Source organism: Martes martes (assembly GCF_963455335.1).
Source record: "Martes martes genome assembly, chromosome: 9".
NCBI classification, from domain to species: domain Eukaryota; kingdom Metazoa; phylum Chordata; class Mammalia; order Carnivora; family Mustelidae; genus Martes; species Martes martes.
The window spans coordinates 9,093,764-9,237,942 of NC_137896.1; the positions used below are offsets into that span (position 1 = coordinate 9,093,764).

General features: G+C 46.0%; 1 protein-coding gene across 4 annotated transcripts; it reads left to right on the forward strand.

The window, feature by feature from the left end:
• The first annotated feature begins 14,333 nt into the window (after positions 1-14,333).
• ZFP64 (ZFP64 zinc finger protein) lies at positions 14,334-101,254 on the forward strand. 4 transcript variants are annotated; one of them, XM_080813357.1, is made up of 9 exons: positions 14,334-14,737; positions 18,325-18,564; positions 31,056-31,217; positions 32,047-32,109; positions 35,685-35,936; positions 87,597-87,746; positions 87,991-88,053; positions 96,967-97,218; positions 99,992-101,254. In XM_080813357.1, the coding sequence occupies exons 1-9, from the start codon at positions 14,692-14,694 to the stop codon at positions 100,699-100,701; spliced, it is 1,938 nt and encodes a 645-aa protein (XP_080669483.1). In that variant the 5' UTR covers positions 14,334-14,691; the 3' UTR covers positions 100,702-101,254. The 4 variants fall into 4 exon arrangements, with proteins under 4 accessions (XP_080669483.1, XP_080669481.1, XP_080669482.1 ...); XM_080813355.1 differs by lacking the exons at positions 87,597-87,746; positions 87,991-88,053; positions 96,967-97,218; positions 99,992-101,254 and adding an exon at positions 41,746-43,176; XM_080813356.1 differs by lacking the exons at positions 87,597-87,746; positions 87,991-88,053; positions 96,967-97,218; positions 99,992-101,254 and adding an exon at positions 41,746-43,176 and having other exon boundaries at positions 14,555-14,737; positions 18,331-18,564.
• The last annotated feature ends 42,925 nt before the right edge of the window (positions 101,255-144,179 follow it).

The following is a 144,179-nucleotide window of genomic DNA, read 5'->3' on the forward strand; positions in this document are numbered from 1 at the left end:
TGCCCCCATGTTGTCAAACCCTCCCCTCTCCTTTTAAACCCTGGTAAGCACTGATCTATTCTCCATCACTATCATTTTATCTTTCAGAGAATGTCACATAAATGGGATCACAGTATGTAACATTTTGACAGTGACTTCTCTCACTCAACACAACGCCTTTGGGATTCATCTAAGTTTTTACGTCTATCAGTAGTTTATTTCTTTTGACTGTTGAGTAATATTCTACCTAGCCTAGAATTTTCAACACAAATCATCAATAAGGGAGGAGGATATACAGGTTAATTCTTAAAATGTACCTCCCTTGTACTTCGCCGCAGGAATCTAGCACACCAAAAATGGGGAAAAGCCAAGAAGGAAGAGAGGTAGGAGAACAAGATGGTCTGCCATGAGAAAGCGTAAGAAATCCTGGGAGATGAGGAAGACACCATCTCGAGACCGTCAGTGCCCAGCAGCTCTTCTCCACATTGAAGAATCCTCTTCGAAAGATGAAATCCATAGAAATTGGCATGTGTTTGAATATCTTGAGAAGAGATTCACACAATGGGTAGGGACTAATTCAGATAAGTTAATACACCGAAAAGTAAGCAAACAGAGAGGGACATTTTTTTAACTCAAATGAAAACAAAAAGTTGTGCAGAACAGAGCATAATCAGAATATACTATGGTTCGGCTGCAAACTAGTATTTACACAATGTAAACATTGAATATTTGTCTAAACATAATTACACTGTAATTCCTCTGAGGCCCGGGAAATAGTGGCGGGGAGATCACTCTTCTCCATAACAAGCCTTGGAGAGTAATTTAACTCTTTAAACTGCATGCCTGTATCACACAGATAAAAATCAAAACTAAATTTTAAAACCCCACATGAAGAAATCTATTTTTTCCCTAAACCCAGGCCAAGAGAAAGACAGCTATTTCTGATAATATCAGCCTTGAAGCTAGAGTCATAAATTCTCTCCTTTGTTTAAAGCCAATGCAAACTTGGATCTCTGTCATCGCAACCAACAGAGAACTGACAACTACCAAAATAATGGATTGGTGCTTGACTTGCTGAAGGTGGCCGAGGAGCCACCTTCATGTCAGGAGCTGGACATGCCCTCCAGCCACCAGCCAAGGTGCCATGCAGCTCCTGGAGGAGCTGGTGGTATTCCAGTGCCCAAGGAACATGTTGGCCAAGCCAACCAGCATGGAGTTGATTGGTGGGGAGGGGGGCGGTCTGGCCAGAACAACACTTGATCCATTTCCAGGTAGTGGTCCCGATCTCGGTATTTTTAAAACTTGGCTACTGCTCTGCTTTCAGCTGTTCTCTTCTGGTGAATTTAGGTGAGCCACGGGGGGTTGCTCAAACCATGCTCGTGAGGTCTGCTTGTGGAAGCTACGGTGAAACACGGTATTTCCTCTACGTGTCTGGTGGGACTGGAAGGCCACAAGCAATGTCAGCCTTCATCAAGGACAGGAAAGAAGATGTTTGCTATTAGAGCCTTAAAAATATATATTAGTATTGGAAATTTCTAAAAGGTTGTTTTAAAAAATAGTTTTATATTTTTATTTAACCTTGTGCTAACAACATTTTCATTGATAGTACCTATCAAATATGTGATAAGATCATCATTAAAAATATTTGAGCAGGGGCGCCTGGGTGGCTCAGTGGGTTAAAGCCTCTGCCTTCGGCTCAGGTCGTGATCCTGGGATCAACGCCTGCATCGGGCTCTCTGCTAGGCAGGAAGCCGGCTTCCCCCCCCACCCCGCCTGCCTCTCTGCCTATTTGTGATCTCTCTCTGTCAAATAAGTAAATAAAAATCTTTAAAAAAATTAAAAATTAAAAAATATTTGAGTAGGAATTGCATATACCACTTGAATCATAAAGTCTGACACACAAACGTCGTGTCTGTGGAACAAACTCAAGTCTCTTGTATAAAAATCAGGCACTTGGGGTGCCTGTGTGGCTCAGTCAAGTAAGCAACTGCCTTTGGCTCAGGCCATGATCTCTGGGTCCTGGGATCAAGCCCCTGCAGCAAGTCCCTGTTCAAGCAGGTCCCTACTTCTCCCTCTGTCTCCGCCTCTCCCCTGCTCAGGCTTTCTCTTTATCTCAAATAAGTAAATAAAATCTTTTTTAAAAATAAATAAATAAAAATCTGACATTTTACAAGAACTTTTGGAAAATTATAATACTTAATTACTTCTGAAAACTTCCTGTTTGATTTTTTACATTTTAAGGAGTTAACATAAAGAAATATGATTCATTTTCAGGGGTGCCTGGGTGGTTCAGTCAGTTAAGCATCTGCTTTCAGCTCAGGTTATGATCCCAGGGTCCTGGGATGGAGCCCCGAGTCAGGTTCCCTGCTCAGCAGGGAACCCACTTCTCCTTCTCCCTCTACCCTTCCCGCCACTTGCACGCACACTCTCTCTATCTCTATCTCAAATAAAAAAATAAGATCTTAAAAAAAAAAAGAAATATGATTCATTTTCCCTCATCATCCATACCAAGACCTCAAAATTTCTAACAGTTTACCCCAGTGTGCTAGGTCATCGTTAGCTTTTCAGTCACGTACTCTGATGTGAAAAAAGTTGGGAAGAACTGGCTGAAACCAGAAGGACATTTATTATTGTATTAACGAAAGGTGAGAAGGGAGGCAGTGTCGAAGCCGTTTCAATGGCTCAGTAATCTCAGCAAGCGCCCAGGTTCCTTCTAACTTCGCTCCCAGCACCCCGGCTTCCACACCCGAGTTCACCAGCTGAGGTCCACAAGATGGCTGCCAGAGCTCCAGAAACCATGTCCACTCCTGAACATACGGTGGGAAACAGAATTTCCAATGGGAAGCAGAACAGAGTGGACCTGGTACAGAGCCTTGGAGGAGCTCCAGATAAGTCAGCCCGGTGGAAGGTAGTAGCTGTGTCTGGGTTCCAGGACACCTTTGTGACTCCTGGGACCGGGGACTGTGACTAACTCTTTGTGGAGCAGGGGGAACCTTTGCCAAAAAAACATGGAAAGAAGTCATCCCATTATCAGAAGATACCAGGCAGACTCCAGAACAAAACCACCAAAGTCCACTAGAATTAGCTAAATAATAATAAGCTGAAGTAAAACCTAGATTCTCCTTGGTGGTGTATCATCTGAGCCAAAGTATAGAACTTTCTGTGGAAGACAGCTGTCATTCCATCAAAATTTGCCCCACCTGCAGCCTAGAGTTGTAGTTTACAAAGGACTGCCCGTCCGGGGACGACACTTCCCAGGCTGGCCCCCTTGCAGTCACTCAAGGCTGTGTGACTAGGCTCTACCAATGGCACATTAGCCGGAAGTAGGTGTGTGTCTTTTAGAGCAAAGGATTCTAGGACATGAGTGGACTTTCTTTAGGGGCAGCTGTGGGGGATGACAGAGCCACAGGATAGAGGGGATCCAGGCCCTTGAAGGAGATTCCATCTCAGACTTGAGAAAAAGCAGTCAGTTTCTGTGACTTCGACGCTTTGTATTTGTATGGGGGGAGGGGGCTATTGATTTCAGGAGCAAACGTGGCCCTAACTAAAATACTTTCCAGGACATTATAATGAAATCTGGACTATCAGTACAATTGTGATATGACTACCTTTAGAATTGGCCGTGAGGGGCACCTGGGTGGCTCAGTGGGTTGAGCCTCTGCCTTTGGCTCAGGTCATGATCTCAGGGTCCTGGGATCAAGCCCCACATCAGGCTCTCTGCTCAGCGGGGAGCCTGCTTCCTCCTCCCCTCTCTCTGCCTGCCTCTCTGCCTACTTGGGATCTCTCTCTGTCAAATAAATAAATAAATAAATAAATAAATCTTAAAAGAAAGAAAGAAAGAAAAGAATTGGCCGTGAATGCCGATGGGTTAAAAGTAATCCACATTTCAAGATTTTTTGCAGCTCAGAAAGAGTATGATGTTATCTTTGGCGGGATCTGGGTGAAGGGTACATGAGAACTCCCTGTACTATTTTTGCAACTTCTTGTGGGTCAAACTATCTCAAAATAAAAGGGTATAAAAAGATATCCAAAACAGGCTTAATATTTTTTTCAAACTTCTGCCAATAGCTCTGGATTCCCACAAGAAAGGAAGGGTCTCAGTTTCCCCTTCTTAAAATGAGAACTAGATCAGTGCTGTTCCAAGCACAGCGCTGCTAAGGGTGTTCCAACACTCAGCAAATATCTGATTTGAATTTCACTTTTAACATATAATTAACACAACTTGAAAATACACACCCAAACTTGTTACATGCTACCTTTTCACACACTGAGGACCCCAAGAGGTTCACTTTCAGATTCCCTCTTTGACATTCAAACTTTGGAACAATGTGTCTCCTTTGCCATCTACGCATTATATTTGAACCTCCTCGGAGTCAATAATTACCTAGATTGTAACTATATCGTTTTGGTTTCTTAGAGATGGGCATTAAAAATTTGCTTTAGTTTGCTCAAATTTAGGCCTGTATCCTAATTAGAGAAATGCAAATTAAGTCTACAACCGAGCATGTTTTTACCCATCAGATTGACAAAGATCAGAAACGTGACAACACCGTGGGAGTGAGTATGACACTGGGGCTCTAACAAGTTACTGATGGGAGCTCCGCGAGGCACAACCCGGTTGGAATGCATCAAAACTTTAAATGCCCTTTGACCTAGCAGTTCTATGTTTGGAAATCATTCTACAGATATACTCTCTCCCATACAGACAAAAAGACAGACATAGATATTTGTTGCAGCTTTGTAGTAACAAAAAACTGGAAACAAACTTAATGTCCATTAACGGGAGTTGTGTGTCAGTACATTATAGTGTATGTGTGTGCACAGTGGAAAACTGAACACTTCCTGAAGCAAGGAGGGTTAGACCACCTCTAACCAATATTTTCCAAGATACATTGTTAGGCGAAAAAAGTGGGATGTAGAATGTTGTTTGCTTTATAGTGTAATTTGGACAAAAGAAATGGATGGGTAAACATATCCTTTCCTGTACAGATGTAGGGAACTTCTGAAAGACACACAAGAAACTGGTAATAGCAGTTGCTTCCTAAAAAGGAAATTGAGGGGGGGCTCAGGGGAAGTTGAAGGGTACCCCCTTTTCTCTGTATACTCTTTTATACTGTTGGGAGTATTTCCATGCTCATGCATTAACTGTGTAAAAGAGTGAAAAAAGCAAGGCCTGTGTCTACTTGTTCCCATGAAATTTTCTAAATCAATGTAACTATTAAAACACAGGTGTGCCACCCTGGGTTTGGTGCCAGGCAAGACCCAAAGCCAACTCCCATCAGAATAATTGGTTGAGTAATCAGGACTCAACGCACAACGGGTTGAGTCTTGATGATGCCCTATTACCGAGGGGTTTTGCGCTTCTTTGAGCTTGCAAGTTTTTCTTTGTTGACTTCTATGTTTATACAGGGATTGCAGGGAGTTGCTAAATATTGTTAGTGAATCAGTTTTGGAGGAAGTTTTCCCCGGTCCCCTTCAAAGACTCTGGATCAGCTTTCACGGACAAAGTCAGGAGGTGCGCGCTGGAGTCACCCAAGGCATGTCTCCGTGCTGCGTGCTGGGACCACACGCCCTGAGAGTCTGTTCCAGGGCATCTGGGTGGGGCCCGAGCGTGTGGGTTCCCAGCAAGTGCCCGTGGAGAGTCCGAGGTGCTCTCCAGTTATGATTCACCTGCAGTGTCCAGAAAAGCGAGAATAAAACCATCAGCCCTACAAACTTTATGGCCACTATGTCAGTCAGGGCTCAACCAGAAAAAGAGAAGCAACACTGAGAATTTAAGCGTAAATTGAATGCAGGGAATTTGATACACGCAGCATAAGGGGGCTGAAAAGCCAAATGGGCGTGGTCAGGCCACCGAGAGATTAGTAACAGCTGGAAGGCCCTACCCACCCCCACCCACCCCCACCCCTGTTCCCCAGGGATGCAGCTGGGACCAAAGGGAGAAGGGGTGTTTTCAGAGACAAGAGACTGGTGTCACCTGGCCAAGATGAGGCCACAGTGGTCCGGCTGGTATCTGGGGCCATAGAGCAGACACATCCACAGCCACCAAGGTAGAGAAGGCGGGGAAGAAATGTTCTGGCTTTTCCCTTCCATCTGGCTTTTCCTTAACCAAACCTGGCAGGAAGCCAAAAGCCCCCCAAAGCCTGGAAAACACAGATGGGGGCTCAGCTGCCCTGAGCCGAGCAGGGGAGGCAAGGAATGGACCAGAAACCAACAGACTCCGGGCCTGCCCCCCCCCTCTTTGGTTAAATATATGGTGGAAAGCTTGCACCACAATTTTCTGTGTAACTTTGACAAACTTTGAGTGGAGAGGTGGTTGATACGAATGCCTTTGAAAGTGCAAACTCTGGGTTAGCCATTCTTGTTAGCCTTTGTCTCGAAAAATAAGAGAGGTTTAGAAGTGTTTGCACACCAGTTACCATACAATTTCAACGGAAGGTATAATTTTTCTGGATTCAGTCACCATATCACACTTATGTCTGTATGTTTAACTAAAAAGGGGGAAAATGCTTTCTTGAAATAGCCAAAGGTTTGCTTTAACAGTGATCTTCCAAAGGAACTTTGATACCATCTCTGCATCCATCACTTTTCATATACCAGGCCCCATTATAGATGCTGGTGTACAACAAGGAAGAATATAAACAAAAGTTCCTGCCCTGAGACCTTACTTTTTAGTGCACTGTGCATGATTGCTATAGGAAGCTACATTTGTTAAAATGTTTAATATGGAAGGGGTGTCTGGGTGGCTCAATCTGACAATTGGTTTTGACTCGGGCCTTGATCTCAGGGTCATGAGTTTGAGCCCCACATTGGGCTCCACTCTGGGAATGGAGCTTACTCAAAAAAAAAAAAAAAAAGTTTACTATGGAAAAAAATTGGTTACTTGAAATTATGAACTATCTTGTTAAGAGAAGGGGATCTTTCCTCCCAAAACTTAAGACAATGAACCCAGTGATTATGATCTTGTGATTCTTGTTATGATTAATATTACCAGAATTTTAAAATGTGTATTCTAGGGGCGCCTGGGTGGCTCAGTGGGTTAAGTCTCTGCCTTCGGCTCAGGTCATGATCTCAGGGTCCTGGGATCGAGCCCCGCATCGGGCTCTCTGCTCAGCGGGGAGCCTGCTTCCTCCTCTCTCTCTGCCTACTTCTGATCTCTCTCACTGTCAAATAAATAAAACCTTTTTTAAAAAGTGTGTATTCTGGGGCACCTGGGTGGCTCAGTGGGTTAAGCCTCTGCCTTCGGCTCAGGTCATGATCCCAGGGTCCTGGGATCGAGCCCCGCATCGGGCTCTCTGCTCAGCGGGGAGCCTGCTTCTCCCTCTCTCTCTTTGCCTACCTCTCTGCCTACTTGTGATCTCTGTCTGTCAAATAAATAAATAAAAAATCTTTAAAAAAAAAAAAAAAGTGTGTATTCTGGGGACACCTGGGTGGCTCAGTTGGCTAAGCAGCTGCCTGCAGCCCGGGTCATTCTCCCAGGGTTCTGAGATCGAGTCTCACGTCAGGCTCCCCGCTCAGCGGGGAACCTGCTTCTCCTCCCTGTGCTGCTCCCCCTGCTTGTGCCCTCTCTCTCTGGCAAATGAATACATAAAATCTTTTAAAAATAAATTAATTAATTAATTAAATAAGATTTTAAACATAAGTAAAAAAAATAAAAATGTATATTCTTTTAATAATTTAAGAAAGTGTCTGAAAATCTCCTTCCAGAAATCTTAAATGAAAAAATAATTCTGATAGGTTGATTTGGAAGCGCTATGCAAATCTCTGCCCTTCTACAGTCTGTGCGACCTGTCCTTAAAGATTCTTACCTGAGATCATCCTTCATTGGCTTTCTGACCAGAGGAAATCCGTTTAACCTTTATGAGACTCCGTTTCTATGTCTGTAAAATAGTGATAATCATGCCTACCCTTCTGGAGACTGAATGGCAAAGTACAGGTAAGGCAGGTAAGTCCTTGGCAGAGATTTTTAGTCAAAAGAAGGGGGTGGGAGGGACGGGGTGGCTGGGGGATGGACAGTGGGGAGGGTATGTGCTACGGTGAGCACTGTGAATTGTGTAAGACTGATGAATCACAGACCTGTACCCCTGAAACAAATAATACATTGTGTGTTAATAAAAACAAATAAATAAATAAAAATTTAAAATTAAAAAAAGAAATATTTAAACCATAGGAAGGGACAAATCCTTTTTCTATCAGAAACAAGGTAGAAATTTTGAATAAATTCAAATGGGCAATGATCTAGGGAAGTGACTCAATCTTTTTTTTCCCCTAAGATTTTATTTCTTTGTTTGCGAGAGAGAGAGAGAGAGAGAGAGAGAGAGCAGGGAAGAGATAGATGGAGAGGGAGAGGCAGACTCCCCGCTGAGCAGGGAGCCCAGCGTGGGTGGGGCTCAATCCCATGACCCCAGGATCAGAACCTGAGCTGAAGGTAGACGCTTAACCAACTGAGCCACCCCGGTGCCCCAAAATTCAATCTTGATACCAAGAAGCAACGGGAGAAATGGGGACTGGGGTAAATTATAGAGGCTAAGAGAAGTTTCATCAGATCCAGGCAAATGCTACCATACACATATGATAATCCAGACCTGGATTTCCAGATCTTTCCATTGAAACAAAACAAAACAACACAAAACACAAAAACTTTAAATCCAAATTTTTATCAAATATAGAGATGCAGATGTGAGCTACTCACTAAAATGGAGCTTTTTTGGAATAATGTCCCAACCCTGGCATAAAACTGTGCTACCCAAGACAGTAGTAACTAACACGCAGCTCCTGAGCTCCTGAAATGGGCCTGGTCTCAGGGAAGACGTCTTGTGTCAGCTACACACCAGATCAGGAGACTTAGTTTTGGATTGTAAACTGTTAATAATAATACTAAAATATGATAATGTTTTAGGGGTGCCTGGGTGGCTCAGTCAGATAAGTGTCTGTCTTCAGCTCAGGTCATGATCCTAGGGTCCTGGGATCAAGTCCTGCATTGGTCTCCCTGCTCAGAGGGGAGTTTGCTTCTCCCTCTCTCTCTGCCTCTCCCCCTGCTCATGCGCGCTCTCTCCCTCTCTCTCTCGCTCTCTTGCTCTTGCTCGATCTCCCTCAAATAAATAAATAAGATCTTTAAAAAATAAATTAAATAAAATATACATAATGTTTTAATATTGATTGCACATTGAAATGTTAATAATTTGGATATATTGGGATACTTAAAAGGTATTAAAACTTTTAAATCCCCATTTTTATGAGAAATGTACCGTCTTTTAAGCATTGACAAGAGATTTGAATTTATTCTACAGTCTAGATTTCCAACAGGTAGTAGAATTATATTTGTAACTTATAGGAAGTTGGCCTTTGCTAAATTGTGTTCTTTCTATTAATTGAGAAGTAGTCAAAATATTTTTTTTAAGATTTTATTTATTTATTTGACAGACGGAGATCACAAGTAGGCAGAGAAGCAGGCAGAGAGAGAGGAGGAAGCAGGCTCCCTGATGAGCAGAGAGCCCGATGTGGGGCTCAATCCCAGGACCCCAGGATCATGACCCGAGCCGAAGGCAGAGGCTTTAACCCACTGAGCCACCCAGGCGCCCCGAGAAGTAGTCAAAATCTTAAGAATAAAAGGAACCATAAACATTCTAGTCAGGCAAAGCCTTTTTAAGAAATGTAATTTTGGGGGTGCCTGGGTGGTTCAGTGGGTTAAGCATCCGCCTTTGGCTCAGGTTATGATCTCAGGGTCCTGGGATCGAGCCCCACATCGGGCTCTCTGCTTAGCAGGGAGCCTGCTTCTCCCTCTGCCTCTGCCTCTGCCTCTGCCTGCCCCTCTGCCTACTTGTCCGCTCTCTCTATCTCTCTGTCAAATAAATAAATAAAATCTTTAAAAAAAAAAAAAGAAGAAGAAGAAGAAATGTAATTCTTACTGAGAAGTTCATCTGGAAGGAACCCATGTTGAGAAAACGATCTGAAAGAAAAGGAGAGGAAAAGCCCTTCCAAATGGTGTTGAAACAGGTCATCGTAGCAGTATTCTTCAGGACGGCTGGCATAGAGAGATAATGGGTTCACATGGGCTAATTAAAAAAGCCACTGAGTATATTACTTAGGATATCTATAAAAAAATTAACAACATTCAATGGCACATCAAATAAATTGTGATGCAATCTTATAATAAAATATTATGCAACCATTAAAATTAACAGTGAGGAGCAGAAGCTTGCAAACACCAAGAGCATCACAATCACCCAGGGCTCTTGTCTCATGTACGGATCCCCGGGCTTCATACCAGTGCGTCAGAAGCAGAGCGTCCGCCCATGGAGCTGGACCAACATCCCGGGTGATTCGAATGCACCAACCTAGCCGGGAAAACTCTTCAAAATCAAAGCCAATTATGAAACAGTATATATAGTATTGTGCTTGGTGAGGATCTGACTCACTGCATGAAAGAATGCATAAACACACACACACACACACACACACGTAACAGTAGCTGAAACAAAATAAAAGGCATTTCTCATGTAAATAAAGCCCAGAAGTAGGCAGTCCAGTTGACAGGTCCACAAAGAAGTTAGGGACTTGGGCTACTTCCAGCTCACCACCTGACCATACCTAGAGTATAACTTCATTCTCATAATCCAAAATGGCAGCTAGGGCTCCACCCATCACATCTTCTTTCCAAGCAAGGAAAGGAGGGAGTGGAAAAGAAGCGGCAAATGGCTATGTCAACTGTTATGTCTAGGAGATTTCCTGGAAGTTACATCGCAACATTTCATTTACATCGCAAGAATGTAGTCATATAACCATGTCCGGCAATAAAGGAGACTGGAAAAAGTCTTATTCCAGGAGGCCATGCACTCAGCTGCAAATCAGAAACTCTAAAAGAATTTAAACTACTAAGAGAATTTGAGATAACCAATATTAGGTACACAAACAGCAATCTCTACCAGAAGTATAATATTAATATGGTGGGTCATGTTGAATTGAGCCACATGAAATTAATATTTTTAAGTTAAAATAGACAAATATCAGCAATTTATTTGATTTGTTCTATTATATTTCTATGGAAAAACCTAAAAAGATATGCAGCACATTTGTGAATATTGATTATCTCTGGATGGTGGGATCTCAGGTGGCCATGTATCATTTGTATAATCTTTTAAAATAATGATCATAATATGTACCCAAAAAGGGAGATTAAAAACAGCATGTAAATTAAAATCATATTTTTAATAAAATATATGAAAACTTGTACATTTATCTATGCATATATATACACACAGACACAAAGAAAAAAAAAGACTTTCAGTATATATATCAATCAAAATATTATTTCTGGGGGTGTGTGTCTGGCTCAGTCAGTAGAACATGAAATTCTTGATCTGGGAGTTGTAAGTTCAAGCCACACATTGAGGGTAGAGCTCACTTTTTTTAAAAAATGTTATTTCTGGGTAGGCGATTATAAATGGCTCTTATTTTCTTTATATTTTTCTGTATTTCTTCCCAAATTTCTAACAGTGAACTTGTAATACTTATACAATAAGAAAAACAAATATAGGAAGATAAAAAAAAAGAAAAGAAATTTTAAGACTAAAAAAAAAAAAAAACAAAAAACCATTGCAGTGATCTACACATACCAGAGAAAGTATGGCTGCACATAGTAGCAAATGTTTAAAACGGAGTTGATGGAAACATATATAAATTCATTCAACAACAAAAACTGTATTGAAGCCTCAGTGTACCAGACCCCGTCCTAGTCTCTGGGGATACAGGGTTAATAAAGCAAGCCAGATACCCTTTCCTAGAGCTCACAGTCTGGTGGGAAAATGGATAATGACCACGTGTAAATAAAAAATAAGAATAACAGGGATTTCTTGCCCAGTTATATGAGCTAGGCACTACTGTAAGCACATTATACATAATGACTGACTTCCTCTGGAAAAAAAATGTAATGAAGTAGCTACTACCATTATCTCAACTTACAGAAAATTGAGACATAGAGCAGCTGCCCAAGGTCGCCCAAGTAGCTCAAGGATTTCTATGGTGGTGAGAACCTACAGACCTAACCACCCATTGGTAAGGTCCAGGCTCATATCTCACTAAGAATTACCCAAGGCACTTGGGAAATATATGCAAATTCCCAGGTCTTGGCCTAGGAAATTCTGCAGTAGGTCTGGGTTAGGACCTGAGAATTTGGTTTTTCCCAAGCCCTCTAAATGTTTCTTCTCTTCATGCTAATACGAAGAATTCTGCTGTCAGCACAAGGAAGTTAGAGTGGGGCTTACCTCTCCGGGCTTGGGAGCTGCGGTAGCACTGGCTGGGAAGGGTCAGGAGGCTGGAAACGTTCCGTGTCGTGATCCGGGTGGGACCTGCCCAGGTGTTCCCATCTGTGAACATGGACCAAGCATTCAAGAACAAGCATGGCCCTAAGCTGCAGTGCCTGTATGGGTCACGTTCGCGAGAGACAGGTATAATGAAGGTGATGTGGCAGAGTGCCAAGAGGAGCAGGTGCTTTAGATGTGGGACAGGAAAAATAGCCCTGGGAGAATGACATTCCATTTGGCCTTGGGTGACAGAAAGAAGCCAGGCCTGCAGAAGACCAGGGAAAAGCCAACCAGGCAGAGAGAGGAGCAGATGCGGAGCTCCTGGGGCAGCGGCAAGAAGACATGTGGAGCCGGCCTGGGTAAAAAGCAAGAGGAGAGCAAAGATACGGCCTAGGACCGGTGGGGAACAGCCGGCTCCGATCTAGTTCATTCCTGCCTCACGGCTCTTGCTCCTGCCCATCGCTCAGGCTGGAATTGTCCTCCCCACCCCCACCTGCAAATAGTGCCTGCTCTCTCATTATCACCTACTCAAATGAGCCTTCCTTGACCATTCCAGCAGTCATGATTACAACCTTGTTTTATGTCTTCCAAGACCTTATCACTAACAAGCAATCACACGGTGGGGCACCTGGGTGGCTCAATCCGTTAAGCATCTGACTTCGCTCAGGTTAAGATCTCAGGGTCCGGGGATGGAGCCCCACTTCAGATTCCCAGTTCAGCAGGGAACTCTCTCTCCCTCTGCCCCTCCCCCTGCTTCTGTGCACAGAGCACGCTCGCTCTCTCTCAAATAAATAAATAAATAAAATCTCTTAAAAAGAGAGAGAAAGAAAGAAATCACACTGCTGATTTCACTATTCAGCATTGACTGCATCACTAGCCGCTAGCCAAGTTCTATTAGAGCAGGTACCCAATCATTTAGATCACCCTTGGACCTCCAGGGCCTAGCACAGTGTCTGGAACGTTGCAGCACTTACGTATAAGTAACTGGTGGAGGCACGAACAATCCCTTAAAGGAAGCAGCAGGGAAAATCCCATTAGTTCTACAGTCCTATTCAGGGAGCGCCTACTACGTGCCAGGCACTAGGCCGAGTAGCTGGGGATAGATAGATCAGTGAAGCAAAGAGATTTTTTTTTTTTTTAATCCCACTTTCTCGGGAACTTTTGAATGTGTGGGGGGCGGGGCGGGGGGGTGGGGACAGGTAATACACAAGTAAATTATCTATCGCTAGATAGATATACTCCAGGTACATAATGTTAAATGTAATAGGTTCTAAGAAGAAAGAAAAGGCAGACCAGAGAGAGACAGGGAGCTGCTGGGTGGGGGAGGAGGGAGCGTCAATATTAGAATGGACTAGCCAGCGCCGGCCTCGCCAAGACTGTGAGTGTGACTCTACCGAAGACAGCAGAGAGGCGGGCAGGTGAACACAGAGGGAACATTAGCGCAGGCGACTTAGGCTGGAGAGGGCTTGGTGCTGAAGCCGGAGTAAAGGAGAGAGCTGTAGGAGATGAGGTCGGCCAAGGGGACACAGATCAGAGAGGACGGTGTGGGCCAACAGCTGGGTCTCCAACTGCTGGAAACTTGGAAATGCTCGTTCTTGGGCCTCGCCCCAGACTTACTGAGTCCGAAACTCTGGGGCGGACCAGCCGTCTGTGTTCTAGCGAGCCCTCCCGGTGACAGTGCACGATAAAGTGGGCAGAACCCTGGCGCAGGGGGCCTTTGGCTATTGATCCTAGCTGTTGCTCTTAGGATCCACGTGATCACTGTCCCCTTTATTTCACTAGCCGGGCAGGGGACCCGCCCAGCGCTCTGCTGATTTGCCCGCCGCTGACGCTCAACTGGGGTTTCTCTCCCCAAGCCCGCCGCGCCCGGCGCACCCAACCCCCAACCGCAGCTCGACGCGGTCCCCTCTGCTAGAGCATCCCGGCGACCCGGGAGCGACGCCTTGGGGACCAGACGCCCAGGGCGGCAGGTGCAAAGGCGCCCGAGCCGGGGAGGCCAAACGCGTCCGCCACGACCGCAGGGGTGCGGGCCCGGCGCCGGCGGCCGCGGCCGGGGGAGGGGGCGCATCCCGAGCCGCCCGCGGCTGCCCAACCCGCCGGGACGTTTGCGCGCGGTCCAGATCCCGGGGGATTCCGCGGTCCCGGGCCGCGGGGCCGGGGCATCGGGATTGGCCCGCAGCTTCCCTCGGGAGCCGCGGAGGCAAAGCCAGGCTGGGGCGGCCGGGCCCGGCCAGCGCCCTCTAGGCAGCGGAAGTGGAGCTTGCTTTACATCCGTCCTCCCCGCCTGGCGGAGTTGGGAGAAGGAAGGCTGGGGGGTGTGGAAAAATAAAAGGAAAAGTCCCTGCACCATGTAGATCAGCGCCCCCCACCCTGGCACCCCGGCCGGCCGGGGACCTCCCAGTCTGTGGCCATGAACGCGAGCAGCGAGGGCGAAAGCTTCCCGGGCTCGGTGCAAAGTAAGTGCTTTTCCGGGCGCAGTGCGCGCTCCGGGGCCCAGTGCGCGCTCCGGGGCCCGGGCCCAAGCACGTCTGCGACGCAGCGAGCAGGCCCGGGGCCCCGAAATCGGGGTGACGGCCCCGAGCCGGCGTCTCGGGCACCGCGGCGGGCGCGCTGTGCAGGGGGCGCCGGAGTGGGCTTGGGATGGGGGCACCCAACCCACTGCAAGGCGGGGGGCGCTCTCCAGCCTCGCAAGACCCCTTGTAAGGGAACGGTGGGGGAGGGCATGCCGTTCAGACAATCGCCACCCCCTCGGGGCATTGCCCGCCCCCCCCCAGGCGGAGTTTGGGGGGATTTAGGGGTAACTGCCATTACGCCGATGGGAAAACTTCTGCCTCGGTGGCTCCAAATCCTTGAAGTCTGGGGATCCGAGGGTTTCAGGAGGTCTGGCGGGCTGGGCTTGCCGGCACACTGGAAAGCCTTTTACATATTAAAGGTGAGGATCTGAATGGGGAATGGGGCGGTGGTCGCTTTGAGTTTGGGATTCATTTTAATTTTCCTGATGGGGACAGCAGCCTTATTTAAGTACCTGATTTCGCCCGCGGCATTGTTTCCCAAAGTGTGGTCCAGAGACCGAGCGCAAACCAGCCACCTGAGAGCGGGAGCGCTTCTTTAAAAAAAGAAAAAAGAAAAAAGCTCCCTGGGCCCCACCCATTAGATGGGGTCGTGGGGGAGGGGATCTGTGGCCAGACCCCGAGCGGTTGGGTTGCAGAGTTTGAGAACGACCCCCTGCCCTGGCACAGGGCTTTGCAGGCACCTAGCACATCGTAAGCGCTTAGCTTGTTAGCTGTTGTGGAGACACTGCCTCCCAAACTTGGCTGGGTATTCCTTGCATAACTTGTGAAAAGCACAGATTTCTCTAAACAGCAGCCCTCCTCCACCCTACCTCCGTTAGGACTCAGTATCTCCCAAGTGGGGCACAGATATGTCCATGTTTAACACGCGGACACACGAACACACAAAACCCAATTGTTGTGATGCTGTTACAGGTTTGGAGACCGTAGTGGAGATAAAGGAATTCTTGTTGCTGTTGAGCTCCTACCTGTACCCAGTGTTTTCTATTTGGTCTGTTAATTCTCACTGCAAATGCAGGAGGTTAGGTATATTTTATCATTCCAAATTTTCAGAGGGGGATACTGTCACTTCTAATAGGGTATCTTAGTAATAACCCCACCAGGTATCATACAGGGGCATGGGGACCCCTGGGCTGGCCCTTTACAAGCACCATCTTATTTAATCCTCTTACCTATCCTATAGAACAGAAACTTCTACCCATTTTACAGATGAGAGAGACCAAGCCCAAGTCACTGTTTGTAAATTGTAATGTCAAGATTCTAAGGAAAGTCTAGGTCATTGTTTATGTGCTTGCCACACACTGGAGACTTTGTCATTAAAACCCTTTCATACTAGGCATCAATCTTGTTCGATCATTAAGGAATCCTCATCAATGCCAGTCACCTCATCTTCTGGTTCCTTGTTTTCCTGTTAGTCTCATGGGCATCTTAGCTGCAGGGAGGTCGTGTTCCAGAGGAATAGAAAAGGCTTCATTCCTTTCATCCATTGATTCGATGTATTTAAGTGCATAGGCGCTCTGCAAAATGGTTTAGAAAATATTATGACACAGGGCACCTGGGTGGCTCAGTGGGTTAAGCCTCTGCCTTCGGCTCAGGTCATGATCTCAGGGTCCTGGGATCAAGTCCTGCATCGGGCTCTCTTGCTCAGCGGGGAGCCTGCTTCCCCCCCCCCCTCTCTGCCTACTTGTGATCTATCTCTCTCTGTCAAATAAATAAATAAATAATATTAAAAGAAATTATTATGACACAGCCCAGACCAGCTCTCCTTAGCAAGTCAACCAAATTGCATTTCCACACAGAGACTTTTTTGTCAGCTCGACTTGGGGAAATTGAACATAATATAAATATTTATAAATTTTCAGAAAGTTATGATTCATATATACCAACCGTATATACACAAAGGTAGTTCTCATATGATTTAGATTTCAGGAAATTTAGAAATAATATAAAGACCTTATAAGTACTAAGATTATGATGCATAGATAACATGGAATAGTGTGTTATTAGATGATTATACATATTTTTAAAGATTTATTTATTTGAGAGAGGGAGAGAGAAAGAGAGAGAGAGTGGGGAGGGGACAGAGGAGGGAATCTCAGGCAGGCTCCCCGCTGAGCACGGAGCCCACCGCAGGGCTCCATCCAACCACCCATGACATGACCTGAGCCGAAACCAAGAGTTGGGCGCTTAACCTACTGAGCTACCCAGGCGCCTTTTAAATAATTATACTTATAAAAATGTTAGTGATCTAGCCACAATGCTTATGTGATATTATGTGGGGAGAAGACTAATTTTATAGTACATTATAATCTTAATTTTTAAGCATAAAGGAAATAAATGGAACAAAATAATTTGTAATATTCATGGTACACATAGGTGGAAAGATTGTGACTGATTTTCCCCCTGCTTCTTCTGTTCCAAATTTTCTGTTATAAACATGAGTTTCCTTATAATAAGGCAGGAAAATTTTTAAAAATAAAAATGAGGGTAGTCATATTAGAGACTTATTGATTGATTGTATTTAACCAACTTCTACATCACACTTTCTAATATAGTAACACAAGTATTAACTCTTGGCAGCATTACTATTGAGAAACAATGTCCCTATCAGTTAGGAATGAATTTTGGCTACAAGTAACCAACTGAACTATACCAGCCTAATGAGAAGTCTGACATTAGTTGATGCAGGGGATCAAGAGATCAGCGGCTGTAGTGATCTTAGCATTTTCCTCATAGTGAAAATAGGGTTGCAGAAGCTCCTGGCATCCATCTGCACTTAAGACCAAAAGAAGAGGGAACCAGTGCCATTCATGTCTGATCCCTTTTTATCATGAAAGGCCAAACTTCCCAGAAGTTCCCAAGCATGTAAGGGACCAAGATCATTTAGTAGTTCTCTTGGCAAGGTCCGGGGTGGGAAGCAGGTAAAAGCAGAGGGACTGATTTTCATAATGACTGGGGAATAAAACTACCTTTCATTGGGATGGGACATGGCTACTGGTCCTTCAAAGTACAAGCAGTCCTGCACATCAAAGAACTAACTTTTTTTTTTTTTTTTAAGATTTTATTTATTTATTTGTCAGAGAAAGAGAGCACAAGCAGGGGGAGCAGCAGGCAGAGGGAAAAACAGGCTCCCTGCTGAGCAAGGAGCCCGATGTGGGACTCGATCCCAGGACCCTGGGATCATGACCTGAGCTGAAGGTAGATGCTTAACTGACTGGACCACCCAGGCATCCCTTAAAGAACTTTCTTGCATAAAATGCCACTAGTGCCCCTGCGGGCAACAGTCACTTGGGTCTGGAAACATTGCTACTAAGGGAGAAGAGGGGAGTAGAATGGGCATCGGGCCAGCCACTAGCCATCTCTGCCACTGTGCCCTTTTTTCTACCATGAATCTGGTGGGTGTTATAATTTCAGGCTGTTTGAAATTTGTTAATTAATTAATTAACCTGTGGCTTTCCCTTTGTCCCATGGAGTCCCAGGTGGCACGACAGTGCTGGTTGAGCTCACTCCGGACATCCACATCTGTGGCATTTGCAAGCAGCAGTTTAACAACCTGGATGCCTTTGTAGCTCACAAGCAGAGTGGCTGCCAACTGACCAGCACGTCCGGGGCAGCCCCCAGCGCAGTCCAGTTTGTATCCGAAGAAACGGTGCCTGCCACCCAAACTCAGACCACCACCAGAACCATCACCTCCGAGACCCAGACGATCACAGGTACGGCTGCGACGGTGGGAGAGACTGTTAGAGTTGGCCCGGTTATGTCCCAAACACCTCCGTGGAACTTATTAAAAATATAGATTCCCAGGGTCCACCCTGTAGGGTTGCTGATTCATTATTTTTAACAAGCTCCGCTGGGAAGCCAGCTGCCCGGCCAGGTTTGGGAACTGCTGGGTGGAAACATTAACTGTTAGCAGTTATAGATGTTGTCATATGTTAAAACAGACAAAAAACAGATTTCTAAAACAAAAACCTGTATATATCAAGAAAAAAAAATACTTGCAGGAAATGCATGAAAAAAAAAGTAGTTATTTTGGGTGGTGGGAGTGTGGGTTTGATCTTAAAATTTGCATTATTTTTATAAAGGGACAAAACACTTGTTTGTTTTTTTCTTTGTTTTGTTTTTTAATTTACCAGTAGGTTTTGATGCCTCCCCACAACCCCCTCCCTTGCTGCCAGCTAGGAAAATAGAAAAGTTCATCCTAGTTCTTGGTTGTGTTCATTTACTCCACCAAAAATAAATTACAGATGGATCTAAAATTTAAATGTGCACAGTGAAACCATAAAATTGTAGAGTAAATATACACACACACAGACACACTCGCACTAACGTGACCTGTACTTACACCTCTAGGATCTGTCTCAAGGGACTAGACAGACAAGTTTAAATATGTGAAGTTGCCCATTTATGAAATAGATAGTGGAGGTGCTGCCAGATCCTGCAGGGAAACAAGAGAATGTATTCCGTAGCTAAAGGCATTCAGATTTTTAAATTAAAGTATATGGGACTTCTGGTTGACTCAGTTGGTGGAACATGTCACTCTTGATCTCAAGGTTGTGAGTTTGAACCCCACATTGGGTGTAGAGATTACTTAAAAATAAAGTTTTTAAAAAATAATTATATATATATGTATATATCAATATTATGCCTACCAAAAGACAAGCTGGAGCCCTCTGGGAAAAGAAAAAACATCAGGTATGTGGCTACAAATAAAGTTACAATTTTCCCAAAGTAAAAACAATGTATAAAACTAAAGACCAACAACTTGGGGGGGAAAAAAACCAAACTGCAGCACAGATGACTAAGGTTTAATGTCCTTCATATATAAAGAACTCCTAAAATCAATAAGAGTAGAGAAAAAGAAGCAAATGAAAATGTCAGTAAAGGGCAGCAGATAATATACAAGAGACCACTGAACATAGAAGGATGCTCTGTCACCTTAGTAATTAAATTAATGTGAGTCAAAAGAAAGGCTGGAACAGGATACTGCTTTCATTTTCTGGGGATGTAAATTCATATAACTTGGGCAATTTTGTGATGTCTTTTAAATTTAACATCTTAAATTTAAAATCTTCCAAATTTTAGGGGCGCCTGGGTGGCTCAGTGGGTTAAGCCGCTGTCTTCGGCTCAGGTCATGATCTCAGGGTCCTGGGATCGAGTCCCGCATCGGGCTCTCTGCTCAGCAGGGAGCCTGCTTCCCTTCCTCTTTCTCTGGCTGCCTCTCTGCCTCCTTGTGATCTCTCTCTGTCAAATAAATAAATAAAATCTTTAAAAAATAAAATAAAATAAAATCTTCCAAATTTTAAAATGTACATAAACACATTTACCTAGTAAGTGCACTTATCCCCTAAAGTTTCATACACAGATATATAAGGGTGTTCATTTACCATATAGACTATAAAGAAAGTGGTACCTTTGTATGTATACATCAAGAGAAAAATCAGATAAATAAACATCAGAGATTCGGACAGTGAAATATGACTTAACCTTGAAAAGGGGAGCTAGAGCTTTGTAGAGACACAGAAAGATTCTCGGGGGGAAGTGTAAAAACACGCATATGGATGCATACATAGTATTATATTCAAGGCAAGCTTCTAGAACAGGAATGAGGCAGGTAATGTTAATGAAAGAAGCAAGCTGTGTGAAAGGTAACGGGGGCTGGTGGCGACTGTGGTAGAGTAGGTATATATGACTCATCTGAGTCATATATATGACTCATCTGAAGGGACAGCTGCCCTTTGGATCCGGTCAGTTAGATATTTGGGTTTTTCAGAGAGGCTGAAAAATGTAAAATTTCCGAAATTTTAAAACTTTGTTGGCCAAACGAAATACATCGATACGCTTGACTGAGCCCACAGGCTTTTTCTCGACTCTTCTCCAACAGTGTTTAGCAGTTAGTTCATCTGGATCGGGGGGTGAAAGAACATGGGGGCGGGAGGGGGCACCAACTTTCACCTCCTTGATTTTGTATTGGTGTGGTGGTTGGATTTTTTTGCCAATAAGCAAAGTTTGGGGGTTGTCTCCTTAATGCATCCAAAATAATGTTTCTCCTGAGTCTTTAAAACACTGAACTTAATTACCTGATCACCTCACAAGCCTTAAGAAAAGCACCTTGAGGTTGTCGCACTTTATCCCAAGTTTATCTTAATTATCATCCCAGAGGAAGTCACCCAAAGGAAGCTACAGGTGGGAGAAGACCACAAGTTCAAGACAGTCCCGGGACTTAGGCATTTTGGCTTTTACCCTTGTGGTCTTCTCCGTGTTCACCGTCCTCAGAATCAAACTCCCAGTAACCCTGCACATGGGGTATGAAACCTATAAAACGTCAGGAGGCGTCAAGGCCCACACTTTATTTTTGGCCATTGCACCTTTCCAGGTTCTGAGGCTTTGTTTATGCTGTTCCCTCTGCCCGAAATACTTTTCCCGACAGAGGATCTTGTTTCATCTCAGGACACTCCCCTTCACTCTGTACGGCAGCAGCCAAGATGAAGTTCTCTCTTTTCCAAATGAGCCACATTTCTTTGCCTCAGGGCCAGAGTATGCGTTGTACCCCCTGCCTGAAACTGACTCTTGGGCATACGTCCAAGCTGAGCTTAAAGGCATCTCGTCAGACACCCCTTCCCTGTTTCCCCCGGACCAGATTAGGTCCCTGTCATTAAACCATCCCTGAGCCGTAAGCGCCGTGAGTTCAGGGGCTGCCCTCCTCCTGCCCACCGCTGGATCCCCAGCACCGGTCCTTGCTGGGAGAATGAGCGGCTGCCCCAATCTCTCATCCATCGGTAAAGCTGACCCCACACCCATGTACTGGCTCCTCCTTCTGTCCTAGGTCTTTACTCAAAGACTCTCACCCTCCCCTTGGCATTTCCACTGCCCTGTGCCCACTCACTGGGGGCATCCCTGGGTTTCACTGGCCACCCTGTTCACTCAGGCCGGGCCTGGAGACCTCGGTGCGCCTAGCTCACGGCGGCAGCCCTGGCACGGTGGTGCGGGGAGCTACACGGTCCAGAGACAGGCTGCTGGGCCTGCATCCCTGCCTGCCCCCCTCCACCCCAGACTGCGGGCAAGTCGCCCTCTGCTCTCTTCTTAATAGTTCCCATCTGTAGAAAGGGGTTCGAGTGGCACCTAATACTATTAGGTAATAGAATTAGGTGCCTATTACCTAAGTCATTGTGTTATTGGAGGACTCTGTAGTAATCCACATAAACGGTCTGGGATGGAATAATTGGGCTCAGTAAACAACCGCTTTTATTAACGTCGAGATTAATGAACAGGTGGTGAGATTTGCAGTCTGTTCCGTCTCTGGCTGACTCAGCGGCTCTTCCTCCTCGTTCCAGCCTCTCTGCCTCAAAACAAGCAGAAGCCTGCTTTTCCCCCCCACTTTCACACTGTTTTCAGGGCCCAACTCCCCACCTGCACGGGCTTCAGTGCTCCCCACAGGGGCTGTTCCCCGCCCACCTGTGGACCCAGATCCCCTGAGAGCTTGTTAAAGATGCTGGGGCCCAGGCTCAGCTTTGTCGAAGCTCTGGGGCTGAGGCTCAGGCATCTGTTCTTTGTTTTTTTTTAAGATTTTATTTATTTGACAGAGAGACTCAGCGGAAGAGGGAACACGGGCAGGGGGAGCAGGAGAGGGAAAAGCAGGCTACCCGCCGAGCGGGGAGCCCGATGCAGGGCTCGATCTCAGCACCCTGGGATCATGACCAGAGCCGAAGGCAGACGCTTAACGAGTGAGCCACCCAGGCATCTGTGTTTCTAACAAGCTCCTCAGGGAATCCAAGTCCCAGCCAGCGTGGAGAATCTCTCACTGCCCAAGGCCAGAGTGGGACCCCCGACACTAACAGATTTCTCCAGATAGTCTCACCCAGACATTGCCCAAACTTGTCTGTGCCTCTCGGGCTGTGATTAAAGCCAAACCCTTCCTCACTCCGCTCATCTCTGTCCCCCATCACTGTCTGGTAAAAGTAAGTAATTAAATTACTTTAATTTACATTTAAGTAAAATGTATTCGCTGCCTGTTAACCTTGAAAGCTGCCTTTTGTTTGGCACTTGGTTTAAGAACTTTCTTACAGGTTCTGTAACATTGGATATTGATGCGGGTGGAAACAATTAGCCTCCCACTTGCATTTTCTAAGTTCTGCAAACCTTGAGGCATAGGAGTTAGGCCCCTGAGTTGGCATCTTGGCCACATAGGGACTTAGGAGCCTCATGACTGTGGCCAATTACAAGAGCTCCTGGTGTCTCATCTTTCAAGAGGGGACAAGATAAATGGAAAGACCACAGGGCTTGGTAGTTGAAGGGTCTAGGCCCGGTTACCTGAGCTGAGTTCCCAGCGGCAGCACTTGCTGACAAGGTAGCTAACCTTGGGCACGTAACAGGATCTCAGTGTCTGCTGCTCGAATTGATCTCTTGACCCAGAAGGGTCTTTCTCTTCCCTTCTGGTTAATTCCTACTCATTTGGTCCCGAGCTAAAAGTCACCTCCACCTAGAAGCTAGCCATGATTTCTCCTCTCCCTCCCTCCCACCGAGGTTAGGTGTTTCACCACTCCCCCCCCACCCCACCCCAGCATTTATTTATCTCACTTGTTATTAACCAGTCATTTGATGACACGCAATCTTTAGTTGACTAGAGATATGGATTCAGATGCTGTCAGAGGCCAGGCAGCAGCAGTGACTGCGGCAACATATACGCCCGCCATGGAGAATGGGAGGGCCTGTGGACACCCACCCGCGAAAGGAAAGCAGCCCGACAGCCAAGAACCATCAGCAGCTGCGTCTTGATGGGACCAGGAGCTGGCTGGCTCTCACAGGCAGGCCGTGCTGTTCTCCTGGTGAACAAACAGTTCACAGAACGTCAGCATGAGCTGGGAACCGTGGTGGAACCCCTCCTCCTGTCTAAGCCACAAGATACCAAACATCCCCTCCCCCACTGATCTGAGTGACAGTTGCTTCTCTCCCTATGCCAGATGCGCCTTCTCTGCTCAGTATTCAGATACCAAACCCTAGGGTCTTCCCCACTTCCTGACAGCTCCCAGGCCGCCCTCCACCCTCCCTGCACCTCCCTAACGTGAATCCCCAACCAGGAGTGAGACCTCTGTAGCAGCCCCGTCACGGAGATACCGTGTGACATGGTCTGAGGTTTCCCTTGTGCCACTGAGCCACAGACTTCAGCCACAGCCCTGTCCCTGGTGGTCTCTAGCCAGAGGACGTTGACCTGGGCAGACCCAGCCACCTCGTTGATTTTGAAAACCTTGAAAGAGAATCTGAAGGCTCAGTTTGGCCTGTGGGCCCCAGATGAATGGTTTGATTTCTAGTTTACTGGACTGTAAACCTCCCCGCCAGCAGGGACCTAATCCACCTTGTTTTCCGGCCCTCCCCCACCCCCAGCACTGGGCCTGGGACACCATAGACACTCGATAAACCAGTTAATGCAATGAGCTTAGGAAAGGGCAGCTGGGAGCATGAAATTAAATGAGCGTGCATGTGGCCTGTGGCGTGGGGTCGGCCCCATCAGGAGGGTCCAGCGAAGACAGCGTTGGGACTGTTGTGTGCCAGATGCTGGAACCAAGGCAGCGGGGATGCTCGCCCTTGGAGAATTCCAAGCCCATGGGGGAGGAGAATTTGGTGGCAAGAGCTGCAAGCCCAGCCATCTGTGACAAGCATAGCCTTGTGCAGAGGGTTAATGGAGTAGACTGGTCCCAGTGGGGAAAGCCAGAGGGCAGATTGTGAGTGAGATCAAAGGTATACTTACTTGACCTTGAAAGACTCCCTGGCCTTTGGGAGGAAGATGGTGGGAAGGGGGCATTTCCTAATGGTGGTTGAGAAGTGGGGATGCTCAGGGTAAGATCCGATAACAGTGGCTAGAGATGACGAAGATGACAAAGAGTATGTGGGTAGGAGCCATGCTTCAGCTCTGGCCTTCGTTCCAAAGGGGCTGGGGAGCCACCGAAGGTTGTTGAGCAGGTGAGCACTTGAGTAAGTCAAACTGATGATTGGCTTGGAGGACCTGACCGTAGGAGTAACAGCCGACTCTGATGTACTGCGTATTTGCCATCTCTTTCCTCAGCGCTCCGTATGAACCACAAGTCAGGTGTTAAGAATTATTATCCCCATTTTACCAATAACCAACTCGGGCACAAAAGGGTGAAAAGCTTGTCCAAGATGCCAGAGGCAGAAAGTAGCAAATCTGAGCTTCTTGGGGGCAGAATCTTTGCTCTTGACCAGCCCTCGGAAGAGTCTTCGTGACTGTTTCTCAAACTGGTTCATGCCTCAGAACCGCCCCCGACCCAAAGCTCTGGTGAACCGCGCAGATACCCAGAACCCCCTCCCCTTGGGGTAACATCTCCGTGGCTCTGAGCGGGATCCGGAATTCAAGGCAGCCAGTGAGGGCCTGGTTTGAAGTACTGAATCGAGTCTGCGTTATAAAGAGATCCCCAGGGGCGCCTGGGTGGCTCCGTGGGTTAAAGTCTCTGCCTTTGGCTCAGGTCATGATCCCAGGGTCTTGGGATCGAGCCCCGCATTGGGCTCTCTGCTCGGCAGGGAGCCTGCTTCCTCCTCACTCTCTGCCTGTCTCTCTGCCTACTTGTGATCTCTGTCTGTCAAATCAATCAATCAATCAATCAATCAATCCCCAGATGGATCTCAAGATCCTAAGAAGTCTGTCTGCCTAACTGCCCCCAAGCTTAATGCTGTGCCCCGCCAAACCCCACCCAAGGAAAATTCACTCCAAAGCACAGTATCTTAGTCCCAATTCCTACCTTCAGGGCAAGCAGTTCCGATTGGCTAGGCTCCTGTCAGGTATCTGCTGCTGGGCCAATCAGCTGTGGCAGAGAGAGGGCGTGGAGTCAGGGATGGGAGCCTGGAGGAGGGCTCACCCCGGGGTTGCTCTTGGCCGGTGGGGTCCCTGTGCACCACGTGTGTGAAAACCCTTTTCTCTCAGGAGATGAATTCTGAGTTTGCAGTTGGATCCAGGACCCTAAATGTGAATCCTGAGCCCAGTCAACGTAGGGAGAAAAGAGCCATAGACTTGAATATATGACAGTGTAGTAATACCCTTCATCTGTAAAGCTCATGTACAAGTCAACGAGAAAAAAAGTGAAATTCAATAGGAAAGAAAAAAAGGAGGAGCTAATAGCATAAACAGGGAGTTCAGTGTAGAAGGAATGGCGATGGATAAAAAATATTGAAAGGGATTCATCCTCACCAATTATAAAGGAAATGCACCTGAAACTAACCTGATCTCATTTTGTCCTGTCATGTATCTTATAATTATTTATCAGCAAGCAATGAAATAACCATACCATTCTGACCAGTTCTTCAACTTTTAGAAGAATGTATCCAAAGAACCTAGAAGTCAGTTAAAAAATCGGGGTAGGTGTTATTTATAAAAGTAGCACTTAGAAACCAGCTCAGTGTCAAAGACGGGGGCACAGATGAAGGAATAGTATGTGGCCCTTTGAAATTGTGTTTTGGATGAATGACAGGGTGGCAAATGGCTTCAAATGGTGAAATTTTTTAACAAAAAAAGACTATAAATGATTTAAGCCACAATGCCAGTTTTATACTTTTAAAAATCTCCATACAAAGAAATGTCTTAGCCATTAGGTTGATCATTAATTCACAAAGGTCCTTTAAGCCCCTGTCCTTTGTCAAGTTCTGCGTTAGGTGCTGGGAGACAGTGATGGAAAGGACAGGCGTGTCCTCAGGTGGTTCATCCAACCAAAGGGAGGAGGATGGCCATTAAGTAATTTCCCAAGTAGTTATTTGATCACAGTAGAGATAAGTGCTTTAGAGAAAACATACAGTATATAATGAGCGCATAATGAAGGGGTGTGTATCGTCACGTGATATATTGCCTTGGCCGCTCTGGGCAGCTTTTCTTTTCTGCTCTACACTTATTCTATACCCCCTAGATTTTCTACAGTTAGTGTTTCCTTTTATTTAAAAAAATACATAGGTAGGTAGGTAGATAGATAGATATGTATATCTATATATATAATGGCACCTGGCTGGCTCAATCTGAAGAACATGTGACTCTTCATCTCTTGATCTCAGGGTTGTGAGTTCGAGCCCCACCTTGGGTGTAGAGATGACTTAAAAATAAAATCTTAAAGATATATATATACAGTTTTTAATATAAAAAGAAAGGGAAACAAAGTGGAGTTTTTCAACGGAAGAAGAGAAGCAGACTGGGCTGGGAGATGTGATGACCGCCTTCAGCGATCCGAAGGACCGCTTTGGGGAAAGGAGCCATACCGCCGGTCCGCGTGAGCCCGGCGGGTTCACACACCGATGGGTACGACCTCAGAGAGAAAGATTTTGGTTCTCTGAGACACTCATACAACAGTCTTACATTTTAAGCAGCATCATAACCGTGTCGCTGGACCCCTGAGGGGCTCCTGCTCCAGACCAGGACTCACTGCGACACCCGGACGTGCAACACAGCAAGGGAAATCCCCAGGAGGCAAAGAAACAGAGCGAAAGCCCACAGCAGGTGTGTGAGGCCGTGAGCTCCTGGAGGGCATAGGGGGCTGATCTCACTAAACGTGGGGCCTCACATTTGCAGCCACACCGGAGGAGAAGGTGAGGCTCTGAGCTCTTGCAAAGAGTTGGCCTCAGGTCAGTGGGACTCAAGGAGTGCGACTCCAACACCCGATCCCACCCGAACCCCTAAAGGGCCTGAGGCAGCCCCCCCGGTGACCAGGGCCACTTGAAGCCTTTCCCTGGGGTATCTGTAGGCTCTGCTGTTCCCAGGGCATCCTGGAACAAAGCCAGGTGTGGGGGACCGATGGGAGAAGATGGCCCTCTGTAAAGCCAGCCAAGAGGCTCCAGCAAGACCTGGTGACCAGCTGCCCCAAGGCCCCCTTGTTGGCTGTTGATTTCTAGCCGCCTGCCACAGAAACCATTAATAATTACTTGCTTCCACATGCCGAAATGTCACCTTCTCCCTGCGGCCTTCGTGCGTCACCCTACTTAATATTGCATCCAGCACTCCCTGTGCCCCTTCTCGGCTTTATTTCTCTCCATAGTCATTAGCTCTGTATCTATAGTAGCTATATAGTGTGTGTTTAAATCATTTATTGCCTGCACCACGCCCCACTAGTGTCAGCTCCACAAACAGAGGGATCGTTGTCCCTTTGGCTCACTGGTGTGTTTCCAGTGCCTAGAACAGTGCCTGGCACACAGTAGGTACTTCGTCAGTATTTGCTGGATAAGTCCGTGAATAATGACGACAGCAACCAACAGTGTTACGTGTTTTTTTTAATCTGCACAACAGCCCTAAGAGAGAGGGATAGAAATTGTCCTCCATCCCCCAGGTGAAGAAAGTGAGGCTCAGAGAGGTTACATAGGGATGCCTGAGTGGCTCAGTCGTTTGGGCATCTGACTCTCGGTTTTGGCTCAGGGTCTCAGAGTTGTGAGATCAAGCCCTGAGTTGGGCTCTGTGCACAGTCCAAAATCTACTTAAGATTCTCTCTCTCTCTCTCTCTAAAATAAATAAATAACTCTTTCAAAAAGAGAGAGGTTAGGTACCTGGCCTACGGTCACACACCCAGTAAGTGGCCAGACCTGGACTCATACCAGTTAGAAGATGAATTTTAACACATCAGACACGGAGGTGCGCGCCAGAGTCAGTGAGATTGCTGTCAACCAAGAGTCAATCACCAGGGGAAAAGAAAGAAAGAAAGACAGCTTTGGGAGCCCGTGAACAAACCTGAACCTCGTTGAACACATTCTGTCACTTTGTCAAAGCGGGGTGCATTTTTTGGAACTCCACGTATCAAGCTCCATCGATGAAACACCTTCTAAGACTTTGGGCGAGGATTCTGGTTACAGATGAGCAGTAACCGTGTTCCTAGAAGCGCTTGCAGACGGTAGCAGGGGTCCACAGTAGTGGTTGTTGGAGGAACAGCTGCAGTTCTTGAAAAGCAACAACTGGGAAAGAGGGACTCCCTCCACTAGACAGAGTCGGGTTAAGTTTCACGGCGAGGTACGTGGAGGAGAACCGTGTACGTCGGGGGTTCTCAAACTTGACCACAAACTTGACCGGAGCAGCCTGGGTGGCGTGTGAGAACAGAGGTTGCTGGGCTGGGTCCACCCCGGAGAATCCCATTCAGCGCGCTGGGGTGGGGCCTGAGGATCTGTCTTTGTAGCGGGTTCCTCCGTAGGTCCCAGGATGCTCGCTGGGAACCCCACTTTGAGAAAGGAGCAGAGCAACAGCCAAACCCCACAGCGTGGATGAAACATTTCAGCAAGAGGCAGGTGTGGTTGACTCAGGCATCCAAGGGACTTGGCGTGAAGACAGAACATCCATTTGTCAGAATCTTCCAGCCAACTTTTAAGCAAAAGCCACTTAACTTCCCCGTGCACGTTGCAATTGAAACCCTGAAGCCATTTACTCGAATAGCAAATGCTAGTAGACCAGGTGCTCTTGGACCCCCATCAGTGATGCTGTCATTGCCTGAGGCACTCGAGAGGGGTAGATAAGGAAACAGGGTTTCCTGGCGGATGCCCAGAGAAAATGAGCATAATTCATTCCATAAATACACAATGTTTAAGGAATTTCATCAAATAAAAAATAAGGAATATAAAAGCATTGCTTCGTAATAATCAGCAGCTTTTAAATTTGTTGCACTTCAAATAACAACGCATCTGACAATCTGTAAGATCTAATATTCAAAGGAAGATGGTGTTTGTTTTAAGAGAAAATGTAACTAGCACCACCAGCCTGTTAGTGGATATTACTGCTGGAGGCAAAGCCAAAATAGGTCATGATGTTAGGCCTGCGCCAATTTCAGTAAGGATATTCTGTAAATACAGTGGCAGAAATGCCGAAAGTGGTGCCTCGGGAACTGAAGTTTGGGAAACCGAATATCCAGTGACTTTCAAAGTCATCGTTAAGGCCTCTCAGCCTGACAAACTCACCCAACGAACAGAACCCCACTAATCAGGTTGACTCCCCCTGTGAAACCAGATCTGCATGGGACAAATTATGTGTAGTAAAGGATGAAAATATTTCTAAACCCCAAACCATAAATTTAGTTATTAGCAAAGTAGTCACGAAAATTTTATAAGCAGAAAAAGAAGTTTGAGACTGCCTATTTTATCTTCTATAATGATAAATGTAAAGATAAAAATGGTAAAGATGTTTGGCCTTTGTTTTTGACCCCCTGAAAATTTCAGTAAGAATATACCTGGGGCGGGGCGCCTGGGTGGCTCAGTGGGTTAAAGCCTCTGCCTTTGGCTCAGGTCATGATCCCAGGGTCCTGCAATCGAGCCCCGCATCGGGCTCTCTGCTTTGCAGGGAGCCTGCCTCCCCCTCTCTCTCTGCCTGCCTCTCTGCCTACTTGTGATCTCTGTCTGTCAAATAAATAAAATCTTTAAAAAAAAAAAAAAAAAAGAATATACCTGGGGCACCTGGGTGGCTCAGGTGGTCAGGCATCTGCCTGTGGCTCAGGTCGTGATCTTCGAGTCCTGGAATCAAGCCCCACATCAGGCTCCTGGTTCACCCAGGAGTCAGCTTCTGCCTGTGCCTCTCCCCCTATTCATGCTCTCTCCCTCTCTCTTTTTCTCCCTGTCTCTTTCCCTAATGAATAAATAAAATATTTAAAAGAAAAAACACAAGAATTTCTTTTAGGAATATTTGTGTTTTTAGAGATTACTTGTAGTTTGGGCCACAATTCCTTTGATCAGTTTCTTTCCCGCTGTTTGTTAGGATTTTTTGATAAAGCTCATGAACACCAAATGCATTTGGCTGGAGCTAGTAGACAGCTTGCCTGGTGTAGATGACAGGGACATTTCTTGTTTATTTACTATGTCTAGATTTAGTAAGTCTGGATAGTTTCAGAGCTCTGGCTCAACATCAGATTTTCTTTTCTCCCTTATGGTTACTGAATGGCTGCCACAGATCCAGGCATCACATCCTCCTTCCAGGAAAGACAGGAAATGGGCAACCAGGACAGCAAGAATAAGTTTTTCCTCAACTGCCTCGCTTTTTTTTTTTTTTAAATTAAGGAGAGAATCTTTTTCCAGAAGCCCCCCAACAGATGTTCTCTGGTGTCTCACTGACTAAAACAGGGTTACAGGATTACCCTGAAGCAGCAAAGGAGACTGGGGAAGCGATTTAGCCTGTTCGTTCTCTAGAAAGGAAGATAGGCAAAGGGAATAGCTGTTGGGTGTTCATCTTATGAAAACTAATAATCATCTCATCTTTTAGTTTCAGCTCCAGAATTCGTTTTTGAACATGGCTATCAAACTTATCTGCCCACGGAAAGCAATGAAAACCAGACAGCCACTGTCATCTCTCTCCCTGCCAAGTCCCGTGCCAAAAAGCCCACAGCACCACCTGCTCAGAAAAGGCTTAACTGTTGCTATCCAGGTAAAAGCGGCATTGGGACTAGAGGATGTGACACGTGACAGATCTCGGGGCTCTAACTCGTGAATTCCCGACAACTGGATATAGACATGCTCTAAACTGTTTGGCCTAAAAATCAGAGCCCCCGCCCCACCCCCCCGCATTTACATCATCACATATGACCTATCTCGCTGTCTCTGGTCACCATGCACTTGGACTCTAAGATTTTTTATAGGGGCGCCTGGGTGACTCAGTTGGTTAAGCATCTGCCTTAGGCTCGGGTCATGATCCGGGGGTCCTGGGATTGAGCCCCTCACCGGGCTCCCTGCTCAGTGGGGAGTCTGCTTCTCCCTCTCTGCCTGCCACTCCCCTGCTTGTGCTCTTCCTCCCTCTCTCTCTGTCAAATAAATAAATAAAATCTTTAAAAAAAAAAAAGGCTTTTTACAAACATGGGACAAACAAAAACATTTTCCCATCATTTGGGATCCGGTTCACGATCACACGTTACTTTGAATTTTCCTGTCTCTTCGGCTTCCTTGAATCCTAAATTTTTGTCTTCCACGACCTAGATATTTTTGCCAAGTACAGGCCAGTTATTTTGTAAAGTGTTTCTCAGTTTGGGTTTGTCTGTTACTTCCTCACAATGAGACTTAGGCCCTGCAGTGTGGGCAGGAAGCACAGATGTGATGTCTGTCCTTCTGAGAGCCTCGAATCAGGAAGCACGTGATACCCCGTTGTCCCGCTCACTGTGGGGTTTACTCCTGTCGCTTGGTTAAGGACATTTCTGCCAGGGTTCTCCACCCTTAGGTTACTATGTTTCCCTTTATAATGAATCTTTTCTTGCCTTTTTAAGGTTGCCAGTTCAAGACTGCCTATGGCATGAAGGACATGGAGCGTCATTTAAAAATTCACACTGGTAAGTGGCATTTCTGTGACGTGTATGCCCGGAGCTTCTGCTCTGCGCTAGGAGCCGGGGATCCGGACAAGTCAGACATGTGACAGGCCATGGAACCTCGCTGGTTGTCACAGGAGTACACACACAAATTCAATAAAGATAAGATGCTATTTCCGTACACGATTTTGGCAGAAAGTATATAAAACAATAAAATCCAGTGCTGGGACAGATAGGAGCAAACTTAGCTAGTAGAGGTGTGAACGGCTCCAACCATTTTGACAATTTGCCAGAATTAATTAAAATTTAAATGTGCGTATTCTTATTTTGAAGTGATGGTCTTGTGAATGTGTGTATGTGTCATAATTGATAAAGGAAGAAGGGGAGGAAGAGTCCATTTTTTTAATGTATTTTTACTTTATCGCTGGATACAGAGAGTGTGTGTGTGTGTGTGTGTGTGTGTGATTTTTGCCATTTTGAAGGTAAAATTTAACAAATATTTTCTGTAAAAGGTGAAGGAAAGGGGTGCCTGGGTGGTTCTAGGCTTCTGCCTTCAGCTCAGGTCATGATCCCAGGGTCCTGGGATTGAGTCCCCTGCCGGGTTCCCTGCTGAGCAGGGAGTCTGCTACTCTCTCTCTCCCTCTGTCTTTCCCCGCCTGCTCCTGCACTCTCTCAAATAAATAAATAAAATCTTTAAAAAGAAATAAATAATAAAAGGAAAGGGAAAGATTGACGGTATGCCTGAATGGCTCAGTTGGTGGAATGTGTGACTCTTAATCTTGGGGTCATGGGTTCAAGCCCTATATGGGGTGTAGAGATTACTTAAAAATAAGAAAGAAAGAAAAAACAGTAAAAGGAGGGGAAAAGATTGATGCATGGAAAAGAAAAATGTACTTACTTCTGGTGACTTTAATTTTCTTTAATATATTATGGTTATGTCTCCCAGATTTTTTGAATGGAGAAGAAACTGCATTTAGACTATTTTTAACAAAGCATTGGATACTCATAATTCAAATGAGAGAGTGTGAATGTAGAGAGTATAAATGTGTATAAGGGAGGCATCCACTGACATTTGGCTGCGGTGTCACTAATTGCCCAAAGTCGGCCTCACCTTTGAAGATGAAATCTCAAGCTATGATTTCTGAAATTTGTTGGCCGTGGCTAGTGATGGCCTGGCCACGCTGGGGTCCCCATCCCATTCTAACCAACCTCACGGTGTCACGTCCTTTGGATTTATTCTGATTATCAGAATATTAAGTTTCAAGTGTTGGTAAGCATTCTCGATGTCGCAAAGAAAGAATCTCTCCGTAAGGGTTGGTGGTGAATCCCATCAGTCGAGTGAAGCATAGCACATACATCCTTGCCAGAGTAGAGCGTGGTCATTGTTCACGAGGTCCAGGAAACACTCGAGATGCGTAAGTGAAGCAGTGACCTTAAGTCCGTTTCTGCACATCTTCGGGAAGCACCTTATACATGCCGGTAGCCCAGCTTAGGTCCTGGGATGGTTTCTGCGTGACAGCAGCAACTCCAATAACGTCTTCCAGCTGGAGAGTTGACGAGGTGTCTTTACCTTTGTTACTTTCCGAGAGGAGGGTGTGGCCAGGAGCCGCCCTAGCGGGCTGGTCGGAAATCATCCTTCTGCTCCCGCATCTGGTGGCTGCCCAGTGTGACACGTATACAGCCTGGCGACTACAGGAGCTAATCAGCCGCTGACCATCATTGAGAAATTCTTGTTCGTGGATTTTTAAATTTGACTACTAACATTTTTTTATTAATAAAATTAGAATCTTTCAGGCACCTGGGTGGCTCAGTGGATTAAAGCCTCTGCCTTTGGCTCAGGTCATGATCCCAGGGTCCTGGGATCGAGCCCCACATCGGGCTCTCTAATCAGCGAGAAGCCTGTTTCCTCCTCTCTCTCTCTCTCTCTCTCTCTCTGCCTGCCTCTCTGCCTACTTGTGATCTCTATCTGTCAAATAAATAAATAAAATCTTTAAAAAAAAAAAAGTTAGAATCTTTCATACACTTTGAGGTATATTCTTAAATCCCAGACATTTGCTCTCTGACGGTAGTGATCAGCTTTGGCTGACCGTTCATTTTAGCACTTGGCTATTTGGGAGTTAGCCAAAAGACGTATTTAATGTGTAAAGTAAAAAGGGAAAATCCTGACTCAGAGCCCACTTCCTTATTCGGTATAAGCCCAAAGTCACAGTCTTAGTAGACTACTGTGTCTCATTCTAGAAGACCAATCTTCACCCTAAAAATACACCGAATCTACTTTTTCCATCTCTTATTAAGTTAATATTATATATACCATCCCTGCAAATTGCTGTTAATATTGGTCATCTTTCTACATCAGTAATACATGTCGGCTTCATTCTTTTCGGTGGCCAGGTAGGACACTGGTTCAATAATTGATGGTACCTCCATCCAGTGAAGTCCTTCCACTTTACACATCATGTTGCAGAGATGTAATGATGTGACAAGACAATCGGGATTATTTAATGTGCAAGGAAAGAGTCAATGGGGAGGCCTTGTTGCATTTGGACTCAGAAAAGCAAGATCGTTGTGGGTTCTAATCCCAGTGCTTAAGAGGATGGAGGAAAATCACACACAAATAATTAGAGAGATACCTATGAAAAAATCAGCAGTCATTCATGGGTATTGGGTATGTTAGTGAGTATAGATGAAGCTGCCATGACAGAGAGAGCCCCACCCCAGCTCCCACGCCGTAGGGCTTTATGTCTCTCTCACGTAACTGTCCGGAGCTAAGCAGGAGGTCTAGAGCACGTAGGCGGCTCTGTCGCACGAGATCGGCCAGGACTTACGTTGCTTCTGCGTCATTAAAGCACATCACGTCACGGGATCAGCCGTCTGCAGGCAAGCTGCCTTCACCTGCCCGATCACCCCGTGTCTTGAAAACGGCTGGGAAGGGCGGAAAGAGGAAAGTAAAAGGCAAGCAGTGTCCCTTTGCAGAAGGGACGCGTTGACCCTCTCTGCCCTTTCATTGACAAGGACCGCGCTGCAGCATGATTCCCGGCTGCGGGCCGGGCTGGGGAAGGTAGCCAGGAGCTGCTCAGCCCCGAGCTCCCTGGAAACTTAGAGTGTTTGAGCTTTAGGGTGTATCTGTGGAAAAAAAGGAAAAGGAGAGAACAGAAGGAGACAATGAACAGTTCCTTATTCTCCTTAGTTCTACTTCAGACATTTGAGTCACCTATTTTTAATTGATAAGGAATTCATATGCAGGAAACACCAAGAAATGGCAAGAGGCCAAAAAGAAGAAACTGCCCCCCACAAGATGTTAGCTCTTGGCAAATTTTTCTTTCTAGCTTTTGAAGTTACCTGAATATCCTTCAGTGACCGCGTACTCCTCTCACCATAAAGCTCAATCGCATGTGGGGCGACAGGCTGGGTGTCCACTGACCTTGGCTGGGGATCGGCTGCCTGTGGGTTAGCTGTCTGTCCACTTGCCTTAGCTGGGGTGGTCCGGCTCTGCTCCACAGGCCTCTCATCCTCCTTTTGGACCAGAGTGGGGGGGAGGGGGGTCAGCCTTTTTCTTCTTCCGTGTTGTTTTCTGATGCCTTCTGTGTGTGTGTTTGAAGGAGACAAGCCCCACAAGTGTGAGGTCTGTGGAAAGTGCTTCAGCCGGAAAGACAAGCTGAAGACCCACATGCGGTGTCACACGGGCGTGAAGCCCTACAAGTGTAAGACGTGTGACTACGCTGCGGCCGACAGCAGCAGCCTCAACAAACACCTGCGGATCCACTCGGACGAGCGGCCCTTCAAGTGCCAGATCTGCCCCTACGCCAGCCGCAACTCCAGCCAGCTCACCGTCCACCTGCGATCCCACACAGGTAGGTCCCTCCTGCTGCTCGCACGCTGGGCTCCTCACCGCCGGCTGCTGAAAAGCACCTTAAAGCACTGAGGCACCATCTCAGTACACGAACGGGGGACGTCTGCTCGTTGCACGGTTCGCGGGTTCGCTTTGCGTCCACCCGGAAGAGCCTTTCTCGATGAGGGAAAAAAAACATTGAGCTTATAACCTCATCTCTATCTTTATGCCGCTCTATAACTTATTCACTAGTTAAGCATTCAGTGAGAAGGTGAGCTCCATGAAATCGTGAGAGGAATGTCAACAACGCATTTTTTAATAAATTTCCGCATAGTGTCTGCATTCCGGTCATTTTTGAGGTATACTCAGATGAGTTCAGCCTGGGGCAACTTTGTGGGAAAACACAGCAGGGGAGGCCACTTAACGAGTCATTGACGTTTCCTTCTGGCAAGTGTATTGGTTAGCTCTGGATACGGTGGTGCTGTGTAACAACCACTACAAAACCTCAGTGGCAGATTATAATCGATTATTGCTCACATACTTCTGGTCTAGCCAGTTGGCCAGATACTCTGTTGGTCTTGACTGGGCTCAATCACATGTGGGGCGAAAAGCTGGGTGTCCACTGACCTTGGTTGGGTATCGGCTGCCTGTGGGTTAGCTGTCTGTCCACTTGCCTTAGCTGGGGTGGTCCGGCTCTGCTCCACCTGCCTCTCATCCTCCTTTTGGACCAGTGGGCTACCCGAGGCTTGTCCTTCTCGTGACAGTGGCAGGGGTACAAGCAAGCACATCCAGTGGAGAGGCCCATTTCCAGTGTCTGGTTGCATCCCCTTGGCTGAAGCAGGCTATGTGGTGGGGCCGGACATCAGGGATGGGACTGGGCTCACCTACCGTGGGAAGTCACCACGAGGTTACAGGGCAAAAGCCAGAGATAGGAGGGAGGGTAAAGAATTGGGAACATTTTTGCAAACCACCACAGTCCACCATGCTGTCACACACAACTCGGACAGGTGGATGTAATCACGCCTTCCTAAGACCCACGTAAGTCACACCCTGTCACAGGATCAGGCTCAAACACCAGGATCCCTTGATCTCCACTGGTTCTGGGTATGGCTTCTCTTGACCTAGAGTTCCTTTGAAGGAAAAAGACAAGTCGTCTGTTCCTCCCTTCCTGATGTCTGGTGGTGACACAGAGCCAGGGTAATTCCAGTAATCCCGCTGTCCGGAAAGGGAAGAATGGGAGGCATTTGGCAGTCCCAGCTCCACAGATTTCCAGAATCCCTCTGGGCACACGTCCCCTGGTTCCCGACTCTGCCCGTCGAAGCATCTTCCCATCAGCTGCCTGAGCCACTTCCGAAAAGTTGTGGAAGAAGTACCTTTGCGAAACTTTCTCAGCCTGCTTCCTGCCTACCAAAAGTAGGGCTCTTTTTAGTCAACGGGGATGACGGGTTTGCTGGTAGAGCCACATGCAAAATTTTGTGAGTTTCCTGTGTGTCTGTGTGCCGAAAGCCACGCCCACGATTCTCTCAGAAACTCTCCTTCCTTCTGAAACCCACTGCGGGCACTTTGGCAGATAACCTTCTGTGACTGAATCCCTTGACGTTCCTAGGAATCCTTGTCCAGCTGGAGAAGCTACCTGGCGACAACTTAATTCTTTTGGAGACTTTCATGAAGAACTTGACATTCACACCCCTCATTTCTCATTTGGTCTTACCCCTGAGATCACATCCCTGGATATGACCTCTGTCCCCCGGCTTCTGTCTTACGTTGAAAACCCTTTGCTGGTTGGTGGTGGGAAATGTCACCTAACCCAGCACGTCTTTGGTTTGCTCTATTCTCTCTAAATTCCATTGAGAAAAATGGCCAGTTCGTGTATGAGTTTGTCTCTTCCTTATAGGACCTCATCACATGCCACTCAAAGGCTCTTTGACTATTCTGCCCAGAATTAGTCTCTTTGATCAAGTCCCAGATTCAACAGGTGTGTTATAATCTCTATCTTCTAACTTAACTGCAGATGACAGTTGGACTAAATGTTTGCCATTAAATAGTGCACCTGCCACTTCTTTGGTCTTTTCTTGCCACCCGGTCCCAAAGCCGATGCCGCATATTTTAATTTTCTGTTATGGCAGCACTCTTGTTTCTAGATACCAATCTCTGTATTAGCTCTCTGTTGTCACACTAATGCAGCGTAACAAATTCTCCCACAAAACCTCAGTGGACCCGACGGCATGCCTTTTCTGTCGGCGTTCGGGGGATCCGCTGGGGGTCACCTTGGCAGTTCTGATCTTGGCTGGACTCACACATCTGGGAATCTGCTGGCTGTGAGCCGTCTATCCACTGGGCTCGCCTGCGGGAATCCAGTGCTGCTCCACATTTCTGTCACCCTCCTCCTGGGACCAGCACGCTAAGCCAGCCTTGATCATCTCATGGCAATGGCTGACAGAGGAGGAAGCGAGCAAAGCCCAGTGTTCAAGCCCATCTCAAGCCATTACTTGGATCAAGTCTACTGAAAATACCATCAGCCAGATCCAGTCACGTGATTGTCAAGGCTCATGGCAGGTCATCCTGCCCCTGTCCGGAGACCATGCATAATTGCACATGTGGCAGAGGACATGGCTACAGGGAGGGAGGAGAGATGGTGAGATTTGAGAACATCTTTGTAATCTGCAAAAGCAAGTTAAGACATAGACATCACCGATGGCCAACTGATTTTCTCCAGAAGTCTCCCCCACCTATGTTAGAAGGGCTGAAGCACTCATTTATCCAAGTGGTTCTGAATCATTTTGACTTACAAGGATAGACTTAACCATTGATAGTAGCACCTTCAAGTTGGTCTAGAAAAGGTGAATTTTCAAAAATTTAAACGTGTGCTTATGCGATGTCTCCGTGGACTGTTCATTTCCCTCTTAGGAATCCGTGGCACTTAGAAAATTTTACAAATCATAAAATTAATAGGATTTTGCTTTGATTCTTTCATTGCTTAGATTTTCATCATCAGTGGTTTTCATAGCAAGCTAAACTCAAGAAAGATCTGTCAGCTTACATATATCAGTTGCTTATTCATTCAACAACATTCATTAAGTCCCCACACGGTACTAGACACTGTAAGGATCACGTGGAGGGCAGGAACAGATGTAGTCATTAGCTTTGGAGAGCTCATGGTCCCAGGGAACTATTACTGACCGGTATGCCTCAGTTAAGAAATCTGTGATTTGAAAAATAAAGAAAAAAAAAGATGACAAAGGGATTTGAAACCTTTGCTTTCATATCAAAAAGTGTTGTTAACTCTGCAACTCAGCTGTGAGATTTGGTTATCCGGTGTTTCTGGGTTCCACTTCTGCTGATGGCTTAAAAGAAAAAAAAGGTAAAAAGATTGTCACTAATTTGGGCAGGGATGTAATGGGAAAACCTAGTAGGATATCCTGGAGCAGGGATTCCTCCTTCCACAGACTCCTCCACTCAGGGATCCATGAATAGACTTTAGATGGTCCATGAACTTGGATGGGAAAAAAATTACATCTTCATTTTCACTAGCCTATATTGAAATTGGGCGTGTCCTTCCATTAGGAAAATTGGCAGCTGATCTAAGAATAGTGCATATGAACTTGCCGCCAGCAGAAGTCACAGATCTTTTCATAACAGTTGTTAGAGATCGATCAATATATCATTTATGCTCTTTTCTAGTTAGAAATATTATAGTTACAGATCCTCCACTAGATCTTATTTAACACATTCATAAAGCACACCGAGGGGCACGAGGCTGCCTCAGTTAGTGGGTGGAGCATCCAACTCTTGATCTTGTGATCGTAAGTTCAAGCCCCATGTTGGGTGTAGAGATTACTTTAAAAAAAAAAAAAAGAAAAGACTTTAATAAAGCACACACATTGTTATACCATGAATTTTTTCTTTGAATTTTCTATATAATTCTTTCATTAGACTTGGTTTCTTTTGCACTCTTCATTGATTTTTATTTTAGTTTGCTTTTTGTATTTAATCATTATTCTAAGAAAGGGTCCATGGGCTTCTCTAAACTGCCAAAAAGGAGTTGCTGGCATCAAAGAGGTTAAGAAAAAGATTCCAAGGCCAAGAGTCAGCAAACTTTCTGTAAAAGGCCAAATAGCAAAGGGTTTGGCCTTTGCAAGCCATACAGTCTCTGTCACAATTGCTCACCTCCACCTTTGTAGCACAAAGCAAACATAAGCAACATGTGAACAAATGGGTGTGGCTAGATTCCAATAAAACTTTATTTATAAAACAACAGGCAGTGGGCCACATGTGGCCCACAGGCTATAGCTTACCATTCCTGGTTCTAGAACTTCCTGTGCATGATCTCGGTGGTCTTTAGTCATACAAAGCATGGTTCAAGTTTGAGCTTCTCAGTCTTCTAGAAGCTTGTCAGATTTGCTCCCTGCCTTACTTGCATTTATTAAGCAGCTTATGGTGATGTTTTAGACCTTATGCCAAAGAGCCAGAACAGGAGCCCATCTTTGAGCTTATGGCCTAAGAAAGCAAACATCAATCAGTCACTTGCACAATAATTACCCGGCATCTAAGAATACCATTTTTGGAGCCAGCCTGGGTTGGAAGGAATCCAAGCCCTGCTACGTACTACTGGGTGACCGTGAACAAGTTAATGTAGTCTCTCTAGGCCTCATTTGTACAGTAGTGTTAAGAATAATACCGACAATAGGGGCGCCTGGGTGGCTCAGTGGGTTCAAGCCTCTGCCTTCGGCTCAGGTCATGATCCCAGGGTCCTGGGATCGAGCCCCGCATCCGGCTCTCTGCTCGGCAGGGAGCCTGCTTCCCCCTCTCTCTCTGCCTGCCTCTCTGCCTACTTGCGATCTCTGTCTGTCAAACAAATAAATAAAATCTTGAAAAAAAAATTTTTTTAATTAAAAAAAAAAAGAAGAATACCGATAATCATACCCATCTCGTGGGGATATTGGGATCATCAAATGAGACCACTCTTGTGACGTGCTCAGCAGAGCGCCTACCATCTTGGAAACAACTGAAGAATGTTAGCTGCTACTTTGTTTGCTTCAGCAATACTGGAATGGGCGGGGTCACCCATTTGCTTGAACTCTCAGTGCCTTAGGTGATTCGGATTTGTCATTCATTGAGGAAACAAATTTGGAGTGTCCTGTGCATTCAGATGTTTGCAATTTCACTTTCTCTGCTCATCTTTCAGCGACCATGAATTAAAAAAAAAAAAAAAAAATCAAGCAGCTGGATTTCGTAACTTCACAAGTAAAGAACGCAGCTGGCAATGTGGGATAAATAAATTTTGCGCAATAAACACGTCTTTATTAATAAAAATCTGCATGAAGTGTAAGCTGGGCATTTCAATCGCTTTATAAAAGACTGTTCTGATGAGGGAGCATGGAGCGGACTGTTTCCAAAATGTGTCCTCGAGTCTGTTACAACATGTAACTCAATCAGCATCAATGGATTATGCAAAATTTACACAACTGGGAACCATTAACTAGCAGAGCAGGCACAGTAGCAAAATTGAACCATAGCTTGGTCGTTTTAAAGAACATAAGTGTGTTCACAAACACTATTTTATTTGGGACCACTGAATAGCTCTTTTCAATGTCCCCTTTTTCTTGTGGGTTTTTATAAGGGTGCGGGTGGTTTAGGTTTGGGGAAAGAAAAGAAGCCCCGCCCCCCACGCCACCCCCCCTTTTTTTTTCTCCCAGGGGCTGCTGGCAGCTGCGGTGGGAAAGGCTCCACTCGCCTGCCTTGGTATAAGCGATTGTCTGGTGTGTGCTTCGGGGGGATCCGCTGTGGTTGTTGCCTGCCTGTTCTTATCGAAACTCACCTTGTGTTGACAGGGGACGCCCCCTTCCAGTGCTGGCTCTGTAGCGCCAAGTTCAAAATCAGCTCGGACTTGAAAAGGCACATGCGCGTGCACTCGGGGGAGAAGCCTTTCAAGTGCGAGTTCTGCAATGTCCGCTGCACCATGAAGGGCAACCTCAAGTCGCACATCCGCATCAAGCACAGCGGGAATAACTTCAAGTGTCCGCACTGCGACTTCCTGGGTGACAGCAAAGCCACCCTTCGGAAGCACAGCCGGGCGCACCAGTCGGAGCATCCCGAGAAGTGCTCGGAGTGCAGCTACTCGTGCTCCAGCAAGGCCGCGCTGCGCGTGCACGAGCGCATCCACTGCACCGACCGCCCCTTCAAGTGTCACTACTGCAGCTTCGACACCAAGCAGCCTAGCAACCTCAGCAAGCACATGAAGAAGTTCCACGGGGACATGGTGAAGAGCGAGGCCGCGGAGAGGAAAGACGCGGGCCGACAGAGCAGCCGGCAGGTGGCCAAGCTGGACGCCAAGAAGACTTTCCACTGTGACATATGCGACGCCTCGTTCATGCGCGAGGACTCACTCCGCAGCCACAAGAGGCAGCACAGTGAGTACAATGAGAATAAGAACTCGGACGTGACGGTCCTGCAGTTCCAGATAGACCCCAGCAAGCAGCCGGCCGCGCCCCTCACCGTGGGCCACCTGCAGGTGCCCCTCCAGCCCAGCCAAGTGCCCCAGTTCAGCGAGGGCCGAGTCAAAATCATCGTGGGGCACCAAGTGCCGCAGGCCAACACCATCATCCAGGCGGCGGCCGCCGCGGTGAACATCGTACCCCCCGCCTTGGTGGCACAGAACGCCGAGGAACTCCCCGGGAACAGCCGGCTGCAGATCCTGCGCCAGGTCAATCTGATCGCCCCTCCTCAGCCCTCGGGGTGTCCCAGCGAGGCGGGCGCGATGAGCCAGCCCGCGGTCCTGCTGACCACTCACGACCAGGCCGATGGCGCCACTCTGCACCAGACTCTCATCCCCACCACCCCCGGCAGCCCCCAGGAGGGCTCCGGCAACCAGACTTTCATCACCAGCTCGGGAATTACGTGCACAGACTTTGAAGGCCTTAATGCCTTGATTCAGGAGGGGACAGCTGAAGTGACAGTGGTGAGCGACGGAGGGCAGAACATCGCGGTGGCCACCACGGCTCCGCCTATCTTCTCCTCCTCCTCCCAACAAGAGCTGCCCAAGCAGACTTACTCCATCATTCAAGGGGGAGCCCACCCAGCCTTGCTCTGTCCGGCGGATTCCATACCAGATTAGTACCTAAAAACCAAAAGAAAGGGGGAAAAGGAGTGACAAAACCACGAAGTCCTAAAAATAGAGTTCTGCGAGAGGTTTGCTCTTAATGTTTTGAAGGGTTGTTGTGAAACCCCTCCCCTCGTAATAAATTGTAATTTTATACTGCTTACTATAATTTTTTAAATGCTTGTGATAACGTTGAGACCACCTCTGAGTCGCCGTGTTCGAAGTGTTCTGACTGTTGGGTGTCGCCAAGATGATTCCAATCAGGGGTTGGAATTCAAGGCAGTGAGTAGTGAATACGTTTGTTTTGTCCGGCTTGATTTCCCAGTTCTGAGAAGGGTTTTTTCCAATCTCATTAAATTTGTGTGGGAGATGGGAGACTTCCCAACCTCTCTGAAGTTATCCTTCTGAAACATCCTCCCTCCAAGTCTGGGCTATTACTGTTTTAGTATATGGATACAAATCTATTGGCATGAGGACCATTTTCTACATAATGTTACATGGATACTTGACCCCCCCCCCCAAAAATGTCTAGTGCTAATGAGAAAAAAAAAGGAATGGTTTCCTAATAAATTGATATGTGAGTAAATATACTGAATGTTAATGATTTTTTTAGAGTCACAGTATGACTGGAGCATAGCGGGGTGTGAATTATCCTATAACTAAAGGGAATTTGAAGAAGCAAAGGCTTTTAGTCCTCCGATCGATATGATGCAAATGCCTTACCACCTTCACAGTCATCTTAAGTATGCCTCGTGCTAAAGTGACCCAGTGATACCATTTCCATTTTGAAACTTGAGATTTCTGTTTAGATGCAAATAGGATGTGAGTTCCTATTAACATTTAGGATGGCTTTCTAGGATACTGTTGTTTTAAGTATCAGTATATGTGCCATCCCAGGGACAAGACGAGCGGGATTGGAAAAGCACCTGCGTTTTTCAGAAGCCTGGGCTCTATTGAGGAAAGGGGAATTCAAATATTATTGTTTTAGAATTAAAATGCTGTTTGATCTGTAGGTGGCGCCAGAAAGCAAGCTAGAATTACCCACGCTTGTGAATTACCCAAAGCCCTGAACCAGTTATCTCTGATTTCCAGCCCCTACCAGGATCTTCAACTCACCGTGGGCTCTTAATACATATTGAATGACTGAAACATGCTCTCACAGAGTGTCAGCAAGGATAGGTGAGGAAAGCACATTTAAATGTTACAAGAAGCCTTGCATTATTTTTTAAAGATTTTATTTATTTATTTGACACCGGAGGAGAGAGCACAAGTAGAGGGAGCAGCAGGCAGAGGGAGAGGGAGAAGCAGGCTTCCCACTGAGCAAGGAGCCCCAGGGGGTGCTTAGTGCCAGGACCCTAGAATCATGACCTGAGCCCAAGGCAGTCACTTAACTAAATGAGCCACCCAGGTACCCGGAAAACCCTTACATTTTTACCAGAGCCCTCATCACTTTGACTTTCCTAGCACACAAACATTAAAATTCTCATGCAGATTAGCTCACTTTTACATAAAGATATTACCCATCCCCTCTCCCCTTTTCCTTGGTAATAACAAACTAAGGAAATACACAAAAGGCCATGATGCGGAAACCTTCAGGGTTTGCCTGTTGGAATAGGAAAATCAGCTTCCCTTAGGAAATAGCTGTAAAGTTAGAGTTGTCTCCTTTCTTTCTTTGATCCTCAGTATTTGAACACAGGGCAGGAGGATTGCCACAATTTATTTTCATATTAGTCATGGCAATAATGAGTCATTAACTGGTTTGGCAAGAAAATGAAAAAGCTTGCAGCATGCTAGGTTAATATTTTAATAATTTCACTGCTTTAGGATTATTGCTACAGCTCTTTTTTTTTTTTTTAACTGAGAAGGAGAGCACTAACTGGGGGTGCATGGAGGGGTAGAGGGTGAGGGAGAGAGAAGCTTAAGCAGGCTCCAACACCAGCGCAGAGCCTGACACGAGGCTCTGTCTCAGGACCCTGAGATCATGATCTGAGTCAAAACCAAGAGTCAGATGCTTAACTGACTGCACCACCCAGGTGTCCTGCCTACAGCTCTTAAAGAAACTATTTAGCCGTTCAGTTTTAGCCAGGAAATTTCTATTGTCATGAACCTGTTTTCTAGATCTTTCTTTCCAGAATGCCCCTTTCTTCAAATTTTAAAGGATTTTTTTCCCCCTGATTAGAAATGTAACGTGCATTCAAGGTCGAAAAGATGCAAAACACATTATATTACTTTAAAAAATTAAAGTTGGGGCACTTGGGTGGCTTAGTCAGTTAAGCATCTGACTCTCGGTTTCTGCTCAGGTCACGATCTTGGGGACAAGGGGTCAAGCCCCACCTCGGGCTCTGCACTCATTGTCAAGTCCGCTTGAGATTCTCTCTCCCCCTTGTCCTTCCCCCAACCCCCTGTACATCCTCCCTCTATAAATAAATAAAATGTTTCTTTCAAAAAATAAAATCTTTCTTTCAAAAAATAAAAATTTAAAAAATTTGAAATTAAAGTTACTAGTAATCTTACTATCCAGACATAAAAACTGTAACCATGTTGATGGATTTCCTTTTTTAATGGACTCCCTTTGTTTCTATGTTATGTACGTATGGTTTCTACTCCAGTTACAGAATTGGGTTTGAATCGAGCATACTATTTTCTGTTTATATATTTCCTTTTATATATTTGTATCTCCAGCTAGCTGCTCCCCTCCATACACACCTATACATGCATACACACACGTGCACACACACACACACACACACACACACAGAGTTGGATTTTTTTTAACAAACCACAACGGCAAAATCTGTTCCTTATAATAAACTCTATGCAGAATTGTACAAAAACCAAGCCAGTCGTCTCCAGCACCCTTCCTATTCTCCTTCTACCCAAGGTTAGTAATGTTAAGTTTTCTCCGTGTTCAGACTGACTTACACAGACTCAAAACAATAATGTAGAAAAGGTTTTTCCCTATTTTTCTAGTATTGTACCATACTGCGTCTGCTCTTACTATCCACATATGCACACGACTGCGGGTGAATACATCTATCTCTAATGTTTTTCTAAGCAAAAGGTAGTAGTGGAGACATACCGTGCATTATTCAACCCTCTCCCTACTCGTGGATATTCAGGTTGTTTTGTTTTCCTTTCGCATGAAAAACAGTAGCAATCACTCTCCTGCACAATTGCCCACATTCAGTTGTGCTTTTGGAGTTACAGTGAGTGTCTGTAGTTTATACTCGCATATGGATTCAGATTGCTTTGTTTGAAATGTTGCCTCCTCCGTGGTGCGGGCCCCAACGATCACCAGTTCTGGCTGTTAGCAGTCTTTCCAAGTTTTGTCAGTCTGACGAGTAAAATGCGCCGTCTGGGCTCTATGCATTTCCCCAGCTGGTGTTTGGATCTGCATTTCCGTGACATCTCTATATAGACTTGTTGATCATTGGCATTTTTCCGGTCTGTGAACCTAAAACGCATTCTCCCTCATGTTTCTCCTTGGGTCGTTGGTCACTGGGAACACAAACCCCGTGTCTGTCACACTTTGTCCCCTCCTGTCCTTTGTCTTCGGACCGTTCCTGTGGTGCCATCACCTCACAGAAAGAACTCTCTTTTCCTATAGTCAGCCTTCGGGTGCATCACTTAGGGCTCCTGTTTTTTCTAGGACGGTCACCTCTTCCCCTGAGATGAAAAAAACTGTTTGTTTGTTTTTTCTTTAATATATGTGTTGTTTGTTTTTAGTTAGCAACTTACTGCAGCAAAAATTCCATGCCCATATGACATGGGAATTTGGGAGCCCCCATATGCCAGGACCATTTTTTAAATAAAATATTATTTTCCTTTCTATGGAAATCCTAATTTCACCTGTAAATGGAAGTTCTCAGATACACTTAATTCTGCTTCTGGAAGCTCTGCTGTGTCTCACTGATCTTTATATCTTCTCTGGTTTGCCAGCAGCACACATTTTATTATAATAGCATTAAGGCGAGCCTTACTGTCTTTTAGAATCACAAAGCCTCCCTCTAGCTATTCTTTTCCAGAATTTTCTTAGCAATTCCTAGATATTCATTCTTTTAAATGAACTATCATTTTATCCAGTAGTTCTGAAGAGCCCCCCAAAAAAACCTTTTGAGAATTTTTATTAGAAATGGATCCATGTGATGTTGAACTTCTACAAAGAATGACTTTTTAAAATATGTTAAGTCTTATGCCCAAAAACCTTTATTCAAATCCTTTATTCAAAACCTTTATTCAAAACCATTATTCATATAGTTTTCTTCATATACAATCTGTTCTTATGACATGAGGCCTATATTTCCTTATTATTCTATCATTTTATTGTCATTATAAATGGGATTTTTCCAGGTTAAAATAGTTGCAAACATATAATGAATAGCTGTATTTGGTGTATTTGCCTATATTGAGCTCCCTTAGCAAAAATTCTTATTAATTGGGGCGCCTGGCTGGCTCAGTTGGTAGAGTGTGAGCCTCTTGATCTTGGGGTTGTAAGTTCAAGTCCCATATTGGATGAAGCAATTACTTAAAAACAAAATCTTTAAAAATTTTTTCTTATTAATTAACAATATTTATTTATTAGAAACTCCTGGTCTCTGATAAATATAACTTATAATGGTTATGATACAGTCATCTCATTTCCAGGTTGTTTTTTCTTGTAATATTTATACTATTTCAGTTGTTTCCTTGTCCCATTGTAATTAGCCTCAGCCTTCAAACAAAGCTGATACAGCTGACATCCTTTTGTGTCTCCAGTTTTAATATGAACAGCTTTAGAATTTCCTGGGTTAATATAATATGCACTGGCCCTTTGAGTGGTGGTTTTTCTAGGACCTGGGTCATTTTCTTCTACAGCCGTTTTCACTTAGAGTTTGTATCAGGGTAAGTTGCTGAGTTGTATCAATTACCTTTTCAGTATCTTTTGACAACTCCTTGGGTTTGGGACTGAAGTCTGTGGATGTAGTGAACTTGTATAGCCTGGTACGAATCACCTTGCATTCCTGAACAAGCCCTGGGTCGTGTTGGCTTATTCTTCTAACAAACACACTGCTCGGTTTGTAATTAACGGTATTTTGCTTGAAAGTTGTATGACTCTATCTGTGAGTGCAGTTGATCTCTGGGATTCTTTCTCAGGCTCTGATTTTTGCTTGTTTGTTGTAGGTGATGCTACTCTGGATATAATCTGGGGCTCTTCCCTTCTTTTTCAACCATCTAGCAATAGCTTTGCTATGTCGGGAATGATCCATTTAAGATGTAGTCTTCGTCCCTCTCTTGTGGCCCATCCTTAAAAAAAAAAACTTCCCTACTTTTTCCACAATGACCAGTCTGCGTTTTACAGCCCATGTGGCTCAATTTTGGTCATTTTTGTTTTGCAAAATGAAAAATTACTCACTTTGCTCTGGATTTCACATTCCGTTTAATATCCTCTTAAAATGAGTTTTAAATCTTTGGCATTTTGAGGGGTCTATCAGCTTTCTTATGGCTATTGGTTTCGGACGGTAGTGGTCTCAGACCCGGGCAGGGTTTCTGTTTTTGTTTTCTTGTATTGTCAGTCTTCTCCTTAGTTTGTCAAAGGGTTTATCTATTTTTCATTTGTATTAAAGTAAAAGCAAAAATACTCGTGTGGAAGCTTTTGCTGTTAGTTACTCTTTTCCCTCCTCCATTTTATTCATTTCGGCTTTTCTCTTTTTATTAATCTTCCTCCTGCTTTTCTTTCTGTTTATTTTCTTATTCTAAGTTCCTCTAAGTTCGCTGATTTTGAGCCTTTCATGATGAAAGCATTTAAAGCTACGTATTTTCCACGGTGACCTCACCCAATGTTAGAAGATCATTTTTTAAAAAGTGCAATCATGAGTGTCCTACAAATGTAAAATGTTAGTGGGTGAACTGTCATGAAGATATTAATGAGGGCGTCGGTTTCAGCAGGCTCCGACGGGCTCACAGGAGAATTCAGTGCATGTTCAGTTACATAGGCAGCCGGAAATTCACACGCATACAGAGCGGCTCAGTGTCTCCACGGCAACATCCGGGCTTTCCGCCGGGACAAAGTGCGTTCACGTTCCTGTGGATGAGTTGTTTGCCTTATTATATGTTTCTGTGCCTCAGAAGGTTGTAAAATATCTCGAAAACAATGAAAGGCACGAATGTCCAAAGAATTAGGTAACCCAGAGCAGAGAAGACATAAGACACCCAATCTTTCTTTTTTGCCTATTTTGGGGTCTTTCAATAATGTTCACAATAGGGGCTCCTGGGTGGCTCAGTGGGTTAAGCCTCTTCCTTCAGCTCAGGTCATGATCTCAGGGTCCTGGGATCGAGCCCCACGTCGGGCTCTCTGCTCAGCAGGGAGTCTGCTTCCCTCTCTCTGCCTGCCTCCCTGACTACTTGTGATCTCTCTGTGTCAAATAAATAAAATCTAAAATATTTTTTAAAAATTTTTTTAAAGTTCACAAAATCCATATTCCTGTAGATTTGTATATGAAGTATCCTTCTTTTATAAGTTTCTAGATGCTTTGCTATTTCAGTTTCAGGGTGGGTTGCTTGGTTTGGTGGGTTGTCCAGACAGAATCCAAGGGTTATAGAAAGGGACGTTTCTTATTTTTCAAGTAGTTACAGTGTGGAAAACTGTATTTGGAATTGTAGTTTCTGATATTCATGGGCCTGAGGATGTAATCTGTGAAAATACATACATTTTGTAATGTATTAGTTTATTTTTTAATAAGATTTTATTTATTTACTCGAGAGAGAGAACACGTGGTGGGGGCGGGGGCAGAAGGAGAAGGAGAAGCAGTCTCTCTGCTGAGCAGGGAGCCCGGGTGCCCCGGCCGGGCTCCATCCCAGAACCCTGGGATCATGACCTGAGCCGAAGGCAGACGCTTAACTGACTGAGCCACCCAGGTGCCCCTGTAATTTATTAGTTCTTTCTATGGCCATGCATGTGACCAGTTTTTGCTATGATTGACAGGCATCTATGAAATAAGCATGTTGAAAAGAAAAATTAACATTCTAAATAAAATCTTTAAGGGCACCTGGGTGGCTTGGGTCATGATCCCTGGGTCCTGGGATCGAGCCCCACATGGGACTTCCCTGCTTAGTGAGAATTTGCTTCTCCCTCTCCCTCTGCCCCTCCTCTACTCATTCTCTCTCTCTCGCTCTCAAATAAATAAATAAAGTATTTAATAAATAAATAAAATCTTTTTTAAAGAGGCAGTGGGGCGGGGCGCCTGGGTGGCTCAGTCCATTAAGGGCCTGCCTTCGGCTTAGGTCATGGTCTCAGTCAGGGTCCTGGGACTGAGCCCAGCACCCACACCGTCCAGCATCCATCCAGCTCCCTGCTCAGTGGGGAGTCTGCTTCTCTTTCTCGCTCTGCTCTTCCCCTCCTCCCGCCCCCACAACTCATGTGCACTCTGTCTCTCAAATAAATAAAATCTTTAAAAAAAAAAAAAAAGAAGCACATTGACTTAATTATTCAGTTCTCATCTTTTCTGCTTGATAAAGTTTAAAAGAAGTATTTGTAAACCTCTCAGCATGGTTATCTTTTTTTAAACCAAGCTTTTCTTATATCTACTAGGGTGTTTTGTCTTATTATACCTTGCCCTATGTTGTGTGAGGTGTATGAGTTCGTGGTTATTATATGTTCTTTGTCGATTTTACATTTTTTGCCTTTTTTCTATACCTATTCTTTCCATTCAGTAGCTTTTGACTTTACATTATTATGCTTTATCTCTTGATAATATTCTAAGCCCTGCTTTATATTTATTTACATTTATTTTTATACATTTTATACAGTATTTTATACATTATTTTTATATATTTATACATTATATTTATTACATTTATTTATTTACTCTTGCCTACTCTGTTAGTTAAGATCTTTCTTTTATCAGCTTCCCTTTGTCTTTGGTAGGAGAAGTCATACTGTTTGCTTTTATCATAGTCACATAGACTTCATACATTCACTTCTGTCTTATCAAATATTTACTGTTTATTAAACTTCATGATTTTTTTCTTTTTCTTTCTAGCCTTTTCCTCTTCTCTTGAAAGTTCCTGCCTATGTCTCCATTCTGCTAACAGTTACTTTCCAAACTTTACCAATTATTTGTAAGTTTACTTTTCTCTAGTGCCGTCTCAAATATAAATAGTAACCATGCCCCCACCTCCCACTAAAAATCTCATTCCCCCATGACAGGAGGCCTTTGAACCTCATCTCTTGCTGCAAGCCCCTCTCCCCAAATCCCAAATTTTGCTAAGACAGTTCATGAGCTTCTTTCCAAGCTTCCGCTAAGTTTTGTCCTGTGGTTTGTCTCGTAATTCCTGTGTTACCTTCACCCACTTAGATCTGGCCAAAGATGACGATGGTCATTGTCTGCCATCGTTTCTCACATATTCTTCCTCTTCCCTGTTTCGTGTCTTTACTCTGATCTTACCGTTACCCCGTGAGAGTGAGTTCTTGAGTGTATCACTTAGAACAGGCACCTCGGTTGGTGTTTCTTTCATCCTGGCAGATGAATGATACCTTTGGGCGTAGGATTCTTTTCTCTTCGGTAATCTTCGAATTCTGTTCTAGTGGAGATGGAAGGTGTAATCCCATCTCATCCAGTTCTGAGGTGCCTTAGATCTGGTGACCAGCCACGTTGAGACAAACTGTCAGTGTTGCTAGAAAAACAAGTGGGGACTCACCTCACTCACCTCAGCCAGCCGGAATGAGAGAACCAGATTCTGAAGCTTCCAGAATAGGGAGAGGGTCTTGAACATGGGGCTTGAATGTTAGAATGTAGAAAATTATTTTGTTGCTCATCTCCTCCTACTTCTCAGCAAAAAAGTTATGGTTCTGTAATTTGAAGTTTACATTTTTTATTCCTTATGACCATACAGCGCCAAGCTTTTTTTTTTTTCTAATTGAAGTGTAATTGACATAGAATATTATATTAGTTTCAGGTGTACAGCATAGAGATTTGTTACGTATATATATATTACAAAATGGTCACCACCGTAAGTTTAGTTACCATCGGTCACTATATATTCTCTGTGCCGCACAGTAGATCCCCATGTCTTATTTATTTTATAACCGGGAGGGGGTACCTCTGAATCCCCTCCACCTAGTTCGTCCAGTCCCCCACCCCGCTCCCATCTGGCAACCATCAGTTTGTTCTCTGTATTTGTGAGTCTATTTTGTTTGTTCATTTGTTTTTGGGGTTTAATATGTGAGATCATATGATATTTGTCTTTCCCTCCCTGGCTCATTTCATTTAGCATAATTCCCTCTAGGTCCATCCATGTTGTCACAAAAAGCAAGATTTCATTTTTTGTGGCTGAGTAACACATATACATCACCTATATATTATACCAAATCTTTATCCGTTCATCTATTGATGGACACTGAGGTTGCGTCCGTATCTTGGCTGTTGTAAATAGCTCAGTGAACACACGGGTGCCAGTGTCTTTTTGAACTCGTGTTTTCATTTTCTTTGGGTAAATACCCAGAAGTGGAACTGCTAGATAATATGATAGTTCTATTTTCAGTTTTTTTAAGGAAACTCCACAGTGTTTTCCATAGTGGTTGCAAGAATTTATATAGAGCTCCAAGCTTTAAACACTTTTTCCATACCAGCTCATCATTAGAAACCATTTCTGGGGGCGCCTGGCAGACTCAGTCAGAGAACCACGTGAGTTTCATCTTGGGGTCATGAGTTTGAGCCCCACATTGGGTGTAGAGATTAGTTAAATAAGTAAACTCTTAAAAAAAGAAGGAAACAACTTTTTTGATGGTATGCTGTAAATAACATAAATATATTATGCATTTTGATAATTATTAAATATATGGAAAATTTTACTGGCAATAAATATCTTGATGAGATAGGCCTACTTTTTAATCAGCTTATTTATATAACCTTGATGAATATTACCTTTCTAAGAACAAATTATTTTTTTTACCAACTGCTAGAAGAAGACACAAGTAATTTTTAGTTATTCTCTTTCTTCTTGATGTAAAGTCTGAGAAGTCTCTTCCATATAAATAAGGATATGGAAAGAGAAATTGTATTGTTACAGCGATGCTTCTCAACTATTTTATTTTATTTTATTTTATTTTTTTATTTTTTTTAGATTTTTGTTTATTTGTTTGACAGAGAGAGAGATCACAAGTAGGCAGAAAGGCAGACAGGGAGAGAGGGGGAAGCAGGCTCCCTGCTGAGCAGAGAGCCCGATGTGGGGCTCGATCCCAAGACCCTGGGATCGTGACCTGGGCTGAAGGCAGAGGCTTAATCCACTGAGCCACCCAGGCGCCCCTTCTCAACTATTTTAATTCCTTCCAAATGATGTGCTAGAAAATCACGTAATGATCAATCATAACTAAGTGGGTCAATTTTGTGAAAAGCAAATAACTGAAAGTCATCTGGGACTTCTCTCCCTGGGCAGGGAACGCTTTCTCCACACTGACACCATGATTTCCAACATTTTGTCTCTTTTTTTTTTTTTTTTTTGGTACCAGAGATTTTATAGTTCCATGCATTGATTTGCTGCAGATTATTCATGGGGAGCCACCTTCTGGTATGTTCTTAAATGATCAATTTTAGGAAAAAGGACATACAAAAAACAAGAATCTGATAATTGATTTCTTTAATCATGCCCTTGAAAAACCTTTGTATATGGCCAAAATACAAGAATCTTAATGGAAGTCCCTTGCCTTAGAGCAGTGGTTCAGCTTTCGGTGTAAAGAGCCAGATAGTAAATATGTTCGGCTCTGCGGGCCACATGGTCTCTGTTGCAACTATGTACTCCGCTGCGGAACACGGAAGCCATAGGTAGTATGTGAAGGAGTGGGTGTAGCCGTGTGCCAATAAAACTTTATTTATGGGCATCAAAATCTGAATCTCCTAAACTGTTCACATGTCAGGAAATATAATTTTTCTTTTGTTTTTTTTTTCAACCATTCCCCCCAAAAAATGTGAAAACCATCCTTAGCTTACAGATCGTACAAAGACAGGCACTGGGCGATAGTTTGCCAACTCTTGATCTGGACCCTGCACGTGGTAATATTTATTAAATAAATGGCAGTAATGATTTTCAGTGATAAAAGCTAGTACTTACTGGCTCCCGACGTGCCAACACAGGGCTGAGTGCTGTACACAGTAATCTCGTTTAATGACCCCCAATAGCCCATGAGGGAAGTGCTGTTATCACCCACATTGTGCTGAGAAGGATATGTTTCCCAACTTGCCTAGTGTAAGAATCACCTGGAAAGCGTGTTAAAATGCCCACAGCCACAGCCCAGCTCTGGAAATTCCAATACAGTGCCTCTGGCCGGGGTCCTGATAATCGGTGTTTGAAATCTAGTGCCTCTGGAGATTTTTCTGATCCAGGCAGTTAAGAAATACTAAGGTATTGAGCCAGAGGCTCAGAGAAGGTAAAAGACCTGCTTAGGAAAAAATTAAAAATTTAAAAATTTAAAATTTAAAAAAAAGAGAGATACGGTCAGGGTCACACAGCTATTAGCAGTAAGAGGTCTAAACCTAGAGCCAGCATCAAACCACCTGCCCTTGTTCTTTTTTTTTTTTTTTTTAAGATTTTATTCATTTATTTGATAGAGACAGAGAGAGGGGAGGAGGGACAGAGGGAGAGGGAGAAGCAGACTCTCTGCTGAGCAGGGAGTCTGATGCGGGGCTCCATCAGAGGACCCCGAGATCATGACCTGAGCCACAGGCAGACACTTAGCCTCCTGACCCACCCAGGCCCCCACCTGCCCTTCTTCTCACCAGCATGTTTTCGGGAGTCATGACCTTCAGCCAACTTGCCAAATGGCTTATGTGCAGGAATTCAAACCCAGGGATCTCGGTGGGATCCTAAGTCGGACTGGGTAGCCGTTTCTTTCTCTCCTGCGAACCCGCCCCATTGTGAATGACAGATCCAATTGTGGGGCACCTTAGTTTACAGTATAATTTGGGGAATTCAAGTTAATGTCTTTGCTGTGAGCTTGTGCACACCAGAATGCCTCCGTTCTGTGCTCACCGTTGCTCTGCCGTCCTCCATCCCGCGGAGCTGGTGTCCACAGGCCGGCTGCCATTGACTTTCCCATGGGTCCTCTTGAGGAGACCAAGAACCCAAGGGTTGTGTCCTGAATCACGGCCCCTGCCAGAATCCTCACTACTGATGCTTTTTCTTTTTCGAATTCACCCATTTTTGGTTTAGGCTTCAGAAGAATTCTCCTCCGAGCCCTGGGCCTTTCCACCAGGGGACTTCCTGACCGTACACATCAACTGCAGGTTCAAGGAGCTCAGGCCGTAGAGGGTGAACTCTTGTGGAAAGTGACCCTTCACTCTTTAAAACGCTGTTTCACTACCTAGTTCTGTGCTTTCGGCAGGCTGGGGAGGCAGGAGTCACGTGACCTGTGCAAGGTCACCCTGCTGGTGACCGGCCGGACGGCACCGGAGCCCAGCCAGCGCCCTCCACACCTTGTTACTTCCTTCCCCAGCACTGAGTGTCTCCCCGGTGGGTAGGGGTCCCTTTTGCCCTCTGTTTGGTTTAGCTTTCCAATTTTGCTCGGTGCCTCTGACTTCATCCTGCTGTGAGAGCAACAGGGCGCCCCACCCCTGCAAGTCCCCAAACCAGAGAACACAAGCTTCAAGGAAGGTTACAGTTTAATCTTGAGTTATTAGGAGCCAACAGGGTCACATTGCCATGTCCTGGACTGTGGGTGCTTTTCCGTGCATAAGTCCCCTCCCTACACACACACACACACACACACACACACACACTTAAACATTTAAAATTATATTTTACAACCATGGGGGTACAGAGATGGGTAATCCAGAATGGATCACATTCAATTGGTTTTTTTTTTAATATCGAAAGAAATGAAAGCACTTTCACGGACTCCTCACAGAGCACGATGCCTACTGAGCCTAATGGAAAATGGGGCTAGGGGATGGTTATCAGCATGAGGACTGCAAGAGAAGATTCGTTCTACAGGGAGAAGAGATAGGTTGGGTGGACAAATAATTTACTTATCTTTGTTTTGCCCTAGTTAATTTTTTTTACAAAAACTTTCCTTTTTTTATTTTTGTATTCTTTATTTAAATTCGGTTTAGGGCATGTGGGTGGCTCAGTGGGTTAGGCATCTGCCTTCAGCTCAGGTCATGATCCCGGAGTCCTGGGATCAAGGATTGAGCCCTGTGTCTGGCTCCCTGCTCAGTGGGGAGCCTGTTTCTCCCTCTCCCTTTGCCCCTCCCCACCGTTCATGCTCTCCCTCTCTCTCAAATAAATAAATAAAATCTTTTTAAAAAATAAATAAACAAGTAGGGGTGCCTGGGTGGCTTAGTGGGTTAAAGCCTCTGCCTTCAGCTCAGGTCGTGGTCCCGGGGTCCTGGGATTGAGCCCCACATTGGGCTCTCTGCTCAGCGGGGAGCCTGCTTCTCCCACTCCCCTCTCTCTGCCTGCCTCTCTGCCTACTTGTGATCTTTGTCTGTCAAATAAATAGATAAGGATCTTTAAATAAATAAATAAATAAATAAATATAAATTCAATTTAGTTAACATGCACTGTGTTATTAGTTCCAGGAGTAGAATTCAGTGATTCATCAGTTGCAAACAACACCCGGTGCTCATTCCATCAAGTGCCCTCCTTCATGCCCATCATCCAGTTATGCCATCCCTCCCCACCCCCCTCCAGCAACCCTCAGTTTGTTCCCCAGAGTTCAGCATCTCCTATGGTTGGCCCTTCCCCTATGTTCATCTGATTTGTTTCTTAAGTTCCACATATGAGTGAAATCAAATGGTATTTGTCTTTCTCTGATTTATTTCACTTAGCATAATACCCTCTAGCTCCATCCATGTCATTGCAAATAGCAAGATTTCATTCTTTTTGATAGCTGAGCAATATTCATATATATATATATATCTCACTTCTTTATCCATTCATCTGTTGATGGACATCTGAGCTCTTTCTATTGTTTGGCTATGGTAGACATTGCTGCTATAAATATTGGGGTGCACATGCCCCTTCAAATCATTATGTTTGTATCCTTTGGATAAATACCTAGTAGTGCAATTTCTGGGTCATAGGGTAGCTCTATTTTTAACTTTTTGAGGAACCACCATACTGTTTTCCAGAGTTGCTGTACCGGCTTGCATTCCCACCAGCAGTGTAAGAGGGTTCCCCTTTCTCCACATCCTGGCCAACATCTGTTGTCTCCACCGTTCAGAAGGGCTAATTTTAGTGCGAGGTGGTATCTAGTGGTTTTGATTTGTCTTTCCCCAATGCCAAGTGATGTGGAGCACTTTTTCATGTGTCTGTTGGCCATTTGTATGTCTTCTTAGAAGAAATGTCTGTTCATGTCTTCTGCCCATTTCTTGACTGGATTTTTTTTGGTTTTTGGGTGCTGAGTTTGATAAGTTCTTTATAGATTCTAGATGCTAGATGCTAGCCCTCTATCTGACATTTGCAAATAACTTTTCCCATTCTGTCCGCTGTCTTCTGGTTTTGTCTACTGTTTCCTTTGCTGTGCGAAAGCTCTTTATCTTGATAGAGTCCCCATAGTTTATTTTTGCCTTTGTATCCCTTGCCTTTGGCGATGCATCTAGCAGGAAGTTGCTGCAGCCAACGTCAAGGAGGTGGCTGCCTATGTTCTCTAGGATTTTGATGGACTCCTTCACATTTAGATCTTTCATCCATTTTGAGTCTATTTTTCTGTATGGTATAAGAATGTGGTCCAGTTTCATTCTTCAGCACGTGGCTGTCCAATTTTGTCAACACCGTTTAATGAAGAGACTGTCTTTATTCCATTGGACATTCTTTCCTGCTTTGTCAAAGATGTGTTGACCACAGAGTTGAGGGTCCATTTCTGGGCTCTCTATTCTGTTCCACTGATCTATGTGTCTGTTTTTGTGCCAGTACTGTACTGTCTTGATGATTACAGCTTTGTAATAGAGCTTGAGGTCCAGAATTGTGATGCCACCAGTTTTGGTTTTCTTTTTCAACATCACTTTGGCTATTTGGGGTCTTTTCTGGTTCCCTCCAAATTTTAGGATTGTTTGTTCTAGCTCTGTGAAAAATGTTGATGGCATTTTGATAGGGATTGCATTGAATGTGTAGATTACTTTAGGTAGCATAGATCTTTTAACAATATTTGTTTTTCCAAACCATGAGCATGGAATGTTCTATTTCTTTGTGTCTTCCTCAATTCCTTTCTTAAGTATTCTATAGTTTTCAGAGTACAGATCTTTTACCTCTTTGGTTAGGTTTATTCCTAAGTATCTTATGGGGCTTGGTGCCATTGTAAATGGGAGTGATTCTTTGATTTCTCTTTCTCCTACCTCATCGTTAGTGTATAGGGATGCAACAGACTTCTGTGTATTGATTTTATATCCTGAAACTTTGCTGAATTCCTGTATCAGTTCTAACAATTTTTTGTTGAAGTCTTTTGGGTTTTCATGTTGTCTGAAAAGAGTGAGAGTTTGACTTCTTCTTTACCAATACAGATGCCTTTTATTTTTTTCTGTTGTCTGATTGCCGAGGCTAGAACTTCCAGTTACTATGTTGGACAACAGTGGTGAGAGTGAACATCTCTGTCCTGCTCCTGACCTTAGGGCGAAAGCTGTTTCCCCCCGTTAAAAATGATATTTGCTGTGGGTTTTTTGTATATGGCTTTTATGATATTGAGGTATGTTCCCTCTCTCCCTATACAGCAGAAAGTTTTTACCAAGAAAGAATGCTGTATTTTGTCAAATGCTTTTTCTGCATCTGTTGAGAGGATCATATGGTTCTTATCCTTTCTTTTATTAATGTGGTGTAGCACATTGATTTGTGGGTGATAAACCCCCCTTGCAGCCCAGGAGTAAATCCCACTTGATCGTGGTGAATAATCCTTTTAATGTACTGTTGGATCCTATTAGCTAATATCTTGGTAAGAATTTTTGCATCCATGTTCATCAGGGATATTGGTCTTTAATTCTCCTTTTTAAGTGGGGTCTTTGTCTGGTTTTGGGATCAAGGTAATGCTGGCCTCAGAATAAGTCTGGAAGTTTCCGTCCATTTCTATTTTTTTAAACAGTTTCAGAAAAATAGGTATTATTTCTTCTTAAATGTTTGGCAGAATTCCACTGGGAAGCCATGTGGCCCTGGACCCTTATTTGTTGGGAGATATTTTTCATTTTTTTAAGAGATTTTATTTATTTATTCATGAGAGACAGAGAGAGAGGCAGAGGCAGAGGGAGAAGCACTCTGCAGGGAGCTCAATGTGGGACTTGATCCCAAGACCCTGAGATGACGACCTGAGCTAAGGATAGACACTTAATCAACTGAGCCACCCCAGCACTCAAGATGAGAGATTCTTGAATCCTGATTCAATTTGTTTGCTGGTTATTGGTCTGTTCATGTTTTCTATTTCTTCCTCTTTCAGTTTTGGTAGTTTATATATTTCTAGGAATGCATCCATTTCTTCCAGATTGCTAATTTGTTGGCATATAATTGCTCATAATATTCTCTTATAATTGCTTGTATTTCTTCGGTGTTGATTGTCATCTCTTCTCTTCCATTCATGATTTTATTTATTTGGGTACTTTTGCTTTTCTTTTTGATTAGTCTGGCCAGGGGTGTATCAATCTTGTTAATTCTTTCAAAGAACCAGCTCCTAGTTTTGTTGATCTGTTCTACTGTGTTTTTTTAATTTCTGTGTCATTGATTTCTGCTCTAGTCTTTATTATTTCTCTTCTCCTTCTGTATTTAAGCTTTATTTGCTGTTCTTTTTCTGCCCCTTGAGGTGTAAGGTTAGGATGTGTATTTGAGACTTTTCTTGCTTCTTGCAGAAGGCCTATTTTGCTATATACTTCCCTCGTAGGACCACCTTTGCTGCATCCCAAAAGTTCTGAACTGTCATGTTTTCATTTTCTTCTGCTTCCATGTATATTTTTAATTCTTCTTTAATTTTCTGGTTTGCCCACTCGTTCTTTAGTAGGATGCTCTTTAACCTCCATGTACACGTGGTCCTTCCAAATTTTTTCTTACAGTTGACTTCAAGTTTTATAGGATTGTGGTCTAAAAATATACAGGGCATAATCTCAGTCTTTTTGTACCTGTTGAGACCGGATTTGTGACCCAGTATATGATCTGTTCTGGAGAATGTTCCATGTGCACTCGAGAAAAATGTGTGTTCTATTGCTTTAGGAGGAAATGCTCTAAATATATCTGTTAATTCCATCTGGTCCAGTGTGTCAGTCAAAGCCCTTGCTTCCTTCTTGATCTTCTGCTTAGATGATCTGTTTACAAAAGTTCTTAGGATATCATTTATATAGGGGCACCTGAGTGGCTCAATGGGTTAAGCCTCTGCCTTCAGCTCAGGTCATGATCTCAGGGTCCTGGGATCAAGGCCCATATCAGGCTCTCTGCTCAGCGAGGAGCCTCCTTCCCCCCCTCTCTCTGCCTGCCTCTATGCCTACTTGTGATCTCTGTCAAATAAATAAAATCCTTTTTGAAAAAAGATATCAGGGGCGCCTGGGTGGCTCAGTGGGTTAAAGCCTCTGCCTTCGGCTCAGGTCATGATCCCAGGGTCCTGGGATCGAGCCCCGCGGCGGGCTCTCTGCTCGGCAGGGAGCCTGCTTCCCTTCCTCTCTGCCTGCTTCTCTGCCTACTTGTGATCTCTGTCTGTCAAATAAATAAATAAAATCTTAAAAAAAAAGATTTAAAAAAATAATGAAAAAATAAAAATAAAAAAGATATCATTCATATACTATAAAAATTCACCCTTTCAACTGTATAATTTAATAATTTTTAGTACATTCACTAAGTTGTGCAACCGTTAACAGCATCTAATTGCAGAACATTGTCAGCACCCCAGGAAGAAACCCTGTCCCCATTGGCAAACACTCCCTATTCCTCCATCTTCCCAGCCTCTGGCAACCACAAATCTATTTTCTGTCTCTAGCTTTTGCCTATTCTGGGCATTTCGTATTCAAACCATATGGGATCTTTTATGACTGATTTCTCTTACTCAACGTAATGTTTTCGAGGTTCGTCCACATTGTTGCATGTGTAGTACTCCATTCCTTTTCATGGCCGTATAGTATTTCCCTGAATGGACAGGCCACATTTTTGTTTATCTGTTCACCAGTTAGATGGAAATTTGGGTTGTTTTACTCTTTGTCCTAGTTTTTAAGATATCAATATGTTATAACATTGCCCAATTTTTAGAATTATTTGGGAATTTTTATGATAATACCCACTACATATTGAGCAGTTACTCTGTGTCAATCACACTGACCCACTGACCATCCCCAGCAGCGCCCCCTAAAGGAGGTATTATTACCACCACCATTTGGTGGCTGATGAGGCCGAGCAATGGAATGGGTAAGTAGCTGACCCTGGGTCACACAGCTAGTTGATTTGACTTGATTTGATTTGATTTGATTTGATTTGATTTAAATCATACGGTGATTAAGATCTTATTCCGGAGCCAGAATCCCATGTTGGAAATCCAGTAAAGAGCAGGGCACATCCATCCATCTCTGCATGAATAAAGACAAAGCAGTAGATTCTAGCCCAGTGGCCAACATGAGAATAGTAGGACATGGCAGGGAAATGGCACATTTTTCTTTCAGGTGAGGAGGAAGGGTAGAGGTGCCTGGCCAAGGAGCTACTCGGTTCTCTTACTAAGCTAACGTCCTTTGAGCACTTACCATGAGCTGGGTGCTTGCTAAGCATTTAACTGCTGCCTCCTACAACCAACTCCCAAAAAAGTCAAGAATGGACCAGAGGAAAGTCCTGACATTTCTTCCAGCACAAATCAGCATCACTTAGGTCCCAGGAAATGCATCCATCTGTACGTGTATCAAATTTACTTGTTTTAACAAAGATCTACTTATTTGTATTTTTAAAACATGGTTTCTTAGGAGAGTTAAGACTTTCTGGACAGAAAAATTATAAGCAAAATGGTACTTGTGATTCTTCTTCCTTAAATCAATCTCTTTGCTTTTTAAAAATTAACTATAACATTTTATAAGAATTAATTTAGGAAGCGGTTTTTTGGTTTTTGTTTTTTAAGGATTTGTTTGTTTATTTTTGTGAGAGAAAGAGAGTGAGGGCAGGGGCAGAGGGAGATAGAGGCAGATTCTGCACTGATCAGTGCAGCGCAGAGCCCGCCACAGGACTCAAACTCACGACTCTGAGATCATGACCTGAGCTGAAACCAAGAGTCAGATGCTTAACTGACTGTGCTGCCCCAGGTGCCTCCAGTAGTTAAGTTTTTAATGCTGATTTTGTGGTTCTTGAGCAATGGTGACGGTTGTTTCCCTTGGGCTATATTTTTCCAGTACTATCCTTCCCCTGAGACTTAATTCACTGATTTCCGAAGGTGGAACTGGGTGTTATTTAGTTATTGGATCGAGGGAGACTACAGAGCGAATGTTCTGGAACCATCAACTGTTATGATACTGGCAGTTCATTGGTAGAATCGTTCCGGGCACATGTGTAGAACTAGTAACAGGCCCGAGGGGCTAGGAGGATACCAGGTCATATGACTGAGCCCCTGCCTTGAAGTGGTTTATTATCCAGTGTGCCATTGTTTCCTCTACCAAAATTGTGGGTTTGGGGGTCTGAGACTGATTCTGACCCTTCTGGCCCCCCAGAAGAAAGTGCTCAGTAAATGTTCATTGAACTCATTCACTTGTTCGATATGTGTTTTTTGAGCACCTACTATGTGCCGCCTGCATTTTTGGAAACATGGGGGTAATCACTGAGCAGAGAATGATCCTTGCCCTTGTGGAATCTGCCTTCCAGAATGAGGAAACAGACAACACACAGTAAACAGAGCACATAAGTGTGTTATACAGTGTCAGGAGGTAACGAGTGCTCTGGGGGCCATTTGGTATGGGAAGAGGGCTTAAGGTTTTAAATAGGGTGGTCAGAGAAGGCCTCCCTGATGAGTTAAGAGTGGAACAAAGCCTATAATGAGGGAGAGAGCAAGGAAGGGAGCCATGTGGATATCAAGAGGAAGAGAATTCCAGAGGGAAAAGCCAGTGGGAAAACCCTAAAAGAGAAATGTGCCTGTGGTGTTTGAGGTTGATGTGAGGTTGATGGGAGAATTATTCTCTACGTTTTGTGCGTATCTGATATATATTGTAACCCTCATTAAACCAATGACAGCAGTTGCATTCATTCAGCAAATACCAATGGCCAAAGGGGCGTACATAGGGTGTTGGTGTCACGAGGCTGTCAGGGTCCTTGCCCTCTGGGAGCTCACAGTCAAGTAAGGCAGACAGGCAAATACATATTTACCACAGCACCTGAGGGCTCTAGGGGGGGACACAGAAGCACGACGAGGAAGCCGTGTGACCCAGATTTGGACCACCCAGGGGAGGCTGCCTGTGCAAAGTCAGCGATGCGTAGGAGGCATGGCTGAAAAGCAGGAACTGAGGAATGGGGGATGAGCATTCCAAGGTGGACGGCAACATAAGCAGGTCTGGAGGGAGAGAGGTCATTTGTAACTGGAGCGTTTTTCCAGAAGGGAAGAGGAGGGGGAAAAGAGAAAAAAGATTGGTGCTCCTCGGGGTGTGTTAGGCTCCTGGGAAGTTGATTTCAGGAGAAAAGAGTGCCCCATTTATAACATAAGATGATCGTATAGTTCCTCATCCAAACTAGGACACCTCTGGGAGCGAAAAGGCACTATTGGTAACAATGCTGGGAAAGCAGGTGTGAATCAGCTTCTACCTGCTGTTGTTACTGACAAGTGGAAGCCAGAAACTGGAAAATAATGACTAGTGCTTCGCCCTCGCGGTGGGATGCAGCATTACAACCCAAGGCAAAGAGGAGAGTGCCACATCCCCGGGATAGTTTTCCATGAAAAAGAACAAGTCCCGAGCCACAATGCTTCTCAATGTTTGGGTTTTCAGCCTAGCGCTTTAGATATGAGTAGTGTAAATGTATCTGTCAGTCTTCATCAATATTCACCTCGTGACTGGATTCCTGTTTTCAATGTGAACAGCTGTGCTAGATTGTCGTTTCCAACTCGACACTCCCTCCCTGGTCCGGAACTACAGGGATCTTCCCTTGCCCATTGGCATCATGGTGGGTGGAACGCGTTTCCCCACCCCACTGATTCTGGGCAAAGCCATGTTTTTTGCTTTGGCTAATGGAATTCTCGTGGACCTGATGGGAAGAGGGGCTTTCAATGTGCCTGTATGGTGTGCCTTATCCTATTATCCTTCTCAAGGGGCCTTGAGACCTGGTCATGAGACGAACATGCCCGTGTGGCTGATAACCCAAGGGGAAATGAACAGACCAATGGAACTGACCTCAAGCCAACCCTCAGCCTAGAGCCAAACCCAGCAGAGCCACAGTGAACTCCCAGACCTATAAAAAAGAAAATAGATATTCGTTGTAGAAAGCCACTGAGATTTTGAGGTTGGTTGTTACACGGCAAAAGCTGACCATTACAGCAGACTATGAGTGATCCCTTCTGCCTACTATTGCCTATGGAATTGCTGTATCCTGTATTTGGTATTTATTTGGATGAATGAAATGATGTTTCCCCTACAATACTACTTGAAAATCCCTTTCAACACAAGCGTGTTGAGAAAGTACAATACGGAAGCAAATTGTTTGAGGCGGCGAGTCAGGAAGTCATTCCGAGACCTCTCCTGCCTGGCTAGCTTGGCAGGCCCATGGAGGACCGGAACAGCTGGCAGTAGAGGGTACCGGTTAGGAACAAGGGCCCTGGAATCAGAAAGAATTGGGTTTGAATCCCAGTTCTGCGTCTTCTCGGAGATATGACCCAGCAAGTGACCTTACCTCTCTGAACCTCAGTTTCTTTTGCTTTAGCGTGAACAATAATGGTACCCCTATCTTAGAATCTTGTAAAGTAGGATTAAATAAAATAATACACGTTAAGTAGCTGGCACATAGTAGGCAGTCACTTGGTGTAGCCACACGCAGTAGCAAAACTAATGATCCGCCTTCTCGGTGCGCACGCATCCTTGGTGAACCGTCACGGGCTCACACTCATCATTGGTAGGGCTGCTCGGGAGCCGACTCCTTCCTGTGCGGAGGGCATGTCATTGTGTTCACCTGGGTGGAAGGCGGTGTCCCGCCTGCCATTGTACAAGCTGGTGGACATCAGCTACTCCCACCACTTCCTTGCGGCTGGAGGGCAAGCACATGACCTGGGCTTGGCCATTCAGATGCTCCAGCCCAAGCGTGAGCAAGAAGCACAAACCACGGGTCAGATCCAAGTTCATTCACAGTGAGAGCATTTCAGCAGAGGCCTGAGCAGTGTGTGATGGTGGCAGCAAGGGGTGTGGGGAGAATGGGGTGCAGCTTAGAGGTTCCCGGCATCAGTACCAGAGTTGTCCCCCTGCACCATCCATACCCCCAGTACGGGTATGCCCTTCATGGTGACACCTGGCTGGCCGGCCTCCCTCTCTGCCCATTACCTGAGCCGGGCTCTCCGTGCTCCTTGAGGCACTTGGCTGACTCACGTGCTGCCCATAAGTTCCTGTTCTGATTCAAATGGCCAATGGTTTCTGTTAGGTATCCCCAACAAATCCCAACCTTCCCAGAGAGAGAAGCTTTGATTGGGTCTCTTGTCACTGAACAAGACGGAGGGCTCCAGTGGAGAATTTGAGGCCGTACCAACATAGAAGTCCTTGCTGTAGACTCAGCCCTTGCCCTAATCCAACTCAGATGTTTTTACTCTACTAGTGTAAACCTTGGTGTTTTTATGCAGAAAGAGCCCTCCACCCACTGCCAAGGGAACTGTCCTCCCTTCTGAGAGCTGCGTGGGAACCAGCTTCAGGGCTGGCCTTTGATTTCATCATAAGGGAGAACTTTTTAAAGTAAACAAGTCCCAATAATTTTTTGGTAAAAATTTTCAAACATACAGCAAAGTTGAAAGAGTTTTCTGGTAAACACCCATATTCTTTGCATGAAGATTCAATCACCATGCCACTATATTTGCTTTATCGAAGATCTTTCCATTACAGTAAATTTTTCACTGAAAAATTAATCATGCACAGAGTAGAAAAATTCAAACATTTCAATGTGGTATCTAATGGAAAATTCTTCTCTTTCCCACACCAGATTCTCAACTCCCTTCCCCAAAAGCAATTACGTGCTTATCCACGCTTGTATATATAGATTTTGTTTCTTTTCTTTGTTAATTAACTAAAATGGCCCTTTAATCTACATAGTGTCTTCTCTTTTCTCTTTTTCTTCCATTTAACGATATATCTTTCAGGACTTTTTCCACAAAGTTTATTAAGGACCTACTATGTGCCAGGCACTTTCTCTACACAGCAAGCACCCTGACAGTTTGGAATAGTTTCACGCCACCATCCAGGGCTTAAGATTCAGAAATCATTCCATATCAGCTCATGTGTGACTAGTTCATTCCCTTTTTTTTTTTTAAGTCTTTGTTTTAAAGTCACCTCTACCCCCAATGTGGGGCTGGAACCCACAACCCCAAGATCAGGAATCATAGCCTCTACCAACTGAGCGAGCCAGGCACCTCTAAACTAGTTCTTTCTTTTCTTTTTTTTTTTTTATGTTTATTTATTTTAGAGAGAGAGCTCAAGCCCGCAAGTGGAGGGAGGCACAGAGAGAAAGGGAGAGGAAGAATCTCAAGCAGGCACTGCACAGAGCCTGATGCGGGGCTCGATCCCAGGACCCTGAGATCATGATCTGAGCTGAAGGCAGGGGCTTAACTAACTGAGCCACCCAGGCGCCCCAAAACTAGTTCCTTCTTAGAGGTACTTTTAATCCAAGGCTTAAATGCTTGTAAGACCCACGTGACAACAAAAATGTGGGAAGTATCTGCAGTGAAAGCTTGGCCACCAGACGTCAGGAGACCAGAAGCCAGAACTAGTTTATCAGTTCTGGGAATTCTTAGGTATTTTCTCTGCCATAAATGAGACTCAGATATTCCACATTTATCCCTTTGTTTTGTTTTCTTTTCTAGACTCTGTACCTCGTCCTCTATGCTGTATCTTTCACATACCCCGCAGCTTCTCCCTAGGCTTTTTGGTTTTTCCTGATTCCAGGCGAGGGGAGCCCCTCTCTGGTCTTTCTCAACGGCTTGATAAGATATTGTCGACACTTTTGGTTACGAGCAACAGGAAACACACAAAAACTAGCAGAAGTAAGAACACTTCTGGGACAGACACTAGGTAGTTTCCAGAACCTGAGAAAGAAACACAGGGGTCAGAGCTGCTCTGGGGACCTGGAGACCTGGGGACCTATGGCAGGGAGGTGGTCTTGTGTGTGTCTTCTTTCATGATCGTGCCCATCATGGCAGATCTTTGCTTGGCTTTATTCTTTGCCCCTGCAGACGGGTTTTCTGTACATGGCAGAAGGATAAGGTCACAGGCAACTCCAGCTTAACCCCATCCCAATTCAGCCAACCCAGAGGGGTTTCTCTGCTCTGGTATAGAAATAGTCCAGGAATCGTTCTCCACTGAGGCATGCGCCCAGGGCTAGAGCAGCTCTGTGGTCTGGGGAACTCAGTGAGGTAGGACTAGCCCATCCTGCCCTCGGACCATCGGTAGCTTTCTAGAACTAGCTGTTGGTGTAAGACCTCTTGGGGAGCTTCCTGGGAGTCATCTGAAACCGGCTCCATACTGGAGAAAAGAGTCAGGCCGCTCCAGACTGGCAGATGGTAGGTTTAATAAGCAAGGGAACTTACACATGACGCTTGTCTGGGGCAACAGCCGCAAGATGAACAGATCTCCGCACCTTCCTGCCAAATCTTAAAGACTTAATTTTTAAAAATTTTTTTAAAGACTGATTTATTTATGAGAGGTGGGGATGGCCAGAAGGAGAGGGAGAGACAGTCTTAAGCCAACTCCGCACTTAGCCTGGAGCCCGCCGCGGGGCTTGGTCTCCTGAGCCTGAGATCACAACCTCGGACAAAACCAAGAGTCAGACACTTAACCAACTGCACCACCTAGGCGCCCCTTAAAAATCTACATAGAGGGGCACGTGGGTGGCTCAGAGGGTCAAAGCCTCTGCCTTCAGCTCAGGTCGTGATCTTGGGGTCCTGGGATCGAGCCCCACATCCGGCTCTCTGCTCAGTGGGGAGTCTGCTTCCCCCCTCCCCCCGCCTACCTTTCTGTCTACTTGTGATCTCTTGTCTGTCAAATAAATAAATAAAATCTTTAAAAAAAAAAAATCTACGTAGAGGCCATAACTGGTTCGGTCATGTACCACCCAGACGGTCTAAGCACCACATCACTATCTCAAGGCTATGTCCTTGGGGCAGCTTCTGGGAGCCGGGAAGGCAAGCAGAACCCATATTTCAAGGATTGGGGAGAGAGTAAGGAGCCTCCAGTTGCTGGGGTCCAGCTCACAGATCAACCAGTGGTCATATCCTCTTGATGACCTCCCCCAACCCTGCCATCCCACCACAACCAGCTCCCCAAAAGAAGAAGGGTCGCGTGGTCATACAAAACCATAAAGCTTCACTGCGGAGGTCTTGAGCCTCTGCTCCCTCTAACTACCTCCTTCCCTGAGCATTTCCTGGATGATCCTTGGGGATCCACTCCATCCCCATCTCCAGCCTGTATGCTCCAAATGGGGCCGACAGACTCCCTTCATGAGAGGAGGGCATGGTCCAACGCTTGGCCAACCCGCGTACTCCCTGACCTTGGTCAAAGACACGGGGCCAATGCAAGGGTCAGCAAAATCTTTCTAAAGCAACAGAAATGGTGGCTGATTTCAACAGAAATCTTTGGTAGTAAAGATTTCAGGGGTAGGGGGCCATCCCGTCTCCGTGACGGTTCTAGCATAAAAGCAGCCCTAGACAATAAACATTGGCAAAGGAGCCTGCGTTCCCACAAAACCCGTTTTCAGAAACAGGCAGCGGCCCGATGTAGACCATAGTTTGTCATCTCCTGGTCGAGAGGATGGGCCTAGGACCCGAGACAAGGCAACCAAGCCTCCCCAGGGCTGAAGTGAGTCTCTCCGTCTCGCCGAGGGAGAGGGGATTAGTCAAGAGCAAGGAGCGGGGAGGCGCAGCTGCCCCGGAGCGGGGTCAGAGGCCACCCGGCCCCCGAGAGAGGGGCCTGAGAGCAGGCGGACGCACAACACAGCTGTGCTGACAGGAGCCCAGGAGGACCAAGCCGGCAGGATGTTGGAGCCCCTGGACGAAGCCAGAGCTGAAATGAAAACGTCCTCCTAACCTTGCATTCTTGGGCACAAATTATTATTTTTTTCCTAAGGAAAAAAAAGAAGAGGGGTGTTTTGTTACTTGCAAGCATAGAAGTCTGATTATTAGACCCTCCGTTACAGAAACTGAGTCAAAGGAAGCCTGGGGTATCACTAGTAATTGATAGAAAGAGTCATTTTTCATTGACTGCTCCGCTCCCACTCTTGCGAGCACGTGACAGCGGCCCTGAACAGTGGACAATGCAGTAATGCTCTTTTTACAAACGAGAAAACTAAGGCCCAGAAGTAGGAAATCACTTGGGGGCACCTGATGGCTCCATCGGTTAAGCGTCTGACTTCCGTGATGATCTTGGGGCCCTGGGGTCAAGCCTCGTGTGGGGCTCCCCACTCATCGGGGAGTCTGCCCCTCCCCCCACCAGGCATGTGCTCTCTCTCTCTCTCATATAAATAAAATCTAAAAAAATTAAAATTAAATTGGAACCATTTGTTCCAAGCTGTAGAGCTATGACTTGACCAGTTCTGTCTTAGATATTTTTGAATATTCTCTAGGCTGTCTTATTCCTCAATGAGTGTCTCTGGTGAAAACATCACACATTTTAGTTCTTTGTACACTTTTTATAAGCCCAGCCCCTCAAGTTAAATACATTTACCATATTGATTGGTTGATTGATTGATATAGCATCCATAAGCTTGTCAGGCACGCATACTTTTTTTTTTAAAGATTTTATTTATTTATTTGACAGACAGAGATCACAAGTAGGCAGAGAGGCAGGCAGAAATGGGGGGGAAGGAGGCTCCTCGCGGAGCAGAGAGCCCGATGCGGGGCTCGATTCCAGGACCCTGGGATCATGACCTGAGCTGAAGGCAGAGACTTTAACCCACTGAGCCTCCCAGGCGCGCCAGGCATGCATACTTCTTTACCAGATCCAGTATTTTCCTTACAACTTTGAGAGGAAAGTAGCATGGATATTTACTGTGTCGACCTTTTGGACTGAGGTCCAAAGTCATAGGTTCACCACCAATCAGGCAATGCCAAGATTCACCATCCCATCCAACTTCCCTGTTCCATCTGCAACCTGGGACTCATGGCCCTAACAGAGCAGGGAGAGCAGCTGGGCGGCCTCACACCTTTCCAATATGGGAAGTGGTTTGACATCCAGCAGAAGTGAGCGCGGCAGGAGTAGGGCTCCGCCAAAACCCGTTCACTCTACCCCAGCAGCCAATGTGTTCTTTTTAAGACTAGAATCACTAATGTGTTTTCTGAGCGCTTGCATGAATAATTCATGCATTCACAATGTCCAAATAGCAAAACAAAACAATATAGGATGGTATACCTTGAGATGTCTCTCTTCCAGCCTGCAGAGTTCCCTTCCTGGTCTGTACGGGTAACTGCCTGCCTTCCTTCCTTCCTTCCCTCCTTCCTTTCTTTCATTCTTTCTTTCCTAATTCTTCTTTCTTTTTGGTTTTCTTTTGCTCCTACTGCGGTGTCCCCAGTAGCAGACCCTGAGACAAGGATTAGAGAGCAAGTAGCTTCTTTGGGAGGTGATCCCCGGAGACGACCGTAGTGGGATGGTAGAGAAGAGAGACAGGAGAGAAAGCTGATACGGAGTGTGTTACCCGCACAGTCACCACCCCGGGCATCTGGCCCTGACTCCTGCTGGGAGCCCCTGGGAGGCAGGAAGGAACTGATGCCTCGGAGGTCCGCACTGTGGGGCGAGGGAGCTGAGGTATTTATTCACCCACGCCCAGCATTTGCTGATTGAGAGCCTCTCCTGAGGTGGCAGGACGAGACGACCAGCCCACATCTTTCAGGCTCCTGCACAGGTGGGCAAAGGGGATGCTGGCCAACAGAGAAAACCCCAGGAAAATAACGCAGGTACTGAGAGCTGGAAACCAGGTGACAAGGTGACAAGGGCGAGGGGACACGGGTGGGGCGCCAGCAGCGATTGCTACGCTCTAGCCTTCCAGGGTCTCTATACAAACATAAGCAAATAGGAATATGCTCCTCCACTATCCCCCACCCTTTTGCTTCCCTTGCTTTTTTTCACTTAATATATTCAGAAAATCTTACCATAGGAGTATATAGATTCCTCAGTCTGTTTTTTTCTTTTACATAGTATGTCATTATGTGGCTTTACCACAGTTTATTCAGCAAGTGACCTGTAGACAGACACTTGGGGTGTGTCCTGGCTTTTGCACCGTCCGAGAGCTGCAGTGAGTAATCTTGCCGAGGGGTCGTTTTGTGACTGTGCCTGTGTCTCAGGAGGGTCAGTTCCCAGAAGCCCACCAGGGGTTGGTCGGGCACACAGCCACCCTGTTAGAAGCCACAGTCCCAGACTCCCTTGCAGCTACATGGGACCATGTGACTAAAGTCTGACCAAGGGGACACAACCAAGAAGTGGCACGCGCACACACACACACACACACACACACACACACTGGGTCACTCTATCAAAGGCAGCTGCTTGCCTTCCTCTCGCTCTTTGCTCCTTCCCATGGACCGGATCTCAGGTGTGGGTGCTCGCCTTGAGGGAGACGCTCCAGGGGACAGTACAGGAATAAGCTAGGAGCTGGGTTCCTGGATGATCTCTCAGAGCACCGTCCACCAGAAATAACCTCCTGTTTTATCTGTCACTTTTATTTGGTCTCTGTTAAAAAATCTCAAAGCACTAGCCTAACTAAACACAGGATCACACGAGGGCTGCATTATAGTATGGCTGAACACCGAGTGTTCCAAACACAGCCCCCTTCTGTCTGTCTCACGGATGCAGCCCCAGCATGCCCAGCACGACGTGGGTATTGAAGTCGATCACGTTTATAAATAACTGTTATTATATTTCACAGTTTTCAAAACTAGTGTAGTGTCATGGGAGTAGGTGGACGATTCAATAGTAATTATCAGTGATAGTCTTCATTATTTACTTAGTTTGTCGATCCCTTTAATACATTCCCTTTTATTATTATTTTATTTATTTATTTATTTATTTATTTTTTTAGAGAGAAGGAGCTTGCGAGCAGGGGGTTGGAGGGTCAGAGGGACAGGGAGAGAGAATCTCAAGCAGGCCCCATGCTCAGCATGGAGCCCAACACAGGGCTCAATCTCACGACCCTGAGATCGAGACTCGAGCCAAAACCAAGAGTCGGTCGCTTAACCGACTGAGCCACCCAGGTGCCCCACATTCCCTTTCAATGCTCGGGCAAACCAGCTGAGGTAGGTAGGATTATTACCCTCGTTTTACAGGTTGAGGCTCCAGAGGTTAAGAGACTTGCTCAAAGCACACGTGTGTGGCGAGCAGGATTCTGGTGAGATCCACAAAGAACGTGTTCTAACCCAGCCCCCAGCATGGGGCGAGCGTCTGTGAGTGTCCACTGTTCTCACTGTCAGAGTCATTACCTGGCCAGTGTTGCTGTTTCTCGGGGGAGGAGAGGGGAAGTAACCTTCACCTTTGTCAGACCAAGTCTGGGATCTGCCTCTGGATGTGTCCGTGGTTGAATAGGGATAGAGGTTTGGAAAGGAGAAGCAGGAAAGGGTTAAAGGGGTCCCGCTTGCCATACAAGACCCTTGCGTCCCCTTCCCACGCCTCCCCTGCCTTCCCGCCAGCATTCCACCCACCTCCAGCCAGACCGAGGTCCTCAAAAGGGCCATCCGGTCACCTCCCGGTCTTGGCACAAGCTGTCCCTTCTGCCTGAAGCCCTCTTCGCCTCACTTCTCCAGCTGCCCAAGACCTACTCGCCCCATCCGTCCGGGGTTACGAACCCGCCTGCTGCAGGATGCTTTCCCCGACCGCCATGCGACCCTTTCCCGCACGGTGTGTTGTACCTGCCTCTTGCCTTACACTCCCTCCTCGTCCCTCTGTGACTTCCTTCAAGGCTTGCTGTCGCACTCCTAGAGGTGAGCGACCTCACAACCGGATGGAACCCCATTCATGTTTGCTAAACAGATGAACGGCCCCAGAGCAAAAGCCCTCAGACAATGTCAGAGTCAGGGAGGTTGTGTGGCCCAAGACACAGAAACCCTCAAAGCACCCGCGGGTGACCGTTGGCCTGAGTGCTTCCAGCCTTGTCATAAAGGGATCGGAAATTCACGTTTCCCGGGATGAGGGAAGACAACGGACAAGCCCGGTTCTGCCACACCCTCCCCCAGGTCTAGAAGCTTAGTTCCTTCTTCTGGGACCACATTCCTTCCGAGTTCAGGAACTACCAAACCTGTAGGAGCCAGCAGGTGGACGGGAGGCTGTTTTCTCTATAAATAAAGGGCGCTGATCCGTTCTGTGGCGCACACGGTATCCTCCAGGACTTCATCTCAGCGTTTCATATTCTAATCCGGGAAGGGGAGGGGCTGGGGTGTGGGAGCAGAAAGGAGAGAAGAGGAAGTGAAGACCTCGGTAGTGGTTATTAACATTTTCAATGAAGACCGTGCCCTAGTGACTTTTTAACGAGTTCCTTTTTTCTTTTTTTTTTTTTCCATTCTCATTTTAAAAGTCACAGACGCTGATGGGAACCTAAGTTGATATGGTCACATCAGAAAATAGTTTGGAGAGTCCCTAGGAAAGTTGGGGGTGAGCCTGGGCTATGATCCGTCTAGTCCTCCTCCCCCACGCGCTGCCCGTCTCACACTTACCCTCTCACACTTACTGCACACGAGAGTCAGGGTGGCGGCGGTGGGGGGCGGTGAGTCTTGTTAAAATGCAGATTCTGGGCATAAAGCAGCTTATACACAAGAACCACGGAAGCTGTGTAGGAATGTTCACAGCGATGTTGCTCATAATTACCAAAATGGAAACTACCCTTTGGCAGCGAAGGTATAAAACATGTGGTAAATTCGTGTGGAGCTTATGCAAGAGTGAAAATCCGAGGCAGCTACCTACCACACCAGGGTGCGTCTCACAAACTTAAAGAGGCAATGGAAGGAATATTAGCCATGCGGTTCCAAAAGTGGCAAAATAAGCAACATTATTTAGGCGACAAAACTACTGCTGTTGTTTTTTCTTAATTGAAGTATCTTTGATGCACAGTGACCGAACTGTTTTTAAGTAAGAATTACACAAAATTCAAGCTAGTGGAAGAAGGTGGCAGAAGGCAGGAGAACCTAATGGATGGGAACATGCGAAGAGTTGCTTTGGTGCGAAGAATGTTCTAGACCTTAAGTTGTTGGTAGTTACAACGGTGTTTGTTTTAGTCCATAAATTGCACATTTGCGTTTTATACACTCTTGGGGTGTGCCAAATTTTATGATTTGAAATTTTTTAACTTAAGAGAGTGCCAAAAAGTGTATATCAAGGTGTCATTCAGACAACGTCTGTCCTGTCCCCAGGAATAATTCATATTACCAGTCCCCCATCTCCTCTGCATTCAAGTGTGTCTGTATATCTGAGTGCCTGTGTGTGTTAAATTTCATAGAGAGATGCTGTTATATATGTATGTTTTTACTATGCTATTGTGTGTATGTATGTATGTATGCATGTGAAATGCATACATAACCACAATAACATAATTTGTATACCGTTCTTTCCTTTGAATATTTCGCTTAACATTTTTTTAAAATATTTTATTTATTTATTTGACAGAGAGATCACCAGTAGGCAGAGAGGCAGGCGGGGGGGGGGGGGGCAGGTTCCCCACTGAGCCAAGAGCCCAAGTTGGGACTCCATCTCAGGACCCTGAGATCATGACCTGAGGCGAAGGCAGAGGCTTAACCCACTGAGCCACCCAGGCGCCCCTCGCTTAACATATCTTGAAGAACATTCCATATCAGTGCACAAGGAAATACATTATTCTCCGTCATGGTCATATAGAATGCATTCCATTGTATGACAGAACCATAATTGAGTTATTTTAATTATTGCTTTTTTTAAACTATTTAACTTATTAACTGTCAAGCAGTGTGGGAATTCATTCCGTTTTTTTTTTAAAAAAGGAGATAACACTGAGGATCATGTCTTCTTACACAGACACTTCCAGACTCTCCAGTCCTTCCTCCCTCAAGCCACTACCTGGCCGCCATCTTGCTCAACACACAGCCAGTGTGTATCCTTCCAGCACCTCTTATTTTCTGGATTTTCACTTTCACCATTGAAAGCCTATACGGATTTGAGTAGCTCTTTAATTCTGACCGTGTGAAACTTGGTTTTTCTTCAGTGCAGTGTACCTGGAGCTCTAACCGTGCATGTGGACATAAGTCTGAATGATTGCTTTTGTTTGCTGCCTGGTAGTCCACGGTATGGCTAAACCACAGTTTAACCTGGCCAGTCCCCTGTGGTTGGGCTGTTGTTGGGCTGTTAGTCTATTTCTCAATGGTGTTTTGTTTTGTTATGTTTACTATGACAGTGCTGTCGCCACAGACATCCCTTGTGCGCATGGGCAGATGTTTCCCTAGAGCACAGGTGGAAAGCAGAATTGACAGATCACTGTCAGGGCACATTTAAGAGGGGATTGCCGAACTGCCCCCTGCCGTGGCTGTAAACACTCGCGCTCCCACCGGCAGTGCATTAGGAGACCAAACTCCCTGCGCGCTTGCGAAGGGTAGATGTTACCAGCATTCTTAATTTGTATTGATCTGATAAGAGTGGAAAGAGAGGAATTTATGGTTATTTAATATTCATTCCCTCATAGTTAGTAAGGCTGAATACCTCTTCATGGGTTGGTTGCCCAGAATCTGTTTTTAACAACATCACCGGGTCATTCTTCCACACAGGAAGGTCTGAGAGGCAGTGAAATCACAATCCGAGCCTTAACAAGGTCCCCAGGTGATCGGACGCTCATGTTAAATTTTGAGACACGCTGGAGTCAGAATCTGCATTTAACAAGGTCCCCAGGTGATTCTCAGGAGCAGTCAGTGTGAGAAGTGCGGTGTGGGGAGTAGTCGGAGCATAGCATTATGTGCTTTTTCGATAATATGGGTGTGTTTAATCTTCCCTGTTCAGACGAGATAAAAAGGGTATTTCAATTTATTTTAACTTGCATTTCTTTCATCATAAGTGAGCTCAGACTTTTTTTTTTTTCAACTTTTTACAAGGCTTTTTTTTTTTTTTCTTTCTGGGAACCAACTGGTCACTGATGCTTCTTACTTTGCTTCAAACATGCCAGAGCAGAGCTTCTTAGAGCCTTTGGGTCTTGTCTGTCTCGCATTATCAATCTGTACTGCACAGCCGGTACAGAGCCAGGCAATAGTGTGAACTCAAAAAACTACCAGTTGAACAAATAAATTCCTGGCAGAGAAAGAAGTCAGCTTTGCTCCTGTCTGCCTTGACACCCTCTTTGGGAGTCATTTATACTTGGATAAACATTTATTCATTCATTCATTCCTATATCCATAGCGGAGAAAGTTAGGAGAAAGGACAGAAGTCAGATGAGCAATGTCTTTTTCTCTTCAAAAAGAAAGCCATTACTTGAGCAATATTCAATGAGTCCCTTTGAATTCCTCATTTAATATACATATATTGGGGCTCCTGGGTGACTTAATCGGTTAAGTGTCCAGCTCTTGATTTCTGCTCGGGTCATGATCTCAAGGTTGTGAGATCGAGCCCCACGTCGGGCTCTGCACTGGGTGTGGAGCCTGCCTAAGATTCTTTCTCTTCTTCACCCCTCCCCAACCCCCCTCCCCACCCCCGGGCTGGTGCTCGCTCTCAAAAAATAATACAGGTATCCTGAAACTGGCATGAAAACATAGAAAATCTGCAACTCAGAAGGGTTGGGTGAAATCAACACGGGCTTATTTGCTTCCAATTTATTTCCATGGACAACAATATCTGTGCCTAGTTAATTGGAATCACCAATTCTGAATGAGTGTGAGCTCTTATTATACATGGTAACTATTATAGTAAACTAATACATGTGCTCTGTTATTATAAATAGTCATGGTTGACACTTAGAGAGTACAGCCTTGGCACTAGACATTGCTCTTTGTCCTTTGCATAGAGAAAATCTGTTCATCCCTGTAACCGTCCTAGCTTTATTAGCATTGCCATTTTATTGATGACAAAACAGGAGTACACAGCAGCCTTCCCAAGGCCACACGGTCACAAAGCCAGGATTCCAACTCACACTGGCCCTAGAGTGTATGTTATTTACATTTTACTGCCTCTCAATCTTTATAATGCTTTATAAAGAGATCTAGAGGGATAAAGAGAATCTCATATAATTCAGAGGTGCACCGTGTATCTCTTGGCAAAAGACTTAAATTATCAAAATTACAGAGAGTTTCCATATTTCCTTTAAAAAGGGACGGGGCGCCTGGGTGGCTCAGTGGGTTAAAGCCTCTGCCTTCGGCTCAGGTCATGGTCCCAGGGTCCTGGGATCAAGCCCCGCATCGGGCTCTCTGCTCAGCAGGGAGCCTGCTTCCTCCTCTCTCTCTGCCTGCCTCTCTGCCTACTTATGATCTCTGTCTGACTTGTGATCTCTGTCTGTGAAATAAATAAAATCTTTAAAAAAATAAAAAATAAAAAGGGACAAGCGTTGAAAATCTGACCTTCTCTTGAAAGGGACTACCTGATAAGCATTAAAAGAAAAAAAATCAGGGGTGCCTGGGTGGCTCAGTTGGTAAAGCGACTGCCTTTGGCTCAGGTCATGATCCCGGAGTCCCAGGATCAAGTCCCGCATCAGGCTCCGGGCTCTGCAGGGAGTCTGCTTTTCCCTCTGACCTTCTCCCCTCTCAAGCTCTCTCTCTCTCTCTCTCTCTCTCAAATGGATAAATAAAATCTTTTTTAAAAATCAGGATGAAGATGATATAGAAAGAATGAGAAAGTAACTCATTTCTAGAGAAACATCCTGTGGTGAAAATATCTTGAAAAGCATGTTTGGCCATGGCTTTCCTTGCTCTGTGATTTTGTTGCTGAAGGACAGTGAAAAGGAGGCACCTGGAAAAACCTCATTCTGCAGGTTTAAACTTAGCAACAGAATTTTCTGATCTGTTTAAACACTGTCCAAATACAGTGCATTTGAAATCCATCTGTTAAAGATGTTAGTGATGCCTCCTCTTCAGTTTAATTGGCAAAAGCCCCAGGTTGATTATCAGGGAAGATGAAAATTTACGATCTGGATTTCAAAAAACAGTCAACTTGTGTAATTGGTGAATGGGATTGGAGGAAAATCGTGACTTATTGTCGCCAATAAATGATACCCTTCTTTCACTTAGATCTCTAATCTATGAGTCACATATATATAATATATAAAATAATTTTATATATTATATATTTATATATATTATATATATTTATATACTTTATATATTACATGTAACATATAAAATAACTTATATATTATATATATTTCCATATATATATGTATTTTTTTAGTAAGCTCTGTGCCCAGTGTGGGGCTTGAATTCACAGCCCCTAGATCAAGAGGCTCATTCTCTACCGACTAAGCCAGCCAGGCACCCCTATATATATATATTTTTTTTAAAGATTTTATTTATTTATTTGACAGAGATCACAAGTAGGCAGAGAGGCAGGCAGAGAGAGAGAAAGGGAAGCAGGCTCCCTGCTGAGCAGAGAGCCTGATGCGGGCCTCGATCTCAGGACCCTGGGATCATGACCTGAGCCAAAGGCAGAGGCTTAACCCACTGAGCCACCCAGGCACCCCGCTGTCCTTACTTTTGTGAAAAGCAATTTTTGGTTTGTTTTTTGCTGAAGTCATACATGCAGGGAAAATGCAAATCAAGACCATAGTGAAATGTCATTGTATATTAATTGTATATTAATCATTGTATATTAATTGGACATCTGTATATTAAGACATCTGATAATACCGAGTATAAGGATGTGGCCCCCCAGTATTTCTTATTTTGCTGGTGGGAATGGAAATTGGTGCCACCACTTTGGTGTAATCTCTTAAACAGTCACCAAAAATGTGTACATTCACTTAACCTCTGACACTTTCTGGGAGGATCATAGATCATACCCACATGATTCAGAAAGACCGGGATATAATTCAGGTGCCCATTGACAGGAGGACAGATGAATAAACTACTATTTTCACACCATAGAATATAACACATGAGTCAGGCGAATGACAGTGACAGCAATTTGGATGATTTTAGCCATATAATAAATGAGGGGGGATTCATAGAAAATTACATACCCTTTTTAAGCTCTTTAAAAATTAAAATTGTGTTTTGTCTTTTGGGGTTTTTTTTAAAGATTTCATTTATTTATTTGAGACAGAGCATACAAGCCAGGGGAACAGCAGAGGAAGAGAAGCAGGTTCCCTGCAGAGCAGGGAGCCCCGTGTGGGGCTCGATCCCAGAATCCTGGGATCATGACCTGAGCCCAAGGCAGATGCTTAACTGACTGAGCCACCCAGGTGCTCCTAAAATTATGTTTTTGAAGATTACATGTAGATACAAAAGAGCTTGCTGAAAAGATGAAGCAAAGGAGTGAAGTATGTGGGGGTTTTAGGCTGATGGCTGTAGGAGAGAGACGTAGGTTATGTTTATGCCCCCAGCTTTGGGAGGTGGGTTCCCCGGTATTTATTAGATACTAAGCAGCCTGGGAACAAACAAGCAGCCAAACAGACATAGCCAGCAACAGATCAGTAATGACCAGGTGTCATGTACCAAGGGTTAATCCAACTGTGTGCACCTGAGCTGACAAAACGCTATATAACTATTAAGTATAGAGACACACGTACATACCTCAGGCGGTATGAAGGGATATCAGATATCTCCCATCCTTCTGGCTGGGTTCGCTTCCCCAGAGGCACCCATTGTTCCAGCTTATCCAGTATCCTCGTGAGACTTTCCACAAGACAGGATAAACATAAGCACAGACCTATGTTTTCAAATGGCTTTCTGTGTATGTGTCGCTTACCCGCACATCCCGAAGAAAAGTTTAAAAGTTTCTTTAAAAACAACAAGAAGAAAGGCGGGGGCTCTAAAACTTAACCTGGGGCCACTTAGCTGGCTGAGTGGGTAGAGCCTGCGGCTCTTGATCTCTGCGGGCTGAGTTCAAGCCCCACGTTGTGGGGTAGGGAGTACTCTTCTAAAAAGTCGTCAGTAAATACATAAATATATAATTAAATAATTTAACCTTAAGTGACATCACCAGGCATTACACAACCATCCCTAAAATCCATTCACCATGTGAAATGGAAGTTGGAGAAAAACAGATGAGTTTTTGGAAAAATGTAAAAATTGTCTTCTTGCAGGCCCTGCCCTAGCCTATGCTAACGGTAGCCCCGCAAAAAGCCAGTTACAGCGGCTGTTGAACCCCAAGGGGCCGCCCAAGCCACAGGTCAAAGGTCAGCAAGGACACTGTTAGATACATGGACACACAGGCCTCTGCCCCCCAAGGATTAAGCCCGGAACCCTGGTCTTTTCTAGCAAGGGCCCCCACGTGATTCGCAGGTTTGGATAAGCTTAGGGCATAGCCCCGCCTTAAGCAACTCCCCAGTTTGTAGAAAGTAAACACCTGAGGGATGTAGGTGGCTTCCTTGCTCCCTGTTGGATGTCGTTCACCTGGTGCAAGGAAGGTCCCCCTCGGGTCTCATCAAGGTACCAGCCAGTCTGAGCATGAACGCCAATTAGCTCAACCACCTCCCCCCAGGACCACGCCTCAGTCACCTGCTGGGCAGGCCCAGGCCTCTGTTGGCCGCGAGGCTTCGCGTGCGTGTGGTCCTAGACCTGGAGCGCCCGAGTCACCGCGCGCGAGGGATGGGGTGCGGTTAGGGGGTTCCTTATAGAAATACAGATTATTGGGCTCTGCCGCCTGAAGCCAAAACTTTCGGAATCTGCGTTTTTAATGGGCTCCTCAGCAAAGTGGTTCATCTGCCGTTGGAGACTCTCTGGCCTCATTTAAATTTTAAATACGAAGATGGTGGAGGTCGTGCTTCTCAACCTTGGCTGCACATCAGAATAACCTGGGAGCTTTAAAAAAAACAAAACAAAACAAAACACCACCACCACCAATGCCCAGGTTTCCGCCCAGACTAATTAAGTCAGAATCTAAAAACACGGCCTGTGCAGCAGCCACGGCAGTGGCATCGCCTGGGAGCTCGTTAGAAATACCGAAGCTCAGGCCCCACCCCAGACCCACTGAGTCAGAATCTGCATTTTAACGAGATCCCCAGTGAATCGAGCGCACATGAAAGTTGGAGGCGAGCTGTGCTTCTGAAATTTTAATGGGCAAACGAATCACCTGGGGATCTCGTTAAAATGCAGACACGGTTTCTCAAACTTTAATGTGTATGCGAATCACCTGGGGAGCTTGTTAAAATGCAGATTCTGATTCAGCGGGTCTGGGGTGGAGCCCGAGAGTCTGCATTCCTAACGAGCTCTCAGGTGGTGTGGGCTGCAGGGGCGCCGACCACTCTTCCCCCGGACCCCCGTGGTCTTGGCTCCGGGCCAATCAGCCGTCAGGGTTCTTGATAAATCGCCCCGCTCGGCAGAGGAGCAGAATTGCCAGGACATGCGCGCTCCAGCCGGGGGAGCGGGGGGGTAATTTCCGAACTCCGGGAAGCGGTAGTGGGAGGCAGGCCACTCGCAGCGACTCGCCGGGGGCCGCGCTCTGCTCGCCATGTCGCGGCGCAAGCAGGCCAAGCCTCAGCACCTCAACTCCAAGGAGCCGCAGCCCGCGCGCCGCGAGTTCGCCGAGGCTGGCCCCGGGGTGGCGGGGGTCCCGGGTGAGTAGCGCCGCGGACGCCCCGCCTGGCCGCTGCCTGCAGTTTCTCGGACGCTCGGGGGGACCCGCGCGGGTGCGGGGCTCGGGGCGTGGAAGGGCGGGGGACGCCTCCACCTCGAGTGCTGGGGCTGGGACCTCGGCGCCCTTGCCCAGCGCCTTTGTAAGTTACACCTCCTTGTAAATTCTCCCCGTTCGGATAAAACTGTGCCGCTCCCCGCAAACGCTGGTAAATCGCGGTTTTTCACCCAAACACGCTGCGAGGATGCTCCGAGACCCCTTCGGAGGGCCCTCTTCGGGGCGCGCCGGCGCCCGGGTCCCCGACCTCCTCGGTGCTGGCCTGGGGCGGCGCGCCTGGAAGGTGGGCGTTGGGAGACCCGCGTCCGGGACTGGGAGGGGGCGGGGGGAGAACGTCTGAGTTTCCGCCCGGCCCTGGAGCTAGGTGCTGGGGGAGAGGGCAACAGCAATGGACAAGCAGACAGAATTCGGGTTCTTCTCGAGTTTATGGCTGAGTGGGGTCGAGAAGGACGGCCCTGGAGACAGAAGGGGGAGGCGTAAGGTGCGTTAGGGGTGAGCGGCGGAAGCAAAACCTCACCAAGCTGGGAAGGGAGAGATGGGGCGAGGGGGGAGGGGGCATTTCGAATGCATCGTCCAGGGAGGGCCTCGCGGAGGTGGGCATCATCGAGTAAAAAACCTGAAGGTTCTAGGGGAAAGGCTTGGAGATGCCGGGGGCGGGGAGGAAGGGTCGGGTGGAGAACATTCTAGGCAGAGGGAACCGCAAGTGCCGAGGCCGGGGACGTCAGCGAGGCTGCAGCCTGGGGGAGGGGGCTAAGGGCTCCAGGTGAGGACTTCCCTTTTACTTTAAATGAGGCTATGGAGGGAGGCGTGTGCCACGGTCGGACTTGGCGGGCTGACCTGGCCGTCAGGGGGCTGGTGGAGGGGGTCCGGGTGACACGCAGAGGCCCCGGATTACCCTAAGCCCTCAGGGCAGTATTTCTCACCCCGTGGTCCGCGGAGCCTCGGTTTCTGAACAGCCTGCGGGTGAGCAGCTTCGCTCACTCGCTAAATTCCTCAGTCTACCCTGAGGCACCGCCCCCATTGGAATTTCTGGGGCGAGGTGGGGGGGGGGTCTGCATCTCTAAAGCGCTTCCCTTCTGATTATCTTGCCTTCAGATTAAGATAACTTCAGTTCCCGCTCGGTCTCCGCTCCCTCCCCCTCCCCCACCCCCGCGGTTAACTGATAACCTCCTAGTTCTGGGTGAACTTTTTTTCCCTCTCCCCTGCCTGCCCTCGGCCCAGAAAGGGAGCTGGGGGATCTCGGGTCTCTGCCAGTAAGCCTCAGATCTCCACCAGTGCAGGTGGCTGGGCTTTGATGACCACACACCCAAGGAGGTAGTGGAGGGGAGAAGTATAATGAATCTACTTTAGAAGTATGAGTACCTAAAACCAAAATTGGGCTGGATGGAACTACCATTAACCAAAGACCAGACCTACCTTTGTCCCCAAGGACTATATAACTGACACTGGTTGAAATGGGAGGGTCTCCCTGGGGGGATAGGGGGGCAGGGTCCCTGCTGATTCTCTGCAGAAGAGGAACTGGAGAGTGTAATGGGGGGTGTTGAATCGTTGGGGGACGCGATTATAAAAGACAATAGCCTGAATGACCCCTGGCTGTTGCTCAGTGCCCTGGGCTCCTTTTATTCTTGCCTACAGGGTGAAGACACCTGGAGAGGCTCCCTCTCGGTTTAGAAAGCTTAGGGTGTTCTGCATGGTGAGGTACTTGGGGTACCCCTGTGGGAGCAGGGAGCAATCAGAATTAAGCACCAGCCACCCCTGTAGAGAAAAAGCAACCCTCCATCTGATGTGGTTTTTCCTCCTGCATTTTAGGTCTGTCCCGCTGATCGAAGGCCCACCTCCTTTTGAGTTTGTCTAGGCTTCCCCCCTCCACCCCCAAGGTTAGCAGGAGTGGGCCACTGTTAATTTGCAAATGCCTTTGCAACTCAGGTTTTGGAAGAAATAAAATGGAGCAGGTCAACTGGTAGACTTCAGTCATGACCAGTCTGTATTTAAAAAAAAAAAAAAAAAAGTGAGGGTAACCTTATAAAAGGTACAGTGGTTGTTCATAGGGTTAAAGTGCCCACCCCCTCTTTCAGACTAGAAGGGTCTCTGCCCCAGCTGCCCTGTTTTCAGGGAAGAGTGGACCTCCAGACTGGCTTGGTTTCCTGGATGTTTAGAAGTAAGGAAGTCTCCTTGGGAGACTTGGGAGGTCCTCTCCTTGGGGGCCCTTCATGGCCCTCCACATTCAACCTGGGTGACCCTTTCTAGCACTGGATTGTTCTTTAGGATTTTATTTTTGAGGGCACCTGGGTGGTGCAGTGGATTAGGCCTCTGCCTTGGGCTCAGGTCATGATCTCAGGGTCCTGGGATCAAGCCCCACGTCAGGCTCTCTGCTCAGCAGGGAGCCTGCTTACCCCTCTCTCTCTCTGCCTGCCTCTCTGTCAAATAAATAAATAAAATCTTTTAAAACAATTTTTTTTAAGATTTTATTTGAGAGAGAGTATGAGAGGGGAGAAAGTCAGAGGGAGAAGCAGACCCCCCCGCGGAGCTGGGGGCCTAATGCAGGACTTGACCCCGGGATTTCGGGATCATGACCTGAGCCAAAGGCAGTCGCCTGACCAACTGAGCCACCCAGGCGCCCTAAAACAATTTTATTTTTGAGAGCAAGAGCACGAGCAGAGGGAGAAGGAGAAGCAGGCTCTCTGCTGGGCAGGGAGCCCAAGGACGTGGGGTTAGATCCCAGGATCCCGAGATCAGGAACTGAAGGCAGACGCTTAACCAACTGCCAGGAACCCCTGGATAGCTTTTTTTTATTGCTTTAACCCATCAGTCTCTTCTGCCTGGTTGCAAGTTTTCATGGCACAGTGCGTTTCCCTCCCTTGCAGAACCTGGTGGCTCACGTGCACACATCAATGAACAAAACGTTTATATAGTGTTATGTACCAGGTCCTCTTACATGTACTAAAGGACTTAACCTTCACCTAAACCTAGGGGATAAGGGCCATGATCTACATTTTTGATGTGGAAATTGAGGAACAGGGAAGTTGAGTAACTTCTCCGTGGCCTTACAACCTCTTAATTAAATTTCACTTTTCAATCCTCCTTGGTTTCTCTGGGATTAAAAATCCTTAAGAGTTTAATGGTTTTCTTTAATACAAATTGCTAAGTGTAGTGCAAGGTTTGGGGTTTTCCTCTGAGGGGCACAGTGATGGGCTTCATTCCATTCTGGCCAGTGTGGGTTCTGATCAGCTGAAAACTTCTAGCCCTGCAACCTTCATCTCTGAGCCAGTTTCCCTTCTCAGAGCCGAAGGTTTCAAAAGTGTGGTTGCCAGGTCAGCATCAGTGGGAACTTGTTAGAAACGAAAAATAACAGCTCTACTCCAGATCCACTGAATCGGGAACTCTAAAGGTGGAGCCCAAGCCACCTGAGCCTTCACAAGCCTGCCAGGTAATCCTGATGCACCTGCTGGAGAAGCATTGCCTTGGCATTGGCCTAGGAATCACCTGGGGATCTTGTTCAAGCGCAGACTGATGCTGTTGGCTGGGACCTGAGGTTCTGCATTTCTAACAAGTTTCCATGTTATGCTGATGTTAGAGCTCTGGGGACTACCCTTCAGATTGCAAGGGTTTGGGGTATATGATAGAATCACGGGGCCTCAAAAGTGCAGGTTCCTGGGATCTACCCTTAACCACCCTCACCCCAAGTTATCCAGGGGTGAGCACTGGAAAACTGCATCTAAAACCCACAATCCAAGTGACTTGGATACAGGTATAGGGCTCTCCTGGACATTGTAGGATGTTTAGCAACATCCCTGGCCTTTACCCTCTAGATGCTACGGTCACTTACGTGTGTGCACATAGGACCATCAAAAATGTCCCCAAGCATTCCCAAATGTCCCCTGGGGGCAAAATGACCCTTTATTAAGAGCCCCAGGGTTAGGTCACTTGTTCAAACCCTGTTAAGGGGCTTTGAGCACCACCACTATTCAGATGGGAACTCTGCAATCCTATATTCCTACATAGTGTTTACAAGGCACAGGCTGGCGTACTGAGAATTTACATCATTCTAACCCTGCTGCTCTGCCACATAAACTGAGGCTCAGAAAGATTGTTTCAGTTAGCAAGTAGCTAAGCAAGGCCTGTGCCTAAGAGCTAAAGCCCACGCCAGTGTGTTCACTAGCTTCTCGTAGTAAGAGGTTTACCTGGACAAAACCTCTCCCTGTAAACGGAATCCACCTTCCCTACCTGGAGCGAAAACCATCCCAGCCTTTGGCCTCTAATTTATAATTTATATACTAGTCAGTATCTTTTTTTTTTTAAGACTTTAGACATCGGGGGCGCCTGGGTGGCTCAGTGAGTTAAAGCCTCTGCCTTCGGCTCAGGTCACGATCCCAGGGTCCTGAGATCGAGCCCCAGAGCCCCACATCTGGCTCTCCACTCAGCGGGGAGCCTGCTTCCCTTCCCCTCTCTCTGCCTGCCTCTCTGCCTACTTGTGATCTCTGTCAAATAAATAAAATCTTTAAAAAAAAAAAAAGACTTTAGACATCAACAACACCTTTTTATTCCTTGGATTTAAATCTGTTTGGAGAGAAATCACTTTGTAATCTTTCAGGAACGTTTGTGTTTTATTACAGAAATTTTAAACCTCCACGTTTAATTGAACCACATGAAACTATCTGACCATTTGGCCCACAAGAACCTCAATTCCAATGATTCTACCATAGTAACAGAGCATGATGCCACGAACTCCCGTGTACCTGGGGCTGGGCTTCAACAATTAATTACACGTGGGCAGGCTTGTTTCTTCTGTCCAGCTCTTCCCATGCCCTGGATTATTTCGAAGTTTCATCTTCACACCAAAAAAAAAAAAAAACCACTTTAGTGTTCATGCTTGTTGTGGTCTTCAGTGGCTCTTACAATATGTTTAAATCAGGATCCAAGTGACCTCTGGATACTGCAAGTCATCCTTGCAAGTCTTTGAGTCTGGTTTTCAACCCCCCGCATCCTTTTTTTTTTTTTAAAGATTTATTTGTCAGCACCGCAAGCAGGCAGAGTGGCAGGAAGAGACAGAGAAGCAGGCTCCCCACTGAGCAAGGAGCCCGATGTGGGACTCGATTCCAGAACCCTAGGATCATGACCTGAGCCGAAGGCAGTGGCTTAACCCATTGAGCCACTCAGGTGTCCCTCCCCCTCCATCTTTTAAGTGATTTGCTGAAACAGTGGCATTTTGTCCAGGAGACCAGTGGTGCTTGAAGTGTGGTCTGTGACCTACTGAATGGAGACAAAACAAATTCAGAAACCTTAACCTTGCAGGACCAGCCTTCTGTCATCTCTAATGTTTGTTTGTTTTGTCTTATTTCATTTGTAATTTGTGTTATATTTTATAAAAATAGCAGCCACTGATGGATTGGAAGATCTTTTACAAACTAATCTTTTGCTACGTCACCTCAGAAGCCACTGTTGCAAAGTTTTGCAACCTGGGTCTTGCCAATTGGGTCTGTCCTGTTTCCATGTCTCTGGTTCCCTGTATTTTCTGGAAGTTGGAGTTCAAGAAAGGACTTCTTAAGGCCAGAGCATACATGGCTTTCCATTTTTAATGGATTGGGGGGGGGGGGGCTGGGGTTTTTTTTCTTTTCTTTTTTTTTTTTTTTTTTTTTTTTTTTTTTTTTTTTTTTGGAGAGGTGATGGAGGTAAAACAGTCCTGCTTCTGTTGTAAGACTTACCATGGTGGTTGTATCTGAGAAATTAACCCTTCTTTCTGTGTCCATTTCAGCTTCAGAATTAGAAGATAATGTTCCCAAACCAACGTGTCCCTCCACGGACAGCAGTGATGCCCAGAAAGCCCCTGCCTTGGCGCTTCCCTCAGAGTCCAAGGAACAAACGGTGACGCTCGGAGAAAGGACCTTCAACTGTTGTTATCCAGGTGAAACATGAACTTGAACGCGTGGACCCCTTCCCAGGCGGGCGCTGGAAGGGCGAGCTCTGCCCCGCTCGCCTGCGGAGTCCTGGCCCCGCCCCCCGCGCACTGTCCGCGCAGGCGCAAATGCATCCTAAGCATCCTGTGGCGTCCGAGCTCCCCGGAACTTCCCAGGTTTTCAGGTTTATGGGCGCTTCGTTTTTGAGGCCCTATTTTGAGAAAACCTGGATTTTTTTTTTTTTTCTTCTAGGTTGCCACTTCAAAACTGTCCACGGCATGAAAGATTTGGACCGCCATCTGAGAATCCACACGGGTAGGTATCCATTCCTTTGTTGGAAACTCGAACATTGAAGGAAGTGGCGAGGAGTTGGAGCGCGCTGGCCTGGGGTGGTGCGCAGGGCGGAAATGGTCTGCGGGGTGGGCTGCGGCCTCAAAAGTCAGAAGCTAGGGGGTGCGTCCGGGGAGAATCGGTCAGAGGAGATGGGATCAAGGCTGTTCTGAAAGGCTTTCTGAAGAAGGTTCTTGCCTTGAACTGCAAAAGGTGGCTAAGTAACCACACAAGACCAGGAACATTCCAGCAGGGGGAACAGCAGGTGCAAAGGCATGGAAGGTGTGAGCCAGTTGGGGAGGTTGGTGAGGACAGGCTACAGAGAGGCGTTGTGGCCCAAGTAATCCTCGGTAAGGTCCTATGCGTCTGGGTGGCTCCGTGGGTTAAGCGTCTGCCTTGACCCAGGTCATGATCCCAAGGTCCTGGGATCGAGCCCTGATGAGTTGGGCTCCCTGCTCACTGGGGAGTCCGCTACTCCCTCTCCCTTTGCTCCCTACACCCATTTGTGTGCACCTGCTCGCACATGCTCTTGTCTCTCACAAATCTTTTTTAAACAAGTACTAAGGTTGCTTCTTAACCGTTCTTTGAGCAGCCGGCTACTGAGAATAAGAGAAATAAGATGTGCTGTAGCAAAGGAATTTCCATGATGTATAATCAGGGTCTGCACACTACAGCCTGTGAGCCAAATCTAGCCTGTGAAGCTCATTGGTCGTCTGTGGCTGCTTTGGCCCCTACCGTGGCATCGAGTCTTGCCGGAAAAAACTGATGGACAAAGCTGAAGGCGTTTACTATATGGCTCTTCACAAAAACCTTGCCTACCTGTTGGTCTTAGGTGTAGACCCTACACGAGTGGAAGTTAAGATTGTGGTCTGTGGGGCCCCTGACTGGCTCAGTCGGGAGAGCATGCACCTCTTGATCTCGGGGGTTGTGAGTTCATGCCCTATATCGGGTATAGAGAGAACTAAAAAAAAATAAATTAAAAAAAATCAAGGGGCACCTGGGTAGCTCAGTTGGTTAAGCATCTGCCGTTGGCTCAGGTGGTGATCTCGGGGTCCTGGGATCCAGCCCAGCGTGGAGCCCTGTACTCAGCGGGGAGTCGCTTCTCCCTCTGCCCTTACCCCAACTCATCTGTGCTTGTGTGTGTACAGTCTTTCCCTCTAAAATAAAATCTTAAAAAAAAAAAATTAGGGGCGCCTGGGTGGCTCAGTTTAGTGTCTGCCTTCAGCTCAGGTCATGATCCCAGAGCCCTGGGATCAAGTCCCAGGTCGGGCACTCTGCCCAGCCGGAGTCTGCTTCCCCGTCTCCCTGTAGCCCCTCCTGCCTGTGCTCTCTCTCTCTCTGTCAAATAAAATCTTAAAAAAAAAAAAAAAAAAAAAATCGATCTGTTGGCTCTTACAGAAACCAAACCAGGTGGCTTAAACATAACCGAGTTTCTCTCGAGTACAACTTAAGGAGTACTCCAGAGCTGGCAGAATGGCTGTCGTCCTTAAACTATAGCTTCATCTCCAGGTACGAGGCAACTGCTCTGTTAACTAGTGGGAAGCAGAAGTGCGGAAGAGGGCCCCTCCCTTGGGCCATGCCCTGCCTCGCCCCCCAGCAGCATCCCTATTGGGATTGGACCCACCTTGGGCATCAAGGGGGGCTGGGAAGTGGTTTCCAAAAACCACTAAACTCAGGAGCTCCCATGGGAGGACCCCTTTCTGGGCGATTAGTAGTCTCCGCTAGAAATGGGCGTCGTGAAAAAGGTAGGCAGGTCATAAAAAAAAAGAAAGGGTAGGTCATAAAGGGCCTTCTAGCGAAGGGAATGTTGATCGTCTCCTGGAAAGACCAGGCTGCCAGGATGAGGTCAGCAGAAGCCATCTGAACAGAGGAGACCCCACCATCGTGACTGGCTAAGGCAACCTCAAAGCGGGTCGGTGGCTCAGTCCCATCCCCCCTCAGCTGGGCGATGCTACTGCCACCTAGTGGGTGGGGCCAGAGATGCTTCCAAATCCCTACGATGCACAGGTCAGGCCCTATGACAAAGAATTCCCAGATCCCCGAATCTGTGGTGGACCTAGAGAGAGAGGGGGTGGATTAATATTTTATTGGAATAATACAGTACATGACGGGGATACAGAAAGTGGGCAAGGCCCTGTCCTTGGTGGGGTCAGATTCCTGGGTACAGAAGCGGGGCGGACAGATGGCTTCTCTGGCACATACTTAGGGTGTTTTACTGTGTCCAAGGCAAATGCTCTAGCTCTGAATATTTTAACTGGTGAAAAGGGGGGGGGAGGGGAGCTTAAAGCATCTCTCCCTCAGGGCATGACCCAGGAGTGGGATCCCTTGTGATTAATAATGAGACCCAACTAATGGTGGTTTAAAGCCAAGATATTTCTGTCTTACCACAGTCCCAGTCGGGTATGGTAGCCCATGGTTTTGGGGACTCTGGCTCTTACGTTGTTGCTTAACATCTCAGGTGTGTAGCCCATGTTGGCGTGGTCTGAGCTGGCTTACTGACCCCCCTACCCCCCACTTAAGGTATGAGAAGTTACCCGTCACTTGGGTTCATGCCTCTTGGCCTAGAATGTAGTCACATGGCCATTCCAAGCTGTGGAAATTGAGGCTGGGAGAAACGTCTAGACTCTGGCCACGTGCCCAGCTTCTAGAATGAAGGTTCTGCTTACAAGAAAAAGCTCGGACGCCTGGGCTGAAGGGCATCCCGGACCGAGCTGTGAGAGGCGGGGAGGGTGCTATGTGCGGGTCATCTTTTAAGGCTTAGGCCGGACCTTTGCCAGATGGATACCACAGTGGTTCTCAAAACACTGCTGTGATCCTTTTACATCTAAAAACTGAAGATCTCCCCCACCCCAAGTTTGTGTTTTATCTAGAGTTACTGCGCCAAAAATTAAAACCGTGCTTTAAAATATGTATCCACTTAAAAATAACAATAAGCCAAGGTGGCCGGCTGGCTCAAGCGGTAGAGCTGGCAACTCTCAATCTCACGATTTTGAGTTTGAGCGCCAAACTCACTCACTTACAATTAACAATTTTTTAAAAATAAGCTCCTTGTAGCAGTACTTCATGAGAAGTAACTACTCTCCCCAAAAACGTGACCAGTGGTATTATCGAGACCTTTGCAAATCTCCTAAAGTCAGCTGGGCTCTCCCACCTGCGTACAGTCCACTGCCATGGTTTGAGTAGCTAAAGAAAATTTGGTGCCTCGCATATGGTTGGAAATGGAATATTTTGTTGAAAGCCTTCTCCGATAATTTCTAATATCCTACCAAAACACAACAGAGGGAAGTTTCTTTAACTTTTTAAAGATTTATTTTAGAAAGCGTGCAAGTGGGGGGAGGGGCAGAGGGAGAGAGAATCTTCGAGCAGACTCCCCACTGAGTGCAGGGCTGGACACAGGACTCGAGCCCACGACCCATGAGAAAACAACCTGAATGGAAACCAAGAGTCAGATGAGGACTGAGCCACCCAGGTACCCCGGGGGTAGTTTCTTAAGGCTCGGTTGCTGTATAGAATCTGGAGCCATAGCCACAAACTTTTTAAACTGATAAAATCCATTGTTCTGTTTACTTTTTGAATGGCTCTTACTCATGCTTGATTTTTTTTTTTTTTAACTTGTCCTGCATTGGCCACTTGGAAAATACTGGTTTAGCAACATACATAATCCTTCCAAATGTTGGCCCATTTTACAACAGAAAAAAAAAAAAAATCACTTGTTAATATTCCCAGTCTCATCAGAAAAATCCAAGAGGAAGCTGCACACCCAGGGTAGGGAATAGAGGTTCGGAAATCCTAACTTTTTTAGAGCTGGGATGTTACCGCTGCAGCACTGTCGGCAATCTTCCTTGAAATGACAGGCTCACGTAGCTCATTCTGAAGGAGATATTCACCAAATCCCAAATTTGAAAAACTCACCAGGGCCTGTTCGCACAACCGTGTGCTTTTGGTCTGCATACTTCCCATCTCATGACACCGTGTTTAAAAAAGAAAAAAAAAAAAAAAAAGGCTTCAGGAGGGAGAGATTTAATAGAAGTCAGGGGTTTTGCTGCCGGGAAGGCTATTCATGAAACTGGCTCTGGGTTCCCTGGGAGGGTATGGCCAGGAGGAAACTCCGTGCCACTGCCTCCTTGCGCGGGGGGGGGGGGGGGGGGGGGGGGGACGGCTGGTGGTGCATGCTCAGGCACGTGTAGTCCTGCCCAAGAGTTCGCACAGCAGAGTGAAGGTCAACAATGGAAAAGGAAAATCCCCATCTTTGTAATAGGATGAAGATCCTTCTGACTGCAGACTCGACCAGAAGAGACTGGGGTACCCCCAGTCACTCACGGACCGCACTTTGAGAACTGTGGAGGCTAATGTGGGGGCGGGGGTGCGGCCTGTGTGCCCAGAGTGAGGGCTTCCTGAAGGGTTATCTGGGGGAGAGTAAGTTAGAAAGCTGAGTGTGCTCACATTAGAGACCTGGAAAATCAGGCCTTGATTTTTGGGAGAGGAGTTAATTACCTTTATTCTAAAATTGCACTTCCTCTCTATACCCCGAAATTGCACTTCCTCTCTATACCCCGAATGCCAGTTTATGTATTCTGGATGAAAATTTTTAATCAAGAGTTGAATCATAAATATTTTAAGGTGCTCATGCATGTATTTAGCTTAGTAAAGGAGTTGGACTCACAGTATTGCTGTCTTTTATCCTCTGTCCTCATTTAGCACAGGAATCCGGATTCATTGGTCATGCACGAGTGGGGGCCTTTCTTCCGCTGTGCCATAGACCATTGCTTGAACGTGAATCACTGTTCCTGGCAGACTTAGAGCGTGCCCACACTGCTCTCTCCTTCTGACTTTTTCAGCAGATGGAGAGAGTGTAGATGATTAGGCTGTGAGGACCGTGTCCATCTCCAGGACAAATGAAGACCACTCAGTCCCTCCCAGTGTCCTCCAGAGTCCGTCACCACTCTGTGCCTCGTGCTGTCTCCTGTCTGGGACCCGGCCAGTGGAGCACCCTCTGTCTGGAACCTACCAGATAAAGGGGGTCTTGGCTTTTTTTTTCCTGAACCCTATGAGCCCTTCCCAGGATGTTTTTAAATGAAACCCCCTTAAACTGTATTTCTGTACACATCCTATCAGTGGTAAACACGTCGTATTTAATACATAAACCCCAGCTACCTTAAGTGTGGTAAAGACCCCACCCAGGGGTCAGCCTCACCCGGGGGCTTGTTAGAAACCCTGCATCTCCGGGCCAACCTGGACACACTGACACAAACTACATTTTACTTGGTTTCTGTAAGTTCAACCTGAGAGATGGGGAATGTTGGTCAGAGGGTACCAACGTCCAGCTGGAAGATGAATGAGTTCTAGGAGGCTGCTGTACGGCACGCCAGCTGTTCAGGTAGCGACTTCCAAGTCTGTCCTGACAAGAGTAGGTCTTAAGTGTTCTGACCACAAAGAAACGGTGATTGTGTGAGGTGAAGGCAGTGTTAATGAACCTTATGCTGGTAATCCTTTTTCAGCTTATACTTGTATTAAATCACCACGTTGTATACCTTAATGTCGTGTCAGTTATATCCCAAATCTGGGGGAAAAAACCCATTTTAGTGAGCCCACCCCACTCAAGCCCCCCAAATGATTGGGATGTGCAGGAACACTAAGAAAACCCCGAGTTTAATGTTAGCAGACCAGCTGTCAGATCCCCTTAATTGTGCCGTAGTGACGAACGTAAAGGACCCTTCAGAATTACAAGTATGCTTGGTGGGTGTGAACGTGGCTCCCGTGTACTGACCAGTCTCTCGTACCCTTACTGGGGTTGTTGATTACATGATGGGTAGATGCTAAATTCCAGTTAGAGGTAGTAGAAATAAAAGTGCAGTTATTTCCCATACGAGGTCTTGGATCTCCTATATCTTATCCCCAAGCCCTAAATTAAGAATCCCCTGATCTTGGTTGGGGGCAGCACCTGACTGGCTCAGTCCATTAAGCGTCTTCCTTTGGCTCAGGTCATAATCTCAGGGTTCTGGGATCAGGCCCTGGGTCTGGGTCCCTGCACAGCAGGGGGAGACTGCTTCTCCCTCTCCTCCACTCCCTGTGGGCATGCCATGTGCTGCACCCCCCCCCCCACTCCCTACCTTGCGTTCTCAAAAGCTTAAAAAGAAAAAAGGAAAAAAACAATAAGCCTGATCTGGAATGTTACGAGTCAGCTGGGCAAGAGAACCACGGTGAACCATGCACTGGCTCTTAAAAGGATTTGCCTGAGAGTGATCCCTCCATTTCAGTCCTGTTTCATTAGGCAGAATAGGTCGCATGCCCAAGCCTGTGGTCACTGGGATTAGAGGCAGAATTCTCCTGCAAAGGGGACAGTGAATACTCCAACCGTACATAGTATTCATGGGAGGGTTTACCTCTGACCTAGGAACTTAAGTTGTCGTTGATCAGTTTTCTGCTGGTTCACACTTTGTAACTGGATATATTCCTAGACCGTTATCCACTTTATCAAGTTCTCGTTTATTGGCGTAGTTCTACTTAGGCCATAATGGATTAGATCTGTGGTCCCCTTTCTCTCTTCCACTGTCTCTTGGAAGGGTTCTCAACCAGGTAGTCTCGTCCCCCTGACCGCCTCCCCTCCCCGGCCCTGGGGACATTTGTCAATGATCAGAAGACCTTTTTGACTCTTAAAACTAGGGATAGAGGTGCTACTGGTGTCCAGTGGGAAGCAGTGAGTGCTGCTGCTTGGGACAACCTAGATGAAAGGATTACTTGGCCAAAAGGGCAGTGATGCTGCGCTTGAAGACCCTAGAGTTTTGGTATCTTGAGCAAACCTCCCTTCTTAACCATTATTTTGTTTATGTGGATTAACAGCTGTGTATCTTGATTTCTTCTAATTTATTGAATTGCATAGTTCACTTCCAGCCTTTTAAAAATGAACTTAAGTCTACAAACACCCTTCTGAAAACAGGGCTAGGCTATAGGTTTTGACACACACAGCTTTCCCTGCCCGTTTCTAGAGAGTTTGTCATCTGATTTTGATTCTTAAAAATTGTTTTAAAGGGGCGCCTGGGTGGTACGGTGTGTTAAGCCTCTGCCTTCGGCTCAGGTCATGATCTCAGGGTCCTGGGATCGAGCCCTGCATCGGGCTCTCTGCTCAGCAGGGAGCCTGCTTCCCCCCACCCCACCCCCCACCCCCCGTCTCTCTGCCTGCCTCTCTGCCTACTTAGGCTCTCTCTCTCTCTCTGTCAAATAAATAAAATCTTTTTTAAAAATTGTTTTAAAATATGCTCTGACTTTTGAAAAACCTTTTGGGAAACAATATCAGATTCATAAGTTTGAGTCACATCTATTTGGTTTTATCTTTTCAGTATGTATTTTTTTTAGTGGCTCTGTATTTTGTCCAATATTCGATACTCCTTTTTAGCATTTTCCTAAAGTATTTATGTACCTTAGGAGCATTACGCTGATTTTTAAAATATGTTAAAGCTTTTACCAGGGAAACTAAATCTGTTCTTACTTATATATAGCTTGACTTTTACTTGTGTTCTGTTGCCTTTCTCTATGGTTCTCTTGTGGTTTGGAAGCAATAGTTTCCATTTGATTATATCCCACATCTTATCCACTTCCTTTTTTCTGATGTACACAGATCAAGTGTGATGCTCTGAGTCATCCGCTGGCTTTCTTTTCTCTTTCCACTGAATGCTAATTCAAGTATCGGACTCTATTTAAGTAATTTCTGTAGAACTTTGCAGACACTGCTCCCGTTGTCTGAGGAATTACATGCTGATCTGAGCATTTCTTTCTGAAATTGTAAGAGTTCATTTGTGGGCTCCTGAAATTGTATCGCCCTGCCTGCAGATAAGCCATTTGAAGACTCGGGACTGTCGTTCGTGTTGAGAAATACCTGTTTTCTCTGTCCTGGACCATCTAGAGCTGGCTCTCATGTCTTGTACTTTCCCTTTCCGGCAGCCTTCTGGAAGATTCTTGGGCTCCATCTTCAAAGTCCTTTTTTTGACATCCTTTCCGCTCATCAACTTGGAGTCTTGAGAGTCCCAGGAGAATCGGAATTACTATGGAAATGAAAACCGGGGCACCTCGGTGGCTCCGTCATTAAGCATCTGCCTTTGGCTCAAGTCATGATCCCGGGATCGAGCCCCACTTCGGGCTCCCTACTCAGCAGGAGCCCTGCTTCTCCCTCTGCCACTCCCCCTGCTTGTGTTCCCTCTCTCACCGTGTCTCTCTCTCTCTGTCAAATAAATAAATCTTTAAAAAAAAGGGAAATGAAAAGTATTTGCTTTTAGAACTTCACCTTCTTGAGTTGGGTGTGTCTTCCTGGTTCTGGCTTTCCCCAAGCATTTGGTTATTGGGTGGACTTTTTTATTTGTAAGTGATGAGTCTGGAATGGTTGTAGGGGAGGGACGGAACACTGGAGGAAATGCTCTGGCCATTGGGTTCTGTTCTCCGGAGTGTCTCCAACTACTTGAGGGCTTTGCACTGTTTCTGTGGTGTAAGCGCCCTCATTTTCTAACACCATTGCTGCTATGGTTTGGTACAACTGAGGGAGGAGGCAACCTGACCATTCGGTGCGAACCATGAAAGCTGTTCCGAGGTCCCTGCATCTGACCCTGAGTACTTCTAAAATGACTCTCCATTTCCCCAAACAGGGTTTGGCCTATGATTTTTGGCCTTCAACCTGATCTTACCTGTTCCTTACGATTCTTTGTAATTTGTGAGCCGTCCATGACTAGCACACCTTCTCGTTTCCCAATGCGCTGAACTGTGTACTTCAGTATCTTCCTATCTGGGCACTGGGACAGAAGGAAGAGGCAGACCCCTCGGCCCCGGCTCCTACCCGCTTGGTCCGATCTCTTTGCAGTCACCTTAACAGAGAAACCCTTAAAACCTTGCATCTTCCTTATGTGTTTGAAGGAGACAAACCCCACAAGTGTGAGTTCTGTGACAAGTGCTTCAGCCGGAAAGACAACCTGACCATGCACATGCGTTGCCACACCAGCGTGAAGCCCCACAAGTGTCACCTGTGTGACTATGCCGCCGTGGACAGCAGCAGCCTCAAGAAGCACCTGCGGATCCACTCGGACGAGCGGCCCTACAAATGCCAGCTCTGCCCCTACGCCAGCCGCAACTCCAGCCAGCTCACCGTCCACCTGCGGTCCCACACAGGTAGGTCCCTGGCCCGGAGACCTGTGCCTTACTCCTCGTCCAGTTTCTTCACCTCCTTCTCGCTAAAATGCAAGCAACCGAGAGGACTTGGTGGTCCAATGTAAAGGAGTTGGCATTTCTGTGGTTTTTCACCCAGACGGCCAATGTTCCGTAAAACGTTGAAAGTCTGACAGCTCGGTTTTTTCCTAACTCGACGACATAGGCCACAATAGGGAAGCAAGGGATGTCTCTCAAAAGTCTGATGTCTAAACTAGGTGTCTTGGTCATTTCGTGTCAACTGGTCACATGGCTGAATTCTGAAACGTAGCAGAATTAGCTGACTGGACCTGCAAATCACAGACTTCTAGTGTTAGAAATTAGACTCTGCCAAAAGCTTTCTCTTCCCTTGTGAGACCCCACTGAATAACAATAGAATCAACCAGTTCATCGAGGCACGGAAAAGTGGGGATCGGGGGCTCTTAAGAAGGCTCAGAAAATGAGGTTGTTCAATGAATTCGTAGAAGGCGGCAAGCAGATGGGATATGCTGACATCTGAAACTAAGTTTAAAAAAATAAAAATAAAAAACTCTTCCAGCAGACAAATGGCTCCCAACCCTCTGGCTGCCTCCCAGCCTCTCTAACCAATGTTTCACTACCCTGAGAGCTCTGGACTAGGACCTGGCATGTAGACTGCCAAGGCCACAGAGTTCAGAGGAGAAGCAAAAGCCTGTTGGCGACATGGCCCGCACTGCCCAGTAGCAGGTAAAACCTGTGGCCGCCTCTACCTAGTCCTTAAACTGGTCTGTTCTTCCTAAATCTAAATGTCACCTATGGATTATGAATCGCTGGCAGGAGATGAGTGGTCTAAAATGCCCCAAATCTAACAAATCCTGGAGATAGCAGAATACCTTGGGTCATAGACAAGAATTCTTCAGTTCTAATTGGTATCTACCCACTAGCAGAAATGCTGCATCCAAGAAGAGTTCCGTGAAAAGGTAGTGAGAACGAAGTATGAATTAAAACTGAAGTTGCTGGCTACAAAGGCAAAGAAATTTCCCAGACACTAGAAGAAAAAAAAAAACTGATTTGGAAAACTAAGAAAGAATAAGAAACTGGAAGTTTGGTCACTGGCCAGGTCTAGGGGGGAAAAAAAATAGAAGTGAGAAAATCAACTGAGAAAGAATTTCTCGATTCTAAGGAGCCATAAGAGTGGAAAGGATTCATGAGATGCCGAGCAGGACAGATGGAGTGGGTGGGCAGAGTCAAACCTAGAAAAACTTTTCCCGTAGTATTAGCTTCTAGGGGGATAGTGGAATAGTGCCCTCAAAGCTGGGAAATGATTTTGGATGAAGAACTCTATACCCAACCAAACTGAGGTATACCAGTATACTGAAGTGTACTAGTAGAAAGTAGACCAAAAACAGGCAAGAAATCAAACTTTCAGGTGTCATGCTAGTGGCAGTTACTGGAAGATAAACTCTTCTCCAGGGAGAAAACAAAATGTGGCCTATCCGATGTATATTTGAATATTACTAACAGGTTGCAGTAAAGGGAAGTATCAGGATGATTCCTGTGTTGAAGGTTTAAAAGAAAATTCAATAAATCAGAAACTCAAAATCCACAAGAAATCTCATCTACAGTGTTCCATAATTAAAAGACTGGATGACTTTTGAGATGATGGCAAGATTCTTTTTCCCCGAATGCATAGTCCCATCAAGAATTAAGCTAAACTGTGTCCCAAAATGAGCATGTAAGAAAAGAGAATATGACCTTGATGCTGACACCACTATCAAATGGCCCAGGGGTGACCGTGACCCTCTAAGGTGTGCAGAATTCTGGTGAAGTATTTGGCTCCAGTGAATGAACTATATACCCAGTCCTAAATTAGTGTTTGATTCTAACACTGAAAAACAACTCGTCAAAGCATGGGAATTCACTGGCCAGAATGCTAAGTTCAATGCTCTTGAACTTAAATGTCAAAATCCCGACAAGTAGGAAGAGGTAGTATGGTGAAGACGAGGGAATCCTCAAGAAACTTCTCGGGCTGATGGACTAAAAGTTAGGAGGCTCTTACCCAACATAGAAGGTTCATGCCAGAGGTGTATAATACACACCCAACAGTGGGGAGAGGCTGGAGGGAACGGTGGACGTGTAGGGTAAGAGAGATCATCTTTGCTTATGTTCTACTGATGACAGTCGTTAGGGTAGTGACCCCCAAAGGCAGTAAAAGTCCTTAGCAGTGCTCCAGAGTACAGAAGAGGCTGTGGATTTTCAGGAATTGGTCCCCTGCTGCCATATTCCCGTATTTTGTATATAAAATTCAGTCTTGTGTAACTATGAGACTTCAGGAATACAAGCTCATCAGTTGACCTAATAGAGCTTAACCACTAGAGTCGGCAATACGTCATGGTTTGATTTGGAACAGTTGTAACAAAATTGTTACCTCCTCCATGTCCAGTTTTGGGGTATTAGATTAAATGAGAGCTAGAGTCAAAAGTAAAGTGGCTTCATGAAAAGGCCAGGATGCCCTGGTGCCTGAGTTCAAATCCCTCCTATTTGACCTTGAAACCTCCATTTTCCCATCTGCTCAATGGGGGTCATAGGACCCACTTATGAGATTGACGTGAGCATAAAAGAAGTTAACGTACATGGTAAGTGGTGGTGTCAGGGAGTTACCCGTCACTGGAGTCCAAAGACCCGACTCTCTGCACCCGGTGTTCTGATGCATGTTTGGAGGGGGGAGGGGACTTCTTTTGCTTGTCTGCTCTAATGGAAACGTCCCTTCCGTTGTCAGGGGACACCCCCTTCCAGTGCTGGCTCTGTAGCGCCAAGTTCAAAATCAGCTCGGACTTGAAAAGGCACATGATCGTGCACTCGGGGGAGAAGCCCTTCAAGTGCGAGTTCTGTGATGTCCGCTGCACCATGAAGGCGAACCTCAAGTCTCACGTCCGCATCAAGCACACGTTCAAGTGCCTGCACTGCTCCTTCCAGGGCCGGGACCGGGCCGACCTCCTGGAGCACAGCCGGCTGCACCAGGCCGACCACCCCGAGAAGTGTCCCGAGTGCAGCTACTCGTGCTCCAGCGCCGCGGCCCTGCGCGTGCACAGCCGCGTGCACTGCAAGGACCGCCCGTTCAAGTGCGATTTCTGCAGCTTCGACACCAAGCGGCCCAGCAGCCTGGCCAAGCACATTGACAAGGTGCACAGGGACGAGACCAAAACGGAGAACCAGGCCCCGCAGGGCAGGGAAGGGCCCCGAGGGAGCAGCTCCCAGCACGTGGCCAAAATAGTGACCCAGCGGGCCTTCCGCTGCGAGACCTGTGGTGCCTCCTTCGTCAGGGACGACTCCCTGAGATGCCATAAGAAGCAGCACAATGAGCAGAGCGAGAACAAGAATTCGGACTTGGTCACGTTCCCGCCCGAAAGCAGTGCCTCGGGGCAGCTGGGCACCCTGGTCTCCGCGGGGCAGCTGGACACGTCCCTGGAGCCCGGCCAGTGCCTCTAGTTCAGCCAAAGAGGCTGGTCGGCTGGCCGGGTGCCGCCCTCCAAGTGGAGGCCATTGAGCCAGACTCGTGTCCCCAGCTCTGGGGACGGAATGCTCCAACTTTATAAAGTTGGCCTCGAGACCATGGGCTGCGGTCACCGGCCTGAGAGCTGACGCCAAAGCAGCACAGTGGAGACACCCCTCCCCGTTGCTGTCTTCCCTCCAAACGTCGGCTGCCCGGGTTGACCCAGTGGTTCCGAGGTGGGGTGGGGAGGTCCGTCGCGCACCGCTCCGACCCATAGGGATAGTTTCGTGACGGAGGCCAATCCTAAAACTGACCCACCTGCGATGGAATTACAAAACTATTTAGATCACGTGGGGGACTAAACTGATGTGTATAGTGGGGAAGGTTAGGATGGCCGCGGGGGTACGCTCCGTGGAGGACCTGGGGGCCTCCGGGAAAGTCCTGTTTCTTAACCTGGGTGGTGGTGACGAGTGTTTGCCTTACGCGTTCGTGTGGTTCCTTTTATCATTGTCTTATAATAAAAAGGCAGACTGCGCTGTAGAATGATGTAAGGGGAATGCTCCATTTTTTTTTTTTTCCTTCCTTCCATTAGAGTGGGTGTGCTGTGGGGTTCTTCATGCCCACTCGATTCGGAAACGCGTTCTAGACGCCCGCAGGATTCTCCCGGGCTGAGTGCTGCGGAGACGAGAAATGCAGTTTGACCTGAAGGTGGCGCCAAAGATCAAGCGAACAGTAGCTGAGCCCGCACGTGTGCCTTGCGAAGAAGCTGCATTTCCGTGCTTGTGTAGAAAAGACCTGGGGCACCCGTAGGCCCCGGGCTTGGTTCTGGGACATGTGATGCAGGAGACAGGTGGAGCTGAGGGTCTTTCATCCCATTCAGCATTTGGTGTTCGCCGAACCAACAAATGAAAATCCAAACTTCTTGTAGACAGACATTTTACTTTGGCCAAAACTTAGCAGGCTCTGGAGTGCCAGTGGGTATATAACTTACCCACGGCTGTTTCATTGTTCGGCATCCTTTCTTCAACTACAGTCTTTAATAGAAATTCTTATGTGCCCTCATCACATTAAACATCTGTAATTTTAAAACCGATGAAATAGATCCATTGTTTTTGGTAGACTAGGAGGAAAAGGACGGGAAAACTTTTTTAGATTGTACACAAGGGAATACATAGTTCCCTTATGGAAGGTGTGTGTAGCTTATTTCGTTATGAATTCTGTTGTTTGAACATACCTGATTGAAGGGTGGCAGCAGGTGAATGATTGATACACTTATCTCATCGTAAGGAGAAAGTGATACCTGAGACCCATGATAGAATTAATCTTTGCTTTGGAAATTTCTTTTTTAAGATTTTTATTTATTTATTTGACAGAGATCACAAGTAGGCAGAGAGGAGGAAGCAGACTCCCTGCTGAGCAGAGAGCCCGATGCGGGGCTCGATCCCAGGACCCTGGGATCATGAGCTGAGCAGAAGGCAGAGGCTTTAACCCACTGAGCCACCCAGGTGCCCCTGGAACTGTTTTCTAAGGTCCGGGAGAGTGTCCGGTGACTGAATGCCCGTACATTGTACAGATTCTATTGTCACCTCTGTTTGTCATGAGTCTTATCTGTGTTTCTGTTCTAGTAGCAAGTGGGCTGTTGACCTTTCAAGTGGGAACCCACAGATTGAAATCATATAAACGTTCCTCGAACTTTTCCTATCACAGCTCTTCGGATAAACAGGAAAAGCCTTTTTAGAAGGTTTTTTTTTTTTCTCCCTCAACTGTATGGATTTCAGAGGTCTCTGGTCCGCCCTGTGTATCACCCAGCAAATTTGGATTCCCCATAGAGCAAAGGTCCACAAAGAGTTCCAGACCACATTGTAAATATTGGAGGCATTCTAGGGCCATAAGGTCTCTCTTGTGAGAAACTCTGGCTTTAGCTCAAAAACAACCATAGGCTATAAGAGAAACAATGAACTTACCTGTTCCAATAAAACTTTATAAAACAATTGGGGAAGTGGAAGAGTAAACCCTTCTAGGATGAGACTCTAAATATACACATAATGACAGAACTGTGGGGAACAGCTGGGGTGGCTAAGGGGCTACTGACCTGGTGCAGACCAGAAAGGCCAAGTTTCTGTGCCTCTGTTTGCAAGGTCAATGTGGGTCTGAAAGGGGAAACTGAGTATGTGTGCAGTTTGACTTCACCCTGACCAGGAGTTGCTAGACTTGTTTTGGTCAAGGGCCAGATAGTAAATATTCTGGGCTTTGCTGGCATTTGCCTCTGATGAAACGATTCAACTCTGTTCATCTCTACTGTTGTAGCACAATTACTCACCTCTACCACTGTCACTCAAGTAGCCGGAAGTGATAGGTAAGCGAATGGGCATAGCCGTGTGCTGATAAAACTTTATTTACAAAAAAGGCCATGATTTGGAAGTCCTAGTTTGCGGACCCCTGACCTGGACTGTTGAGTACAAGCAACAGGGTAAATGATCGTGGGTTAAAAACGTGGGAAAGAGATACTGAGAATGCTAAATGCCCTGGTCCCTTCAAGGAGGGGGCGACTTCATGCAACAGATGAGTTCAAGGTTAGGCGTTGGGGAAAACGGGGCCCTTCTGAGCCTTATTCATTATTCCCTGGCTATAAAATCCCAGGGAAGAGTCCAGAAATCGAGATGACCTTATGTTCTTTTCTTTTTTTTTTTTTAATTTTTTTTTTTTAGTTTATTTATTTGTTAGCGAGCGAGCACAGGCAGACAGAGTGGTAGGCAGAGGCAGAGGGAGAAGCAGGCTCCCCACGGAGCAAGGAGCCCGATGTGGGACTCGATCCCAGGACGCTGGGACCATGACCTGAGCCGAAGGCAGCTGCTTAACCAACTGAGCCACCCAGGCATCCCCCTTATGTTCTTTTCTGCTTACGGTTGCTTGCTGCCTTCTAGGCACTGCAGAGCATGAGTTTTTTGTCCTTGCATTTAGTTTCTTTCTTGAACCTTTTGCTGTTGTTGTGGCAACATGAGTCCCTACTCTGAGCCAGACATTGTGCTAAGAACTTTACCTGTGTTCGCTGCTTCCTCCCAGCGCCATCCAGAGCTGGGACTAGGGCCAGGGAGGGGAGGCCTTTGCCTAGGGCACCAAAAACTCCATAACCAAGAAATACTTTAATTGGCAAACTATGGCCAACAGGTCGGTCACTTTGTGGTTGCGAAGTAGCATTAGAAGTCAGCCTGGGAACTGAGACCAGCTGTTCAGGGGCGGAATTGGATCCTCGCTTCACATAAAATTGCATTAGAATACTGACCTTGATCAGTGAGATTTGGGGAACCACTTTCTATTTGGCACCTGCGGGGACTGTCTCTTGTCCAGAAGCAGAAACCGGACGTGTAAAGGGTAAAGAGACTTCTAGAACAGACTCGGGTTTCAGCCCCTGGCAGGGTAGCTGCTAGGCTGGGTCTCAGAGAAAAAATTTTATTGAAGTAATAAATTGAGCAGGGCGGTGTGGACAGTCCCAAAGAAGACTTTTGACAGAAGTTAATGGGGTTGAGGAGGAAGGAAGTGAGGAAGCTCCAGCCTCTGGCAGTGCTCTGTGGCTGACATCCAGCCAGAGACGCGGATTCTCCGTTTGCTCCTCTAAATGTGCCGCTGCAGGCATTTGGCTTAAGGATAAAATCAGCTGCTGTAAAGCAAAACCAAGGCTGGCTTACCTGTTTGCCTGTTTCTTATTTCATCTTGGGGGAGACCGTTTGGAAAACAACCAAGAACTAGTACTGCGACCTTCTGATGTTGGGGAACCTGGCTTCAGTCTTCTCCCCCGCTCTAGATCTTCCACACGTGGCCCAAGGTGGCGCTGCCTTAAGTTCCAACCAGGTGGAAAAGGCCAAGCCCCTTCCCCTTAACACTGCCAGGAAGCTGTACGTAAACTTTCACGTGCCTCACCTGGCTAGTCCTCCAGCCTTGCTGTCGTGAAGGGGGCTGGGAGACGGTGCCTCTGGAGAGGCCTGTGCCGAGTTCAAACCTGGAAAGAGACCCTGGGTCATGAGTGTTCTCTGCCCTGAGCAGCAAGGCAAGCCTCCTAAAAGCTGGAGAGGACTTTCCTGGGAACACCTGGCTCAGATCCTGAACCCCCAGGGTGTTCTGCACACGAACTCTTTTATCAGGGCTTTGCTGGGGCTGTCTTTGCCTGCTTTTTTTAAAAGATTTTATTCATTTATTTACAGACAAGAGCTCACAAGTAGGCAGAGAGGCAGGCAGAGAGAGAGAAGGAAGCAGGCTCCCCGCTGAGCAGAGAGCCCAACGTGGGGCTCGATCCCAGGACCCTGAGATCATGACTCGAGCCAAAGGCAGAGGCTTTAACCCACTGAGCCACCCAGGCGCCCCCTTGGCCTGCTTTTGTTGGATGTTGGTCCATGGCATTTGTCCAAGGTCTTCTGTCCCTCTAGTCTGGTGGGCTCAACAGTGGCCACGGTCACCTGGGAAGCTCTTAGGTGTATGGAATCTACCTTGGGGGACAAGAGGGGGGTGGTATTTTCTGGAGTCCTGCAGGTGATTCTAACATGCAGCCGGGGACAGCTGCTCCCGTTGAAGGAGCGGAGCTGTCCTCGGGGCCACCTGCGCTGTCACAAAGAGGCCTCCACTTAATCGTATGCTCTGCTCTTGCCGTCCTGAGATTTCTTAATTTTTAAACAAAGAGTCCTGTGTTTTCATTCGGCATCAGACTGTGCAAATTATGTAGCGGGTCCTGCGGAGGAAGAAAAAGAATCTGCCTGAGAGGGACACCGGCCTGTGTGGCTGGTCCAGAAACTGTCGTAACCGTGGTTGGCCAGCAGGGCTCTGCGTCGGAGGACCGAGCCCAGGGAACCACGGTGTTCACGCTTTCCTCTGCATGATTCCGTTCAGACCTCCCGATGAATGGCATTTGCATTTGTCCTAATAAGGGACCCGATCTTCAGAAAAAGTTACTACAGCTAGTGCAGGATGGTCACACCCGTGTGTACCAGGCTCACGCCCCCGCATGGCATAGGCAGTCTGGTTCTCCACTCAAGTATTTTGGGGGGTGGGGGGGGGGTCAGAGGAGGAACCATTTGAGTTCCAAGTGTTAAGGCAGAAAAAAGATAAGCTCTTTCTGCAAGAATGGTGAGGTCTATGGTGCGATTGGGGGGGAAAAAACCCTCAGTTATGGTTATTGGATGATTACAGGAATGTCCCTAGGCTGTCCAACCTCACGCTGGGGCAAGTGTGGCAGGAATGACCAACATGACCTTCCAATGCAGGCAGGTTACATAAGGGTCGTGTCTAACTAAAGAGCGTTAGGATTTGAACCCCTGTCTGAGGCCTGCAGGTGGAAGTCCTTCTAATACCCAGTACGGCCTTGTCGGGAGACCTCCCTGCTGAAGGCCTGTGTTCATTTTTTTGAGGCCCAGACATCTTTCAGTCCAATGAAATCATGACTCCCTTGTGAGTGATGTTTAAAGATTTTATTTGAGGGGGAGGAGAGAGCAAGCCGAGAGCGCAAAAGCAGAGGGAGGGGGAAGCAGGGTATCCACTGAGCAGAGAGCCCGATGCAGGGCTCAGTCTCAAGACCCTGAGATCATGACCTGAGCCGGAGACAGACGCTTAGCCAACTGAGCCACCCAGGCGCCCCCTGAGTGATGTTTAAAAGAAAACTGTGCATCTGTTTGTAAGGGAAACCGTTATATTAAAATAGTTATCAAAAGAGTTTTTGAATTATGTACGCTTTTTAGTGCTTAAATAAGTTCTAGTAGCAGATCTAGTAACTACTCGTATTTAGAAGTGGTGATGGTATTTCAAGATAACTAGAGCCTGAAAAGTTCTATTTCACATGTTGTATGCACATAACCTGATTTCCTTTGACTTGCTAATGCCACTGTGGTTTGGTACCTATGTCCAGAATGGACAGAAATGCTCAATTTCAGTTGAAGCCTAGTGCGGTGAGTTCCTCTTCTTTCCTGTCCAAGTCCTTGGACCCTCTAACTTCCATCCATGGTCCCCTTGACCCTCTGTGGAGACCTTCAATGCTAAAGCAGTTTCTCGGATCTGGTGCCCGTGGTAAAATTTGAATTTGCACTTGCTTCCGTCACAACCAGATTGAGTAGCACCAGCATTTGAAAACTTACCCCCGGGGCACCTGGCTGGCGCAGACCGTTGGGCATCTAACTCTTGGTCTCAGCGCAGATCATGATCTCAGGGTCCTGGGATGAAGCCCCCCACCACCGAATGGGCTCTGGGAGAAGTGTGCTTGAGATTCTCTCTCTCCCTCTCCCCCTTGTGCTGTCTGTCGCTCAAATAAATCTTAAAAAAAAAACAAAAAAACTTACCCCCTCCACCCCCGCCCCAAACACCTTGCGGTAGGAGGGCTTCACCAAATGGGTCCTCTAGCACGGTGTACGGTCTTTTTCTGATGAGCTGCTCTGTAAGGGGGCTTGATCCTCACATGTTAGTTTAACGGACTTTGACTCATAGAAAACAGACCCTGTAGGTTTATCAGACAACTCTGAAGTTCTCGAGCCACTGCCCCCATTCACCTTGTACCATATATTTCTTGAAAGGTTGCAAAAGACAGATTTCAGCCTTTCACTAATAAGGGCAGGCATTTTGCCCAAAGCCGAGTGGGTAACAGGTGAATAATAACGGTTAATTCTAGTGTTCAGACCTGGTGTCCTTTGCGCTTGTTACAAGTGTCCTGGGGAGGGAACGGTGTTTCATTTGTGTTGGTGGTTACTTACAGATTTGAAACAACCTACCTTCATTTCTTTTAGTTTTTTTTTCCTTTTTTTTTTTTTAAGATTTTTATTTATTTCTTTGACAGAGATCACAAGTAGGCAGAGAGGCAGGCAGGGAGAGGGTTGGGGAAACAGGCTCCGTGCTGAGCAGAAAGCCCGATGTGGGGCTCGATCCCAGGACCCTGGGATCATGACCTGAGCCGAAGGCAGAGGCTTTAACCCGCTGAGCCACCCAGGCGCCCATTTCTTTTAGTTTTTATAATGATCCCTTTATAGGTAAGAGAAGTTGATTCCCTGTGTAGAGTTCTTTTAAAACTGACATCTCTGGGGGCACCTGGGTGCCTTAGTTAAGTGTCTGCTTTCGGCTCAGGTCATGATCCCGGAGTCCCAAGATCGAGTCCCACATCAGCTCACTGCTCAGCAAGGAGTTTACTCCCTCTGCCCCTCACCACCCCCCCAATGCTCGCTCGCTCTCACCCTCTCTAATAAATAAGTAAAATCTTAAAAAAAAAAAAAAAAAAAAAAAAGACATCTCTGGATTTTGAGAAAAATTTGCCTCTTCAATTGTCCACCCATCCCCAGTTGAAGACCTTTCTAATACCAGTATCTGAGGACGTCCATGGTACAGATGTCCTTTAGAAATGTTTAGCCTTTGAAAGAAATATCTTTATTCCAGATCCTCATTTCTTCCCTGACCCCTAGCCCAGTTTCTAGCCCAGGGGTCGGTAAGCTTTTTGTAAAACAGGTAGTAAATATCTTAGGCTTTGTGGGCCATTCCATCTCTGTTGCAACCACTCAACTCTGACCCCGTAGCAGAAAAGCGGCCATAGACAGTAAGTAAAGGAATGCATAGTTGTGTTCCAGTTAATCTTTATGGACAGTGAAAAGAGTTTCATGTGCTTTATCACGTCACAAAACACTTGGATTTTTTTTCCCAAGCATTTAAAAATCTAAAAACTACTCTTAGCTCATGGATTGTGCAAAAACGAGGGGGGGCTTACCATGGGAAAGCCGGAGTGGAATGTACAAGGGATCTCTCTCTTACTTTGTAGAACTGCATGCAGACCTACAATTCTCAGTAGAAAGGGTGTTTGTTTGTTTGTGTTTTAGGAAATAACAGGTAGTTGGCTGGATTCGGCCCCTGAGCTGTAGTTTACAACCACTGCCGGTCAGAAAAACTTATAAAAACGTGGTATTTAATTTTAAACCGCTCTCATTTTTTAGATTGTTTTTGACATGAAAAGCATGCTTGAATACGATTTCTTCTGATGTGTGCTGTTCCCAAACATTGCCTTTATATTACAATTAAAATACAAAAGGCTTTGCCGTATAGGGATCCACACGATCAAAGACTCTAGCATTTCTCCAGCATCAAAGGGATAGATGCAGTGCATTTACATTATCTAATGTTCACTGATTTAGGAAAGATGATGTGTCAAGCTTTCTAATTAGGAAAGTCATTTATTAAAAAAAAGTCTTGCATTCTTAGTGTCTTGTTTGTATTTTAAAATAGTAATCCGTACACGTGGTTTAGGGGCAAAAACATCAAGATGTGCTGTGAGATTTCTCTCATCTGGGTCCCTCTTCGTCCCTTCCAAGAGGTGGTCATCATTAGCAGTGTCTTTGTTTCCATAGAAGTTTTGATTTCAAATTTGTCGTCACGGCTGTTTTTGAGTAGGGTTAGCCACCAACAGTAATTATAGTAGCCACCAGTGGCAGCTGGTGCTCCAAACCTCAAACACCTCTGGTCCATACAACAACTTTCCAACATAGGTGATGCTGGCCCCGCTTTACAGATCGAGCTCCTGGAAAAATCCTTAGTCACTAGCAGGTGGCGCTCCCAGACATTTCCTTACGATTTTCCCCATGGCCTGCACAGGAAGCACCTGGGCATGGTGCCGAAGGCCGCCTGTCTACCCTCACGCCCCGAGCAGTGGTGATCCTGGCCTCCCATCTTGTGAATGACCTCTCTCCATTCCCTCTTCCTTTTCTACTTCTCCCGTCTGCATGGAGGCCCCACCCACGACAGACATGTACTACTTGGCTGTTGCAAAGGGCCATCTGGTCACCTTGGAAATGTATTCCCTGCAAGTCATGGCACATTTCCTGTGACCATTCTTATAAGGATCTCTGGACCAAACGTCAGCTCCTCTTCTCTACAAATATTCAAGTTTCAAAAAATTATTCTTGATTAGGCAAAAACTAATAGGACACACATCCCCTGCTGACTTCCTTGCAATTTTATATCCAGTGGGCATGGTCAACCATCAAAATAAGCCTACCTGTGTTTAGTTTAGTTAAGCTACAAATCCGTAGTCCTTCATCTGGAAAACGGAGACTATGGTGAACCAGGAAAAACCTACGCCCTGACAAAGGCCCTTCAAGCCAGAAAGCAAGGCCCCAGTACTTGGCTCAGAGCATTAGGTGGTATATTAATCAACCGTGGCTGAGATAATGTTGCATCACAAACTACCACCACCTCCAAGACACAGGGACTCTCAGCAGACACGTACTTTCTCATCTGTGGTTGTCTTGGCAGCTCAATATTAGGTTAACTGGACCAGGCTTCGGGCTGGATTCTGGTCTGTTCACTGAATATCCACATTCTCCTTGGGTCAGTGATGGTCATGATCTCCTCCTGGCCAGTCACAGGAGCGAGGCACAGGGCAAAGCAAAAATGGCAAAACTGGATAAAGTCGCGGCTCACATCCCGTCGGCTGATATCCCATTGGCTATAGCAAGCCCAACGCCGGACAGGCAGGGAGATACGTTTTCCATGCACTGGGAGGACCACAGCGTTCTCCAGCCAAGGATGGGGTGTATAATCCTGTTAGAAAAGAGCAGGGAACCTAGAAGCTAATCCAGAGATCAGTGTTCTCCAGTCCATGGGCTAAATCTGGCCTGCTGCCTCTTTTTATAGTTTTACTGGAATCTCAACATACGGGTGAGATCATTATAGAGTCACCTGTAATCGTGAGAAAGAATACAGAGCAAGCGCTTGCACAGTTCACCCAATTTCCCCCCAATGATGACCCGCAGTACAAAATGGTTGTTTTTGTACAGCCATTAAGCTAAGAATGGTTTTCAGATTTTCTTTAATGGTTGAAAGAAAAAAAAATTGTAATATGGGAAAACTACATGAAATTCAAATGTGTGTCCATAAAGATCACAGCCCATCCATTCATTGGCCTTGTCTGTGACTGCTTTTGAGCTCTGATAGTCTAGTAGAGGCAGGTAGCAGGTGTCCTGCAAAGCCTGAACCGTCTTTACGGAAGGGGCTTGCCCATCCTGCCCCAGCTCCTAACAGTAGGCCCTCACTCTACTGGCAGTAGCCTGCCTTTATTTTGGGATGTCTGCGTGCCGGATGTTCTCATAAGCTTTACCTACCGGAAGTCATGGAATCATCACAAGAACTGTATGAGGTACAGGGGGAGAAAATCCCTTTTATCCCCATTTTACACAAGTCAACTGGAGCTGCAGAACTTGCCCGAGGACACATAGGTTATGAGTGGCGGAGCCGGCTTAGAACCCCACACAACCCAAACCTGAGGTCCCACAGCATTAACCACCTCCCTGTTCTGCGTCTTTCTGCTCCGCCCAAGTGCTAGTGGGGACAGTGGATTTTAGGTGCTCTGTCCTGCTGAGCCAAAGAATGAAAACAGACAAAAGCATCGGAGGAGAGCACCAGCAACCCCTGGGCAGTGCCTACTAGCACGGTCTTCACATTCTCTATTGGAATTCTTTCCATCCTTGAAAGCCTGTTTCAGATGCCCCCTCCTAATCCCGCGGGACAGGAGGGACTTCCTCTTCCTTTTCCCTTCCCAAAGCAGACAATAGCTCTTGTCAGATTCTGCTTTTAGGGTTTGTGTGTAAGGTCGTTTTGCCCATGTCATACCCCTCCACGGGGCATACAGACACTAGGGTGCTCAAGTCAATACTAAATTGTCAGGAACCTGGGTGACTGAGTCAGTTAAGCTTCGGCCTTTGGCTCGGATCATGGTCCCACGTCCTGGAATTGAGTCCCGAATTGGGCTCCCTGCTCGGCGGGGAGCCTTCGTCTCCCTCTATCCCTTCCTCCTGCTTGTAGCTTGTGATCTCTCTCTCTCTCTCCAGGGTAAATAAGATCTTTAAAAAAAAAAAACAAAAACACTAAATTCTCTGGGTGCGCAGTATCTTCCAGATTTGTATGCCAAGTATGTGAAACACCACTGTGACATGTTATAATCAGGAATTTTGAAACTCTGCCTCTGGTGCCTGCGAGGTTTTGTGGTTTGGTGTCCTGAAACCCTCCCGATGCCAGGTGGCCGTTGGTAGGGAGGGTGGATGAGGCATTTGAAAGATGAACCACTTTCTGGTACAGAAAGTGTTCTGTCCTCAAGAACTGTCGATGTTTTTAAGCAACTTTATTTTCTTACGACCCAACCGTATGTGGTCATCAGGGAAAATGTTGAAAAGCAAAATAAAAATGAAAAACCTATATTCTAGCCATTGCTATTATCTTGATATTGGAGCACCTGCAACCCACAGGCAGGTAAGGAACTTTCCCTGTTTTAAGTGCTACAGTGAAGAGCTTTGTGGAGAACTGTCAAGTGCATCCTTATTTCTTGAATGTGAACTTCAAATATAGCATGGTGGTTTAGAGCCCAGAGGCAGAAGTCAGGATGCCTGCTTTGAATTCTGGCTTTGTCATTGTATTAGCTGCATGACCTTGCTCATCTTACTTGAGACTTCTGTGCCTCCTTTTTTTTTTTTTTAGTCTATGGAATGAAGATAATCGTAGTGCTGACCTCACAGAATTGTCACAAAGATTAAATAAATTTATGTAAAGGGCTGGAATGGTGTCTGGCACATAATAATAAGCCCCAGATCACGAGCTAGCTAATTATAATTTGTATTTGTAAACGAGTCATTAATAACTGCAGATAGCTCTTTACCCACGCCTACTATGCTGTGCAAGAGTTTCCTTAAATCATTTATGTGTGACTTTGGAATTAATCCTATTACATTTGTATTGGATCTATTTTGTCAGTAGTAATTTCCAGTGCTCAGACTTGAATAAAAGTATACACATCTTGCCCTTTATCCTCTTTTCTTTGGCCAAATGAAAGATGCCCGTCCCTTGCAAATACGGGGACGCAATAGAATGGAAATCATCTGTGTATCACAAACAAAACTCAATTCCACAGCTAGACATGGGGCAAGAGAGTCTTTTGCTCTGTGAGGGGGAGACTCACGGGAAGAGAAATGTAGCCATACTTATCAAACTAGAAAAGGCGAGGGGTGCCTGGGTGGCTCAGTGGGTTAAGGCCTCTGCCTTTGGCTCAGGTCATGATCCCAGGGTCCTGGGATCGAGCCCCACATTGGGCTCTCTGCTTAGCGGGAGGCCTGTTTCCTCCTCTGGCTCTGCCTGTCTCTCTGCCTACTTGTGATCTCTGCCTGTCAAATGAATAAACAAAATCTTAAAAAAAAAAAAAAAAAGAAAGAAAGAAAAAAGAAAAGGCGACTCTCCTTGACCCAGAGATGCTCTTTGTAGGAGTTTCTCCCATGGAATGAATTTGGTTACAGGTACAAATGAATGCTTATCAAGCCGCTGAAGTGGCATTGTCCATAGGCCCAGTTAGCAGGATCCAGCCAAAATTTCTGTGAGCACAAGCAAAATCATAACACAGCCATGCAGTGGCTGACACACGAACCCTTGTGGGTTGTTTTTTTTCCTCTTTAAAAGGTATGGTTTTGACCCTTGCGTGCTGATGTGGATAATGGTTGAAGGTCAGTTTTATTAAGTGAGCAAACAACAAGTTGCAGAGCTCTCTGTACAGTAGTCCCTGTAGGCATTCAAAAGAGAAATTCTGTGTGCGCCTGTTGCCTTGAAGGATACAAAATAACTTTAATGGTGGTTGTCTCTGGTCAGTGAAGCAGGTGTGAGGAGAGGGGAGCTTTTATTACTTTAATAGCCTTCTGTTAGGCTTTTTACAACAAGCAAGGACTACATAAATAACAAAAATGGCTTTTAAGTTTATCTCCCACATTCTCACTTATTCACTTTGAGGTCCACGTTGTAAATATATACAATACATTAATTTAAGCACGTAAAATCCTTTGGAATTTAAGAGTCCTACGAATACCTCCCTTCTCGTATTTTGCTTCTCTGCGGTGCCTCTGCACCTGTGTCTCCCCACCCCTCGCCGCCCACTTTTGAACGTTTTTAACCTCCTTTCCTGCCAGTCTCTGGAGAAACCTTGGACAACAAATGGGAAACGTTCTTTATAAGGCAGTTTGTGAATTGCGCAGAATCTCATCTCTCCAAATGTGAGCCTAGAAGAATCGATCACCTTCGTGGGTTTCTTTGTTATTCTCTGAGATTCTAACTTCAGGATAAAATAGGAGTTTACTCTGTACAGTGGCCATTTCAGCAGCTGACCTTGATTCTGTCCAAAAAAAAGAAAAAAGAAAGAAAGATTTTCAGTCACAGAGTGTGTCTGTTCACTGATTCTGTTTGTAACTTACCTCCCACTCTTGGGTTTTCCTCTGATTAAATATTTCTAAAGAATATTATCCATCTCTTAAAAACAGGGAGTATTGTACAATTTATTAGTGAGATTTCACACGAGAAGGAAATGTTAAGTTTTAAATATTTGAAAGTTAAATTTTAAATATTTAAATTTTTAACATGTTCATTTTTAATCTCTTGCAATGTGATCATTTTCATTATCTAAGTTAAATTCATGCTTGTAGAAGATTCAGAAAATGCATAATAATACAGAAAAGTAAAATCACCTTTAATCCTACATTCACAGGCAACATTTCCTGACATTTTTGCTCTATTTCTGTAGCGTCTTGATGTGCTTGGTATGTTTTTACATCATTGCTGCATGTATTACCATATGCACAATTTGAAATGCTTCTTTTTCCTTCTTTAAGATGTAACATTTCCCCCGTGTTATTATATACTGCTTACAAATATAGGTTACTTTTCATTACATCCTTATTGAACATTCAGGCTTCTAATTTTTAATAAATGGAAATGATGCTGGGGGTGCTGGGTGGCTCAGTCAGTTAAGCGTCTGCCTTCGACTCGGGTCATGATCCCAGAATCCTGGGATCGAGCCCCACATCGGGCTCCCTGCTCAGCGGGGAGCCTGCTTCTTCCTCTGCCTGCCACTCCCCCTGCTTGTGTTCTCTCTCTCTCTCTCTCTCAAATATATAAATAAAATCTTAAAAAAAAAAAAAAAAAAGAAAGAAAAAGAATGCTGTATTTATCATCTTAACGCATAAAGCTCTTTTCCGATATAGGATTATTTTCTTCAGATAAGTTTCCCAGAAGTTGAATTACTGGGTCAAAGGTTATTAACATTTTAGGGCACTTGCTAAATGTTGCCAAATTGCTTTCCACAAATGTTGGACCAGTTTATACTCATTAACAATACTGAGAGGCCAAGTTTACTTCCCCTGCTCCAAAACTGGGTATTATTTTGCTAAGTACCATACTAATTTAGATAAGCCGATTATCATTATTTCATTAGTAACTTTTAATGGCGTTAGTAGAGGAGCTTTTAAAAATCCATACATGGTCATATTTTTGCGTAAAGTGATAGGTAGTGTAGTAAATAAAAGAATGACAAAAAAGGGGCGCCTGGGAGGCTCAGTGGGTTAAAGCCTCTGTCTTCAGCTCGGGTCATGACCCCAGGGTCCTGGGATCGAGCCCCACATCTGGGCTCTCTGCTCAGCGATGAGCCTGCTTCCCCCCCCTCACTCTGCCTGCCTCTCTGCCTACTTGTGATCTCTCCCTGTCAAATAAATAAAATCTTTTTTTTTAATTAATAAAAATAAAAAATTAAAAAAAAAGATTATGAGTATCTTGATGACCAGGTATCAATACACAAATAGAAAATGTATCCATCGCTTAATCCGACAGCAGAATGAACACTGTAGAGACATATAACCTTTTGTAATTTCACCACCTTATTTAGCATATAATGATTCTAGTCACCAGCAAAAAGGGAAGTTATTAGGAACCCAGGCTTTTTGCCCCCATGTTGGGAATTTTTCCCATGTGTCTTGATTGGCTTAATCAATATGAAATATTGCTTGTATATAAGTCATGGGACTGTAACTTCTAATTGGACGGTGATGTTCATGATGACCAAAAGCTGCCAGCACGGTTGGGTTTGGGTGATGACTCGGCTGGAAAATTGTCCAGCAGGGAGCCATTTCCAATTGATTAGCTCTCATTGCTAATAGCCTCAGAGATGGTTTCCACTCCTGTATTTAAATGTAACTTTTGATAGCTGAACAAAGCATTGATCAAGGAAAGGATATGGGGGCAGGGGCTACCATAAAGTAAATGTACAGCTGTGCCGGATTTTCAGTAACTCTGAGGGCAACTTAAAAATCGGAAATGCGCCGCCGTTGACAAAGCTCCTTACGTCAGAAGATGAATGGGAGCCTTGGGGGAGGGAAGAGGGACTCTAACCCCAGCGAGTCCCTCAAGTCGGCATCTTTAAAAAGAAGGGAGGAGAAATACTTGTCTGGTCTCTCTTAGGGGCTGCTCATGCAGTCATTTCTATGACTTCGTCTAATTATTTGGGAAAAGAGTCAAGGTCGCTGCAAAGTAGCTCAGTTTAAAAAATAACTAAAAGGTGTGATGTGAATAATCCAGCGATGAAAAAGAACATAAGAGGGCCTGAAGATTATATGTGGTTTGTTGATGTCATTTTTAAAATGGAGACTCCTGGCACCCTGCATTACTGGTCTTATATCCATAGAATGGGATTCTGTATAACCTCACGGAAAAACTAAACACTAAGAAAACAAAACTTTCAAGATTATGATCTTACCCTAAAATGCCCATAATGATGCCATAGCTAACATGAAGATGGTACCACTCGTAACAATGTTAAGTAGAAAACAAAAGTGGACGCCTTCAGTTCAGCAATATTTATTAAGCACCTGCTGTGTGCCTGGCAGTTTGTGAGACAGAGAAGTGAGAGAGAGAGAGAGAACTCGATATAGGATTTTATTTCTTTCAAGTAATGCTATTTTATTATAAAATTACTGTATAATTTGTAGAAGATTTAACTCTTACATATAATTTAAAAAGAAGAAGATGAAGGACAATTCAATAAATGTGGCTGGTAGAATTGACTATTGAGTCGGGGGAGAAAGGTAAAGTTGGATTCCCTACTTTATTTTTTTTTAAAGATTTTATTTATTTATTTGACAGACAGAGACCACAAGTAGGCAGAGAGGCTGGCAAAGGGAGAGGGGGAAGCAGGCTCCCTGCTGAGCAGAGAGCCCGATGCAGGGCTCTATACCAGGACCCTGGGATCATGACCTGAGCTGAAGGCAAAGGCTTTAACCCACTGAGGCACCCAGACACCCCTGGATTCCCTACTTCAATTACAAAAGAAAATCCCCACTGATTAAATAACGAAGCCTGGGAGCATCTGAGTGCTCAGTCAGTTAAACATCTGACTCTTGGCTTCAGCTCAGGTCATGATATCAAGGATGTGAGAGCAAGTCCCTCCCCCCACCCCCAACCCCTGTTGGTCTCTGTGCTAAGCGTGGAGCCTGCTTAAGATTCTCACTCTCCCTCTGCCCCTCCGCCTCAAAAATTTTAATTACATAACAAGGCCTAAAAAATATATTTATATTTAAAAGACGCAGAAGCCATCAAAGCCCCTGGACATCTCCAGATTCGAAATACCAAGTAATAATAACAATAAGGCACGTAGCAAAGTTAAAAGACAAGCAGGATACCAGGTGAACTATTTCCCAACTGTGTTAGACAAATGACGGATCCAGAATCCACAAAGCGCCCTTTCAGATCAGTAGGAAAAAGACAACCCACTAGGGAAAAATGTGCCAAAGGCTGTGGACAGACGACCAACAGGGACAGACGTGTGGTCAGTACTGTAGGCAAGCGGCTGGTCTGAGCCTGACTCAGGAAAATGGCGTGGCAAGACAGTGTCCAACCATCAGACTGGCAAACCTTTTACAGTTGGTGATACCATGTGTTGACAAGGGCTAAAATACATGAGATCTGAGGATCCAGTCCCCATAATCTACAAACTTGCTACACTGCAGTCTCAAGGCCATGTCCATAAGGTCTGCCCACTCTAAGGTTCCCTTCTTCCCCTTTGTCCTTAGTAAGTACCTTGTGGGGAGATTCTTTGATACCATCAGTTTCCCTTCATCCCCCCACCCCAACCTGCCACACACTTTAGCGCCCATCGATGCTCTGTGGTCACCACGATTATTCCTGTGTTGTTTGCCAAATGACAATTTTTCAAATTCTGTCGTTACTTTCACATTTATTATATGGAATTTCTGTAAGGAAGCACTGCCCTTTCTCTCCCATTTATGTATTCAGTGGTTGACTTGAATCAGTTACCACTCTCATGACTTACTTGGTTGCTCATTTGGTCTAGATTTGGCCATTGGGAGATCTTCATGTTGGCTCCTGTGTCCTTTCAAAAAAAACCCCATCATTTTTTAAGCACTTCCTTCCTGGCCTCACAAGATGTTCCAGGTTCATCTTGCACATTTCCTGCCCCAGCAGTAGAATCAGTCATTTCTCAAAAAAAAAAAAAAAAAAAAAACAGGTTTCTTTTATTGGAAAAGGGTATTTGAAGTCAGTCTGGGCACTAGGTGTGCCTTTTGCTACTGGGTGTCTCCAAACTGTATCCTGCGTCTTCCCTCCATCCCTCCCACCCCCTATCCTGTCCCCCTCCCCAACCGCTATCTCTCTGGTAAGCCATCACATGTCATTGGGATAATCCCCCTTTCTGGGTCCCCTACCCCCAGCCTTGCCTTTCTCCCATTCACCCACCATGGTGTAACAAGCTTAATCTTAGAACATTATTTGGACCATATCATTCCTTTGCATAAAACCTTAGGTAGATGTCAAGGTCAGGTTGAGACAACAGAAATCACTACATATTTGAGCATGGGGAACTATGCTCATTGGCCAGCCTTGCTCATGGCCAGCCACCAACAATACTGGCCTGCCACATCTTGGTGCAGGGTTAACAAGCTTTTTTTGTAAAGGACCAGAAAGTCAATATTTTTTATTTGCCCATTATAGCACAAAAGCAGACATAAACACAGTACAAATAAGTGAACATGGCTGTGTTCCAATGAATTTACAAAATGGGCAATGAGGTGGATTTGGCCTGCCTTCAAGGGTGGTTTCAAAACCTTGTCCAAAGGCACCATGAACTCTTAGAAAGCTCTCAGTAGGTAGCTCCACAGTTAATACGAAGTTCTCCAAGAAGCTCCTCAACCTCCCCCACCCCACCCTCACCCCTGATCCCATGCCTGCAGCTGTCTTCAGCTATCCTGTCTTCCTCTGCAGGCCAAGTGGCTTACAATGCCTCCCACTGGCAGTCTCTAACCTGGAACCCATAGGGAAGAGGATTCTGGGAAATGCCCAAAGGGTAACAGACAATTTAGCCTAGTGGCTTCCAATTTCTGATGAGCAAAAATTCACTCCCCACCGCGGCTGCCTTCTCCCCTTGCTCACTACGTACTTCATCGTGTTCCTCTCAGTTCTTCAAATCTGCCAACCTCTTTTCTACCACAGGACCTTTGCACATGCTGCCCCATTTGCTTGGAATACTCTTTCCTCCCTTTGCCCAAGTCTAGCTCTTTCTGTCTATTAGATCCCAGATTAAAGGGCACACTCTTGGAGATGCCTTCCCTAATGCCTTTATTTAAGGGTCCCTCCATTTTATTAGAATTTGTCTTCTCAAAGCTTTGGAGCTCTCTTGTTCCCTGTCCCATCTTCAGGATTTAGAACTGTGCCTATCACACAAAGGTGCTCAAATACTTAAATAAGTGCAAGTAGCACTTAGCACAACCGGCTGACATTTCACTTATCTGTTGACTGTTGATTGTTTACCGATCTGCTTCCTATATCCATATATATGCTTTCAGGGAAGGGGTTAGGACTCTAGCATTTATTCCTTATACCTAAGCCCTAAAACAGTGCCTAGAAGGTATTCAGTAAACATTTGTTAAATGAATAAATGAATGACCCCCCGCTGCATTTATAAAAACTTATTATGAATTGTAAGTACTAGATAATCACAGGGATCGGGTAAAATTGCATAGCAAATATATGGTCTTTATTAAGTATATTCAAATATCCATTTAAAATCTAGACTCCTCATATTTCCACATGGCAAGGCATCCAACGACGGGATCTCTGGATTTGGAGGGTCCCCTCTGAGTTTAAGGACAGCACACCCTGTCAGTTCTTTGCCTCACCTTAAGATGTCACTAAGTGACTTGGCTCGTGGCGTCTGCGGGGCTGGTGTTGAAAGTGCCGGGAGGTCAGACCGGGAAGGGAGGAAATGACCTGGTGTTAGGAACAAATCTCCCACTTCCGCCAGCGCCTGGCAGACAAGGTGACAACGTGCTGATGTGCTCCCCTGGCTTTAGAGGACGTTCATTAGCACACCTGATATCCCAGAGCCCTGGACCCTTCTGTTTTCTTCTACAGCCAGAACCTTAATAAATCAGTCCAAACCTGATAAATCACGGCACGTCGTGACTGGCTCCATGTTGCGAGTCCGGCACTGTCCCTAGGGCCCTGGGATGGACTTAAATATTCCGTAATCATTCTCTCTCCAGAAGCAATGGGGAAGCTGAGACATACAGGAAAGAAAGAACTACGAGGAATAGAAAATCCTACAAGCAACGTGGTATTCTAGATCCCAAAACAAAAAAAAAAAGAGGGCGGATATTAGGAGGGAAACTGGTAAAATACAAATAAAATGTCTAGTTTAGTTAGTGGTGGTGTGCCAATGTGAGTCTCTTGGTTTGTTAATCAGGAGAAGCTGGGTGAGCCACGCCTACAACTCTCTGTCCTATCTCTGCAATTTCCCATGAATCTAAAGGTAGTTTTAAAAGTGTGTAAGACAACTAGAAGGTACAAGCTTCCAGTTCTAAGGTAAGACACAGAGATGCAATGTCCAGCAGAGACAATATAGTTAATAATATTGTGGGGGCACCTGGGTGGCTCAGCTCGGCTAAGCGTCTGCCTTCAGCTCAGGATCATGATGCTGGGGTCCTGGGGTGGAGCCTGTGGGGCTCCCTGCTCAGGGGGGAGTGTGCTTCTCCCCCTTCCTCTGCCTCTCCTCCCCCACGCCCCCCACCCACTGCTCATGATCTCTCACTCTCTCGCACACGAATAAATAAAAATGTTAAAAGAGTAAAATAAATAATATTGTAATAACTTGGTGTGGCAACATGGCAGCTAGATTTATCCTGGAGATGACTTCATAATGTATATAAGCATTGAATCACTACGTTGCACTGCTAAAACTAATATAATATTGTATGCCAACTGCACCTCAACAGAAAAGAAGTGTATAAGTGTTGGCTGGGTGGCATGGGTAGATGTCGTAGGACTCCAGAGACGGTGAAGGAATTCCTAAAATCAAACAGACCTGAGAAGAATCTCTTTCTCCCTCCTCCTTCCCCTACCAATTTACCAGCTGTGTGACCTTGGGCTAGTGACTTAACCTCTCAGAGCCTTCTTTTTCTTTTTCTTTCTTTCTTTCTTTTTTTCTTTTGTTGAGAGAGAGAGTGTCTGGGGGGGGGGTGGAGGGGTGGGCAGGAAGCAGAGGGAGAGAAAGAATCTTTTTTTTTTTTTTTTTAAGATTTTATTTATTTGACAGAGCACAAGCACACAGAATGCCAGGCCATGGGAGAGGGAGAAGCAGGCTCCTCGCTGAGCAGGGAGCCTGAGGTGGGGCTCAACCACCCTGGGATCATGACCTAAGCTGAAGGCAGCCACTTAACCCACTGAGCCACCCAGGAGCGCTGGGAGAGGGAGAATCGTATGCAGACTCCCTGCTGAGCGCAGAGCTCTGGATGGGCACAGGGTTCGATCTCAGGACCCTGAGACCATGACCTGAGCTGAAACCAAGAGTCGGAGGTTTAACTGACTGAGCCACCCCGGCCCCCCAGCTTTCTTATATTTAAGCAGTGTCCACACCATGGGGGTGTGGTGAGGGATCCGTGATGTATCTCAGGTAACACATCTCCTAGCATGGTGTTCCCACACCTCGTAAATCCTCAGTAGACGCTATCTTCCCTTTCCCTGTCATTTCAGAAAAAGGAGCAATCAGCTGTGCTTGTATATTTGACAAATAATGAGAAGTGAGATTTGTATTAGGTCATTGACGTTGGCTCGCTCAAATTAGAAAAGCAGGGAGGGCGTATAATGATCTCCTCTGAAAGCCAAGAGGATCACTTCTGATCACTTTTGTGTTTAGATCTACGAAAGGTATTTCGCTGGCTATCCCCAGGAGGCATTTTTCTATCAAGACGGGTCTTATGGGGCACCTGGGTGGCTCAGTGGTTTAAGCCTCTGCCTTCGGCTCAGGTCATGATCCCAGCATCCTGGGATTGAGTCCCCACATCTGGCTCCTTGCTCGGCAGGGAGCCTGCTTCTCCCTCTGCCTCTGCCTGCCACTCTGTCTGCTTGTGCTCACTCTCGCTCCTCTCTCTCTCTCTCTGACAAATAAATAAATAAAATCTTTAAAAAAAAAATAAAACTATGGAACAAGAATGTGTGTGTATATATATATTGCATGACACGCTCATATGCAAAGATACATAAGCAAAAAAAGAGGGCACAGATGTGCATATACTGTGCTACATTTACATATCAAAGGAGTATAGATGAGTACTTATGTGTTCATCCAATATCACTGGAAAGATTCACAAGAACCTGGTAATAGTGGTTTGCTACTTGACTGGCACCAAAGAGACCATCTAAGTGACAGCCATCCTATTAAAATATTATTGCTAGGGACGCCTGGGTGGCTCAGTCGGTTAAGCCACTGCCTTCAACTCGGGTCACGATCCCAGGGTTCTGGGATCGAGTCCAGCAACCGGCTCCTTGCTCGGCAGGGAGCCTGCTTCTCTCTCTGCCTCTGCCTGCCACTCTGCCTGCTTGTGCGCTCTCTCTCTCTCTCTCTCTCTCTCTCTGACAAATAAATAAAATCTTTAAAAATATATATATATTATTGCCAAAAAAATTTAAGAATTTATGACATACTTATTGTCCACCATGTTTTTAAGCATTTTATTATGAACAATTTCAAACCCACAGAGAGGAGTGGAGATCACAATGCTCCCCTCTTTACCCATGACCCAGCTCCCTCAGTTAGCAACCTTCGGTCATTCTGATTTTATAATATTCTCTCCTTGTTTTCATCAATTGCATAAAAATAATCATTTCATCAGTTACATTAAAATAATCATTGTAATAGTAACTCAGATCAACCAAAGGAAGTTAAAAAGGTTTTTTAAATTGATGTATAAATTTTTTTGCTAAGAGGTTTGAAGGGTGATCAATACAAGACATCTAAGCCAAAAAATAATTTTTTTAAAGATTTTATTTATTTATGACAGAGAGAGGTAACGAGAGAGGGAACACAAGGACAAGGGAGCTGGAGAGGGAGAAGCAGGCTTCCCGCTGAGCAGGGAGCCTGAAGCTGGCCTTGTTCCCAGGACGCTGGGATCATGACCAGAGCTGAAGGCAGATGCTTAACGACTGAGCCACCCAGGCACCCCCCAAAAAATAATTATTGCATGACTATAAAATCTCATGGCGAAATGGAGTTGAAATACAAGTTTTAGGAGAAAAACTCCTTCAGTAATAACATAGAATCTCAACTTTTAAAGAACAGCTTATTTTATTAATAAATATATATTACTTATGTATTATATTATTTATACATATTATATAATAATATCGTATATGGATGGACCATGGAGATCCAGGATATATAATATTCAGACTATTTTAAATACATTTAAATAAATCATGTAATGAATAATTACAATGCCCCAGAATCCTTTTAAACTATTTAAATATGTAAAAACATTGTAGATACCAACTTCACAACATTTATGGGAGTATATACATTTTAAAAAATTATTTTAGATGGCATAAGAGAAAAACAGTTTGAAGATCACTGCTCCAGAAGACCCGGTATTTATTTCCAAGTCTTAGGGAGCTGTTGGGTTGTTTATGCCTAAAAAGGCATGCATGCCTGAAGTCTGGAGAGAGGAAAGGGAGCATAAAACCTGAGACTGAGGGCTGATCCGTGTGTCTCTTTCCCATTATCCCTTATGACCAAGCTGGATCATTCCAGGAATGCAAGGCTGGTTTAATACATGAAGATCAACCAGTTTAATTTACCCGTGACAACCCAGGGCCACAGATATTCTAGTCTCCTTGCCATTACACATACACAGGAGAAAAAAAACCACTGCCAGTCACCATCCCTTCCTTTATTCACCAAGCAACCTGCTGAAAGCAACCCATTTTTCCTACGAGATTGTACTTTGTTCAGTGCATGGGTGGAGGAGGGTGAGCCCCATGTGCGCCCAGTTACCTGCCTTGAAAGGATGCTGGCCGCTCTGCTCCTCTCCCGGGCCGCATGCTCAGTCTTCATGCAGTGCCCTTCCGGGTATGGCTAGTCGCCTGTCTGCGGTTGGAATCCCTGTGGGTCCCCAGGCCCTAGCTCAGAACTACCCAGCCAGTCTTTCTGGGAATCTGCATTCGAAACATCTCCCCTCTCCTAGGTGATTCTTAGTTAACCTAAAGATTATGGAGCTTCTAACCCAACTGTATTCTCACTCAGGACTGATGTTGAGATAAGGTCTCTAGTTTATTTTCACACAGGGGCTTGCCCTTAACCCTCTCTTGGCCTTCGTCCTACCTGACTGTTCCTTCTGTGATCCCTCTGAGGACTCCACATCCTACCTCTACTCCCCCAGATCTGATCCCCAAGTACCTATGTCCTGTGTCTTCCAAGGTGTCCTCTGTGGATGTCAGCCATCCACCTTTCTGAGCTAACGCCCAAATTCTCATCACTAACCCCAACCATTCGCCCACATGCACTTGCTGTGGACCGTGTGCTAGATCTTGACTTTGATTCACTCATTTACAGCCCAGAGCAGCCCTCTGAGGTCAGCCATCATTATCACCCTCTTACTAACAGTGAAACAGAAGTTCAGAGGGAAAAGCAACTTTTCCAGCTTGTAAGTGCTAAAGCCAGCACTTGAACTTGGGTCAGCCTACTCCCCCTCCTTTTTTTTTTTAAAGACTTTATTTATTTATTTGACAGAGAGAGAGAGAGAGATCACAAGCAGGCAGGTGGGGGTGCGGAGAGAGCCTGATTTAGGGCTCGATCCCAGGACTCTGAGATCATGACCTGAACTGAAGGCACTGGCTTAACCCTCTGAGCCACCCAGGTGCCCCACAGTCTAACCTCTTAATCATGGGTGCTCGGCATCTCACTTGTGCTCCAAAATGCCTGAAACATACAACTTGCTACCTTCCCCTTCCCTCGCCTCCTCCCCAACTCCCGTGCCGGATGTTTTCTGTTTGCCCTCCCAGAGCCCCAGGGTGTAACCCCATGTCCCGAATCTTCGCACCTTCTGAAAATACTCTTCTCAGATCTCTCACCTTCCTTCCATGTTCCAGGCTCACATTTGGCACCACCCTCCTATTACTGAAAATGAGCTGGAAGTATAATGAAGCTCTCTCTCTCAAAAAAAAAACAAAACCCAACTCTCTTACCTTAGTGGCAGAGCCAAAAGCAGATGAACTCTTTGGGTTTCGATGGCTTCTCTTCTTAGAAGCAGGATATTGGGGGTGCCTGGGTGGCTCAGTGGGTTGAGCCTCTGCCTTTGGTTCAGGTCATGATCTCGGGGTCCTGGGATTGAGCCCCGCATTGGACTCTCTGCTCAGCAGGGAGCCTGCTTCCCGCCCCTCTCTGCCTGCCTCTCTGCCTACTTGTGGTCTCTCTGTCAAATAAATGAGTAAAATCTTAAAAAAAAAAAAAAAAGAAGCAGGACATTGCTGGGTCCATGTTCTGCTGAGTCTAGGGACTGAATACAAGGGACCCCGGGTGCCCATTACTTTCTTTCCTGACTCTGTCCTGCATCTCCTCCTCCTCCTCCACACTTTTATTTAGTATTTAATATTTAGTATTTATCCAAAATGAAGAATTAATGATCATAAATGCTTCAAAAATAAGCACAAACTATAGCAAAGTACAGGAGACCAGAGGGCAGATCACCGGCAGCTTCAGGAACAAATCTAGCTCAAAGATGGGCTTCCCCCCTCTTTTTTTTTTTTTTGGTTACTTATCAATATCTGTTCTTGCACATGAAAACCCCAGATCTGGCATTATCTTGAGAAATCCGACAGCCCAGCAAACCCCGGGGCCACCTTCCTCCAGGTTCATCATCGGTGCAGGCAGACGGTCGGCAGTTCCCCCCAGACAGGGCGTGGGCTTCCCAGATGCCCACAGTCCACTTCCCGTCATCTCCTGGTTCCGCCACCAAGTGTCAGCAGCCCTGTGTCTTCCCACTTGAGTTACTTGTTTGTTGAATCCAGCCTCGGGTCTCCCGTTAGACTTGACCGAGAGTGGGCCCTGCCCTCTCGATGCCTCACTGTGGTGGCTCTGGCTATAAACTACACAGACAAAACATTTGTTAAACATCATGGGCCAATCTGGCCCTCAGCGCTGGTCCCCAGGGGTGGCACCGGGCCATCTGTGGCACCACACATCCACTCTTGTGGCTAACACCCTTGGACCTCGGGAGGCACTTCTGCACATCTCCGGTCCTCTGCAAAGCACAGGCCCTCGCTCCTGCATGCTGCAGACACTGCAGACGTGTCCTTGCGCCCCTGCGCGCAGAAGGCAGACCCCGCCCCGAGGGGCCAGGAGGACCTGCGCAGGGTAGGGAGGACCTCAGCACTCAGAGCAACCAGGAAAGAAAAAGGACGTGGCACTCACTGTGGCGGCTCCGTAGACCCCGCGGATGGAGGTGCAGCGGGTCTCCCCTGCAGCACCAGGGCCTCCCTTGCCAAGATGTCGTGCCATGGGCTTACCCAGGCCACAGGACTGGGTAAGGAGCATCCCACAATATTAAGCAATTCATAACACTCTTCAATCCACTTAGATATTGGTCTTGATGAATATGCGTAGATTCTCTCTCTCTCTTTTTTTTTTTAAGATTTTATTCATTTGACAGAGAGTGCGCAAGCAGGGGGAGCTACAGAGAGAGGGAGAGGGAGAAACAGACTCCCTGCTGAGCGCGGAGCCCCGACCTGGGGCTGGATCCCAAGACCCGGGGATGATGACTGGAGCCCAACCCAGATGCTTAACCCACTGAGCCACCCCAGGCGCCCCTTAGATTCTCGATATCAGCATCTGGATGAAAAGTGAGTGCTGGACTTGAAAGTAGTTTTATTTTTATAACGTATTTAGGGGGATTTAGCTAAAACATATATAGGCACATTTCAGTTTTGTTTAAATAATTTTGATGTGAAGCTTGATACCAATTATCATTTGTATTTTACCTTCCCGTCTTCAATACTTTTAGCTATCTTAGGCAAAAAGTATTTTTAAATATGTATGAAGTATGTATTGTTTTTTAACATATAATGTTTCACTGAACATATGCTCAAATTTTTTATGCTTTAAGTATGGTTGTATTTGATTTTTTTTTCACCTTCTAGATCATTATTGTCAGTAGCAGGAGTCAGCAGATGAGAGGATTTTAGTTCTGAAAACCTAACAGCTCTAGTTAGCTGTATTTTGTCCATAATGTCCAAATAGCTGTATTTTGTCCATAATGTTAAAGATTTGTAAAACAAGAAAGAATATATGATACTGTTCGCAAGGACGTTGGCGGAACTAGAGGGTATGATGCTAAGTGAAATAAGTCAGAGAAAGGCAATTACATGATTTCACTCATATGTGGAATTTAAGAAACAAAACAGAGGAGCATCGGGGAAGGGAGGGAAAAATAAAATGAGACAGAACCAGAGGGGGAGACAGACCATAAGGGACTCTTCACTCTAGGGAACAAAGTGGGGGTGGCTGGAGGGGAGGTGGGCGGGGGATGGGGTCACTGGGGGATGGGCGTTAAGGAGGCACCTGACGTGATGAGCACTGGGTGTTACATGCAACTGATGAATCACTGACCTCTCCCTCTGAAACTAATAATCTGCTATATGTTAATTGAATTTAGATAAAAGTTTAAAAATATATATGAGAGACCATAAAGCCTAAAACACGCTCTGCGGACACCTGGGTGGCTCACTCAGCTCAGTGTCTTTCTTCAGCTGACTCAGGTCGTGATCTCAGGGTCCTGGGATAGAGCCCCATGTTGGGGGGGATACAGGGGGGAGGGGGGATGAGGGTGGAAATCCCTGCTCAGCAGGGAGCCTGCTTCTCCCTCTCCCTATGCCTCTCTCCCTGCTTAGGCTCACTTGGACAGTCTCTCTCCAATAAATAAGTCCTTTATAATAAACAAACAAGCAAAACTCTCTCTGGCTCTTTACAAACATTTTGCCAACCTTTGGTCAATAGAACATAAATTATGTAAAACCTTGACTACAGGGGCTCCTGGCTCACCCAGTCAGATCAACCCCTTGAGCCTCGGGGTTGTGAGTTCAAGCCCCACACTGGGTGGAGAGATGACTTAAAATTTTTTAAAAAGGGGATGCGTGGGTGGCTCAGTCAGTTAAGCAGCTAAGCACCAACTTTTGGTTTCAGGGTCCTGAAGTCTGCACTCCACAGCGAGTCGGCTTGAGATTCTCTCTCCTGCTCGTGCTCTCCTGCTCGTGCTCTCAGTCTCTCTCAAATAAGTAAATAAATCTTCAAAAAAATGTTTAAAAAAAGAACCCTTGGCTTTAACTGCATATTTCATAATTTTACCAAAATGGAAGCAACAGAAGAAATGACATATGTAATAATTATCAGACACTAACATAACCTAGGATAAATAATTGTGAGTTATTTTTGTTACTCATTTGAATACTGTCACAGGCCCAACCGCAGAACACCCAGCCATGTGCAGTCATACGGAAATTCTCGTTGTTGATGGTTTTCTGACTCTTGGTGGCTTTACACAGGCTTTGGCTTGGTCGCCAGGAATGTACTGGTCATCTCAAGGAGGATTCAATGATCTATTTAAAATTTGTTTAGGCTGATTTATGACTTTGTGGGCCGTGGCTGAGATCTGCTGGTTTGCTGGGCTCTGATCCTTGAGCGCATCTGAGGTTCAATGTTGCCTACGGATTTTGACCAGACTTAAGAGACAGAGCCTGAATGTATCGCCCTCTGTTGGCGTCGGGTAGAGTTGTCACATTTTTGCTTTCGCTCTGGAGTTTGTTCAAATCAAGAAAAGGTCTGGACTGGACCTTCATAACTAGGGGAGATTCTCTGCTGTGTATTAATACTCTGGTTACATGATCATTTAAAAATACATAAAACAGGGGTGCCTGGGTGGCTCAGTGGGTTAAAGCCTCTGCCTTCGGCTCAGGTCATGATCCCAGGGTCCTGGGATTGAGCCCCGCATCGGACTCTCTGCTCAGCAGGGAGCCTGCTTCCCACCCCACCCCACCCCCACCCCCCGCCTGCCTCTCTGCCTACTTGTGATCTCTGTCTGTCAAATAAAAAAATAATAAATATTTTTTTGAAAAATACATAAAACAACAAAGGTGCTTTAGGAGGCAACTTTTTTTTTCATCCCCACCCACCCCCCAAAAATCATCTGGTCAAATGGCATCTTTTTTTTTTAGTCCTCACCATCCTGTGTTGCAAAGGTTTGGGGCCAAGGTGTCCATTCAGTCCTTTCAACCTTTTTAGTGATTGTCGTGGAACCATTTCACCGGCAGGAATGAGATGTAGCTTACAGTGATTCCGTGGGGAAGATAACACAAAGGCAAAGAGTGGGAAGCCACTGATACTCCCAAAGACGACATACTCAATCCCCTGCAAATGGAGACAGAATAAGGGGAGAGGGGGAGCAGGGGCTGGGGGAGAGGAGGGAGAGGGAGCAGGGAAGCTGAGAAAGCTAGAGGAAAGGAGGACGGGAAGGAAGGAATGCCTCTGGGGCTCCCACCCCCACTGAGGTCTTATCAGCGCCCCCCACTTTAACCGCCTTCCTCCCCTCGGCTTTCACCTGACACCAGTTACTTTCTTTCTGGGCACAAACAAGAGTTGCTCCTTTTAAGGGTCAGTCTTGGCGCCTTGGAGCTTTCGGGCTCCTGTTCCTGCAGCCCGGCTGACGGGCCCCAGTGCTGGGGCGGGGGGGGGGGGCACACTGGCCCCTTCTCCCTCCTGAGAGCAGAGGGACCACTGTTCCCCAGAGACTCACCTGGGACCGCTGCGATCTCTTGTGCTCACTCTGATGGCGGTTCTGAGATGTTCCAGGAACGCAGCAAGCTCTAAGCGAGGACAGGTTGAGAAGAAGTTGCAAGGCACGTGCAGAAGACGATCTGGAATCCTCTTCCTTGGGGAGGATGCTGGATGGTTCCTAGAACGTGCACTGCTTTTGCCCGGGTACAGCCTTGCCTGTGCCTTTCAGCTTCATGCCTTTTGAGAATCTTGACCATAATCAGGGAACGAATTTATTTCTTTCCAGGTTATCTTACTTCTGGGTGTTCCTTTAAAGGTTTGGTCTACAAAAGCCAGAAAGGATGGGCAGGGGGTGCCAGGGAGGGGAGGAGGGGGGACAGGCAACTACATTGAGAAACATGTTCATTTTTGTTGGAGAATTAATTTAATTCTTCAGATCGCTTTTATAAAACACAATCAGGAAGGATCCAAGCACCCTTGCTACGTGCTTAAACAATCCTCAAATTGTCTGCACTCCTTCTAAAACAGGAATCACACCCTGCACGGACTCTTCTTATCACGTTGGAGTAAAAAGGTCTCAAGAGCTTTTCTGTTTTGTTTTTGAAAATATCGATTGCAAAAGGAAGGTCAGGGGTCTCCCCCCCTTCCCCCTTCCCCACAGAGGATTTTATTTTTACATTCAGACCCACTATCCTGAAATGCCAGGACAACCCAGTTTTTTCCAGCCTATGGATTTATCCCCCCTAACTCTATCATTGATATATTTTGATGTCTATAAACCTACAAGAAGGAAGCCTCCGGCGTGACCAAACCCAAGTCAGTCCAGAGAGGAGCTGTCGAGGCTCGGGGACACTCACGCTCCCTCACAACCTCCTTAAAGAGAGACTGGCCATTGACAACTTAAATCTTCAATGCTTGATCTCTTTGTTTGAGTCTTGGAATGCCATTGATACCTTCTTTGTATTTATAATTGTTTTAATTAGCCACCCAGCAGGAGCCCCTCCTCCAGCTGGATTATAGGCGGCACAGCGGGACCCACCAACCCAGTTAAAATAAAGCACAGACTTTATGGCTCCCTTAATTTCTTTTATCTGTATCAAATTTTTTCTTTCTTCTCTTTCATTTTCCCTCTCTTTTTCTCCCTTCCCCCACCTCTCCCCCCCGCCCCCAGCTTGTGTTTGGGAGGGCAGAGGCAAAAAAGCTGTGACTCTAAGAATGGTTTGGCTTTTTGAAAATTCAAAAAATTATGGGAAAAAACCCACGACGGTGGATAGTTATCGGCCGTTCACATCTCCGAGGGGAAAAATCGCACAGAGGTTCTTGTCCACTGCTCTCCGTAACATTTCGTAAACCTCAAGGTGATGGTATCTTGAGGGATTACGACGAAACTGATGTCAGTTGCTAAACTTTTGTGGGCGGAGGCCGGGGAAAGTTTGCAAAAAGGCTTCTCTGTGGCCCCTGGTGTTGTTTATTGACCACATCCTTCTTTTGCGGATGGAAATCTGGAGGATCAATTATGATGCAGATCTGACACCATTTCCATTTGTGGGAGCGCCCTGGCCAAGGATGTTTGGACTTTTGGAAATTCTTGCATTGTTAAGATTGTTTTTCCCCTACTTTGAACTGGATGCTGCTGTTGGTGTGACCGTAGGCAAACTGCCTGACCCAGAACACATCGTAAGAACCCAACAGAAAGGCCGAGCTTCTTTGTGGCCTCAGAGAAAATGCCAGGGTCTCTCTTTCTGTGTGACTCTATGAAACGACCTGTCTAGAATTAAAACAGCACCGGTCCCTGTGGAAACATTCATTATTTCCAAAAGTAAAATCCTGCCCAGCGCCACAAGTAATCTAGTTTAGGTTTTTTTTTTTTTTCCCCTAATACTCAGAAGACCTTATTTGCATTTAAAAAGAAATGATAGCTCCAGTTATCAGATATGGAAAAGACTTCAAGCTGGCTTCCGCATTTCAGGGCATTTTGAAGTCGAAAAATGTTGTTGAGCCTTTTATTTTTAGAAATTTCCAACAGTATAAACATTGAAATCAATCCTAAACCAAGCGACCTGACAAAATGGGTGGGGGGAGGGGAAGGGGAGGGTTCCGTTTGCATAGGAATATTAAGTATTTGAGTGTCTTTAAAGCCAAGTGTGGTTGTAATTAAAATTTCCTCTTGTCAACCTGAATTGTTTTGGGGTTTGTCGCCAGAGACCCAGGCATCCACTTGCTTTGTGAAACAGCCACCCACCGCAAACACCCACAGCAATTTGCCGGGTGCAGTTGTAAGACTTTGAAATTCAATGAGAAGATTGAGAAGTGGCAGGAATCCCTGTGTGAGCTAGAGTCCTACGGGCTGGAAGATCTTGCAGGAGCCTAGTGTCCTTGAGGGGCACTAAATTACTAAAGGACAGAATAACGAAGCGTCTCGTGCCCAAAGTTGTCACCTGCAGCGTATATATGTTCATAAAGATAATACACTTGGGTGGTTGCCTGACGTCAGGAATGCACGAAGAGCCTCTCAATGGTACACTTCAAATGCTTAATTCTACGTTATGTGGATTTCACTTCAAAAAATAAATAAATAAAATGAGACAATCTTAACATAATAAGCTACTCTAATACAAACACCAGCAAGACAATAAGACAGTTTTACACTTAAAAATTTCCAGGGGCACCTGGCTGGTTCAGCCGATGGAGCACGCAACTGTTGATCTTGGGGTCGTGGGTTTGAGCCCCATGTTGGTTAAAAGCTTTTAAATAAATAAATAAATAAATAAATAAATTTACAGACCTTTTTTTAAAGATTTTATTTATTTGTTTGACAGACAGAGATCACAAGTAGGCAGAGAGGCAGGCAGAGAGAGGGGGATGGGAAGCAGGCTCCCTGCCGAGCAGAGAGCCCTATGCGGGGCTCGATCCCAGGACCTTGAGATCATGACCTGAGCCGAAGGCAGAGGCTTTAACCCAACCAGACTTTTTTTTTTTTTTGTAAACGACTTACTCCTCGTAAGATAGGAACCCCTTTGGGGGTCCATATTTTGAATATTCATTTCATTTTGTAGTGCAAAGACAAATCCGACTTAGACTCACCCGTTACCATCCAGTGGCAACAAAGGAGTAGAGACTTAGAAATCCAGATCTCGACCTCTTTTCTCTAGTGGCACTTGCCCCCCCAAAGAAACACAGCGGCTGACAAATGACACCTAGCTTTCTACACATAGATTTATGGCTTTTGTGAATGCTTTTCTTTGCTTAAATGGTATTATAGTGGAAAATGCTGTACTTGGGAGCCAAGCAGATCTGTAATGGGAACTTCTAAGAACTTGCTCTGAGCTCTTCTCCACGGGGTGTTTTGAGGGTGGGGGGACAGGGGCATGAAATACCACCCCCCCCAAAAGGGTTGCTGTGTGATTTCATGAGCCAGCCTAAGTAACACACTCTGTAGGTTATCGGTCAGACAGCCAGACCTCAGTAATGGAACATTTTTGTTTCTATGATTATTGCCATTGCTGCCGTTGTTCTATACACAAATGTGACAACATTTGACCCATGAGCAAAGGCCGAAAATTCTTTTAAATATAGAATATGGTTCAGAGTCGCAGCAATTTTCAAGACAATTCTGTGTTAAGATTAAAGATAAAACAGAAATATTTTTTAAAGAAATATTTTTTAAATCCCTTGATTCTGACTCCCCTCACGGATGTTACTGAGACTATCTATGTACCTGTAGAAGTGCGTGCATATACGCACAAGAAACGCCCATTGTTGTAAAATAGTATATGCTAGCATGTGCACCGAAGGAAAAAAGTTGGAGAAATCATTGTCCCAGGAGAGGGTTGACCCAGAATCTCTCCTTCCCGTGGACTGTATTTTGTAACACTCTTATTTGTTGGTTCATCTTTGCCTTCTTTGTCCTCTATCACCGGTCCCAGAAGCAAAACCAGGCACAAAGTAGACCCTCCATAAATACTTGTTGAATTACTGGGCACAGGAAATGTGTAATCAGAAAAGCCATAAAGGGAATTACATAAAGGAAGTTTTACTAAATCGCTGTCCTTATTGGCATAAGGAAGCTATCCTGGGACAACGTGCTGGTCAAATTTCCAACAAAAGACAGATTCCCAGCTTTGCTATTTACTTTCTTTTTTTCTTTAATCACGAACTGAAACAAGAGGTGTGCATCCTTCAGAATTTGTTAGAGGCCACTGAGCTCCTGTGTGGGTCCTGAGCTGACTGAGTGACGTTAGCAGAGTTCAGCAGCGTGGGGTGGGGTTACGTTGCCTTGCTAGTTTCAGATGATTTTCAGCTACAGCTAGCTCATGAGGTCCCTCTTGGTGACATCACTCACATCTGTGGCGACTTAAACCTCCTGTTTCTTTGAAAACGGAATCTGAGAATATGAAAGGTTTATACTCTCTAAACTAATTAGCAGTGACCAGTAACTTGAGGAGGCCAGCGTGCCCTTCAAGACACTCCATTTACCTGGGAGTCTTGCCAAGTCAATCTAGCCACTTCTAGAACTTTACCCACCCCAGGAAGGGAGGAATGGAGGCATGCATTTTTTTTTAAAAATAGAGACCTGATTAAGTATTGTTCTCTGAAGAGTGTGTGTGTGTGTGTGTGTGTGTGTGTGTGTGTGTGTGTGTGATGTGACTTGGCAAATAAATGTAGCATCCTGTATTAGAGCAATGGATTTTGAAGGAAAAGATTATGCTTTGCAGAAGGAAGTTTAATTGTATAAAGAGCAGGGACGCCTGGATGGCTCCGTCGGTGGAGTGGGTGACTCTTGATCTCGGGGTTGTAGGTTCGAGCCCCATATTGGGTATAGAGATTACTTTAAAAATCTTTAAAAATTAAAAAAAAAAAAAACTTTTAAAAAGAGAAGACAGGGGCACCTGAGTGGCTTAGTGGGTTGAGCATCCGACTCTTGGTTTCAGCTCAGTTTGTGAACTTGGGGTCGCAAGATCAAGCCTTGCATCGGGCTTGTGCTGGACATGGAGCCTGCTTAAGATTCTCTCTTTCTGGGGCGCCTGGGTGGCTCAGTCCTTAGGCATCTGCCTTCGGCTCAGGTCATGATCCCAACATCCTGGGCTTGAGCCCCACATCGGGCTCCCTGCTCAGCAGGGAGACTGCTTCTCCCTCCTGCTCTGCTGCTCCCTACTCTCTGTCAAATAAATAAGATTTTTAAAATTAATTTAAAAGAGAAAACAAGATATAGAGTGGTATATATAGTGTAAAAGGAAGTATGCATGTAGGTAGTAGATTTATACATACTTGCTTGCATTTGCCTAGAATCTCTGTAAGAAACAAGAAACTTACAACAGACGTGAGGGGTAACAGTAATCTCCTGAGTCACAGTGGAGCTTGAGGCAAGAAGAAAGATCAGTAACACTGACCTTATTTTAATTCAAAATTTCCACATTTTGTTCATCATGAATTTTTTTCATTTCCATTCATTTCCATTAATTTTGAGGTTTTAAAAATTGCATTAAAATAGTATTTATCTCGATGACTGGGGTTTGGGACACCCTCTTTAAATCTTGTGCGCAAGATGAATGAGGGATCCCCTCACCCTAGCCTCCATTGTGGCTACCTTTTGTACCGTTTAATTTTTGTTTCCCCTGCACGCAAGTATAGTTTATATTCAGAAATGGGGTGCCGGAGCCACCAGTGGTGTTTGGAACCCTTTGCAGTTGTAGTTCTTAATATTTGGAGGGTGTCATGGATCCCACCAAGAATCTGATGAAAGCTACAGCCCCTTGCCACATACAAACTATAGTCTCCATTTAATTCCAAGGGGGTCTGTGCAACGCTGAGTCAGAGCTGCTCCGGGCCGCCTGCGTGGCTCAGTGAGTTAAGCATCTGCCTTTGGCTCCGTTCATGATCCCAGTATCCTGGGATGGAGTCCAGCATCAGGCTCCCTGATCAGCAGGGAGCCTGCTTCTCCCTCTGCCTGCTCTGCCTACTGCTCCCCCTGCTTGTGCTCTCTCTCTCTGATAAATGAATAAATGAAATCTTTAAAAATAAATAAATCAATAACACCGCTCCCATTAGAGAGAGAACCACGCAGCCAAGTCTCCTCTTTCAGCTAGTGTTCTGATTTTTCCCTACACCCTCTCTACCAAAGGAGAGAACTGAATGTCTTCCCTTTATAGTTATTTCTTGAGTTCTTTATTCTGACACTGTTTTTTGTGAGGACAAACAATAGAGTCCGTGCTCCCCAGGTGCTACTCGCTGTGTCTGTGGTTCCTGGCAACGCCTCCTGGGATTTGAAAAAACGAGGCGTCCCGGGCTGGACACCATCCTAAAAGGGCAATAGCACCCCGACTTTATGTTACACGGGGCGCAAGAGAAGAGCCCCCGCCGGTACATCACTCAGCACTCCCGGCAGTTTGAGCTGGATAATTCGTTGTCGTGGGGGTTGTTCTGGGCGTTGAAGGATATTTAGCAGCGTCTCCTGTCAAGAAAACCAAAAATGTCAGCCGACAGTGCCCCACGTGCCCCGTGGGACAGAGTCCCCGCCGCTTACAAACCAGCTGCTGGACTAGAACATGCAAGTCACCTGACAATTTGGTGACCGCTTTCCAGTGTTTCCTTCCAACATTTGGAGAGCTGGTAGCATTCCCGGGAGTAAGAGCACATGAAGTAAGCCACATGCAGCGAGCGCTTACAAAGGCATAGAAAGGTTAATTCTGAAATTGTGAGCTTCTAACACGGCTGTTAATTATGAATCCTGAGCCCTGGAAAAATTCCCAAAGACTTCCCCTGCCCGCCAGTGGACCGTCCTAAACTATCTACCCCCTTCTGCGTGGGTCTTCACTCCAGGAAGTTACACCACCACCATTTTACCTGTTACAAATGCCCAGCTCAGGTATTCCCCAGTCTTGATGATCCTACCCCCTCCAACACCCCCCCACACCTCCCCCCCCCCCCGCCCTGCGCTCCAACACAGCCTCCGGAAGCTTGTTGTTACCAAGCCCCAGAAAGTATTACTTTCTGTCCAAGTGTAATCAGAATCCTCGTCGTCCCTTCAGGAATGCTGTTGCCGGTAAGATATTAATTATCTCTTGCAGCTTGAAAGTACTCCTCCTAACGGGGCTTAATGGAGTGTACAGCTCCAGGAGACATTCATAACCATTGTCCCCTCCGGAAATATGACACTGGGGAGATGGATCATTCACTTTCACTGTTTCAGGATTTAATGGAGGGTAAAGTTTTTAATCTACTTGTTGGGAGCTTACTATTTCTAAGGGAGAAAAGACACCTTACGTTCCCAACCCCCAGACAGAAGATTTTCCTTAAAGACTTTTGTGTGTGTTTCCTTATGGGGACCTAGTGGTTATCCTAGTAATGTTATATAAAGGTTCATTTTTCCAATCTGTGATCACCGATCACCTATGCAGGGCAAAAACCTTTAAAAATTAAAATGAAAGGTACAGAGAATCCAAACAAATCGTTATGAGCATCAACACATGCAGGGAAGACATTGCGATGTGCCTGTCTCTACCTGTCGTTATAACGAGAACTTAGAACAGAGCTCAGAATTGATCCCAGACATCAGCGCCAACACCAATCTGTAAAAGATCGTATAGACTGTAAGTGATTCTGTTAGGAAGCCCTACTTCCCTAACGTCAGACTAAGATCAGAGCAAAATTCTTGGCTAATCTTTCTGAGGTGCCTGGGGAGCTCAGTCGGTGGACCATAAGACTTTCGATTTTAGCTCAAGTCTTGATCTCAGGGTCATTGAGTTCAAGCCCTGTGTTGGGCTCTACACTGGTCACGGAGCCAACTTAAAAACAAAAGAAAACAAATAAAATAAAATGTGGATTATAATCAGAAGGCTTGGGATTTACTAAGGTAAGTCATTGTGACATACTGAATGTTTATGTCTTTCTAAAATTTATATGTAGAAATCCTACCCTCACCCCTACTCCCAGCGTGATGGCGTTAGGAGAGAGGGCTTTGGGGGAGGTGATTATGGCCCCACAGTGGAAGCCTCAGGATGGACTGGAGAGAGCTTGCTTCCTCTTCCGCTCCTCCAGAGAGAACATATGAGGATACAGAGAAGACAGACAACCATGCAAGCAGGGAGAGCGCCTCATCACATCTGCTGGCTCCCAGATCTTGGACTTCCAGCCTCTAGAACTGTGAGCAACACGTGTTTGTTGTGTAAGCCACCCAGACTATAATATTTTTGTTGTAGCAGCCTGAGTTGACTAAGACAGTCATAGATGTATCTCCAGAAATCATGGAATTGGAGGAAACACTTTCATTGCCAGCTACATCCATCAACGCTTCTTCAACTATGACAGAAACCCAGCCAGTGTACACTTAAAACAGGAAATATATCGGATTACATAACCAAGAAAGCAACTGGTATCTGGTCTGACTTCAGGCATGGCTATATCCAGGTACTCAGATACTGTCCCACGGGCCCTGCTTTTCTCTTAGGCAGCCTTCTTTGTGCAGGATCCTTAGGAGCACCAGGCTTATGTCCTCCCAGCTTCCAATCCAACACCAAGATGGTGTATCTTTTCTAAGGACTGCATCAGGAGTTCTGAACAGGAGTTTCATCGTGTTTTTCTCCGATTGGCCTGTTATGGGTCCTGAGCCCACCCTTGATCCAATCTCTCGTGGCCAGGGAGTTTCAATACTGGAAATTAGCTTCTCTGTCCACTCCCTTTGTTGCTGGCTTTTGATGGGGTGGGGATGTGATACCCATGGCCGCTCCTCGCCACCATGTGGTGACAAGTGTGAGGATGGAAAGCCAGAGCAAGAAAAAGAGCAACAAAATGGAGGCACCTGAGCCCTGGTGGCTTTACCGAGCCACCAAATGCACCTGAGGCCACCTACCTCCAAGATCTCTTGTCACTTGAGATCGTGAAATATCCTTAGCATTTGAGCCATGGTTACGTACCACTGAAGAGAGCCTCACGGTCAAAGCATCCGTCTGAGACGGGCTTTCTTCTTTCCACTTCACAGATGAGGAGGCTGAGGCTCAGAGAGATTAAGGTTCTGACTGAGAGCAAAAAAGCGTAAAGGAATAAATGACAGAAAATGGTCCTAACTGTTGGCGTCCACGTTGCCTCCCCCACCCCAGCCTTGCCTGTTCCTCTCAGAGCTCCCGATCCCATGTAGGGACATCTCCCATCCGGGCCCAAACCAAGCCGCCACCCATGGTTCTTCTTCCCTTTTCCTTGTGCCCTCCTATCCCTCTGCCCCGGAACCAACCCAGCCTCACGGCTGTCATCCTGGGCCTGAACCATCTGCCTCTCTCCGTGGCTGCCACCAGGGCTAAACCCACACCCAGATCACAGTCTTCTCCCTGCGCCCATCACTAGCCCCTCATGGCCTCCGTTGTGCCACGGATTCCCGCACTCTGCTCTCCACCAAATGTGGAAACCTGTTCCTCCACTGCCCGTAAGCCTCTAAGGAGGCTCGTCGATAAAACAGACCAAAACCTCCACCCCTTCCCCTTGAATAAGTGAGCTGCGTCCCGCTTGCTGTTCCAAATCCATTTCCTGACACCCTCCCCCAGGCCACCCCTCACCTGGCAGACCGGGGGCCTTTTAACCCTGCAGATCGGTGAAATGGGGGTTGGAAGGGCTTGGGTTCTGAACGGCCATCTGCCGGCTGAAGGACAAGGGCAGAATGGCATCACTTTGTGGGGCCCCTGCCCATAAGCTACTCTGCCACACTCGGGAAGGCGGACTCCTACTCATCTTTGAGCCTACAGCCACTTGCTCTAGGACAGTGGTTCTCAACCTGGGGCAATTTTGCCCCCCAGGGGACATTCAGCAATGTCTGGAGACATTCTGGATTTTCACCCTGGGGTGGTGTTCAGGCATCTAGTGGGTAGAGGTCGGGATGCTGCTGAACATCCCATAAGAGAGCCCAGGAGAGCCCCCACCGAAGAGCATGATCCAGCCCCAAACATCCATAATGCCAAGACTGAGAGATCCCACCCAAGGCGATGGGGGCCCTTCTAGGAAGGGGACCTTCTCCCTTTTTGTATTGACTTCCCCACTAGTCTTTCAGACCATGCGCCCTTTCCCCTTCACGGACTGCTGCCTTCAGGCCCTCCCTCTGCGGACTCAGGGTCCCAGGGAGGGAGGGTGTGGCGTGCATTGACAGGAGGAGCCTGTCCCATGGGATCCCCACTGTGTGATATGCTTGTCGCACCCACTCAGAATGCACCAGACCTTACTTTGCAAGACCTTATACCCCCTTGCATCCACTTCCCTCTCCCTAAGCCCTTCCGCTCTCTATCCCACCCTTGGGCCACTACCTGGCCCTGGTCTCCTGAAGGAGTCACAAGGTGACAGTTAAGCTAATCCCAGGACTTTACATAGAAAGCAGGGGTGTTTTAAAGGTTTGCAAGGTGCCGCAGCTGTCACACTAAGCAGAAATTGTCCCTGGTGTTTAGTGGACCGAGCCAGGAATGACAGATGTCCTTGGTACGTGGGACACTAGCACACCACCAAAGAGATATCCGTGCCCTGCGCAACTTTCTGATGCCTTGGGAGTGTTGATGGAGGACCTGTAGCTCATCTGTAAGACTGCCTACCTCTTGAGGCTCATTTGTCCTCTGTTCTCCTCTGTCATTTGCCTTGGCCTCCTACCCCAGTGCTAATTAAGGTCAATTTGCATCATATCTGATACCAGTCCATCTCGACTGATCATTCTCATTAATTACATGCAGGTATGCCCTTGCTTTTTCTTTTTCTTGTTTCCTAAATCCAAACTTGGCCATCATTCATTGATTGGAGTTATCGTAAGACTTCTTTCCAATATCCTCTACCATCGTAGCCCCAGGCTTTTGCATATGGAATATATATATTTCTAAAGATTTTATTTATTTATTTGACAGAGATCGCAAGTAGGCAGAGAGGCAGGTAGAGAGAGAGGAGGAAGCAGGCTCCCTGCCGAGCAGAGAGCCCGATGCAGGGCTTGATCCCAGGCCCTTGAGATCATGACCTGAGCCAAAGGCAGAGGCTTTAACCCACTGAGCCACCCAGGCGCCCCCGGAATATTTCCATCTAGAAAACAAAAAGTCATTTCATCGGGGAAGCCCTCAGTGTCCACCCCATACTCCTCGGTTCTGGTTAAAGCAGTTGCATTGTTTCATGTGCACATTTGTTCCCCATCTGATTGCCCCTGCAAGCTTCCCGAGAGCAAGGACCCCATTCTTACTCCTCCTGGTACTACACTGCTTGGCATGTGTTCTAGAACACTGGAGCTGATCCATGTATATGTGCTAGACAAAGAAGGAAGGACAGAGGGAGGGAGAAAGGAAAGAGATTATGTCCAGAGTGTGGGGGTTTTTTTTGTTTTTTTGTTTGTTTGTTTTAATATGAAGTAATACATTGAGTCTTCATTTGGGGGTTGGAGGGACACCTTTCAGGTTCATTGTAAAGCGTTTTCATGTTTTGCTGGTTTGTATGTTTATTATTTATCACCTTGAGGGGAAGTTTTGAACATTGGTGCCTTCTTTAACAAGCAGAATCAACAAGAGTGAGCTGTCCCTTTCTGTTACAAGCAAAGGTTCAAGTCATTCTTTTGATAGATTACATGACAGCTCTGCCTCTAAGCCCAGGGAGACCCCATCCCTGCCCTCAAGGGGCTCACCTGCCGGAAGGCCAATCACACTCAGAGACACGTCATTACCGAGCTTCCTGTTAGATGTCAGGGAGGGACTGGGCCGAGAGCCCAGGAGCGCCGGACAACATGGTGAGGGCGAGCGTGTTATCCAAACATGTCAGTTTCTGGTGACAAATGGAACCACCAGGGGGGCGATGGCCTCCTCCAAAGCAAGCATGACATGTGATGACTGGGGGCTGGACGCAGCGTGTTAAAGCCTCAGCCATAAATCGGATGATGTTCAGATGTGCCATCCCTAAGTCAGGCCATCTCCCAGATCTGTCAAACCACTTACTCTTGGCCCCGGGTCAGCCTTTGTAGAGAGAGTTGTTTTTCTCCGCTCCCCTCATACTTCATCTCCTTACTGTCTTGTACGTGATCCCTCAGGTTTGGATTAGTCCAAATGGTTTTATGGAGGCTTCTTTAAAACTTAAAGTAGCAAGTGAGCATTGCAGACAACTTTTAAAATATGTTAAAAGTGTGTAAAAACTCGCAAAAAACATATAAGGAAAAAAAAGACCTATCGTCTCACTAAGATTTCATGTCATTTTTGCATAGACATTTTCTTAAGATTTAATTTATTTATGGGGCGCCTGGGTGGCTCAGTGGGTTAAGCCTCTGCCTTCGGCTCAGGTCATGATCTCACAGTCCTGGGATCAAGCCCCACATCGGGCTCTCTGCTTGACAGGGAGCCTGCTTCCCCCTTTCTCTGACTGCTTCTCCCTCTCTCTGACCGCTTCTCTGCCTACTTGTGATCTTTGTCTGTCAAATAAATAAAATCTTTAAAAAAAAAAAAAAAAGATTTTATTTATTTATTTTTTTGAGAGAGAGAGTGAGAAAGCACAAGAGGGGGGAGGGTCAGAAGGAGAAGCAGACTCCCCGCTGAGCAGGGAGCTGGATGAGGGTTGGATCCCGGGATTCTGGGATCATGACCTGAGTTGCTTAACTGACTGAGCTGCCCAGGCGCCCCTGCATAGACAATTTTAAAGATAAAGGGGGTCATCCTAAACTTTTTTTAAAGTTTTTTATTTGGAAATAATTACGGACTACAGGACATTGTAAAGAGCACAGAGGTGCCCTCCCCCAGTGGTCACAGCCCCATGACTGTGGTATAATATCTGTATATACTGTTGCATAACTTTTGAAAAAATTCTTACTCTAATGTGAACATCTTTCCGTGTATGCTTCTGGTGGCCAGGCTGCAACACCTGCCCCCTGCCATCCAGATTTCACAGAGAAACCAGAAAGATTTGGTTAAAACTCAAGGCAGCTCAGAGCCTTCCTTCATTAAAACCCCCTAAGGGGCTCCCTTTGACTTGCTCAAAGTCAAAGCCAACTGGGAGCCCCAGGAATGGGTCCAGCCCCCCACCCCTGTCCCTCCTTAATGCTCTGGTCACTTTACCCCCACGACCCCCAGGTCCCCCTGCTCCAGCCACACTATCATCCTTGCCACTCTTCCAGCATCTTCTAGCTCTTTGCCTCGGGGACTTCGTGCTGACTGTTCCCTCTGCCTGTTCTACAGGCATCATCCGTACGGCCTCACCTTCACATCTTTGCTCGGATGTCACTTTCTCGAAGACAGTTCTGACCCCTCTATTTTATTATTTGTTTGACCCCTCTATTTTATTCTTTTAATGATTGATTGATTGATTTGAGAAAGAGGGAGAGAGTCTCAAGCAGACTTCCCACTGAGTGCAGAGCTGGACATGGGACTCGATCTCACAACCCATGAGATCATGATCTGATCTGAAATCAAGCGTCAGACTCTCAACGGATGGAGCCACCCAGGTGCCCCCACCCCTCTATTTTAAATAATACCGTCTACCACCCTAGACCCTGGATCTCCCTCACACGGCTCTCTCCATGTTTTCCACAGCATATAGAATCTTCTGATATTCTACGATACACTCCATTGTTACATCTGTTATTCAGTGTCTGAACACTTGCCCCCCGATTATGACATAAGGTTCATAAGCAGGTATCTCAAGCACCTAGAACACACTGGCACTTAATAGGTGCTCAGTAAAACGTTTATCAATGATTAAATGAGTAGTGATTAAGAGCCCGGATTCTGTGTGTGAATCCCAGCTCCGCCCCTAATCAGCCGTGCCACCTGGAGCAAGTTACTTTCCTGTGCCTATTTCCTCATCTGTAAAATGGGGGCATGATGCTTACCTCCTAGGACCGTTGTGAGGTTCACCTTAGTTAACCCATGTAAAGGGCTGTACGGGGTCTGGTGTAAATGATAACCAAATGCTGACTTCGATCACTGTTTCATACCATTGTTGTTAACGGTGTGCCACAACTCATTCTAACCATGCCTGGATATTTAGTTGCTTTCCATCTTTCATGGGATTATAGGAAAGTACAGTGAGCTTCCTTATAGCTTGAACTTGGTGCATACCCTTCATTATTCTTTTGAGGGAAAAAAATGTTTGTAATGGCTTTTTATTTACTTCTTGAGCATAAAGTCTCTCCCAAGCCAGGATACTCTTCTCCCTGGATAACAATTTTTTCTGCTTTGTTTTCTATCACCAGAGTGTTTCATATCTCATAGTTTGTACAGATAATAGTTGTTGAATAAATGAATATATAAGAATGAAAGTATGTTTTCATTCTTTTTTTTTTTTTTTAATTTATTTGTCAGAGAGTTGAGCACAGGCAGACAGAGAGGCAGGCAGAGGCAGAGGGAGAAGCAGGCTCCCTGCCGAGCAAGGAGCCCGATGTGGGACTCGATCCCAGGACGCTGGGATCATGACCCGAGCCGAAGGCAGCCGCTTAACCAACTGAGCCACCCAGGCGTCCCGTGAAAGTATGTTTTCATTCTTATGTAAGCTGATACATCAGTAAACCGGGCCATTAGTGTTTCATAAATAGCAAGTGTAGAACCCGTGGCAGAGACTTCTCTTGTGTCCAAATAGCCGTTCTCC

Coding starts and splice junctions, on each gene's coding strand:
- ZFP64 (XM_080813355.1), top strand. CDS start 14,692: ATGAACGCGAGCAGCGAGGGCGAAAGCTTCCCGGGCTCGGTGCAAA. Junction 14,738..18,324: donor CTTCCCGGGCTCGGTGCAAA/GTAAGTGCTTTT, acceptor TGTCCCATGGAG/TCCCAGGTGGCACGACAGTG. Junction 35,937..41,745: donor CCACCTGCGATCCCACACAG/GTAGGTCCCTCC, acceptor TTGTGTTGACAG/GGGACGCCCCCTTCCAGTGC.